The sequence below is a fragment of the Pagrus pagrus genome (genome assembly GCF_965226575.1).
Source record: "Pagrus pagrus genome assembly, chromosome: 6".
In the NCBI taxonomy this organism is placed as follows: Eukaryota; Metazoa; Chordata; class Actinopteri; order Spariformes; family Sparidae; genus Pagrus; species Pagrus pagrus.
In genome coordinates, this window is record NC_140190.1 from 22,763,679 (window position 1) to 22,871,045 (window position 107,367).

General features: G+C 39.8%; 2 protein-coding genes and 1 long non-coding RNA gene across 11 annotated transcripts; 1 reads left to right on the forward strand and 2 right to left on the reverse strand.

Annotated features, from left to right (window-relative positions):
- Positions 1-307: 307 nt before the first annotated feature.
- Positions 308-6,609, reverse strand: LOC311259122. Of its 2 annotated transcripts, XR_014622824.1 has the most exons (4): positions 6,563-6,599; positions 3,267-3,328; positions 1,684-1,788; positions 308-935 (listed from the first exon to the last, which is right to left on the reverse strand). It is a non-coding gene; the product is annotated as an uncharacterized lncRNA (long non-coding RNA). The 2 variants fall into 2 exon arrangements; XR_014622823.1 differs by lacking the exon at positions 3,267-3,328 and having other exon boundaries at positions 6,563-6,609.
- Positions 6,610-6,784: 175 nt separating this feature from the next.
- fcho1 (FCH and mu domain containing endocytic adaptor 1) lies at positions 6,785-71,815 on the forward strand. 3 transcript variants are annotated; one of them, XM_084355085.1, is made up of 27 exons: positions 6,785-6,911; positions 22,594-22,644; positions 39,464-39,555; positions 44,050-44,124; positions 45,552-45,693; positions 46,021-46,173; positions 47,121-47,225; positions 49,477-49,575; positions 50,690-50,786; positions 51,039-51,156; positions 51,290-51,314; positions 53,193-53,253; positions 57,385-57,581; positions 58,220-58,244; positions 58,387-58,443; positions 59,675-59,726; positions 60,200-60,324; positions 60,933-62,024; positions 63,429-63,535; positions 64,019-64,208; positions 65,169-65,283; positions 65,381-65,536; positions 65,621-65,753; positions 66,338-66,534; positions 69,038-69,102; positions 71,041-71,208; positions 71,695-71,815. In XM_084355085.1, the coding sequence occupies exons 2-27, from the start codon at positions 22,618-22,620 to the stop codon at positions 71,721-71,723; spliced, it is 3,702 nt and encodes a 1,233-aa protein (XP_084211211.1). In that variant the 5' UTR covers positions 6,785-6,911; positions 22,594-22,617; the 3' UTR covers positions 71,724-71,815. The 3 variants fall into 3 exon arrangements, with proteins under 3 accessions (XP_084211211.1, XP_084211212.1, XP_084211213.1); XM_084355086.1 differs by having other exon boundaries at positions 6,786-6,911; positions 57,385-57,578; XM_084355087.1 differs by lacking the exons at positions 6,785-6,911; positions 22,594-22,644 and adding an exon at positions 26,236-26,331.
- A 461-nt stretch (positions 71,816-72,276) lies between these two features.
- On the reverse strand, positions 72,277-103,390 carry rfx2 (regulatory factor X, 2 (influences HLA class II expression)). Of its 6 annotated transcripts, none has more exons than XM_084355094.1 (18): positions 103,287-103,390; positions 91,598-91,706; positions 90,851-90,940; positions 89,376-89,458; positions 88,390-88,660; positions 87,079-87,153; positions 85,932-86,113; positions 85,612-85,731; positions 82,949-83,070; positions 82,195-82,313; positions 79,319-79,431; positions 78,935-79,086; positions 77,460-77,557; positions 76,974-77,123; positions 76,623-76,831; positions 76,343-76,496; positions 76,209-76,251; positions 72,277-74,994 (listed from the first exon to the last, which is right to left on the reverse strand). In XM_084355094.1, exons 2-18 carry the CDS (start codon positions 91,703-91,705, stop codon positions 74,873-74,875), a joined length of 2,211 nt encoding a protein of 736 aa, XP_084211220.1. In that variant the 5' UTR covers position 91,706; positions 103,287-103,390; the 3' UTR covers positions 72,277-74,872. The 6 variants fall into 6 exon arrangements, with proteins under 6 accessions (XP_084211220.1, XP_084211221.1, XP_084211218.1 ...); XM_084355095.1 differs by lacking the exon at positions 103,287-103,390 and adding an exon at positions 95,010-95,209; XM_084355092.1 differs by lacking the exon at positions 103,287-103,390 and adding an exon at positions 94,589-94,677.
- Positions 103,391-107,367: the final 3,977 nt, after the last annotated feature.

Below are 107,367 nucleotides of genomic sequence, written 5' to 3' on the forward strand. Positions count from 1 at the left end.
AAGTGAATATGTACACAAGTGAGTATGTAAATTAGGTGTGGTAGTGGGGGGGTTATTGCACTGGTATTTTCTTAATTCATGTTTTTCATTTAGGATTTTGGGTGAGTTCGGACGTCTAACTGCTTCTCGATCTTTCCAGTCACATCTTTAAATCATATGTTCATACAAATCACAACCAGACAAATACAAAATTATCATTAATTACAATGGGTATTACGTTTAATTTTCACAGAATTCCTATTTGATAAAATAAATATAATTTCCAGTTCATTTTTTTGTTTTGCTTTTATTTATGGGCCAAGATATATAGTAGTGTATATATGCTTTATTGAGTGACATTTACAATTAGCTGAAGGAGGGTGTAACACTTAATAATAATGTAAAAATTACATTTTTATATGGCAAAACAGGAAAAAGAAAAAGAGAAAAAAAGAAACAGGCATGCTAAAAAGGGAAGGAAAAGAAAGGTCCTTATGTGGGTGTCAATAGGTTAACAAAGGAAGGTGCTGTGACTTCCCCTCCATCATTTGTCCCTGATGGTTCACAGACATGAGCAGTGGCATCCCAACAGGCCAACAAGCCCACAGAGGGACAGTCAGCAAAAGGCAGTAACAGCACCAACACGAGGCACAAAGCACTTATTATCACAGATGGATGTCGTAAATACTGGATCTCCTGGGGAGGTGAGAGGACCGCTGAGGGGAAAGTCAGCTTCTTCTTCTCGATCCAGCAACGAGTCCGTGCTTTGTGAGCAGTGGAGGCCATCTTCAGCCTTGGCAGCTTTCATCAGCCAGCCTGTTCGAGCAGGAGTTAAGCTGATCTGAAAGAGCTCGATGAGAGACAGAAACATGGAGACTCACAGGGGGAGAGGTGATTCAGAGCATGTGGGTGTACACACTGGGCCTCATTCAGGAGATACGTTCTGCCCTCGACATCTGTGGAAAGAAAATGTCCAAAATACACATTAAGGTGATCATTTTAGTTCAGATTTTTGTTCTGGATATTTCTGAAAACTAATGCATAATTATATATATATTGATATATATTGATATTTATTGAGATATCCTCAATTGTGTATTTTAACATAAAATATCAGGAAACCTGTGATACAAAAAAATAATTGTCTTTGTGGGGCGTTTTTACTCAAAATTAGCTTTTTTTCTGATTACATGAGCCAGAGATCTTCATTTCAGAAGCACTTACATATGCTCATATATGCTCATTTGTTCATATATAATTTGTGTCATGGTCCAATAATTTCTGATTATGTGTTTTCTGGGTTTTTGTGGTGTCTGTCGTGTGGTGTTACTGATTAAATGTAATGAATACAAATACCTCAAAATTGAACTTGAGTATAATATTATAGTACTAAATCTACTTACATTCCACAAACCATATCAAGTTTTGTATTATTATTATCATGTCTGTAGACAGTATTTTATGATTTATGGATTGATAAAAGAGAAACCCAAAATGCCCTCTGTCAATGAAATTAACTAAGAATTTTGAACCTGGCTTGATCTAATGTTTAGATTTCCAGATGTATGCATATTACTGCGCTTTTAAGTAGATAATGCCTTATGTGCATATTTAATCATAGAATTTCAGAAAGCTTGTTATAAAATAACTATGGAACTTTACACGGGAAGTTTCATGGTGATATCTCTTAGTTAAAAATGTCACCCTGTCGATCCTGTAGTTTCTCCCCTTAGGCAGTCAGAGTCAGACTGTTCTGGTCAGGCAGACTTCAACAGGGAAAGCCCTTCGTCTGGCATCTGCAAAGTCTGTCTGAAATACAGAAAAAGCCTGTCACAATATATTAGTCTACAGCATACTGATGTGATGAATGAAACATGATCAGAAAGGACCTTTAGAGGGAGACAAATGAGAGCGAATCGGCTGGTGTCTGAGGCAGGATAATAATAGGAACACCAACAGGTGGCAGGGACTGATGATACATAATTAAATTCGACAGCTCATTTTGTTTTATTGGGAAGATTTTTTACCAGGGATTAAAGGCTCAAAAGATTATCCTCCGTTTCACTTGTGTTTGCAGATGGAAGTGAGGGACCCTGCCAGCCAGACTGTTTACAGAAAGATGGAGTTTGTGTATAACTATACATCATTTAGGTCACCATCCTGTATGTCTTCTTTTGCTCAACATATGGATGAGAAATACTCGACATGATCTTAATCTCATTTTCTTTATGTCTCAAATTTATTCTAACCCTCACTGATATCTTAGATGACATATGTTACCACATGACTTTGTGGTAAATCTTCTCTTCCTGGCTGTGGCTCGATGTAAGTCTGAGGGTGGAGGTGATAATCTTACCATCTCAGTTTCTAGACAGGAAATGCACACTAACTATAACCTTGTGCTGTGCTTTTCCACATGATGCTCTGCTGCACCATGTCTTGATTTTAATATTGCATCACTGAGCATCTCATCGAGCATCAACACCTCCAGCAGAGGCCTCTCACTGCTCAAGTCTTTGATGTTTAAGAGCACCTGAAAGGACATGAGGAGCTGAAGCAGTGAGTCATAACAACAACTGTGCTTGTGGCAGGATGCTCAGAGTCAACCAAGAAACCAGTTGCATCTACTTCTGATAGAAAGCATCCACATTTATAAATCTCACAAATTATAAAGAATTACCGATTATAGAGTGGTGTAAACCTGGAAATCGGTTAGCATTTTTGCACTTCCCCTTTCCCTTGTTTCAAAGTCTATGAGGTTTTTGAATTGGGTTTTTGTTAAATGGCTGACATAAGGTCGGTGGTTACTACAGGCTTAAGATATCCACTCATATTGTTCTATGACATAAAATGCCACATTACATGTACATTACATGTACATTAGCTTTTTACTTCTAGAGATTTAATTTTCGCTTTGAAAATCACAAAAGTGATGTTCATGTGTGAAGATAATTGTGCCAAACAAAACCTGTCAATATAATAAACTGTTTGCCACAGAGCTTATTTTCGGTGATATTCCAAAATCCAATTCGGCTTGAGGGTGATACTGTCAGGTTGGCCTCCAAAACTACGTCATCCCTACACCACTCTATTGGCTGTGGCTATATGACTGTATTGGCTCTATGTAGGCTAAATGTTTCCAGTCTAAGATTGTTATCAAGCGTGTGAAGTTTGGAGGAGATTTGACTATATACAGTCGAGTTACAACAACTTCTTGTTTCATGGCAAGACATCAAATTTGCCGCACCGCCACATGGAGACCATTCGATCAAAAGTCACAATCTTACCAATACAGCATCATGAAGGTCTTAAGGGTTTTCTGACCAAGTTTGAGGTTGATCCGGTAATCCTGCAATGAATGAGGAGTGCATCATTGTGTAAAACATGTAATTTCCTGTTGCAACTAGGGGGCACAATGACTCTAACTGATTGTTGTAAATGTGTTCAGGCCAAAACATTAAGGGAAACTTGACCAGGTACAGCCAAGTTAAAACAACTTAATGAAGTTGATCAGGTCAAATCTCTAGGAGGTACTCATTAAAGTACAACACCTATGAATGCAAATAAATGTGAAAAAAATGAGGTGCTTTTTTGTAGTACAGAATGTTGTACATCTAAGTCAAATTTCTAGTGGAGGCTGCTCTTTAGGGGGTGCTGGTCAGCCATTTTGCCTCACCAATCGCCAAAAACCATCAAGAACGTCGATTTTCATGTCGTGCAAGTTTTGTGAGTTTTCAAGTATGTTTAGCTGCTCAAAAATGTGATTGATCTGGACAAAGAATGATAATCCTAGAAATTCCAATAGGGTCTGTGATAGGTTCCTAATTACATTAAACTTAATTGTTTTTTGGTCATTGAAGCTGCCTCTACTTATTCTTCTTTTGTTTGTCTCTTCTGGGCTACAGTGGAGACATGTGCAGTGCAACATGCATGGCGGACTCCGTGAAAGAAGTCTTGCTCCCTCTATAGACATAAGAGGCTCATTCTCAAGTATTGAGAACACCATGATTCTTATTTTCAGGTGATTACACACCAATGACAACATAATAAGGAACATTATATTGAATTTCTGCCCCTAAATCCTACCTTTTATTCAACATAACATAACATACAAATTACCAGTTTAAGAGGATTGCCTTTATTTGCTAGTATACCTTTATAATCTAGTCTTTATACAGTGTTGATGCTCTATGAAAGTACAGTACTTGTGGTTGCATGGATGGTAAAATAAATTGAACTTTTTTCCAATTTTCTAACCTATTTCCTTGCTCTGACCCAAAATCAATCTTCATTTTTTTTCCTGTTACAAAGTCATTATATGAGGGCTCCGTCTGTGAAGCACAGCACTTAGAGTTGCTAAAAATCCGTCTAATAGATCTGCAGCAGGGCTATAAGGGGAGATGCAGCCTTTTTCAGTGTTCTGAGTCATTTAGGAGAAACTGAGCACAGACTGAACTGTAAATGCCAGGTGATGACGCGCCTATTTGCTGGAGCTTTACATCTCAGAGCAAACATTAACTGCACCATATGCATGTAACGAGACTCAGTGAAGAAGTGATGGAGAGGACTGCTTCACCTCCTTACTGTCAATCAACATGCTCACCTCACCAGTGCTGCTGTCATTGCCTTCCACAGACCTACTACTGTCAGCATTTCAACCAGCTTATCTGATTATGATAAGGTGGCTGAAATGAGGTACATATTTTTCTGCCAGTCACCAACTGTGCTGGAATGATGGACATGCTGTAACATTATTCTTCTCTCTCATGCATAAATCTGATGATTTGCAGGTCAAAAAAGGGTCCATAATTCCAAGTACAGTATATTTTTTATTAGAGCTCTAAATTATACATAACAGTTATATAACAGCATTTAAATGTAGATTTCACTGTGTAAGTTGTATACAAATCAATGCTTATTCACTGCTTTCTGCTTGTGCACAACTGTCCATCTATATATTTCTTAAGCCAGTGAGGATGATGCATATTTCTTTGCCAGACAAAATATAATTCGCTGTCAACCTAAACAAATTATTAGCTTTACTATAGAAAGTGAGATCCATGCTGCAGCTGTGTTTTATAAGTTTTAAGGTTATCACAATGGTAAACAAGAAGCTGTAAAAGTGACTGAAGGACATGTCTAACCCAAAGACACAAAACAATTTAACAAAGCGATCGTGTTGTGGTTTTTACTTTACAACTGTTGTGACTATATGCAAAAGGTCCTATGTATGCATGTCTTTCTGTATTGGTGGTAAACAGGGTCTATTAAGTGTCCCAAGAGGCCTGACTGCATGGTCATGCAAAAGTCAATATGATTGATGAGCACTGATTTAGGAGGAATCATTTCATTGTGTGTGTTTTCTCTATTCTTCACTACCTGGCTTCTCCTGATGCTGCCTTTTAAACCTCTAAAACCTCAATGAACCAGGCTATAATTCAGGGAAATGTAGAATGAAGCACAAGACATGTTTAATATTTCAGTTTGATGGGATGTTGCAGCCATACAAAACCTCGAGTCTGGAATTTAAATAAGTTCAAGATGTACTGTATATTAATTTATTTGTTAAAGATTGTAGCAGATGTCGATTCTAAAGCCCTGCCTAGTTGCAAAAGGTGAACAGGCTTTTGCAATGAGGGCCCCTCGTTTATGAAAGTCTCTAAGTCAGGCTCTCAAACCAGCAACTTCAGTGTTTATCTGTCTATCATGTATGGTATACAGTTCAAGGTATTTTGCAGCCCACGCCTAGTTTTTTAGTGTCTGAATAAAACAACTAAACTAACAATTTGAGAAAAGTTTCAGGGAAAACAAAAAACGGATAAAACTTCAATGAGGAGCTGGAATAAGATGGTAGCCTACATAATATAGGCTACCTATGCATACTGTCAGTGTGAAGTTAAAATGAAAAGGAGAAAGCTGTATAAAGGGAGGCATCCACATCTAACTTTATTTAACATTGTCAAATTGTGAGATTTCGACATTTTTGTTCATCTCTTAGGGACTAATGCATTGATCCTGATGAAAAAGATCTAGTTTATTAAGGTGGCTGGTATCTGTGACTTTATCTAGTGGCTTTAAATATGTTTTATTTGATATTGAATTATTCGTTTTTGAATTACTGTTGGGCCTTGGCAGAAGTATGCCCTCTATTGAGTGCCATTCAAGATTTCATCATCAATTAAGCTACAGATCATTTACAAAATAAATCGATTAATCTTCAACGCTATGAAAGGTGAAACATTTGTGAAAAATGCTCATCAAAATTTCCAAGATCCCTAAATGACATTGCTTCTCATGTCCAGCCAGCAGTCCAGAATAAAAGGATTATTCATTTACTGTCATAAATGGCAAAAATACACACACATTCCTCTATTTAAGAAACCAGAAGCTGCAAATAATTGACAATTTTGCTTGAAAAATGACTGAAATTATCCAAAATTGATTATCAAAAATAGTTGGTGATTAGTTTTTTGTTTGATTCAGTAATTGCAGCTCAGTCCAAAACTCCCAACTCTTCTCGTACTATCATTAATTCTACAGTACAGTGTGTTACAGAGGTTACTAAAGACTGAACTTTACTAACCCTTTGTGTGATCTTGTCAGAGAGAGCCACGTCCTTCAGGTCTCGTTTATGCGTTCTGTATTTGGTGGGTGTTACCCTGGAAACAAATACCCAATGGGCTGCTAGTATACACTCTAAGACCCACCTTTTTGTGGTTGCTATGCCTACTACACGTTTCTCTCTGACTGACGGACAGAGTAGCCAATCAGCGTCGGGCTGGGCGGGAGCTCTCGCGCACACTGGAAAGTGTCTGGTGAATTTCTACTACTATGATCAAACCGCTCAGGGTGCACACAAGTGCGGGACCGTGGCTGCCGAAAGACCGGGGATGGAAAATGTACTATAACCGCTGCTGGAAAAGTCTATACAGGTAATACATTATTCCTACTCCTTTTACCTCCTTCTCTGATATAAATATAATTCAGAAATTGTCTCGAAAGACTGAGCTAATGCTACGCTATTACAAATATCGAGTTGGTCATGCATGGCTGTGACATTGTTGAATTGAAACTGGCAGCACTAGTAGACAGGTTTGTTTGACATATGAACGGAGGGCCATTTAGCTAACATTGAAGGAGAAACTTACGGCAGACATTGAATTGTGTCAGCTTAATGTATAATGTGAATCCAGAATCTAAACTTCACTCCGACAAACCAAAAATATGTTTCAGTAGAAGGAGTATTAGCATCATCTGCCAAGGTGGGGCAGGGTTGTTTTGAACTGAATTTTGATATAAGTCCTACTGACATAAATCCAGCTGACACTGGCTCCCAGCCAGAGGATATTTCTGCCATCTGATGCTAACCTAGAGTCATTTTTAGGCTGTCAGTGGGCTTGTCATTTGAAATGGATATCACTGAATTTCACTGGTTACAGGTTGTCTGTTGTGGTCAGGATTCAGACAAGTTTGTACAATCATGTGAACCTATGACTTTGAGACCTACAGGATTTTTGATGATGATATCTATACTACAACTATACTATATATATCTATACTGATATATATACTTACTAGAATTGTGACCAAAATATGTATTCAGTGGATATTTTACAGCTGACAAAAACTTAGCAGTGTTTTAAATATATCAATTAACGACTGTGACCTCTGTCAAGGAGGTTGTGTTTTCGCCTTTGTCCATTTGTTGGTTGGCTAGTTGGTTTATCAGCAGGATCACCCAAAAACTACTGAATGGATTTCCACAAAACTTTGAGGATGGATGATGGGTCTCAGCTCAGATTAGACCCCATTAACTTTTGGTGCAGGTCTGGATAAAGGGGCGGAGCCAGATCTCACTTTCTTTAACATCCTGATGAAAAAAATGTGGTGTATTAAGGTGGCCGGTATCTGTGACTGCATCTAGCGGATTTAAATATGTTTTATTTGATATTGGATTATTCTTGATTGTTGTGCCTTGGCAGAGGTATGAATTCTACTGAGTGCCATTCAAATGTTCATTATTGATTAGCAGCAAAGTCTTACATTTAAGAAGCAAGAAGCAGCAAAGGATTTCAATTCTGCTTAAAAAATGACGGAAATTATCGAATATTTACTATCAAAAATAGCTGGTGATTCAATTGTTTTTTGATTGACTAATTATTGCAGCTCAGTCCAAACTCCCCAAACTCTTACCTACTATCAGATATAACAAAGAAAAGCAGCAAATCCATATATTTAAGAAGCTGATATCTGCAAATGTTCATAATTTTTGCTTGAATAAAGACTAAAACAACTTAATTATCAAAATTGTTTGCGTTCAATTTTCTTTCAGTTAACTACTCGATGAGTCGTTGCAGCTCTACTGAACTGAAATTTTTTGTTGTGTATTATCCAACATATAGTATGTCATGATATGATGATACATCTGTGGCATGCTGAAATTGGCAGTAATCAGCCATGCAGATGTAACACTCAGGCTAACTCAACAAGTCCACAAACTGATTCAGAACCAGTTCTGGGTTTACTCCCGGACATCACAGATCAGACAGCCATTATGGGGTTTCTAGGTTAGCTGGAGAGAAAGCTGTTCATGCCTGCAAATATGAACAGGTCTGTCCTAGATATCCTATGTGAATTCTTAGAGGTATGGCAAGTATTTTGTTTGCCTCTGTTGGATAATGGAACCCGACTTGGAGACACTCCAGATGCAACAAACCTCTACTTAGGAGGATCGGATTAAGCAGAGCTTTTGGTAAGAAATTACCATAATATGATGTGTAGTATCCAACTGTAGATTTCTGAATTGACAGCACTACAAAAGTGTCTTAATGTAATGCAATAACATTACAGGAAGGATCCTAATTTACCAGACAAGCTCCTTTTGTTTCACAACTTAAAAGATACAGTCTGTTAAAATTGACTTGTAGGTCTTTTAATATGACTAATAACTGAAGTAGTTAATGTTAATGTTTTCAGATATCACTAATGTTTGCAAACATTACAACCTTTATGGTAAAATACGTATTGGGGTTTTCTCAGTGGCTTACTTGTCTACCACAACAACCCTAATTTGAATTTGGTTAGGGACTGTTTGCTTGTCACATTTCCTGTTACTCTCTGCTGTATGCTATCAAATGTAATAACAACGCTAAATGTAGAGTTCCTTTCAAATTAAAATGTGTCCACCAGGAGTATAATTCTACCATCATTAGGTAAAATATCTTCAAAAGTCATAGTAGTACTTAGCCTTATGGTGAGTTGAGGCTTTCGGGTAGGCACTTTGCTTCATTGCATCACTTTTAGGAGGTGCACGTCAACCAAAGCAACCAGACTGGAATTCCCCTGTAACTGCCTGAAAGATGTTTAATTTACAGGCAGCTTTAGCATCAGCCACAGTGTTTGCATCTCCACACTGCAGCACAGCTGTCTTCTTTTGCTACAGTGGACTGTCTACCAGCCAGCTTTGTTTTTCTCTTTCTGCGTCTGAAGGCAAATGTCAAGGGTTGAGAGTTGAATGCAGCTAGGTCTTTTGATATCAAAGAAGTAAACAACACACTCCCTGGTGCCTTGACTTCAACAGGAGAAGGACCGTTCTCGTCAGGGTGAGTGGGATGGAGTGAAAGGAAACACAGTGAAGAGAGGGGGTTTCACTATCATTAAATTTTAAAAAAGCGCAACAGTGTTGGGAACAGTTGTGTTTTCTCACCTCTCCTCAGTTCACAATCTTGGCAAGTCAGTCGGCGCTGGGTTGTTCTTGACGATCACTGACCAAAGGCTGTTTTCTAGTCTCACCAGTTATGTACTGTATATATAGGTAGGATTATATTTACTGTTGAACACAAATTGGATCTCTACAGATAAGGACATGCATACTGGCCTGAATAAAGATAGTATATTCTAATTGTGTGATTTCTAGGGTTTGTTTTATTGATTATACCTTCATGCTGCTGAGATACAGACTTTTTTTACCCACTAGGAGTAGGGAAAAATCAATTTTTAAATGCATTGTGATTCTATTATGTCTTAATGCACACAAGTCAATAATTAATATTTTAAAACCAAATTCTTGACATTATGATCACCTGTAAGACAGGGCTGGGTATTTAAATTTTAATTTATTTAATATATATTTTATTTTAATTTATAAATTGTCTATAGACAGTCATGGTATCCAGAGGATGAAGCCTCATGACTTTGGTGATACCGTGATCTTTCCTCTTACACAGTTATGAGGTTGACATTAGCAGTTCTGATTGAAATTTCTCAACAACTATTTGATGGATGACTATAAAAACTGTTGTAAACATCTGTGAATATTTGTGGTCTTCTTTTTGTCTTTGGACTTACAGAACCACTAGCATAGCTAAAGGGTCCCAGTCTTGTTAAACTATCCATTACTGACTTGTACTTACAAGGCTGCTTGTGATGCTGCTAATACATGAATCTTAGCTTTTGTTAAAGTCGTCAATGTCTTGGTGGACAAGTGCACCAGAAACCTAAAATCTAACACTGAATATTAAATGTGAAGATCTAATATGTCTTTGAGACAGTATGGAAAGCTTTGACATCATGTTGGCACAGTGAGTGAGCTCTAGGCTAGATGGTAGCACTGTCACTATACCAAAGATTATGATGAATATTGCATGGTAACATACTGCATCGTTCTACTAATATCTCAACAGTGATCCCACACTGTGTGACATGTTTACTGGATTCGCAGTAGCACCAAGACATCGGTGGTAAAATTTTCAACAGGGAGAGGGTTTGCTCTGTCTGCACAAGCACTTTAACATCCGGTTTCAAGCTTGGATATATTGAGATGCTAGTGGTAACATACAAAGTTATGCAAAGTTATTTTGACTTTAAATCCCATGATTTCCCTAAACCCACAGTGGCCAGTGTTACAGTTTCAGACTGACTGTTATTTGGATATTTATATTTTGATTCACTGGTACTTTTTGTTTTTGTGCTGGTCAGATGATAAAATGTAGTTGTTTTCTGTGAAAATATTGGTGCTTTTACAGCACAATGAATAGAAGTGCTGTCTGAAACAATGATAAGGCACACTTTGGTATCACTCCAACTTAGATATGTAGTTACAGGTTCTCATTTAGGCGGTCACAAAAAGTGAGGAGGCTGGCCACAGGTGATTCGAAAAAGTGCCCCTTCAAGCATTTTTGACTGGCTGTCTCCTCACAGCCATGCAGCACACGACCAATTACTTAACCCCAAACTCTTATATAAAGCCTGGTGCTTTTTTCCTCTGCAGACATCAGCAATGGAGGTTGACAGAAAATAATGGGTGAGGTGAGCAGAAAAGAAAGAAGCAGTTGAATAAGAGCTGCCTCTTTTGCATTTATATTTGATTGCACGAGATGTCTGTGCAGAGCCAACGCTTTATCTGACAACAACCTGCTGAGCAGCAGTCCTTTAACTTGAATATTCAAACAAGCAACACCGCTCATGTGCACACGCTTATTTCAGCCATGCATAGTTAAGCTAGACTCTTCATCATACCTGATGACTCCTCTTTCGCTCTCCTTGACCCAAAGGATCTGCTTACTTTTACTTATTGTGATCCTGCCTCCCTCCTTCCCTATTGGCTCTCCTACAACACATTGTATGGTGCCAATGACAAATATTAATTATACATGTGAAGCCTCTCATATGTAGGCTAGAGTGCTGCAAGGCCTTACCTCGTCTTTGCCAAGCAGGGCAGAACCCAGAGGCAGGAAACATGAGGCAGGAAATGGTACAGCTGATCTGTTACGTAATGAATACATAAACAAAATTCTTTGCACTTTCAATTCAGACCTCTTTGTTTACAGTGCAATGCATTTCTGTCATCATAAATTTTGTAATGTTATGATTGCACGTCTAAAAGTTGAGGTGACAACCTGTGACACCCTGCTGTGAAATCTTGTACAAGTCCCCTTTGTAAAACCATGACCCGTGCCTGAGGTTGTGATTGAGCCCAGCCAAGGTCTCCTCACGGCAGATGGAAGGGTCCTGGGGCAGGATGGAGGACCCTGGCTCTGGTCCTGGATCTATTTCTGGGTTACTGGTTCATCTTCTGCTATGTTATAAGGCGAGGTGAATGATCAAGTAAAAGATTTTGTTGACTTGCTAAACAGGAGCATGGAGGGTGATTTCAATTTAAGATTACTTTTATTACCTCAGAGTTAAAAAGGAATCAGCCCTGCGGAGGGGAACTTCGAATTTAATGACGTAAGCTGTATTTACTGTTGGACTGCATAATGATGTTCATAATAGCTTGTTTTAAAATGCTGCTTCATCTTTTTCCTTTTCATTATTCACAGAACAGATATGAGATAACCAAAGCTGAAACAATTAGACAGTTAATCAATCGGCTGAAAATTAATAAAACAATTAAATAATAGATTAAGTTATTTAGCAAGTTATTTATCACGCAGAAGTATCAGACATTGGCTGGTTGCAGCTTCTCAAGCTGAGGATTGCTGCCTTTTTTAATTTATCATTGTTAATTGAATATCTTCTGGTTTTGGGTGATTGTTAGACAGAACAAGAATTTGGAATATTTCAGCCTGTGCTCCAGAATATTTTGAAAATACATCAATGAATTAAGAAAACAACTATTAGCTTCTTTTTTGGTTTGTGTTACACGCTGTCGGATCTTTTATCTTTGTATTATCATAGATATCAGGTGAGTAGTGCTGGTTGTCAGCAGTCATCAACAGAAATCTGCAACACTTTTGATAACCAATTAAGTTATTTATTTGAGCAAAAATGCCAAAACTCTGCCTGTAGCAGCTCCTCAAACATGAGGATTTGCTGCTTTTCTCTGTTTCACATCAGTTGAATGTAATATTTTGGGGTTTTAGACTGTTGGTCAGACAAAACAAGCAACTAACTGTTAGTTGCTAGACGAATTGTGTTGTTAGTTGGCTTAATACCAGAGCAGACTTGGCAATGACTTCAGAGTAAAATAATTTTTTCATCACAGAAAAATAGAAAAATATAAGGCAACATCTTTGTTTACAGTTGGATCTGAATCAATGACAAATATTAGGTATACTGTATATAGCTTGCCAAGCAAGTGCCTGCAGAAATTATAAAAACTCATATCTTCTTGATGGGTAGCTAAAAATATTGTAGAATATAATCTGAGCACAATAACCAGCAGTGTTACTCTGTCATATTTCACAGCTGTACTTCTCATCTTGAGCTGTGTGTGGATGTCGACGTGTTTGCTGTCATGTTGTTCACTCTACTCTCACACCGCTGGTCATGCCAGGGCCTGGAAGTGATGCCCGCCTGGCACGTTGTCATAGACTGGCCTGGACTGTGTGGCTGTATGCTGCAGTGACAAAAGCACATTCAGGCCAGGACAATGGGGAGCTGACGGCCTGGGTTGTGTTTATCACTCTGCTTCTCTCGCTCTCTCACTGCCTCCTGTTTATTGTGTTTGCTGCCTCACTGTTTCTCTGGTTTCGGTCTCAGTCACTGAAGGCTCGGGCACATGTTCACCAAGCAGCATGTTTATCACTTGAAGAGAATCGGTCTGTGCAGTGTTTTGAGGCTGCTTTAGTCATTAAATACAGGGTGTAATTCTATCATCAAGTTGGCGCTGATGTGATTGTTGGTTTCAGTGTGTCATGGTTAAGTGTAGGCTCTGGTTTTAGTGTGCTTTCAAGTGCTTTTGTCGATGCATTTGGCTTCGTAGGCTGTGAAGTTGTTGCTGTTAAGTGTAGCAAACAACTTGTCTTCACAATAGTCTCAATGACTCAAGTAAGAACAGGGTCTGATGATCTATATTTTAGCTTCATACGTAAGTTTATTAACTGACTTATGCAGCTTTTTCGATGAATCAATTAGTCTGTTTTGTTTTTAAGATACTGGAAAACAATTAAAATGTTCTTTCTAGAGTCAAATTGCAGACAAACAGTCCAAAACACAAAGATATTCACTTTATAGTGAAACAAAACAGAGAAAAGCAACAAATTCTCACATCTGAGAAGCTGGAACAGAGAATGTTTGGCCTTTGTGCCTGATAAATGACTTGAGTTGAGTGATTGATCAATAGTTGAAGAGCCAAAAAGAGCAATCAACTTATCGATCAGTCAGTCAACAGAAAATTCATCAGCAACTTTTGGTCATATATGATAGTAAACTGAATAATTGCTGATCATAAAATGTTAAGGATGACACTTTTTGCTCCTGGATGTTATAGTGGGCATTTTTTTTATTTACATTATTTCTACAAATTAAAATCTGCAAAGAAAATTATCTGCAAATTAATTACAAATAAACATAATTAGTAAAGCCATAAAAAAATGTTTTGATTTATTTTCAGAGGGCTTTGTGCTCTGCCTTGTATACGACAACTTGCTATCATGTGAACGGAAGTTCAGATTGAGGTCATGTGATGACTCCTGAGCCAGCTCCATTGACTGAAAGAAGACCGTGAGATCCATTGAAAGCTTCGAATCATTGTTATTTGACCTTTGTGGTTCACCATATGTTGTATTTAAAGGTCAAGCGTTTCCCCACTACGGAGCCCCCTGGAGTTTGTGTTGTGATGCAAGGCAGCGGTGATGATGCAGACAGGTGAATTTAGTCGTTGAAAGAGAGAACATTTTGAATGAAAGTCAACATGTGTACAGTTATAAGCAATTTGTTATGCTCCTTTTTCTGACTAATGGAAAGAGAAACTCAATTGAATGCCATCAGTACAGATGTACTGAAAGCTTACAGTGGAGCTTGGCTGATCGTATAAACCCACATTGGTTTTATATTCATGAAAGGAAGTACCAAACATCCACAGTCTTGCTCTAAATAGCCAGCCACAGCAGTGAGTCATCTCATGCTGGTACATGTGGCAGAGAAAGTGCAGAAGACTGTTGGTGGCGGTGAAGGGGAAATTAGGCCTGACACAAAATGATCTCTCCTCCACGCTTCGCCAAATCAGGTTCAAAGCTAATACTGAAGGACAGAATAGTTGATCTGCAGTGCGGTGGAGTTCTCTTTAAGGCTCCAGCTGCTCCATAAATTCAGTCTGTTTGTCCTTGTCCTACCTCTCTTAGTGCCTCACACCTGCATTTTAGAAATTCAGACTGCTGAGAGCTTTCTTTGGTCTCTCAAATAGTAATGATGTGATTAATTGACTTATGTTGCTGATGTTAGCATTTAGCTTTAGGGTCCAGTGTAGGATTTAGTGGTCAACTGAACACCTCTCGCCTGGTTTGCTTTGTCCATTTCCGAAGACGAGCAACATGAAAGAGGACTCTGTGAAAGAGGACCCGCTCCCTCTGTAGATATATCATTTTTAGTGAACAAAACTTAGTGTCAGGTGATAATTCACTAGAAAATAGTTTTTTTTTCCATTTCTGCCAATAGATCCCCCTAAATCCTACACACTGGACCTTTAACGCTGCACCGTGTGCACACTTGTTTGGCTGAAGAATTTTAGTTAAAAAAAATCCAAAATTATCTCAAATTATCAACAGAATGTGAAGAAATAACCGATTAGACATTATGATGTATATGTATTGTGTTGCAGAGATACTGAAGTTAGCATGCTGACTAGCTAGCCCCAGCTCGTCCCTGTCATTCCTGTGCTACTGGTGTACAACACTCCTGTGGTCTGGAACACTAGATGCAGGGCTAACCAAGCTAACCAGCTAATGACTCTCGTGATATGCTGCCCCCTGTTAGAGTATGAATTGGACAGGTGGCCAGTTCTTACATACTGCACATTTATCAATCAGTAATCAAGTAACTGTTTCAACACAAATGGGCCCCCTAAGTTTGTAAGCTGGACTAGCTAACCATTTTTCACAAAAGAAAACAAAAAAATATAGACTGTACTAATCAGATCTTTTGTATGTTTGAATGTAACTCTCTTAGACCGGGCCTCGACTCTTTTGCTCTATGTTTTATGGAACACTTTTTAAAATCTTACTCATCCCGCAGCCACTATATCACTTCAGTTTTTGTCTCATATTTTCATCTTGTGCTTCACCTGTTTTGGAGGCTTGTTTATGTTTACCTGTCAGATTCTGCAATATGACTGTATTAGTTTTATCTTGGAGTCTGGCCACCCACTCACTCCTCACTCCTTTCTTTTTTCACCTCATAGTCCTATATTTTCTATTTTGCTCTATCCCTTTGTGTCACTTTCGTTCTCCCTCTTGCTTTGCTCCCTGAGCTTGTGACAAATGTGCCCATTCAGAGGTTAGTGAAGTGTCTTTATTCCACACTCGGCTGTGTCATTACATTTAACCCAGTTCCATTTTTATTTAGCTCTTTGAGACAGAGGTAGAAGTTGTTCTCCGGCGCTGTTACTGGCAGTGTTGGGTCGGGCGACATGTGGAGTAATTATGAATTCCTGTTCAACCTTTCTCATCTCTCCTCTCACGCAGAGGAGGGAGAGAGGCAGGTGGAGGTATTGAGGAGGTGGGAGACTGTGTTGATATACCCCCCTTCTTTCAGGGGGACATCTGCTTATCGATCCATCTCTGGCAAAAGGAAGAGGAAAGCAAATAAAACCAGAAATGCTTAGTATGGGCGGAGAGGATGCACCATTTATTTCCTCCAGAAATTAAATGGGTTGTGGCTAGTTTTTGTCTGTGTATTTCACTTTCTTTTACTCCTTCCATCTGCTTCTCCTAAGTCCTAATTTTTCATTGCAGCCATCTGTGTGTTGTCAGGCAGTGTGTGGATGGCAGAGAGCTGGAGAAGGGGTTAGTGTGTCTCTATTGATAAGGCTGATTGGCTTCTCTCTCTGAATGACCCACTGTCTGTCTGTTGACGATATTACCCTCACCTCAAACTGTGTGTTTCTTCATTAACTTTACTATCTGTGTGACTGTGCTGCCACTCATCGTCTCTCTCTGCTCGTCTGTCTGCTTGTGTGACTCTTTGACCTGTCTAGCATAAAAAACAAGGGTTGGTCAAGCATGACTGAATGTAAACAGATTGGCAGAGAAACAGGATTACAAGACTTGGATAAATAGTACTTATGCTTGCATTTAAGGGGAAATAGGTGAAATAGGTATAATGGCTGCTTATAACTGCAGAAAGTATGATTTCTAAAAAATTGTATCTCAACAACTATTAGATGGATTTGCCATTAAATCTGGTACAGATTCATGCCCCCCTCAAGATGAATTATAAAAACTTTGGTGATCTTCTGACTTTTAATTCAGGGCCATCATCAGATAAAACATTTAATTTGCAAAATACCATTAGCACTAATGGCATTCCCATCAGCCTCAGCTGTACTTTTTTGTTTTGATATTAATTAGCAAATGCTAGCAAGCTAACATGCTACACTAAATAGGTCAACACTGTAAACATTATACCTGCTAAACATCAGCATGTTAGTTCTGTCATTGTGAACATGTTAGCATGCTGGCAACATTTAGCTCCCTTATCAGCATTTAGGACTGTTATTCCTGCTTATTATTCCATCCTCATATAGGACTGCAACTAGGACTGATATCAGATTTTCACTGGACGATTAACGTGGATAAATCAATTCAGGAAAACGATATTTCGCAATATATACAGAAATTCTGAATAAAAGATGCAAACCGTCCGATTCATCTTTAATTTGGTCTTTTTTGTCAAATGAGTAACACTTGTAATACGAGAGTAGGGAGGTGGAGAGAGAGGCTGTGTAACTGTACAAAAAGTTTGTGTAACTGTACAAAAAGAACAATTGCATTTGCTATTTAGCTAACAGTTACTGCGACTTCTTCTTTTACAATTTATTGGCAGGTGGCAACCAAGGTTTCGGCACATTACCAGCACCTACTATGAAAGGAGTAAAGAAACCAGAAAATATTCATATTTAGAATGAAATTAGAGAATTTTGATTTTTTTTTCTCTCGATACAATGCTAAAATGCATTAATTGATCAATGAAGAAAAAAATGATTAATATTGAGGTATTTAAGCGATATACCTTCTTGCGTCTTGCTCTGTATGAGAACGCCTGAAGACTTTCTTGTTTTTCATCTTCTAAAGCAGCTTAAGGTCCCCTGGATTTACTGCTTGAGAAACTGACTGAATACATCTTGGTCTCTGCTTCTTTTTGAATATATCTTGGAACAACCATCTCCTTTCTTTCACATAACCTGCACCTTCACTGTTTGAAAAGTAAAAGCTAATAAGAAAAGCTAGGAAATTGAGATAGACTATTACAGATGTTGAGCTCTGTGTAGGAGTTTGTTCCCCACTGGTACTTGTTTACTTCTGCAATGACAACCAGACGGATTTTCTAAGAATCCTGATTCACTTGAATCATCTTTGTTGCCTTTTTCTTTGGAGACCATGGCTATATCCCACTAGCAATAATCTATTCATTTTGAAAGAAACAAAATCTGTGATGGCTCAAGCTTGAAGTTTTAGGGTTGATCAGTTTATTTTTCCACTCTTTGTACAACTTTTGTAAACAATTCAAAAAAATTGCAAAAATTGCAACTTTTTATGACTATCTAGTTTGTTTTTCTTTTTGGATATGTCACAGGCAGGCTCAAATTTAATATAATTTCATTTTCTCACTGTCATCATCGGAGAATAATATATTAGCCACTACTATATACACTACATCCTTAATTCCTGTCTTTTATAGCAGACACTGTGGCACGTAGAACATTGCACAAAAGCAACTCAAAATGATCATAAGTCAAGTTTCCCAAGCTCTGAGCTGTCTCCTGTGTGTATTAGTATTTATAGGTTGATATTTGCTGCTGTGGTTTAACCATATGTGCATGTGGGGACACACAGCAAGACCGAAGTCTGTGCAGGCATTTAATTTCTGAATAAAAAATGATCTTGAGAGGAATCAAGGTCACAGCGTGTCCCACTTCTTCTTGGGGCTTTGTTTGCCTCAGAGCTGATATCAGCTGAACGTTTAGTTGGAACCAGATGGAGAATGCTGGATGTCAGCTACTTCTATACATCCCACCGTAGATGCTATCCACATGGGGTCCCACTGCTCACCTCTCTGTCTTTGTGTTTCTGGATTGTACTGTGTCAAAACCATGAGGATTAAAACAAATAGCTAATCAGCTCAGATCTACAGTATGTTTCAATATGGTGCACCAGGTTGTCACAAGAAGAAAACAAGTGGCTTCTGTCTCCCCTCACCATCCCGGTGCGTCTGTTTTTATCTGCCCCCTCTTTCTGCTCCCCTGATAACCATCTGGTGGTTTGATCAGGATCATGTCCCTCTGCATGGGTTTTTTTGCCATGAAAATCTGCCCAGACAGCAATTTCCAGCTGGTGGCCTTCAGAAATCTCACTTCACAGTTTGGCATTCCTCTTCAGTTTGTGCATTTTAAAGTATGTTTCTGTAGAGCTTGTCAATATATTGATTTAATGTCAATATCATGATCAATCAAAGTAGTAATTATACATTTCGTTACACTGATATAAAGACACGTATGTGTTTTGTCTTCTGCTGGTCTGAAATTCTGCATTCATATCTTAGTTTGCCTGCTTATTTTGTTGGCTTTAATTAGTTGTTTATTGTATATTTAAAATTTAGAGTTTGCTCTTCTTGTTTTTTTTACAGTCATTTGAGTTTTTTTATTTCATTTTATTTACGTGAAGCACTCTTTGATTTGAAAAGTTTACTATTATTATTATAAAATATTGTATAAAAATTACAGTTGGGAAATCATATATTGAATTACTGACGTTCTGAATCTGTTACAGATCCAAGCTTACTCACGCTTTTCTCTGAATAAATTGTCTGAATCCCATGTGGTTTAAACTAAAGAATAGCTACAATATCGATGCTATATAACCAATAGGTCAACCAATCAAATGACCAGGTCTAGTCCAGAGGTCAAAAATGCTTTGGTGGTAACACTGTATTAATCAGGACATAAAAATGACAGAAATGAGCCAGCATAAGCAATGAAATATCATTAACCCGCATTTAAAGAAATTATTTTTATAATACTGTTAGTTGCCCATAATTTACCTACATTTTCTGTTTAAAGATCCTCACCAGGCATGATTTAAGATGTACACAAAATGCTGTACTTTGACTAATAATGTGTTGCTGAAAGACGTTCTATCATCTTAAACCTTAAAATTACACCTTCTCCTCCCCCCTCATTAGAAACGTCCTTACTCTATGATTGTGCAAATATGTGTCATTTCAAAAGTTTAACTACTTCACAGGAGATGTTGTGAGTGTTCAGGCAATGAAGGCTCATAGTTTCCACATCACACCGGTGTACGCTAAATATTGGACCAGGATTTGTTTCCAAAACTCTTTTAAATCATGTTCACAGGTCCCTTTAAATTGGATTTTGAATGAGCACAGAGAAAATGTACACTTTGAACCATGAATATGAAAACAACCTTCTAGTGTAAAACTGTGCACATACATCATTCTACACTGTGAAGCTCAAACATTCAACTGCAGGAACAAGAAGAAAAACAAATTTTTGACTGGAGGGCGGCATCATGTTGACGAGGTGGTCCAGGACAAAACCTTATGATATGAAGAAATTTATGTCACAATAAGCTTAATCAAACCCTGTGAACACTTACACACATATTAGACAAAAACTTCATTAACTAATTTTGTAAAGGTTTTAATTACAGTTTGCTTGGAAACATTAATCTGGAAAACTATCACAGGATATGATCACTCTACTACGTATGTCGAATAACCACCTAGCTACTACAGTTTTTGTACCATTCTCCCTCCCGTGCCGGACTAACCTGCTCTGCCAAACAGAATGCTGTCTGCAGGGCCTCCAGTCCCACTGCTGAGCTAATTAACAAGGTGTGAGGTGTGAGGTGTGTGTGTGTGTGAGAGAGTGTGAGGAAGTGTGTGTACAGTAGGTCTTGCTGTGTTTGCTTCTTTGTGTGTCACTGCTGCATGATGCCAGGTCACCAGGCCTGAGCTAAGACTGTGCCAACACAGAGAAAGGGCTGCTGTCAGCACACACACGCACACACACACACACACACACACACACACACACACACACACACACACACACACACACACACACACACACACACACACACACACACACAGTGTGTCAGCAGAATACCAGATAACAGGAACCCTGTATGAGGGCAGCCCTGGGGAAACACGGTCACATTATGGATTCTCTTGGAAAGGGCAAGACCGAATTCCAATGCTTGTGATGTGTGTGTGTCCGTGTGTGTGATGGGGGTCAAAAGGTGTATGCTCAGCTGCTGCTGCAGTGTATTTCCTCCTCCCAGCAGCCAGTTAAAGTATCTAATTCATGAAAATGCTGCACTCACGACAGGTAAAACTTAAACAGTTGAGCAGATATTTTTTTTGTGTGTTTCTGATTTGCCATCTCTGTGAATTTGAAAGTTAGAATCAAATGTTTGATAGCTTAAAAAGTGAGATGAATCTAATTCAGTAGTATTAGAGATTATTTAATCCTTTAACTCTTGGCTGGTGTGAAAAGCCCATTTGATATGGCTTATGATGGCTTAAAAAAATGTCATGGTGTAATGTTATCAAAAAGTAAAGAATAAAATGTTGGCAATGTACGTTTCTGCAAACCACAGATATGTTGACATTTGATATTTCTTTATGTTACAACTTTACGTTTCTTAACATTCGATTTTCAATGTTATCTTGTGACAGCGCTGTGCTTATGGTCTGTATATGTTTAGGCACAAAAACGACTCGGTTAGGGTTAAAATTTGTGGCTTAAAATACTGTTTTTTGGTGCCCAAACACCAAATTGTCCCAAAATTTCCTTTTAAAAATATCCAGTGGTATCACATTTAGAAATGATTAAATGCAGTCTTGAACTGTGGACACTGTCTTGCCACCTTCCTGGCCTGTAACTCTACCACCATCCTCACCACCCACTGATATGAAAGTTGGGTCATAAACATGTAATGTGAATTTGATATGACACATACAGAAATGTCAGTATACAGTAATACACGCACAAATGTGAATGCATCATATTTACTGTTTATACAGATAAACCTCTGATTTGTGGTGTTATTCAGGCAGCAGATATGAAATATGTGGTCACAGATGTGAGCTGATGAGCAGTAGCCTGTGACAGTATGTGATTCAGCCAATCAGAGCCAAGCACTGCAGTTTTCACAAGCTGTGATCATCTCCTTGGTGGCTACCTTTGCCTTCCTCCCCTCCATCGATTTATCTCTTCTCCCCTGTATTCCCTCACCCTCCTCCTCCATCTCTTCTGTCACTCCTCCTCCCTGCTTCCTTCCTCAGCTCCCTCCTTCCTCTGAGTTTATCCTTTGAAGCGATTTGTTAAGCTCTCTTGTGTCCTCCCCCAGGAGCTCACTTCCTACACTGAAGGTGTCTCAGGGGTTTCTATAAAGTCAGGAGTCTATGGGAGCTTGTGTCTGTGCAATTTGTGCAGACTGTAAAACTGCAGTTTATTGTCAGAGGGCAGAGAAAAGTCTGAACGTAAACATTTTACAGATCATTACAAGGAACACAAAAGGCATCTTCCACGTCATTCTTACAAGCACTGTAATTCGGAGAAAATGGAGGTTAGGCAGATCAAAAGTGTTCGGTCGTAATGCCTCCTTCTTTAATGCAGCCCTACTCTTTTTTTCTCCACCTCTTTTACAGATTGCTGTGAATCTCTGAGTGAAGATGGCCGTCTTTCAGAACAACTTCTGGGTAAGTGATCTTGATAATGTCTGGAAATTAGTAAATATAATGATGGAGATTATGCAGAGGGACACATGCCCACGATGACTACATTAAGCTTGAATGCCTTGAGCTTTGACTGCCACATATTACTTATTCACCTGTTATAGCTGAACCATGAGTCACTGAGCTTTTCATTTATATTCTCAGTCAAGCGGCTAAGCTTCAGGCTCCCTGCTGCTTGTCAGGTTCGCACAGGAAGCACTCGCTGTCTTCCTCCTCCGCACACTTGCAATAATGGAGATTGATTTGTGTTCTGCCCTCTGCTTATTTCCTGCCACATGGAAAAGAAATCTCATTCAGTAAATTGACTATTTTCTGAAACAGCTTTAATTTGCTTTTACATTACTAGTTATTACTTATTTCAAGAAAATTCTGGAAGCATTGTCAGATAGAGTTGGAAAAAGCAGACCTTGTATGTTAAATGTTTCTTGATTAAACAAAATAATACCAAATGGCTTCATAAGTCAGAGTTAAATCAAGAACTGTATTCAAATGAAAAATAGTTTGAAGTTAGAAATGTTTTTTGATTATGATCAGGAATTATCTGACCGCAGAAAAACTAAACAACCCAAATAGACAACGTACCAGCTGTGCAGACGTTAGCTGTAAGCTAGCTAAAAAATGACCATATATGTGGGAGTGTGTCTGTATGTGTCTCGCTCAGCCTCTGACTACACTTGGAACTCACCAGAAACTCTCTTTTTATTATTCTCCTCCAGTCTCTCTTAATTTTTCCTCTTGTCTCGTCCATGAAACAGATTTATAAAGCCCTCGCATGAGCTCAAACTGTACACTCAAGTTGAAACAGTTTAAACTCAGACGGACGTGTCTTTACTGGGTATCAGTTTTTCGATTATCTTTATCTGTGTTTTGTATTTTATCTGTTTTGAAGTCCGATTGCTGATTAAAAAAAGCTAATTTAAAAAAGCAATACTGATGCAGCATTATATCTCTCTCTGTAGTCACAACTCTGTTGTGTCATGTCCTGCCCGCAACACAGTCTACTTGGTTAAGTCTAAGTAATAGCCTATCGCCACTGAAAAAGCTCAAGTTTGTAAAGTAACTAGTGACTAAAGTTATCAAATAAATGTATTGGAGTGGAAGTATAAAGAAGCAGAAAATGGAAATACTTAAGTAAAGTACCTCAAAATTGTACTTGTTCAGTACTTAAGTTCAGTATTATACTTAGTTGCATTTCATCACTGGTTACAGACCCTTTTCAAATCTGCAGATAAAAGGAGTTTCAGCTGCCTCACATGCAGCTGAAAGCCTGTCCGGTGCTCTCAGAGCAAGGCACCTAACAGAGACTTCAGGAACACAGTCCAAAGTATACTGGAGCAAACAGATCAGTAGCAACAAACTTTTATTCAGTGACTAATGTTTCAACACCATGTGTGTCTTCATCAGAGTCCGTGCATTACATTTACATTTAGGGCATTTAGCAGACGCTATTGTCCAAAGCGACTTACAGCAATTTATACATTCATACACTGATGGCGGTGGCTGCCATGCAAGGTGCCGATCAGCACATCAGGAGCAGTTTGGGGTTTAGTATCTTGCCCATGCAGACATGCAGACCAGGGGAATGGAGCCAGCGACCTTCCGATAACAAGACGCTGGCTCTACCCCTGAGCCACAGCCACCATGCAAATTTGCGTTTAATTGTGTTTTTCCAATGTTGTGTGCAATCACACTGCCTTTTAAAATAAGCTAGTTGTTCTCTCTGAACACACAGTACTCTGTGACTCTGACCATGCATCTAATCAGTCTGCTTACCATAGATGACCATCTCCAATGCTCAATGATAAGGACATATTTAGATCCGAATGTGTTGAGGTTTGACACCTAGTCACAATTTTGTAAACACAAAACCTTGACAGAAATATGACAGAAACTTGATTCTGGCACCAGGTGTTCCCTTATGACTCCTCAGATTTCATATGTACAACACTGCCACCTCTAACTGTATCATCAAAAATTAGCATAGATTTCAATCAACACCTCTGATGGTGTGTGAAAAAAAAAAAAAAAAGGTGATCTATATGAGCCTCACAAAGTTACGATTAGTATAATGTGTTAGAATGATTTGGCTTTTACAAGTGTACCTAATAAACTGCTAACTCAATATAGCAACACTAATTATGGCGTTATTTAGCTTAATCTGTGCAGTAATTAATGGCCTCATTAGCAACTTTCCACAGATGTGTAAAGTGAAGGAGGGAAATCTCTCTTAAATCCCCTCAACGCCATCCTCATCCCCCACTGACTTTGTCAGCTGTTACAAGGTCTCTTTCTCTACCTCATTGTCTCCTCTATCCTCACTGTCTCCTCTCCGCTTTGTCCCAGCACACCTGGTACATCTATTTCAGGTGTGTCCTACTTCTTCTCCTTGCCTCATCAGACTCAGAAAAATACTCAGTAATATTTTAACAGTTAAACTAAAATAAGGCAAGTTCAGACACAGAAATGGGATTTAGGTAGGACAATGAGCACAAATAGCTTGGAGGATTTTAGGACATTTAACATTCTTTAGGGTTAAATTGTTCTTTCCCCTTATTGATCCCTTTATCCAGGTGTTTGTACCTGAGGGAGGAGTGGTTCCCTATAGATTATTGACTGTTCATCTGTCAATTTCAGACATCAAGTGATCTCTCAGGTCTGCTTTCGTCTAAATCCCCAGCTGGTCCTTGGAGTTACTGTTTGGGGCCGCCGAAGTAATGTTTGATAATATTTCTGAAGGTTTTATTCTTACAAAAAAACTTAAATGTCAATAATAGTACACATCAACATGAATCCGACATATTATTCGAAAAGATAAATTCCTAACCCTGACAGTCTACCCATGATTTCTTGTGCAGTCATGTCAGCAAGCTAACCTAACCTTATACTAAATGACTGTGCAGCATCTATCCATTACGGCAGACTGGTCACCGAATTATGCGTTATTGAAACAATTTGGCCAGTTATATGTAGTATTATCCCAAGTGCACTTAAATATTTATGAGCAACAATGGATTGTTTTGTAATTTATCGAACAAGAGATACTGGCATATCCTCCACCTCAGAAACCACTGGAGAAATTTCAGATGGGGAGGCTAACGCGCCCCAGATTGGATATACTACCACTGCTGCCAGCTTTTTTAAACATGGCTCTGTAGGCCACATTATTAAAGGCCAAGTTTAATATTTAAAAAGATTATTAACAATATTTGTAGTAGGGGCTCCATGCTCTGTCCCTCTATCAGCTAAGGGGTCCTTGGCTTCAAAAACCTTGAAGATGTAGTCTAAATGATGGTCCATCTTTTCTCTGTGTTCCTGTAATCTAAAACTGAAACTGAGTAGACAAGTGGAGGTGTTTTTATGAGCATTAAACAAGACAATGCTACTCCAATCTCTGACGATAAGCATGAATAATATTCTGTGCCTGGTCATTTCAGCTGTTAGTTGATCTATACAGTCGTACACACGTTTGTTTGTTTGTTTGTTTTATCTGTGAGCTGTTGATATTGCCCTTTTTGTGCTGTAGGATGTGTAGCAAACAAGCAAGTCTGTAGGCAGTAAGGCAAGTGGGAAAAAGAAAGAAAATGGGAGCAGACTGGTTGGAGGGAAGCATGCAGACAGTGCAGCAGAATCTGAGTCAAGCAGGAAGACGAGGTCAGACAACTGTTGTGATTCTGCATCACAGATACAATTCCTGGATTTATCACAGTGCTAACCTCTGAAATACAGCTTAGTTTTCTTGATCATTTAATGTTGTGTCTTATTTATGTGCCTGGATGTGTGTTTGCATATTCATGACCGTGTTTCCCTCCAAGCTTGCTTTCAGACACAAATAGCTGTGTAATACAAATCAACCCTTTCAGTTAATTAGGCAGCACAGCCACTTGGGAACAAGTCACACAAGCTTCTTCTTGTTTGGCTCAAGAACATTCACAGCCGCTCACAAAGCCTCCTCATAGCACGCTGTCCTTTCCTATTAACTATATAAGAGCTGTGCTCATGGCCCACAGGGGGAAGCCCATCAGCTATAATTAAGAACATTCTCAATGAATTAAGGCACTGTTAAGTCTTATAAATATAATTGCTTCAAGGATTGCTGATGCTTACTTATTCTTTGGAAATCGAATTTCCTCATGAGAGATGACGGAAAAGTCAGTTGTTTTTGTCGTATATGTGGAAATCTAGCTCTTCAGCATGCTCTGTGACACCTCCTTGAACTGGTTCTTGTCAGGAATGGATAATCCAACCAACAAAAGGGGCAAATGCGCAGGGTAGTTTAATGCGGGGCACTTTGTTTGAGGTAATTTGAGTGCCTTGAAATGTAGGAATATGCACCACCAAAGCGCAGCATTTACTGACATGATGAGGGCTTTAACGTAGCTTCTATGTAGTCTGACATATGAAACATCTCTACTCAGCGATTCAAATAAATCTGGTGCTGTGCTCATTGACAGCTCTTTCCCTAGGTTGGAGATAGATTTGTCCAATCACAGTGTCTTGATTCAGAAAGGAGGCATCTACCTGGATAAGTAGCTACATTTCAAGGAAAAATGCTATCTGATAGTCACCTCAGACTATTCGTATGGCGGCATATAGCAGCATGGCCCTATACTAACCTTGTGTGGAAAAGAACCAAGGCTGTTCTTTCCAAGAGCTGGTAAAAACAAGGGGGAAAAATGGAAAATGTATTTTTCAGACAAAATCATAGTCTCATGAACTGTTAGAACATTTCTAATTCAACAACAGAATTGTTAAAGAAATGAAGACAGTTTGTAGTGGTCCTGAGTAATGAATACCCAAACTGTATCCCGGCAGGTTGGGCCAGGTTCAGACAAAAACTTAAGAAACGATGTTCAGATTCGGGTCGGATTCAGTCACTCATCAGTTATAATATGATATATGTATATACTTTTTAGTATTATATTTAGGTGCAAAGAACATCTTTTTGCGTGACAGGGTAAGCTTACATAAACTGCGTCGGGCTCGAGTCGGGTCCGGATGTAAAGGAGAGAAAGCCTGTCAAGTGCGACTCAGGCTCAGTTATTATTTTCTCTGACTCAGTCGGGTCTGGACAGAAAGATGCGGCCCGAGCTGCACTGGAGTCCTGATGGGTCATTAAATTCAACAGTATATACAGAACACACAATGCAAAAAAACATATAAATAAAGTAAGTCGGGGACCACAGCTCAAATTTGTACCTAGGGTTTTATAGTCAGCACTCTGACTGTTATGACTGTACTTTATCACCTTTCCAGTGTGAACACTAAATACTCAAAACATGCGTAGAATCAGGGCAAGGTTTGCAGTTGGGACACTATGAACTTTGAGACTCTTTGACGCACTTTGCTTTAAATAATAGAATAAATGGTATAACTTTATTCTTTATAGTTGAGACACCACTGTGCATTTGTGCCTGGACTGCTTCACTGCAGACAGAAGCCTCATTCTGGTGGGATTTTAGTTAGTGGAAATTTACTCCACATAACTGGAAAATGTTTGGATTCAGTGACCTGTTGAAGGGTCTTTAATAATATTCCCATCTCTCCTCTCAGTACAGACTGTTTCATTCTCTCTGCAGTGGTGAATCGACCATGAAGAGTTTTTTCTTGTCTGTATGATATCCAAGGGGATTTAAATAAACTATTTCAAAGAATAACAGTAAAGATTAGCAAGCTGTTGTGTTTTGAAGCTGTGCAGTATCGTCCTCTATCCTCGCTTCTTAGAAAAACCTCCTTTTTTTGCCTGCAGATACAAGAGTGTGTGCACACAAACAACGCCCAGTGGGTTTTTATTATTGCCTGCTTCTCAGTTTAATGATGCCAGCGCTGTTTCCCTCCCATCACTTTGAGTCATGGTGTTTTCTCTTGGGGTGAAGAACGGTAAACACAGTGTGGAACTTTTTCTTCATCCCATGTTTCCCTCCCTCTCTCGCCTCTTCTCGCACTTTGTCCCTCCTCCACTCCGCTCCTGTTTCCTTCTTCTGCCCTTTTCGTTGTTTCTCAGTCATTCCTTGTGGATCTGCTCTGTGCCAAGTTCGATTAAGAGCCAAGATAGTCCATATAACAGTTGCTATATTTGTTTCCATGTTCTGGTGTGGGTAAAACTTTGTCAACCATTAGATATTTTGCTCCATGTGATGAATTACCTTGAATTTTTTAGGTTATAAATTCACAGCCCAAAACTAATATTCTCATGTGGTTATTTAATCTTTAACCTGTTCCTCATTTGAATTAAAAATAATATATATATATATATATATATATATATATATATATAGAATAAATATAAATAAACCATGTCATGTTATATGACAATATCATTCAAATGATCACAGTTAAAATTACATTTTGAGTGCATTTTTCCAGGAACTATCTATCTTGCCCATCCCTCCTCCTCTGTAACACAGCAGGCAAAATAAAACATTGAATGCCAGAGGTGAATTTCTCAGACCGACCCAGTCAGCAGTTTGGTCCAGAGCCATCAGTGATGACAGGCTGCTGTTACCTGCTCCTGATGTTATTGACACCTCTCTGCTGTGGGGCTGTTGTTCTGCTCAACCTGCCCAGTCAGCAGAAAAAGTTTCTGTGAGTCAGCTAAACTCACAGCAGCACTGACGGACCGGTCAGTCGGCCGGCTGGATGGCTCGGTGATATACTGTCTGATGCAGCTTTGCTTTCGACAGCTGCCTGATGTAAGACACCTACAGTGCGTCGTGCACAGAGCTGAATTATTTGCAGTCTGTATTTGAATGATCCATTACCAGCTTGAAAATGCTCCAATAAAAAGTACATTTTTTGTCATTCACCTGTTACAATTTTGGCCCCTATGGAAATTTGTTCACCCAGATATAACCTTGAGAATCAAACACAAAATGGGTAACTTATTAGGTATCAGACAAAACCAAAGTTTTCATTTCGGGCTTATCAGACAACATGTACGTCAGCATGACCAAAAGTGACCATCACCACTTGTATATTTAAGAATATTAACCAACCTGTTTAACCATCAGCGAAGCATAACTCCAGCTTTAGCTGTCTTGTGTTTTCTCTTTTGGCATTTCAAATGACTGAAGGGCTGCATTACAGAGCAGGAATGTCCTCAGACACTGGATAGTCTCAGACAGAAAGGCTGATTTGACAAATAGCCAGAACTAAAGGCACCAAGACATTGCCAGAGAATGAGGTACTGTATTATGAAGGCTGTGCCAAGCTGAGCAACACTTCACTCTCCTGGTTACACATATGCTGAAATTGGATGGAAAAACCCACAAAATAAAACACAGAGGTATAGAAGAAGGAACATATTGGTTAAAACTGATTTCACATTGTAGTCTGCATCATCGGTATCATATATTGTCAAAACATTGTCTCATCGTCATGAGGATGAATAATTTCTGTTTAACGATTAATTAAATGAATGAGTTCTTTGTTCCAGTCAGCTAATTCCCTGATGCAGGTACAGGACTGTCCTTCAGGCTCAAATTGATAAACAGGTTGCTTGCAGGTCTTTCATGAATATGTAACCTTTTTTTCCCCTAGGATGTTAGAGAAGAGAGGTGCAACCTGTTTACTAATTTTGATACTTGCGCTCGGTTCACACCGGTCTTCATCTCTTTTTATGTGTTTCCTCAAAGGTAGAAAATGCATCCTGCCGTAGCACAGAGTCCATCAAGGCAACTCTTCTATTTCAGTCTGTGCTTTTAGTGCTCTCTTCACCACTTCTCGACTTTTCTTTTTTAATAGTGGCATTTGTCTTTTTTATTAGTCACGTGGCTTTTTATGCCTCTGAATTATTCATCATCCCATTTCAGTGGATAATTTTAACAGAAATGTCATATCAAGTTTGAAAACCAAAAGCAAAGACCACAGACAACTCAGTGAGCAGTCTGACTGAAAGAGACAGCTGTCAGTCATCTATCGTTCCTGCTATTTGAAAGCAATGCCCTTTTGTGTCTAACCATAGCACAAGGAAAGCAACAATCGTGGGCTGATGTTGGTATCATGAGGTCCTTGGTTGTAGACATATAACAGAGCCAGTTTTTCTAACAGTTGAACTTAGAGATCCCTTGTCGTCCTTGAGTCTCATTCTTTCTGTCATTTTGTTGACAGCACATTTAAGGCAAACAGGCAGATGAAGATCTTTTTATTTGTTGTAGTGACGGAGCTGTGAAGCCAACCCTTCAGCGCAGAGTTTAGTTCAGCCCACGTTTCCTCACCGTCTGTATTTAGTTTCATACAAGCCGGAGGGGAAGTCTGTGGAACCATCTAATTAGAATCAAGTGAGAGTAGTTAGATAGACCAAACTCTGCATAAAACACACAAGTAACGCTGATTATAGTGGAAAACTGTGTCAGTAGGCTCAGGTAATGTAGAAATAAAGAGATTTTTTGATCAGTTATCTAACAGACTGAATGCCAAAGATACCGTAGCAGCATAAAATGTTAGGAGAGATTTGCAGGCCTCGTTCTATTTTACACGTCCCTACAGTGGAGCTTTGAAAACCTTTTGTGTTATTACCAGAATATCCTCATCTCACCCGAGGCACATTATTCTTACATTTTATTTTTTCAGAAACCTCTGAGACTTTCCTTGAGCAGCAATAAAGACAAGCCGACATTGTTGGGGATCGACAAATCGTGCCCTGTTGGCCAGATTTGGCTTTGAATCTGAATTATTAGGCCTGGCAATAAAAACTTTTCTTCTATGAGCTAAACTATCAGTCCTGTGCCAAACAAGCCTATTTGATCATGCTATAGACAGTGCCTGCTGCCAAAGAGGTCTAACAAATGAATAATGGATGAAAAAGAAACCCACTTCATTTAAATTAAAATGTGCACATTGGGTTGTCCAAACAAAGAACGCTAACCATAACAGTAAGTGTATTGTTTAAAAAATCGTTCTTACTCAAGTGGATGGTGGAGTCCACACAACAACAACAGTGAACAATATTGTTGGGATCACTTTTTGGTATTTAATATACAGTAGAAACATTGCCAGCCAATCAAAATCAATTTGTATATCTGCACAATGTGCAGCAGTAACAGGTCATCAATATCCATTTTCCGAGGCTGCCGACACAGCAACTTCTGCAGCACATGCTTGGCGCCACAGTTACTGTTATAGTTGTTGTTCTTGGTGTGGATGGCTCTTAACATAGATTTTTGTTTCTCACTATTTTTTAACAAAAAGAGAACTGCATCTCTGACACAAACTATGGTTGGCTTAAATGATTTACAAATTTTAAAAAAGAGTGACAGTGACTTTGCTTTGGCAAATAATAAGATAAACGTATACTTCTATATCTGTTCTTCTTTCAAACTGTTCCACATTCAGATGTTTGCACAATTTTAAGGAAAAACATGATGTCCTAATAAGGAGGTGCTGTCTTTAGCCAATGACTTAACTGATGACCCATTTAATTAATCGAACATAAAGTGACCAATTTGTCAATATCAAGTGTATTAAGAAATGCAAGTTTAGGATGAACTATTGCACAGAAAGAGTCATCATTGAAGCTACAGCCAAGATCATTCAATCATGTTTTTAAATTAAGATTTTTCAATGTTTTGCAGAAAATACAAAAGCTAGTTTGTTAGGATAGTATAGAATAGAATAGAAAACACTTGCGTCTACACAACACATGCAAGCCTGCAGTGTCTCCGTGCTGAAAGAGCTGACCCTTGGCTGAACTTAATCGTTGACCCTTGTTAATATGTTCTTTCCTAAAGAGCTTTTTAAGGCCATTTTAATTTTTAAGTGTTTTGGAGGGGTAATGCTTAGGCGTCAAATATACAGCAAATGTTATTTTCTTAAATTTGTTTTGCTTTGACATTTGAGAGTGGAGATCATGGTGCACACCTGTTTTTAACAGTCATAATGTTTAATGGCCCTGAACACCATCGTAATGAACAGTTTGAGGAAGGGAGGGAAGCAGAGATCTGAACCCCTCAACAGAGCAATGTTGGCATTTGATTTACTGAGATAAGATGATAATTTCCCTGCTGCTTACCATCCCCCTTAACAAATTTCAGCAGATCCCCCACAGCTCCCAGTGGCCTTCAGAAGTCTTCATGAGAAAGTTTTACAGATTTTACACCTCCCCGTACACCCCCTTCTCCTCTCCCATCATTCCCCTCATTGTCATGGTAATGGACTCCATCGTGCGTGACCAAAACGGTCAACTTAATTGATGAAAAAGAGATCACCAAGAGGGGAGAGAAGAGGGGGTTTGCATATATCAGACATGAAGGATTTTCATTCACAGAAGGCTTAAAGAATACATTATGGCACCTAAAGACACTTGAAGAAGACTGTCTGTGAGTTTGCAGCTCTATAATGTGCTGTTAGATGACTCATCACTGCAGGTTTAATCAGGAATCTACACGTGTAGTTCTGTATCAGTCGAGCTGAAGAAGGACTCGTCAGTGCACATTTGCATGTGTTGACATACAATGAGCTAGAGCTGCAGTGATTAATAGTATAACTATTCCAGTTGATTAATCGGTTTGGGTATTTTTTTAAGATATGAAACTCACATTTCTCAGATTCCAGCTTGTTAAGATTATTATTTCTTGGTTTCTTTCTGCTTTATGGAGGTTAACTGAATTGAGGACAAAACAAGACATTTCAGGATGTCATCATGGGCTTTGGGAAACACAGACATTTTTCACCATTTTCTGAACCCTAACCCTAAGTGATTAAGCAAGTTAAAATTGTCGTTAGTTGCAGACCTATAATCAGCCGTATTATTAAAACTGACTTGAATGTTGTGTCTCCTTCAAGTCTTTAACCTGGAATAACACATACATATTTTATGTGAGTTATTAATAAAACTATAAACAGCACATTAATTGTTTGTAAATGTGGAGACTGATAACATTCAATAGTTTTCTTGTCAAAAAGTAACCGCACTCAAACCTAGAATGGGTTTGTCAATTTCTCAATATTTTCTGACGTCTCTTTCTTGTTTGTGGCGCTCAACCTCAGGCTGATGTATTACCACTGATTTGGAAACATTTTACTCGATCACAAACATGTCATTTCTTTTTTTTTTAAAAAGACATAAAACAGTTGGGGAGTATAGCTTTCAGTCAGCAATTACTACAACTGGAGTCAATTGTGTATACTGTATGTCAGGGCCTAAACTAAACATTCTGTGTTCTTAGTTAATATTTACAGCAACAGGGTGATGAATGGGATTCAAAATACACTACAGTGCTTGTTATCATAGTAATGAAGCAACATGTCAGCCAGAATAACACTGTGGCTCATTGATTTGTTTTTAATTGTTTTGGACAATGGTGGGGCTCTATGGCACAGAGGAATATTTGATACACAGACAATGCTTGTTATTGGCGATCAATTTATGTTGGATTGGTCTGTTCATAAGGTTTGCTGACAGTAAAAAAATAAAGAATATCACCAGGCTTGTTCATTAAGATTTTCCTGTGGCAAACAAATAAACCGAGTGAGCATTAAATATTGTAGTTCTCTTCCCAGTACTTGATTCATCAGTCCTCACCTGTAGAGTTAATCGACAAAGATCAAAATATTTGCTATAAAATGACAGGACTGCTTGTGGTTTTGCACTACCTCAACAATGTGTCCCACCCAATATGAAAGTTAAGAGACCACAGAAAAAGATTGACTGTCATTGATAAGAAAGAAAGAGAGCAGATTCTGAAAATGTGCTGCTTTAAGAGTCACGTTATGCTAGGAAGGAAGTGATTCATACAAATAAAATAAAAAAAGTTTTATAGTTTTTCCAAGCAGAAAACTGCACACCTGAGTGTGCAGTGAAAATCCAGGCATCATACGGAGAAAGGGGAGGCGTGATATAGTTTAAAATGAGGATAATGACACATTTTCAGACATTCTCTCCTGGAAGGCATTTATAGTGTTATATAGAAACACTATACTATACTATAATATACTATATAATATATAGGTATAGTGTCGTTGTTAATGTGAAAAGTGTGTGAAAAGTGACAGAGATAGTCTTGTAACAATGAAAAAAGAAAAGCTTGAGAAAGAAAAGTTCAATCCCTGTCTCTTCACCCCAGCTACGTTATGGTGTGAAGTGTGGATGAATGTCGGATTGTTGATTTTGAAAACGAAAGAAATTGTTGGACGCTGGGAGGGGAGTCTCTGAACAAAGCCATTCACCCATCCGACACTTTTAATGAAGTACTGGAAGCTTTAGGGGTGTCAAAGCTGGACACTTTGACAGTAGAGCTGCAATGATTAGTTGGTAGAAAGAATTGCCAACTATTTTATTTCATTGATTAATTGTTGAGTTAATTGAGTTATTTTTCAAGCAAAACTGTTAAATAACTGCTGATTCCAGCTTCTCAAATGTAAGAATTTACTGCTTTTCTGTGTCATTTATAATAATACATCAAGAGTCTGGGTTTTTTTGGAGTGTGGGTTGGACAAAAGAAGCAATTTGAAGACTTCACTTTGGGCTCTGGGAAATTGTGAGGAGTATTTTTCAATAATGACAGTGGCATGAAATGGCACACTAACAGTGGCATATCGAAAATTAGAAACTACTTTATGACAAGTTAAGATGATTGAATTTTCAGTTTTCCTGAGGAGGTCACGTGTAGATATGAAATCAATTGTAAAATTAAATATAATATGTAAAACATTTAAGCTGCTGCTACAATATGGTTGCGACCTATCGCTCTGAGCACAGAGTATATTTCATCATCGTCAATTGCAAAACCATATAAGCACCGTGATAATCAATGTTCTAATAACAAATGGATGAGGACTATTTGCATACAGCCGACAGACTAGCTTGCTAGCAGTGGTGGACAGGTGCTGTGTCTAGCTGTGGAGAGGCAGGTGTGTGTGTGTGTGTGTGTGTGTGTGTGTGTGTGTGTGTGTGTGTGTGTGTGTGTGTGTGTGTGTGTGTGTGTGTGTGTGTGTGTGTGTGTGTGTGTGTGTGTGTGTGTGTTAAAGACTTAGACTGGCAGCTCACCTTTCTGTTGCGAGGGTAGAGTTTCAACAGAAGGCGTCTGCCAACTGCCCCCGTCAGTGAACAACACTACGCTGCCTGCAGGACACCCATCTATTGTTTATAAAACACGGATGTCAAAGCATTCAACCACGGTGTGATAATACAAAACCCTTTGTCAAGAAAGGTAGAAAATAGGATTGAACATGATTAGGAAAGAACACGACTGATATTGGATGTGTCATGCTGCATTCAGAGTGATTTTTACTGATGAATTATTCTACATGGCATATATTAAAAGTGTCAGACCACAATGACAGAAAGAAGCTTGCCGTTCACTTATGGTATCTTCCCAGATGAAGATTTTTTATTGAAGTTTGTATTATACAATCAGATATACGAGATATGATCTCTGCCACCACCCTGATACAATTGTGTTGAGTAGAATTTACCTTCAAAAAGTTCAACATCAAAAAAGGACTGTTCCAAAATCCACAGCTTAACAGATTTCATTAAAAATGTACCATGTTTTTTTTGTGTATGTGGTTGTGTGCTTTAGTTGAACACACCTTTTGAGCACAACAGATTTGGCATTTGCCTCAGGAGGTGCAAATATTACCCCAACCATGTTATTTTTTACTGTTTTATTATGTATAAAAAGTAGAGCCTGACTGACACTTGATTTTGGGGCTGATGCTGATATTAGGAAGTAAAAAATGTCTATATTGCCTGATATACACACATTTTTTTTGCAATGATCCCTCAAATGTGGTTATCAAAAGCAAATGTGTAACAGAGACAGGATATGTTACAGTTAAACAATAAACTTGTCCATCATGACAGCAGTGTACTAAAACATTAAACTTCACTGGGAATTTAATAATTATAGATGAACCCAAGGACCTTACAGAAAGATAGTCTTCATATTGGTGCGTAAAGGACAACATATACGCATATACAAATATATCTATGATACGCCAATATCGACCAATTATATCAACCAACTGATATTTCAGTCAGGCTCCAGAAAAAAGGGATGCGGGAAGGCAGTTCACGTCCTGTCCTTAGTTTAGACAGGTGAAGGATAAAAGATTGACAGGAAATTGGGGATGCTGTATCTGCTCTAGGCTGACACTAATGATTATTTTCATTATTAATGGTTTGATCTATAAAATGCCTCACAGATTCCTAAAACCCAAGGTGACTTTTCAAAATGCCTTTTTTGTCTGACAAACAACTGAAAATGTTGTTTACTTTCATATAAGCAAAGACGAGAAGCGAATTAGTAGCTGGACTTAGAGAATGTTTGGCCCTATTGCTTGAGAAATGACTTTAAAGGAGAAATGCGTAAGACAGTTGATTTTTAAGTCTTATTCCTATTTTTGACTGAATGTTTGCCCTTCCATTTTTTCAAACATTATGAAGAAAACTTTAGGGAAAGTGAGCGTCTTCAGCTGATGTCAGCAGTGATGCTTCAGTGGCTGAGCTCGCCTGGTGTTTTCTGTCATCTCTTGTGTCATCAACCTGTGTGTGTGTGTGTGTGTGTGTGTGTGTGTGTGTGTGTGTGTGTGTGTGTGTGTGTGTGTGTGTGTGTGTGTGTGTGTGTGTGTGTGTGTGTGTGTGTGTGTGTGTGTGTGTGTGTGTGTGTGTGTGTGTGTGTGTGTGTGGTTTTGGGTGACCCTTCCTTGGCATTCCAACCATTCCCCTGGTACCTGGGAACTGGTCTGTTCTCCTCCGACATGGTATTTTTAGGTCCTAAGAAGCAGCTGTCTGTGTCTCAGTCTGCACACACAGCCGGCCGTCTGTTGACTGAAAAATGTGGCGAGGCTTCAGAAACAGCCTATTTGTAATAATGCTGTCTCAGTCAGGCTCTCTTTGGGATTATGAAGACTTAAGTTAACACAGGTGTAGGTGTAGGTAATTACGAGAGTGATGCGTGTGAGGTGGTGCTGTGGTCTTTGTTAAGTATGCTTAGCTGCAAGGTAGGCAACTCTTCTCTCAACAACAGCTCAGTGTTGAGGTTTTCTCACATTTTACCTCACCTTGTCACCTTGCGGTTTTTATGCCCATCAGAACAGCAAACGGAGAGGTAATTCCCCCACGTCCAGCCAACGAAAACCTTGTTTTGTCCTGTCAGGTTTTTTTGCCCCTCTTAATTTCATCCCAGCCATTGTTCAAACCAAAAACAACAATATTCAAAATGCTCCCAAGACTGTGACAAAAGAACATAATTAGTCCTTTGGGTTTGTGATATTTACCAAACCAACATTTAGACAGACATGTTTTACATTAAGAGTGCCAGTTAATGTTGTACATCAGATGCCTAAGAGCATGTTGACTCTGAATAAATACAACAACTTACCCAAACATTGAAAAGTCTTTTAAATAAAAAAATCACTACAGTGAGTGCGTTCTTTTATGTATTGAGTAGGGATTGACCGTATGTTTTTTCAGGGCTGGCAACAACTAGTAGTCATCAATTAGATCTGATATTGAACTGATATTGTCGATATTTATTTATCGACATTTATTTTCAGTAAAACTGAGGGTCAACATTTTTAAATGGTGAGATATAACTAAATGTTAACTCAAGTAATGTACCTCATTTCAGGAACTTGTACTTAACTTGTATTTCGGTTTTCTGCTACATTATACTTCCACTCTGCTACATTTTGGAGGCAAACGTACTTTATACTCCACCACATTTTATGCTAACTTTGGTTATAGAGAGAGGCGGCAGCATCAGAGCCAAAGTAGGGCATTTTAAAATTAATTTATTTAAATGGGAATTAGACCAAATAAACAAAACAAAAAACACTGCATCCAGTAACAGGAAAAATGCTAAATTTTGGATCCAATAATTGGTCTATCCCTGGTACTGAGTACCGATCAGCACACAACTAGTGTCAATATCTAAACAAAACTGTGAATGTTGTTTATGTACTAATGATTAAAAGGCCATCAGTTTCTAATTATGAGCAAAGTTGCCCTACATAAACACACTGTTTTCTGCAAAACAATGTAATGCCAATGAAGAGAAATTCATTTTATGCAGCGCTGTTTTTGCCAAGTCACATAATTTGTCGCAAATTGTTTGAGTGCTGGTACCAATCACCAACCTTTAGTGATGTGTTTAAAGCAGTAAAACAGGCCTGTATTCAACTGTGATCAGCTGTGAAACAATTTTTGCAAATCTTTAGTAGGGCGCCCCAGTAACTCAGTTAGTACAGTGTGCGGCCCATGTACAGAGGCTGTGTCCTCACCTCAGCAGCCGAGGTTCGATTACAACCTGTTTACTGTGCGGTGGCCCATTGCTGCATGTAGTCCTCTCTCTATCTCCACGTTTTCCTGTCACTCTTCACCTTTCCTTTGAAACTAAGTCATAAAAACACCCCAAATTTTGAAAAAACGTATAAATCTTAAGTTACTTATATAGCTCCCAGAAAGCTTATAATATTTAAATGTAGCCTCTACACACTACTATAAGTTGGATTATTGATGTCAGTGTTGATTAAACTTCCATTTGTGCAGTTCATGAGCTGGTTTCATATAAATGTGTAGGTGCGATGTTTGTTGAATGTTCTGTATGTGATTGATGACAGACAGGTGAAATATCTCTGGGAGCCAATGATAAGTCTGACTGATGGTCTTTGGAGGAATACCAGTGGCAAAATGCAATACTTAAAATCACAACAACTGTGATATTGCTGCGCTCTCTCTCTTATCTGTTATCTCTTTAACTGTCTCATGTTGGTTTGCGGTTCATGCTGCTAACAGACGGTGTATGTGTGTGTGTGTGTGCGTGTTTTATTTGTACCTTGGCAGGGGGAGAAGAATGCCGGCTTTGACGTGCTCTACCACAACATGAAGCATGGCCAGCTGGCAACCAAAGAGCTAGCCGAGTTTGTCCGTGAGAGGTAAGATTTGTGTGTATTTGTGAATATCTGTGTGGGAGGTGATGCAAGTGATGGGACTCGAGTGGAGAAATTCTACATTCTTGACTCTTTTCACTCTTTTCAGATTGTGCAAAGGTTGGGTGAAATGGGCATATTATAAATGAACTGTTTTGGATTTCATCTCTCACTGTGTCAAACAAAATATTCATGATTAATGCCGTAATTTGATCATTTGAAAGTCCTGTTAGCAGAATGCACTTTACAGAAGGAACACTCAAACAAGTCTTTCTTTGTTAAAACTGCTTCAGTCGTCTCTCTCTACTCTGATCTCTCACCTCTGTCCTTACCACAGTGCTACCTTTGAAGTGCACTATCTCTCAGAAACTCTCACACACAAGTCTGAAAAGGTGAATTACCACTGGGCTTCTTTTATCCAAGTTTGCAACTTCTGGATTTGAATAATCTTATTTTAGAGTTGAGTCATAAGAGGAGCTGTCAGAAACCTCTGGTTCCCAAAGTGAAAACCTCATTAATTTTTTTGTCCGACAATGTCAAGAGACTCACAGCTGGAGCACTTTTACAGCTTGGATGTCCATGAAGCTCTCATGGTTAAATGATCAGTACAAAATATTAACAAACTGTACAATGAAATATCTATTTCTTTGGTAAAAACCCAAATGTTCTTACCTTTGTACATACAAACTTTGAAGTTGAAGGTAACTGCAACTCCCATGGTACCCCATGGACAAGAAATGTCCATTAATGGCTGTAGTTTAGGAGGTTGAGCAGGTTGTCCAGTAATCTGAAGGTTGGCGGTTCCCCTTGCTACAACCATGTCACCCCAAATTGCGAATTGCAGGGTATGAATGTTCGTGGGAATGTGAATGTGCTTTGAGAGGTGAGTAGACTGGAAAAGCGCCGTAGAAATGCAAGTCCATTTACCACTAACCACACAACAATAACACTACATTAACAACAATAACACTACAACAACTCAAAACATTAAAACACAACAACAATGGCGACAACAACAACCATTAACCCATTGGACAACAACCATTAAAATGCAACAACAACCATTAAAACGCAACAACAACAACAACCATTACAACAACAACAATCATTAAAACACAACAACAACCATTAAAACACTACAACAGCAACAACAGCCATTAAAAACACTACAACTACGACAGCAACTCCAACCAATACAACAATAACAACTCCAAACACTACAACAACACCTACAACAACAACAACAACATCAATAACACATCAATAACAACATTACAACACTACAACAACAGTGTAACTCGATAAAGCATTGCATTTGTTGAAGTCTAAGTTAGTCCTCATCTAAATCCTTTTCTCTTGAAACCGCACAATTGAAATATAGTGCTTGAAAATGTCACATTTTGAAGTGAGTATGTACACTAAGGAACTAAACAACAATCTAATCTTATTTTTTTCCTTATCCCTTTTTGAATTTAGCTCTAGCTCTACCCTGCAATACGAGAATAATGCTTCTTTATTTCCATGCTTTTCTCATGCATCAGAAAACTGGCGACAGTGTTTTTGTCAGGGATTTGTTAGCTTGAGTCTCCATCTTTTAGCAGGACATCTTGTTTGTAGTCATTGAATGCATATTTAAGACCCTTTTATAAGAGTTTTTGTTTCAAAACAAGTGAGCTGTAAATATTAAAGGCAGCATTAACTCACTCATCAAGCTAGCATTAGACATTAGTGAGCTAGAAATCTGCTGAAATCAACAACATTTTTTCGAAAATTACTAAGAAGTTCAAGTGATTAATCTGCCACTGTTATTACTGTAAAAACTCGGAAGGCTTGACAGGCTCACCAGTTGTACTTAAGCAAGGTGGTCTGTTACCCAATTAAAATGTTCTTCTCTAAGTGGGTAGTTTGTTAAATTAACTACTCTGTCTTCTGATCAGTGATTAGCAGTGAGTAAATTGAGGGTACAATGCAGTTCCCACAGGAGTTTGTGCTCTCACAGCTGGAAGTTAAGGAACACAGTGTGCACTGTCAGACCAGTGATATAATCCTGACATTGATTCAGAGCGCCTGTGCACATTCCTCGCAGGGGGAAATTCACTTATTTGCCTGGACTGCAGCAAAGAACAAATCAGCAGTCAGGAAATGAAATAGAAGCGCTGTGGGCAAAATTGAGTGTAATCCCGCAGGATGGAGGAAAGGCAATTGTGTTGATAAGTGTCCTCCTTCTTTCTCTTTCCACTTGCCTTAAAGGTCATTTCGATGTAAGAGACAATATGAAACACTCATGGTAATTTCAACAACAACTCCAACTACAGTCTCAAGGCCTCTGAGTTACTGCATGTTACATTCACTGCCGTCACCTTGGTACTCAGTTAAATGGACATATACTGTAGGTACTTTAGTGGCGGACCGTTAATATTGGCGAGACAATAAATGTCAGGCTAAAAAAATTGGTTTAGGGTTCAAACAATAAGTTAAATAGCAGTGTACCAACATAAAATAATTCTGCAACTATTATGATAATCAATGAATTGCTACACCCTTTTGTTGAGGAAAAATGACAATGCCAAATATTCCTTTGTTAAATAAAGTACCTCGTGTGTTCCTGACTGTCAAAATTAGCTTTCTATGTCCTATATTATAGTAAACTTAATATCTTTGGGTGTTGGGCCGCTATTTACTATTAGTAAATTGTGATGCAGACATTTTTCACTATTTAGAGACACATTATAGATCAAATGATTAATCAGTTCAAAGTGAAAATAATTAGTAGTCTACTGGATAATGACTCTAATTGTTTGTAGCAGCCTGTAGCAGTTTAAATAATGTAAACAATGTAATGTAAAAATAAACTAGTAGGCAGCAAACCTGAGAGCATGATTATACACACATCACAAAAATGGAATCAATAAAAAGAGCAGTGGCTGCACACTGAATCTAAAACACAAAACAGCCAGCCAATGGTCAGAATCAACTGATCTCACTGGGATTGAAATTTTGTCATTTGGGCCTGACAAGAAGCGAATATGGCCGAAACATTGTATATCTACAATAAATTACTGGTAAGACTGTGAATTTGTGGTTTGGAGTGCAAAGGCATTACTGTTTGTCAGGGCAACACAGATCTGATTTGGAATGAATCTTTATTGAAACCTGCTTTTTTCTGATCACTTTGAGCATACAAGTTGTGAACGCCACACTAACATGTCATCACCTTTTAAGTTGATATAGTGAAGTTTTTTGCAAATGGTACACATCCAACCATTAACAAGCAACATTGCCATTCATTTGCAGTCATGTTTCTAGCCACATGGCAAATGTAAGTTCAATATGTACTTTCTTACAGCTCTATTTTTGGCCTCCACCATCTCCTGAGAGAATTATCTGACTCTCTAACTGCTCAATGCTCCACTCTACTCACCTTTTAGTTAGTTACTGTGTCTGTCTGCTGTTTGGTGTTGAGCAGGTAACGGAGAGTTTTTGGAGCTTGTTCACTAAAAACAGCTGCCTGCTGATATAGCACCATGAGAGCAGTGAGAGTGAAACAAAACGGTAAACGTGATGTACTATAAAGCTCGAGACTTTTAAAGCATTATAAAGCCAAGAGGAGCAGCAGTTTCTTTGTCGGTTCGCCACATAAATTCAAATATGCATTATGCCCTCTTTGGATAAATTTGGAGTCGGTGTGTAGGTGTTCAAACGATACCTTAGTACTGTATATAGACAAGCAAAGGAATTTGATAACATCACTTTGGGCTTATTGATTAAATTGAAATATAACTGATGTCATAGAATAAATATTCAGTATAATTGAAACTGAAAATGTTTATTAGGATTCTTTTGATTCTTTGAGTACCAACACAATTGCAAGCATCACTTCTCGAGACCAATAATGTTTGTGTGTTTATTTGCGACTTTCAGTACTTCTGAGCAAGTTGTTCTGTTCACCCTCAGGATATTTGGATCAATGTGCCTCCTTTGTTTCTCTGCAGGGTCTACAGATGGTTATTAAAGTTTTATGCCCAGCCTTGCAAAACAAGTCCATTTATCATTTAAATGTGCCTTATTGCAACATTTACCCAGCTCTGATGAAAATTAATCTTTATCTGACTGACTGGGGTGGTGGATGCCCAGAGTTCGGGCCAAAGTAAGCACTAGATAGAGAACATAACATATGAGGCCATTAACAGAGGCAATAGAGTTGTGAGAAGGCACTACTTGAGTACATTATATTCACCAGTCTAAGGTTTATTCAGAACAGTTTTAAAGAATGCGCACATTGTTTTGCCTGCCATGTTACTGGCAACTTTAATAAAGAAAGAAAAAAAACACATTAATCTTCTGACCTACACACACACACACCTACATACATACATACATACATACATACATACATACATACATACATACATACAATACATGCAGTAAACAGGTTTAAAGTTTTTTTCTTTTGACTATAGTTTTCAGGTTAATGGTAATTTGCCTTTTTTGTTTTTGCAGTGCTGCTATTGAGGAGACCTACTCCAAATCAATGAGCAAACTGTCCAAGATGGCCAGCAACGGAAGTCCACAGGGGTGAGTGCCGCTGTGTAAACACAGATTAGTAGACAAACTTCACCCAACAACACTTCCTCATCCCCTTCACTGCTTTACAGTTGCATTTATACTGTTTGAAGGTGTTTGTTACTGTAATTATAAGTGTAATGATCATATGGCTACGTATGAGATATAAATGAGGACCATCTGCATCGCCAAATGTCCACATTTATGATTTAAATAACGCCCTGTCTGGTATTTAGCCTATATGGTTTAATACATATGTTGTCTATTATATGACAGATTTTCATCAAAGGTCCCATTTTGTAGAAAGTGAGATGTCCTTTTTTATGCGTTATTAAAAAGCAGGTCTAGGTGTAAATACTGTTATGTATCCAAGCACTCGATCCACAGAGAAATGCACACACCCTGCTTTCACAAACTGCTCTGCCTGCTCAAACCTGTGAAAGCTGACCAACCACAGCAGACCTTTCTGGAGGGGGGCCTTAAAGAGACAGGCACTACAATGGAGCGCTTGGAGAGAGTCGCTGCAACAGTGAACAATTTGAGAAAAAAAATGTGTTTTTTAAACTTTAAAAGCATGTAAACATTTTTAGTAGAGACTCAAAATAAAAACAATAGTACAAAAACTAATACATTTGCATAATATGGGACCTTTTATATGCTTGATAAAATACTTAGTAATGAAAAGAAACAAAAATGGTGCTGCTAATTGATTCATGTAAGTGATGGCACCGGCAAACAACACATTTAGGTAACTAATGAGGTCTTGCATGAATACACGTTTCTGCCAGAGTTAGAAAGTTTTGGTTGTTTTTGGTTATTACGCTTGAAAAGTTTCTGTATTTATGTAATCTATCATCCCGTCTCTGTAGGACACAGCAGCGTTTGCATCAAAAATGTCATGACATTTAGTTGGTTGTTTGGACCACTGTCAGTCACATCTAATCATACCACACACACAGTCTGGATGAAGCTGAGCAGAGTTTTTGAATGTTAAACTCTTAATAAATCATAGCTAAAAAAATGTGTTTCCACTTTAAATGTGGTTGTTGCTTATTTAGTCTTGACTGTTCAATTTTAAAGAAATATGCTTTGGATTTGAAAAATGTTTTTAGGCCCTTTTAGCTGTAACAAATGCAGAAAATCTGATTTTTGCCGACCCCCAGTGGTTTTACTTCTCACCTTGCTGCAGTGAGGTTGAAGTGTACTTTAGGGTGCTACTGGGTGTGGTTACAGGTCCAATTGAGCCCACTTCACTGCCGGGTGTGGTCAGTTTTTAGGCTATATTCAAGTCTTTGCAAATTACATCTCAGTACTGTTTTTTTCATTATCACATCTTGTAAAAGGATGACACTTTATATCAGAAGAAACCTTAAATGAAGACAGAGGTTGAATGTTGGAGTCTCATGTGTTCGCTTGATGCTTTTGTATGTATTTCCCAGGACTTTTGCTCCCATGTGGGATGTGTTCAGAGTATCTTCAGACAAACTGGCCCTCTGCCACCTCGAGCTGATGAGAAAGATGAATGATCTCATCCGGGAAATCAACAAGTACGGGGACGAGCAGGTCAAAATTCACCGCAAGGTATGCACCTGGGCTGAGGGAAGTCTGATGATTTACCACTATCCTGAGAGAAAACAGGCTGATTAATTTTGTCCCTGAGCATGTGTCTGTGAACCAAGACTTGTATATTTTCTCATTACTTGTCCTGCATCGAGCCTCTGTCATCCTGATCTAATTTATCTGACACAAAATCCAATTACTGTCTTCTCCCTTTATGGTAATTGCTGCAGTTTCCCTGAAAGTATCAAGTACATTAATGATCTCTACAGTATGTCCATGTGTTATCTTTGTATGTGTGGTTGTGTGTGTGTGTTTGTGTGTGTTTGTGTGTGTGTGTGTGTGTCACAGACAAAGGAGGAGATGGTGGGGACAGTGGAGGCAGTGCAGGCACTGCAGGTTCAGAGCAGTCACCTTCAGAAGTCAAAGGAGGGTTACCACGCCAAATGTTTGGAGCTGGACCGGCTCAGGAAGGAGGGTGCTCCGCAGAAAGAACTAGAGAAAGTTAGTCACCACTTTCTTTGTTTTCAGGATTGTTTTGCAGGAAGTACAGAGCAGAAGTAAATCAGGTGAGATGCTCAATAAAATGTAATGTTGGTTTAGGAAAAAACATATTTGCTCACTTATCTCTTGTTGTGTCTAGCCATGCAGATAGTTTCTATTTGTCTCTGAGATTTCTGCTTCCTCCCCAGTACACTGAAAATCAGTAGAATTGGGGCTGTAGTGCTGACGGCACTGAAACATTTTACGAAATTCAGCAGCACCATCTCTTTCCAATAAAACATACTGCAGTTACACAGGATAATCCAACTATTAACTATCATATAATGGGGTCTATTCTGGTTAGGGACCCATCCAAGTTTCATTAAAATCTGTTTTTGTGTAATCCTGCTGACAAACCAGTCAACAAACGGACACACATGGCCTCTCTCGGCAGAGGTATTCATAGAGCTGAGAGTGCATAATTTGTATTAAAAGTACATCAAAGTCTAGAGCTCCTCTGTGTGTTTCTCAGTGTGTCTTGTAGACAGCTGGATGTGAAAAGGAACATGACAGATTGGATTAAGTGTCCTGCATCAGTATTCTTGAGTATGCTCTTGGATGTTATTATTGTCTGTCTTGTGACCCCAAAATCCATCATATGCTTGTTTCTTGTGGTCCACTCATGAGACAAGAGTGTCTATTATATCGAGGTTAATTAGATTTATCCTGTCTTGACAATTATGGAAAAGAACATTTCCCAACTGCTCTGCTCTCTGACCTCCACTCTGTGAATACATGGCTGTACTTGAATTGTGGATACAGGAAGAATACTGAATGGAGTAGTTGTAATTGTGGCGCACAGAATTATTCCCATTCACTCATTGAGCTATTTGTTTTTTTGTTAGGTTTGTGAATGAGAGGCTTTAGCTGAAGGCCTTCATTTTCCTTTTCCTTTTCTTTTTCACTAGGCGGAGCTGAAGTCTAAGAAAGCGGCTGAGTCATTTGCGTTGTGCATCGAGAAGTACAACCGCGTGGGAGGAGAGTTTGAGCAGAAGATGAGCGAGTCCTCCCAGGTCAGTTCTGACTACATCTGGGCCAAGGGCCACTTTTTTTTGCTTCTCCCACCCTCTGATGTGATGTTTTCATGTTTTTCTTCTCCTCTCGGGCTTTATCTATCTCTCTATCTCTGTGACTCACCCTCGCTGTAACCTCCCACCGCACAAGAACTCCATCTTATCCTTTCATTTATTATCCTACATCGTGCCTTCCCCAAAAATGGAAACCTCAACCCCACGACTCCTAAACACCCACCCACTCGCGCAACACATGCACATCCTGCACATCCTGGACCCCGCTTATTGCTTTTAATCACTGCCTCCACACTTCCATGGTTACTGTTGTTGTTGCCATGGAAATCTTGAACAAATCCCGATGTGTTTTACATTTGAAATGATGACTGAAATTCTGGTGACCAATTTTCTCTTGTGATAGCATTAAGGGGGAAGATCTGGTCGTTATAATGAAGGGGTATGTGGTACCTGGGAGAAAAAAATGTGTCAAAAAATTGAAGAAGAAATGCAGGAGACTAAAAATAAAAAACAGTTCAGTAAATAAGAGACCATGGTGCTTTTTTATCGTACATGAAATTAGAGGAGATCACAGGATACATTCTTGCTGCACATTACTGCATGTTATGAATATATTATCTGGTGCTGAGCTTACAAAAAAGAGAAAGAAAATGTACTCATTTTTTATTCGGTAACCAGGTGCAATATCCAAATCGCACGAGTTGCAGGTTTTGATAAAGGTAAAATGCGTCACATCATATTATTATAAATAAAATGTGGTGCTACAGAGATGACATACAAATCAGATGTAAGGGAACATGCTTGTTTATATCACATCAATCATTTTATATTTTTTTCAGTGAAAATTAAATGCAAAAATTACCAGGCATTCGTAACTCATATCACAATTGCAACATCTCTCCAAATGTTTTTTTTTTGCAATCATTTCAGCCTGAAGCTTCAATTATGCCTGACGTGCACCTCCCCAGAAATTTAACTGCACATTGCAGTGTCGTGGACCGCAACAACTGTGATTGGTTTGCTTGGAAGCATCACATTTTCTGGCTTCTCCTCCTGTGCTTAGTGCTGGTGCAAATAGGGATCGTGACCATGGGATACGAACCATGATCTCCTGAGTGAGAGTCCTGTACACAACCCACTCAGCCAAGACAACTTTAAACTCAAAGTATGGTTATGATGCTTTTTTCGTTAAATGAAATCATAGTCCTGGAGTTACACTGATTATGATGCTCTAGGAACAACTCCAACATGGCGATATCAGATAATGAGACATCCTAAAACACTTTTCACAGTTTCAGGAAGAAAGAGAGAGTTTATAGTAAAACCTGGAGTTGTGGCTCATACCAGATGGGAATGAAGTGCCCTGCGGTAAGCTTACAGCAGTTGCAGAGCGTCAGTTGAAAATGTTCTATGTTTGCTCTGTCTGCCCAGATTTTGCCCAGTTAATTGGAGGAAAGAAACTGGCAAAACTCTCACACACGCACTTCTCAAACAAAAGCCAGTGGCAGTATATCAAGACAATCCCCCTGAACCAGACAGCGACAAATGAGCTGGCTGAACAGAGAGAAAGATCAAACTTAAATACTAAATCCTCTCGAATTATCACTGGTTTAAAGATCACGTGAGCTGGAGCCTCTTCTGCTGGCTGACTGCCTCTCTGTGGCTGAATCTTCAGATCTCATTTTAAAGGCTGTTTTCACTTTAGTTGCTTTTTTATTGGATTCTGGTTGTCTCTGAATGATCCTGAGTCTCATACCATTCTGCAGATACAGTGAATTAAGATAGAACATCAGAAACAAACAGCATTAAATATAAACGAAACACATGCCAAAGACAAACAAACAGAAATAAGACAAAACCAGAAAATAAACACAAAATCAAAGGCAGCCTGTACAGACAGCATCATATCAGTGATATTTATGATTAGAGATAAGCAAGACATAAAATGGAACACAAAATCTACACATTCATGGCATCATTTTGTTGAAAAAATAAAAAAATTAATTACTGGAACTGCAACTTTAAGGAACAGCTGTGTTTCATAGCAGATGTCAGTGTAGCTTTGATGTTAGTTGCTTGGTTTTGAAAGGATTGAATTATCACAAAAGGTCAGCGAAAGATTTCAGCCCACAGAGAAAGATAAATTAAACAACAGTGGAGTTTTGAGGATTCATATGATAACGGTTTCTTTTTTCTTTGCTGTGATGTGGGTGCATGTGCATGTTTATGTGAGCAGAAGTTTCAGGAGATCGAGGAGGCCCACCTGCGGCAGATGAAACAGCTGATTAAAGGTTACTCCCACTCCATCGAAGACACCCACGTTCAAGTGGGACAGGTATGTTGTAGTCAGCACCGCTCTGATGACAAAGAACGATATGTCTGTACTCTCCAAATACAGAACACTTTGTATAATTGGTCTTAATACCCACGCACATCTCAACGCATGGTGCCCGGACATGGTGCGAGTGTACAGAACAGTATCCGGAAAACCGTCCTCACAAGTGAGTTTTTCTGCTCTGCGGGCACAAATGTGGTCCCACAAGCACAGGGCTTCGATGAGGGAGGGGGACAACAGCAGCTGATGCCTCCCCTCTTGTCCTCGTCTAGACTTATATTATTAGATAAGTACACAAGCAAATACTCAAGTTTGACGAAAGTATGAAGCTGAAAATATTTGTGGGTAATTCTCATTGTTTGTTGTTTTTGTTTTTACCATTTCTGATTATTAACAGCTAGGGTTGTCATGATTTTGATACTAAATCGAAAATTTATCATATTGAGCTAATGAGCTTGTAATTTTGATCCAAAAATTCAATGGGTGGTTTGGGAAAATACATTTAAACACAGAAAGGTAATACTTACAACATTAATGAGGTAATAATGCAAACTCGGAAATATTTATTTGATTAGTATATTTCCATAACTTAATAAACAAACAGTCCTCAGAGGGAAAAACTGTCCCCAGAAGCTAGAAAGGTGGCTATTTAGAAGGGTCCTGCAAATGTAAACAAAGTAAAACAGTATGAGATCGTGCTGTCCTCTGAAACGACCAAAATGACAGTGCACCTTCAAAAAGAAAATGTCATATATATTTGTCATGACACCCCAGTTAACAACATTATTATCATTTCCAACTGGGGCTCTAGTGTCTGCTTAGGGCATTCAAACGTTTTGTGCAAGTAAACACTTCCTATGCAACATGACATTTTAATGCTGGTGTTCACCAACAGTACACTTGAGATCAACAGACTCATTTTAAGAATTGTACATAAAGTCAGATGCATCTTTACATCCTGTTGGGCTCTATTACAACACTAGTAGTTCATATTTTACTATAAAAAACATTAGCTTTTAGTACATAAGCAATATTTTTCATGACACTTTTTTCTCATATAAATTGCTTCTGGGACTAAAGGACTGAACAATCATTCTGCTTTGCTCTGCTGCAGGTTCACGAGGAATTCAAGCAGAATGTGGAAAACATCGGCATCGATAACCTCGTCCAGAAATTTGCAGAGCAGAAGGGAACGGGCAAAGACAGGCCAGGTACATAAAGGAAGCTCACCAGAATGAGTTTTTGGCTTGTTTCCAGTAGGAGTGCAATAAATGCATAAACACACAACTTGAGCATCTTGCAATATGAAAACACCCACACTAAATACTGTATTGTGGAGGCAGAAAGATTCATAGTGACAAAATACAACAGCGAGTGAGTGGAAGTGTGTTTTTGTGTGCGTGTGTTTTATTCATATAAATATATACTTTATAAGTGTTGGCATATCTGCCTGTTGTCTGCAGCTCTGGTTGGTTTTGAGGAGTACATGACAGCTCTGGCACCTGAAGGCGGGAAGAAGAGTCGGGCAAAAGCCTTCAGGATCCCCGGCCTGGGCAAGAGGGACAAGGAGCCAGACTCTACGTGGGTGCACGCACACACATAAAAGACAAATTTACTCCTGAAATTGAATCTGGGTCTTCATCTTTTGCCACTGGCTTCTGTCTGAGTCCTACTGAATAATAAAAATACATCTATGTGTTTTTTGTATTTGCAGAGACTCTGCAGTGACGGAGGCACTGGTGAGTATCAGATGTAATTCACACCCAAACATTACAGCTCTGAAACCATCGACTCAGTTAACAGTCTGTCTGACTCCTAAAGCTGCAGTCATCCCTGCAGACAACTGCAGTGAGAAGAGTGTGTGATTTTGGGGGATGAAAGCAGAATCATGTGTGTGTTTTGTGGAAAAAGGGTGCGCGGGAAATCAGTGTGTGATAATGACTGATGGTGTGGGGTTTCCCAGGTTTATTCCTGTACTTCTGAGAAGAGGTTTCAGAGATACTTTGGCAGCCGGAGGCAACTGCGTAACTCCATGAGTGTGTGTGTGTTTGAGTATGTCTGTGTGCAAGTGGTGTATGAGAGAGAGTGTGTGTGTGAGAGCTGCCAAAAAACCTTCTGACATAGTGATGTGGAAGTAGAGAGTAAACAGCAGATCAAAGAGACACCGGTGCTGCTATTTTACACTTTCAAGGGCATTACGTTTCTGACTTTAGTGTGACAGGTATTAGTAATGTTAGCAGAGGACACTTACATAAGAGTAGATATGCACTGACAATATCCATTCACCCACTAGATTAAATGTTATCATAGTTTTTAATAAAGAAAAGGAAGTCTGAAAAAGCTGAATTGAGACTGGTGCTGATACTAAAGGAGCAATTTGAATGATATGACCAAACTTTTAGTTAGTTTGTAGAAACGACAGCGTTGACGTTATGTCAAAGGCGTCTATTTATGGTGTTGCAGAAATGTCTACTGAAATTAGCATGCTAACCAGCTAACCACTGCCAATCCTGTCCTGTAATACCACTTCGTACCACAAGAGGTGAGTTTCAGCTAGGAAATATGCCAGGGGCAGTCACGATATTTCACAAGCCTTCTATAGCTTTTAGCGAAATAAATGAACAGAATAAACTCACAAAATGTCAAGAAATGAAATACTCAGCCAATGCTAGCTAGCAAAGCGCAGCAGTTGTCGGTTACTCTGATGATAAGCTTAGCCCTTTATGTGTCTGCCTGCTGTTTGGTTTCAAGCACTGAACTGTGAGCTGTCTGCTATGACTGAATACACCGCTAAGAGAGTGAACCGAAATGCTGAAGCCTCAGCCAGACTGCTAAACAATGAGTTAAAAGTTGCTGTAAAGCTCTGTAAAGCAGGGAATAAATCTCTGTAGGTTGATCTCCTTCACATTGTCACATTGTTTGCACGTTGTCATTTGAAACGTTATAGAAATATCAATAATAGCTGCCTTAAATCAATGTGAGCTATAATTGTCTAATTAATGTGACTTTAATAGTCCAACCACACCATCGTGCATTAAGTAATCAGTTATGTGTATGACTGAAAATAAATATCAGCGCCTCCAGTTACACTTGTCATCATCTGTTTACTGAAATCAGATCTAATCAAATACCATCTGTGTATGTCCACACTTGGTCTAAAAATAACTTGCCCCCACGTTGGCTGGATCGTAAGTCTGGCCTTCCTTATGTCTCTTATTTTGAAGATCATACAATTACAGGAAATAACAGCTGAAATGTGTCCACACATGATGTCTCGATAGCTTTGTTTGACCTGTTTGTAATAATGTGTTTAACGGTTGTAGCAGTTAGTCACTGACTCACACTCACGCCTTTTTGAAGGGTCTTTTTATTCACTCACACACTCGAATAGAAAGCTCTCAGTGGAACATGTAGGCTGCATTGCTGAGTATCACAGTATGACAAAGCACTTCTGTGTGTCAGATATGTGGCTGAAGTACCATTTGGCTCGGTGTTGCTGACCCAGCTGGTGTCTGACTCCCTCTCTTTCTCGTGTGTGTGTGTGTGTGTGTGTGTGTGTGTGTGCGCTGTGTGTGTGCACTGTGCGTGTGTGCGCACATGTGTTCTCATTCATATAGAATTCACCCCTGGAAGTCGACGATGAGGGATTTGTCATCCGAGCTGACAGCACACAGAATGATATCCTTTTTCTGCTCACATATGTTCCACCAGGATAACTCACACCATAAAATAATCACTACAGCGTTCAACTTCTCTTTCTTTAATTGATTATTGTTTATGATCATATCATCCAACTGTTTGAATTACTGTCAACAGGCATTTTTCTGTTACAGTTACAAAACGGTGGCAAATGAAAGGGAATCTCGAAGCCTCTTCATCTGTTTTTGTTTGATGTTTTGAAGATGAGGGAGTTGTGTTCAACATATCAGTCCCTAAAAACAAATCCAAAAACATATGTGACTGCATATGATTTACATGTTTTTAATTCTCATGTCCTGTATAGAATCACTTATAATCATAATGTTTTGTCACTCATTTGTTCATGTTTTTTCCTTTAGTTTGTCTGTTTGTTGCAATTTGGGCTCCATTAGTAATTAGTAAATTGATGATCTGCTCATTTTTGTTATACACAGTACCTTATAAAATGTTAGTTGTTATGTTTTATTTGTGTTTTTGATGTGTAGGTAATTTAGCTAAATTTGAAGCGAACCGTTTTATTCCTCTTTCTGGTAATTAGTGTGAAAAAGGCCACATTAAATCCACTTTGATTTATTGTTGTAAAACAATAACTCAATTTAATTTATATAGTGCCTTTCACACAATCAGTGTTGTTTTTGGCAGCCATTTTAGATTTAGTCTTAGTCTTAGTCTTTTGGACTAAAATGCTTATTAGTTTTAGTCAAATTTTCCTCATTTCTATATGTGAGTTTTAGTCTAGTTCTAGTCAACGAAAACTCAAGCAGGTTTTAGTCTAGTTTTAGTTAAAAAACAAAAGAAGAAGTATAGTCTTTTAACAAATTAATTTAGGTCAATAAGTATTGGAGAGGTTTTTTTTGTTTTTTTCATGAATTAATGCCCTACTTCATCATAAAAGAGTGTCACACATAAGTTGTGAAAATAGCAGATCTACAAGTTCAACACATTGCAACACATTGTGAGCTTGTAGGTCGGCTATTTTCACCAATAATTACAATAATAAAGGAATGGTTTTAGACATACAAGGTTTATATCCTCTCGTCGTTTCCGACCACCAAGCCCCTTTGTTGACGCTGCCGCCATGGTCCAAAGTCTGTGACGAGTGACCGCAGGTGTGTTGAGCAGAATGTGCGCTGCATGCCGGGTGGTGGGCGTGACCAAACAAGGATAGGATGCAGCAGCATTGCAGATACTTTTTAGGTTTTGATTGACAGATTACACGCACATTAAGCAGAAATGTCATGCATTTTGAACGTCTGACAGACCACCCACTAACATTCACGTCCGTTCTCGTCTCATCAATGAAAACTCACACACGTCTCGTCATGTTTTAGTCATCAAAGAGCCATGTTTATCTCGTCACCGTCTTGTTATCGTCATGAAAAAAAGGGGCGTCAACGAAATAATTTCGTCATCGACGGAAACAACACTGCATACAAACATGCAACACTGTGTGTGCCTCACATAGTAAAATTATAATAGCACACCACAGACAATAAAAACAAAAATAAACAATTACCGTAATACAATTGTGTTTTTTTTATTTCATTGTATTACAACAACAAAGAAAATGTTAAAGATAGATACAAGTCAATAAAAGAAATAAAATTGAAAGAAAACACCAGGGATCAAAATGATGTTAAATGCAGTGATTAAAACTTAAAAACTAAGTCTGTAACACAGCTCATTAAATTAAATTAAAAGCCAGATTTAAAAGATACGTCTTTTAATATCTTTTGAAAAATAAAACCGTGAAACCAACCAACAGTGGTGAATACTTTTTTATAGGCACTGTATTTTCTATGTGTTACTTAGTCTTTAAAATATTAACAAATATTAACAAATGCCCATCATAGGTGATGACTTACACCAGCCTATTTAGAGGTGGCTTGGTAGCCAAGAGGTTTAAGACATTGATCGTGACCCACAACCTGGAACTTTGTTGTCATTTCCCATCTTTCCCCCCCGACTAGCTGCCATCTTTCTACCTTTGACTCACTAATAAGTGCATAAAAACTAAAGCTCTCCAAAAATAGAGAGCAACTCATCCCTTTTCTGAAGCTGTATAATAATAATATTTGGTATTTTTACTCAAAGATAACATTAATGAGATCTGTGCTGAGCGAACACAAACATGAAATGAAGCAGAGTGAGAAGCACAACTGTAAAATGAACCACTGGAGCCTTCATTAAATTCATCACATCACTTCAGCTGCAACACCCACATCTTACAGCTTCATCACAAACTTAACTCCCTCAGATGAAAAACGCAGTTTGTAACAAATTATACCTCTTGTGAAAAGTCTCTATGAAGGCCCCTAACTGAGACGGAGAGGATTTTAAATGAGGCATAATCACAAGGTCAGAGGTGAGAGGTGGAGTTTAACCAATTTGTTCACACAGGCGGCTTCATTCATGGCCTCATTAACTGCAGAGCTAGACAACTTTAAAGACATTTGTCCTATTATTCGGCACGAATGACTTAAAGCACTCCTCTCATTAAATACAGACGAGCTAAAGCCTGCCGTCCGTCAGCATGGGACATGAATGAATTGTCCTCGTAACCTACCACTTAATGTCTGTCCTGAGTCTGCCTCACTTTGTCTGCCTCCATCGAGGCTTATTTCTCCTAATTTTATAAACACAAGACATACACACTCCTTACATGACATAACACAACGCCTCCCCATGCAGCATAGTCCAAATGAGGAGGAAGGGGGAGGTTGGTTGGGGCTGATGGTGCAGCAGGAAGTGGCAGTTCAGCTGTTTGAAGCTCTGCAAACCTCACCACCCGCACAGACTGCAGTGCCTGTGTTGCACTGCACTCTGCCTGCAATTTTCTCTCTGCTGTCCTGATTTAATATTACACTGAACTCACTCTTAGTCTTCGTGGCTGTCAAGGCATTTGTCCAAATAGTAATATTCGCAGATGTGCAGAGGTAATAAAGCAGAGCACGTGCTGGTTTGTGATGTAATCCCATGAATACTCTGGTCTCATACTCATTTTATTTTTTAATAGTGCTCTTATTGAAGATATGATGAAAGATAAAGATAAAATATGTATGAATTCTGCATTTAAATGTCTATAAATGACAAGACCTTTGTTATATGAGTTGTGTACCTACTTAATCCTTACACATCCTTAATGTCTCCAGCAATATTTAAACTGCGTTTCTTTTGTCTTTATTACCTCCAAGAGAGAGTCAGATAATGGTTATGACACTAGGCAAATGAGAAACGTAATGTGAATATCAAAAACTTGAACATTTGTGTCTGAGTCACATCAGACACATCAGCAATGGTGGTTGTTTAATTTTGTGTTCACAACGAGCAAATCGAATTTGACTGCAGTACCATTTGTGTTTATTACCGTTATTCGCCCCAAACAGCCAGATAGCTGTGCACTAGCTTTAAGATAGCAAACATCAGTTCTCTCTCTTTTTTTTCCACCTTTGCTCTCTGTAATGTTATGTTCACAAAGGAAAGTACATTTCCCCTCCAGCTGAAGTCGGCAGTGAAAATATGATGATTGGGGCCACCTCTGTGGACTCTGCTGCAGTCAGGTTAATAAACAGGAGTGAAGGTAAATCCACTTTTAACCCCAACATGTTAAAAAGCAATCTCAGAGGTCTGGCTCTGCACCTGACACTCGTCTTTTGTTTTGTTTTGATAGAAAAATCACATATTGTGCGTTGAACAAAGCTGAATCCTAATTGACGATTGCTCGATTAGAACTATGTTGAGTACATGGTGTTACATGCAATGAATGTTACACATCTAGCTTCTTGAGTCATTACAAACAGTAAAACCTGTGAATGGATAAAGATTTTCATAAAAATTGATATTAAATAAATGCTTGCAGAACTATACTGCACAGAGTCAGTGATCTGTATAAGTGATCTCAGTATTTAGCAATACATTTTTGTACAGAGGTAAGAATTCAAGTCACTTTGGCTCTTTTGAATTAAGAGTTTTGCACACTAAACTGAGCAAAAACAATCATAACACACTAACGTGGGCCAGAAAGGGCCGTCGTTTCCTCTGCAACAGCATCACATTTCATCCTGTTTACAGCATGAGCTTGTACTCCTTGACCATCTTCTCTGTCTGTACGCTGCTCTGAGGAGAAGGAGAACAACTTTTACTCCAGTGACTCTGACTTTGATGACGAGGAGCCGAAGAAGTTCCACATCCAGATCAGACCGGTCGCCAGCAGCAATCGCAGCAACACCGCTGCCACCGAGAAAGAGCTGAAAGCCACCGTCGGGTCGCTCACTCTGCCGCCAAACAGAGGGGCACGGCAACAGGTAGTACGTGTTTTTTGTTTTTTCTTTCACATTCTGTCAAATAAAAGGTCAGATTTTTTTTATAATGCCATGTATTTATGATTAGATATTAGCACACGTTAGATGTTCAAGGTTCATCCTGCCAATATTATGTTACGTCTTTTCTTACTGTCAACGATTCCCGTGAAACAAACGCCACCAAAAAGGAACTTATCCTGCTAACAAGTTTTGTGTGTGTAGCCAGAGCCTGTTATATTTTATTTATCACCTTTCTCCAAAATCTATTGAAAACATCTCACTGCTCCACTGGGTGACATGTTCCTGAACGATGAACATGTGAACTGTAGAATATTTTGACTTAATTCAAAATACACTGTCTGCAGCTGAAAATAACCACTACAGCACCAAATGAATGATGATCTGAAGCCAAAAACAGTCCTGATCACTCTTGTTTTATGAAATTACTTCTTCGCCCTCATCAGTAGGAACCAGCTGTCTTGAAGCCACAGACAGACAGGGTCAGAAAGTCTGATTCATTCTTTGCTGTTTGTGGTCTTTTTATGGGATTTTTTTGACAGTAAGAAAAAGTGACCAACACTGGCATTTTCCTTTACGTGAGTCCTTTGTATTGACCAAATTTGTCCCCGTCTCTTGACTTTCAGGTGTCAATCAAGCGACATCTCTCCAGTAAGTTCATTCAAATGTGTTTGAACATTTTTTTAGTGCTTGCTAATGTGCAACAAATGTCTTTAACCACAAGAGATGTTGAAGTCTTTGTGTTGCATCTTATAGCACAGATTTCTGAAAGCTGTTGTTTGTGCCACTGCAGGACACTCGAGTACTGCCGGAGGTCGCTCAGAAGAGGGCGAGGGTGCCTCCCACAGGGGTGAGTCTGACTTTGATCTACAAATCTATTTTTAATTGACGTGACGTGAAAATTGAGACCTTCTCCGTCTCTCAGTCGCCTGTACAAGTCTGTGGATGAAGTTGTATAATGCTGCTGGCCTGTGGATTTCTTTGTCCAGGACTTGAGTTTGATTTTCTGTGACAGTCCAAAGGATGTGACTTTTTGCAGGTTTTCGAGTGCCTTGTCTCAGTACCTCTCTCTGCGAACAGACAGCAACAGTAACCCCCTTAACATCTATCTTAATGTCTATATGTATTTATCTAGAAACTTCTGTTTGTATGCGGCTGAATGATTAATGAATTGACAGATTAACAAATCAATAGAAAACTACTCTGCAGCTATGTTGATCATCGATTAGTAATTTGATCATCTTTACTACATTTTATAATATATATTATATCAAAATATGAAGTGGTTATCGAGGGAACTGTCAGTAGATTCATCTGAAATTATTTGTTAGTTGCAGCCTTAATTTTCAAAGACAAGATTATCATCGGTTATCCAGCAGTGGGGTCTGTGATGTTGTGTATTTATACCTGTAAATTAAATGAATGTCCTTTCATCCATCTGTGGTTGTAAGTGGAAAGGAATTGCCGTATTTGTAGGATGAGAGTGGTTATTCCTTTCTACAGCATCTCTCTACCTCTAGCATGTTTAGCCCCGTGTGTCCCTCTAGACGACAAATCTCTTCATTGGCTGACCTTGCATGAACAGCCATCCTCCATTAGTCACACAGAGCACTGTGCTCGTGCTCCGAAGCATGTTTCATCACCGACAGGTTCGTTAGCTGTTAGTTTGGCTGGAGAGGGAGGCTACAACCTGCTGCTTCACAGCGGCGAGGAGTCTCTCTCCCTTAAATCCAGAGGTGGCAGGATTAACGATGAGCATCTGATTAAAGCGGTCATTCTGCAGTGACAGCAGCTGAGGCCGAGTGAGACCAGGCTAATTGCTGGTATTTATCACAGAGAAGGTAATGGCTGATGGGTTTTCCCCCATGCCGTCCTCTCTCACTCGATCTTTTCCACCTCTGTGCTGCTGATTAGTTCTGATTGGAGAACATCCTCTGCAGGGATTCACTCTGTGTGTGTGTGTGTGTGTGTGTGTGTGTGTGTGTGTGTGTGTGTGTGTGTGTGTGTGTGTGTGTGTGTGTGTGTGTGTGTGTGTGTGTGTGTGTGTGTGTGTGTGTGTGTGTGTGTGTGTTTCCGTACAGATGGAGAGCAGGAGGGCCTACGCAGGTCCACCTCCAGTCCTGATCACAGCAGGTGAGATACCCTTCATATCTCATATCTGTCCCTAAGCTGTGCAGAGAGACAGATATTTGCAGGTCATCACTGGCCTTTTCAGCAGTTTGAAGATCTTCAGGTTTCCGCCATCCTTGTTTATTGTTTTTTCTCCTTGTCTCTCTCATCATCTAATCTCTCTCACTGTTCTTCCCTCTTCCTTCAGCTCCTCTGCAGCTCAGAGCACCAACATTTTGTTAATGTAATCTTACACTTCAATACTACCTACACCTAAAATCGTATCTTTTCACAAACAGGAAAACTAGTTTAAACATTCATCCTTATTTTGCACTGTTAATTTTTCCTCCACAATCCCCCAATTTTCTCTTCTCTCACTTACACCCACTCTCCTGTTCTCACTCTTCTTCCCGTTATTACCTCTCCTTGCCGTCACTCTCTCGATCACTCCTCCGCTCTCGCTGACTTTCTCTCTCTCCCTCCTCATTTTACACCAGGTTGAGTTCGACGGCGTCGGGTTCAGACAGTCTGTTCGGTCCACCGTTGGAATCGGCCTTCAAGTCCAAAAGCTTTGATGGTCGAGAGCAACTCAGAGAGCAGAGCGCTTTTGGTGCCTCTGAATGTAAGACCTGTCATTGTATTAAGCATTCTCTTAAGTGAACATTTCTTGGTGAGCGCTATTCTTCAGAGCATTTATTTTAATAAAAATGATGCTTTTAAAAAGTAATGGGGACACAATCATGGCAGTTACATGTCCTTAGCGTCACCAGCGTGAATGACACCTTATGCTCCCACATCTTTTTAACTTTGGGCAAGAAAAGATGAGTCTGAGTTCAAACTGCACTACCTGAAGTCTTATATTAATGGAACATTTTAAATCTTCCACATCCCCTCATCCCAAAATTCATCAGATAACTAAGAACCAATTCCTTCCTCCAAGCCTCCCTAAGGCGACTGGAGGAGCTGGGCGATTTAACAAAGATCTAAAGATTGGAATATCTGATGTTTGTAGGTAGGGACCTGATATGTGTGGCCACAGACAGTGTTTTGGAGGGAGAAAGAGACTGCAGGTAACAAATAAAAGACTATGAGGGAGACTGAGGCTGACTGGCTCATTTTCCTTTTTTTAGTAGCAGAACAGTAAAGTGTTTTTACATTTGTGTTTCCCACTGTTGATGATAACCTTTGGCCTGTATTAATATCCTGTTTCCTGTGTTTAATGTGTGTCAGATGCTGCCTTCTCGTCTGACTCCTCCTCTCCAGAGAACGTCGAAGACTCTGGCTTGGACTCGCCTTCCCATCAGCCCCTCGGGCCATCCCCTGATCCCGTGGGTTGGGCAGCTTGGCCCCCCGTTTCACAGAGTAAAGAACAGACGCAAATGCTTGGACGGCCTGTGGACCCTTTCCTCTCTGCTTTCCGGGACCCCTCCCCTGGACGGAGTCCTCACCCGCAAGATGACCCTGCCAGCGCCTGGTCCGTCGCCCTGTCACGTCCCTCTCGTGTCCCTCCAGATATGGATCCCTCATCCATGCGGTTCCCTGCCTTCTCTCAGTCCCTCCCTCCAAGTGAGATGGAGTCATCAGTGTGGAACTGCAAACACATCCCTCCCGAGGACCCCTTCCTCGCTGCGTTTGAGAGGACTGTCACCCAGGAGACTTTAAACCTGTCTGACGCCTGGACACGCCCACCGCCTCGCCAGAGCCAGGAGGGCAGAGGGATGGAGGTACGAGGGGACCCATTCGCCATGACTCTCGCCGACACCAAGACACTCCCAACATCATCCTCCTCCTCCTCTTCATCCTCCTCTAATCGTAAAGACAGAGACAGGAAACGAGACAGGAGTCTCCCACCTCCTGTTACATCTGATGACCCGTTTGCGATCACGATGATCGGCAGCCCGACGCACCAGTCATCGCTGGCTGCAGCAGCTGGGTTAATCCCTCCACACGGCAGCAGCAGCAGCAGCAGTGGCATCGGCTCTACCAGTAGCAATAGGCTGGGGCTCGATGTTAACTCGGGCTCTTTGCCCACAGCCCAGCCCAAGAAGGAGCTGATGCACTGGAACTCTGTCCACAACCCGTTTAGCGAAGGCACCTCTGGAGCGCTGAGCAGCTCCAAAACACAGGAAGGAGGAGGAAAAGGAGATGGAGGAGGGGGAGAGAGGAGGAAACACAGATCATCAGAGAGTGAGCCACGTAGGAATGCCCCTCCACTCACGAGGCATTCAGGACCACAGGAGGATCTGTGTTTTTCCACAGACAAAGATCAAGACTGCCTGGATCTGAACACGCAGATATCATGCAGTGTCGGCTCACACAAGGGTACGTTTTTATTGAGGACGGTACATGGCAGCAAGCCGATCTTTGTATCATTTCAGGATGAAGGGGGGTACGAAGACTACTACATGTCACATTCACAGACGGGAAATCCCATCATTGGATGCCATCTTATTGATTTATTGTATTAATTAGTTTATTAAGGGGCAATGTGTTATATACGACCAGAATTTTAGTTGAAAACATTCAAAAAATGATCTAACATCATCAACTATAAAGAGAAGAAACAACAGTGTTGACGTTTTGTCAACGACGTCTATGTACGGTGTTGCAGAGATGTCTACTGTAGTTAGCATGCTAACCAGCTAGCACTGGCCCGTCCTGCCTCGTAATACCACTTTGTACTGCAAGAGGCGACAGTCTGTTAGCCCCTGTAGTTTCAGCTGGAAAATGAGCGCAGCAACTTGTTTGCTACTTAGTCTATTAAGTAATAGAAAATAAACTTATAATATCAAGAAAGGAAACATTTTTACAGCTATTTTCATTGCTAAACATAAAAATACATCTATACACAGTCAATTTAAGTTTCTCTCGACTAAGACAACCTTAATTGCCACGCTGACTCATCGTAAAACACAAACTAAATAAATCTCACCAAAACCTCCACAGTCACCTCTGCTTTGATCGAAAAAAATCCTCCAATCGTCATCGTAAGATGTGAAGATATTCCTGCCGTACACATTGTTTTCACCCGCTGCTGATGTCATAAGCTCATCTGCTGCTTCATGCCTCTCACGTCGCTGCCTGCTGCAGTGGAGTCATAGTCCTGGTCAGAGCCACAGTGCAAATAGCAAACTGAATATCTTTGCATTTTGGACTGATTGTAAGAGAAACAAGGGATTTGAAGACGTCAGCTGGGGCTTAAGGAACTTGTGACTGGGAATTTATTTCGATTTTTTAAAGATTTTTTCTGATGTTTTATAAACAAAACGCCTCGTCTGTAATCCAAAAGTATTACTTGCAGATTAATCTATAATGAAAATAATCATTAGCTGCAGCACAGCCACACACTGTTAATAATTTGTGCTCACTCTATTAACAAACTTCTTCTGGTAAAGTTTATGTCATATTATCATTAAATCAAACAAATGAATGAAACGTGGCTCTTTATGTGAGTACAAGTGATGCAAGAATTTTGGTTCTTTCTCATTGAAGAGGAAAATCTCTGTGATGAATATTTAGCTGCTAAATCCCATAATTAAACCAACACAAATAAAGTGTCATTAGGTTTTTCTGCCAGCTTGCTTTGGCAGTGAGTCTTGTTCATCTCCGTCTGTTCTGAACACGACTTCTGACTGATTGTAGAGGATGTCTGTCTCATTATAATCTTGTTTCAGTTTGTGATTCAGATCCGCTTTAAGTCACTTTGTGTGTCTGTGTCTTTGTAAGGGTCCAAGCACAACTTCAGACAGGACACGACTGAAGTGGTCACAGCTGCTCCTCCGAGAGCGGCCCGAGCCAAGAGAACATCAGGCCGACTCAGCGGCTGTGAGAGAGTGAGTATCCTTCGTGATGACAGCTCAGTTATTAAATTTATTTTCTTTTAAAACTCTGAGATTTGTATGATTATAACTCTATTAGATATGTTTTAGATTTACTGTTTTTGAATAACTAAAGTTTTATTTCTTGAAATTTGCAGAGTTGCCCTATTACTGTTGTATTATTTAGTTATGAAGGGCATCAAGGTGAGAGAAATCAGCTGTCACAGTGATGGCAGATGATTGTTTTCTGTAGGCACATTTGAAGTATGACGTTTTGAATGTAACAGTCTTGTAATACTGTAACCTTTCTGATTTTGTTTTCTGTTTTAACAAATTTCCCCGTATAACAATAAAGGAATACTGATTCTGATTCTGACTGAAAATGTCCACATTGTAAATATGATATAACCAAACCTACTAAATGTAAACTTTGATGACTTTGGGGCATCATCTGTAATAGTGCCAATATTGACCCAGTTTTGTCGCTGTCTGTTTCAGTCTCGTTCTCTGTGCTCCTCCCCGCTGCCGGAGCCCAGCCCCTCCCTCACCTCTTCCTCCTCCTCCAGCCCCAGTGAGTGGGGGCCTCAGGCCAGCGACTGGGGCGGTCAGAACCGGGCGCCCAGTCCTGCCAGGGCAGGACAAGCATCACCACTGCCTTACCAGCACCAGGAGCACCCACAAAGACAGTGTACGCCTCAGAACTTAAATAAATTACACTTCAGGGCGGAGGTTTTAAAGTTTTGAGCTACAGCCAGGAGACGGCTAGCTTAGCTACCATACAAAAAAATGAAATGCTTCTAGTCAAAAGAAAGTCCAGCACATAATTAATAATAATGATAATTATTTTTTACACTTTGGTTTTTGTACAAATTATTCCGCTTTCTCGTCAATTCAGACAGACGGTATATGGCTAACAGGATGTCATTTTAGTGGACGGGGACAGGACGGTAAAATTAGCTGAGGGTGACAGAGAACTCTGGCAACAGTAACGGTTTACAGCAGGAGTAAAAGTTCAAATACTTTAACTTTTTCCATCCTCTGCTACAAAAGTTTCAATCAGATCTCACATATCTCCCTCACACAGGTGAAAACATGGACGATCTAAAGAACAAGAAGCTAATAGTTTGGGGTTTTTCAGCTCTTCTTTCACTATCAGTGTTGGAAATGATTGAATAAACTTACATTTTAACATTTATTTTAAGTTTGCAGTAGGATATTAAGAGTAAGCTGGATTCTCAATGCATCACTAGAATGATTGCATAGAAAAATAGACATGAAGTAATTGTATTTAATATATTTTATCCCATTATTTGTAAACTATACGAACATATCGTCATGCATATTTTGTTTTTGCCCTTCCTGCCATTACCTTGGATTGTTTGTTTTTCCTATTCCATCCAGATGGTCTTGTCCATCTGTCATCTGCCTGAAGCCATGTGTTAAACGCAGCATTAAACAAAAAGATGTGTTAGTTGATGAGCTTTAAGGTGCTGGAGGGTGAATTTTGTTACCCTCAGACAGCCACGCTAGCTGTTTCCCCCTTTTCCCCCCCAGTATTAGTGCTAAGCTTATTGGCTACTGGTGGTAGTTTCATATTGTAAAAGATCACTGTATGAAGAGCATGACTTAATACATTTGTTCTCCGCAGTGCACCTGTCACGAGGACCAAGTCCCATCTCTCTCAGCACACAGGAGGCCTGGCCGGTGGCAGCAGCCATAACAGAATATATCAACGCCTACTTCAAAGGCGGACAGCACAACCGGTCAGCATGAAGCTTCTTCTGAGAAAAAATCACAGAAAACAGAAACGAGTTACAGGACTTATTTCAACTCAATTTTTGTGTTTCTCTCTTTCTCCAGATGTCTGGTGAAGATCACAGGCGACCTGACGATGTCCTTCCCTGCAGGAATCACTCGGATTTTCACAGCCAACCCCAACGTCCCCGTTCTCAGCTTCAGGCTGGTCAACATCTCGAGGATCGATCACTTCCTGCCAAATCAAAAGCTGCTCTACAGGTCGGCCGCCCTCTGTGTTCTGAATTCAATCTGTGTTATTGACTGTGTGCGATCCTAAAACATCCCGCCTCTGTGTCTGTGCAGTGATCCATCTCAGAGTGACCCTGACACCAGAGACTTCTGGTTTAACATGCAGGCACTGCAGCTCTACCTGCAGAGAGAAGCTGAACTCAACCCTCAGGCCTCGTACTACAACGTTGGCCTGCTCAAATATCAGGTCAGCATTAAAAAATCATCCTCCATTGCTGATATTTTCTGCTTATCTCGGACATTTTAATACATTTTCTGGCCTTGTTTATCAGACCTACAGTTAAATTCAGGTATTTCGGAGATGTTGATTAAAACCTCTGAAGTTAATAAACATTCAACACTGGTGCTTTATTTTACAGGTCCATAATAACATCCTAATGATTTGTAGAAGTTTACTGTAAAGAAAATAGGAATTTCCCTAGAAAAAGCTGAATTTAAGCCAGTTCATTTTTGGAAACTTCTACTGAATTTTATGTTTCCTTACAGACAAATTCCCCGTTTCTTCACGTTATGGAAGCCTCTCTGTGTAACCCTTTTAACTGGAAGTGTATCAGCTGAACACCGTCTCTATTTTCCCTAAGCTTGGTACCAAACTACACAGTATTTTCTTGAAAACTTTTTTGGCAATTAACTATAATTGAACAGATAATTCAGAAATTAGAGACCCATAAAGTAAAGCGTTACCAGATTTTGTAAAACTCATTCTTTCAGTTGAATGAACTCGAGATGACTCCAAATCTTTGCTGTAAAAGGTCTTTGTTGTTCTCTCAGGTGTCTTCTCAGGACCCGGGTCGGGCTCCTCTCCTGCTCTCTGCGGAGTGTCAGCGCAGCGGCACAGTGACCCGGGTGTCCCTGGATTACCACTGTTGCCCCGCCACTGCTCCCTCCACCCAGCTCACTGCAGTCCAGGTGCTGCTGCCATTAGACCACACTGCCACAGACCTGCAGTGCCAGCCGCCCGCCTCCTGGTGAGCAGTGATGGTGTGACGATGGAGGGATAATAAGCAGTTTCAGCGGATTGTTAACTGTCAGTCGGTTCAGCAAGAGTCTGCCCTGTTATTTACCTGATAAATGTAATCAACAAGATTATTGTCAGGCACGAATAGAATCACAAATGAACCATATAATCATAATATGTGAGCAGAAGTGCTGTTACTGACTTCAGAGTTGCTGGGAAGGATAGAAAGAAGGTCAGAGGGTGGAGACTAATGACTGGAAAACTACTCAAGTTGTAGGACAGATCTCGGTGACTATTTATTTGCCCATATATAGAGAAAAATGTGTAATCTAATTTCAATTTAAAAGGGATTTTAACAACATAATGATACACTTTGGTATAAATGGGTCTCTAAAAACGTGTATGTATTTGATCGCTGCAGCTCGTGTTAGTTTCCACTACCATCACAACTGTTGATTATTTTGTTGATGGACTAGTTCTGAAAAAAATGCCTGCAATTATCTGAAAAATGCCCATCACAATTTCTCAGAGCCCAAAGTGACCTATTCAGATGTCTTGTTTTGTCCGACCAAAAGTCCAAAACAAAAAAAAAAGATATTCAGTTTACTATCATTGAAGAGAGAAGAGAGAAACACTGAACCAGTGAGACTTTCGCTTAAAAACTGACTTTTAAAAGATTGTTAAATGTTAATTTTCTATTAATAGTCTAATCAATTAATTGACTAATTGTTTTAGTGCCAGTACCTTCAAATAATAACAACAAATTAAAACAACAAGTGCTGAAATATCAGTTAATTAATCAATTAGTCAAGCCAGAGAAAGTGAACTGTCTGGATAATTTATTGAGTACTTTGAGCTAAATGATGACATTAACAGAATTAGCATGCTGATGTTTAGCATGTAGTGTTTACCATCTTAGTTTAGCGTGCTAGCTTGCTATAATGAGCAGTCAACACAAAGTGCAGCTGAGGCTGATGGGATTGTCATTCATTTTGCAGATATTTGGTCATGAACCAAAGTGTTAGATTACCATGACCTGATGATGGCGCTAGAGGAAAAGTCAGAGGATCATCAAAGTGAAAACAGTTCAACCTGAGGGGGACGGGAACATTTGTAGCAAATTTCACAACAATCCAACAAATTAACTGCTGAGAGATTTCACAAAAAGAAACACAAATGTCAACCTCATGGTGGTGCTAAAAGAAAAGTCAGAGGATCACTAAAGTCAGGAGGATTTATCCTCTGTGGACCTCAAATAACTGAACCAAATTCCACTTCAATCATCTAATAGTTGTGATATTTCAGTCTGGACCAAAGTGTTGGGCTGGCTGACATCCAAAAGGCGTTTTTTTCTGTTATTTCTGTGGGTCAGTTATTATGTAAATTGAAAATAGATTTTGGAGAATTGATCAGAGGAAATTCTTGTGATGGGCATTTTCTTTTTTTAATTTTCTGACATTTCACAGTACATACTAAATAATCGAACTTACTACAAAAAGTTTTTAACTGCTTATGAGACAGTCTACTGATTTCTCTGTACGACCTTGATGAGTAAGCGAGACCACCAGTGACAAGATTGGCTTTTTCTGTCGAGTAGGGGTGTCACTGATAACCGGTATGGACAATAACCGTGATATTTTAAAAATGAAATATTGATATTGATATTGTAATGCACCTTAACACTGGCTGCTGGAAAAAGAAGAAGAAAAAGTTAGCTGGTTTGTGGCATGGATCTGGTGTGTTGCTGCTAAAATCATGTCAAATAACAAACATTCATGGTTAAATAGACTCTCTCTCTATCTCCCAGCATTAGTATAACAAATTTGATAAAAAAACACACAATAAACAAAGTTAATATGGTGATAATATCGTTATCGTGACAGCCCTACTGTCTATTTATTCTCCATGCCTGCTTCATGTGTTGAGTTCCCCAAAATATCATAACATGATGAGGACATGTTGATAACTGCTTTCTCAACAAAATGTATTTTACTGAGCAGCCGAATCTGGAAGCTGTAGGATTACATGTAAGCTATGTGTATGAACGACACAAAAAAGAAAGTTCACTTTGTTTCACCATCGTCGTATTATAGTTGTTAATCTCATGTAGCCACAAATAAGCCAATATGTCATCACAATGCATCCTGCAAACAGCTGTGTTTGAAAAAGAAAAATAGCATGACAAATGTGTGCTTTCAAGACAAATGCACTTGCTAGCCAGATCAAGATCTTTAGACACGAGATGGTGGCGCTCATACTGCTTTTGTCCACAGGGGCCGCCAGAATCAACACAATTAAAGATCCTTGTAGCTGCTTTAATCGCAAAAACAATAACCAAATGAATCAATACTGAAAATGACTGTTGGTTCTGCACTAAAAATAACAGGAATGTTGATAATCACTGGTAACAAGGCATTTAAGAATTTCAGCATGACTGTTCTGGATGAGAGGAAGAAAGTTTGGAGAGTAAGAAGCAGACTGGGCCTCAGCGACTGTTTATTTCTCCTCTGCAGGAACGCTGAAGAGAGACGGCTGCTGTGGAAACTCCCCAACCTCTCCCCGACCAATCACAGCAAAGGTCAGAGCTCTGCTGCTGACGCCGTTCTTGCTCTTTTTGTTATTTTATTAGCCCTCATTGAAAAAGGAAAGTTTAATAAGAAAATGTTGTTCACTGGAGCAGAAAGAGACGAACTTAACATCTAACTCACAGCCTCAGCTTGTTTTGTATCCATCATCTTTAATTTGCCTTTTCATTAAAATTCATCTCCTTCTAGCTGACTTCACATCTCCACATCGTGTCACACAGATGTAGAGATGAGTAATTAAGAGTTACGTAAAGGGATCTCTGCACTCCACATCCTTCTCTTTAAAAAGCTGAAGTCTGAAGGCGTATCATTTCTTTTTAACTGCAGAATTAGCATTTGAAGGTGGCAGCTGCTCTCGTCAGCCTTGAGGTGGAGGTGAGCAAAATGAGCAAGTGGAGGTGCTCCTGAATACCGAACTGACACCGAGACAAACATAAAATCTTCCTCTTTTATTTGGTGTCAAGCTGGTTGTTGCTCTTATGTCATGACCTTCATGGTGCACGGATAAGAGACGGCTCGTAATAGAGGTGTTCGTGACTTTAATTCAAGAATTAAATCAATTTGAGCTCAAGGTTTCCTTCACCTGTGAGCTTCTTTGTACCAGACACCCACATTTCCTCTTTTTTTATTTTATTCTTTTATTCATCTAATGATATATTATTACCTCGATGTGAAGCTACAGGCCTGGAGAACAGAGAAAAAGAGACTATTCATAGCTGTCAGTGATGAATGGGAAGTTAAAGGCTGAAAACGTTTATAGTTAGAGGACTTCTCTGGTTTATGAGCCTGTGACAAAGCATCAAAAGGTCACCATAACTCCTCCCTGTGCTCTCTGAAAATACTGTTTTCCTGCACATTTCTTTACCGCTAAACTATTTAAAAAAGCTGCTTCAACATGAATAATGTCTGGCCGTGTTGAGTCAGTAATTTATTTATTTTACTGGATGTCTTTTACACCAGAGTGGTCACATTTGTCAGCCTGATGGCGGCTTAAAAAGAAGCAGCACAGTGGTTCATCCTGAGTTTCACAGCATTTCTCCTCATATTTCTTTAGGCTGCATGTCTTTATCTCACATAATACATTTATGAGCATGTTTGTGATATTTACATAGAGACTCTGAATGCATGGATGGGGACTTGCAGGTCAGAAGATAAGACTTATAGGTTGAACCAACACTACATTTGGGTTGAAAGGTGAAGGTTTTTTTCAGATGTTTTCATTACAGTATGTATCCATTGTTTCAACAGTATTGAGGTGGCTATATTTCAGTGTGAAGCAGGGTAGCCCTTACCGGATTTAAATCTGATATTTAAAAAGCTGTTGAGACTAATGGAAGCCCATTCTCAGTCAGTCATTCTTTATAAAGTTTCTCATTATAGTAGTAAGTATCTTAAAATAATGAGACATTTTCCACAAATAATGAGAAACTCTTTCAAAATAATGACCTTGTGTATCTCAAAAAATAATTAGAAATTTCTCAGAGTAATCACTACTGATACTAACTCATCCGTTGAGATACTAAGTTATTATTTTATGATAGCTATGTGACTATTATGACAAACTTAGTGTTTTTGAGACACTAAGTCATTATTTTGAAAGTTTCTCATTATAATTACTTATAGGATCTTATTTTTCATTACAATGGCAGAAACGGGCTTCTATAGAAACTGTTGAACCGTTAAATGAAATCTAAAACAACTTTTCAATGAAGTTTTGTCCTCGCATTCGTACTGTCACCACTTGGAGAAGCAGCAGCTGTATATTTACCCATTTATCCATGACATTTAGCCGTCCATTTCAACTTGCCTAAGAGCTCTTGCTAACCAGTTTTCTGTCTGCCAAGATGCCAAGCAGATGTGGGTTTTTTTTAACATGGTCAACTGTGAGTGCTTTGATTTGTAAGGATCTCTCTCATGTGTGTGTGTCCCAGGTTCAGGGACTCTGTGTGCCAGCTGGCAGTGCCTGGAGGTTCCCCGCGGCCCTCCACCCAGCCTGGCTGTTCAGTTCGTGGGCTCCGGGGCCTCGCTGTCGGGCATGGACGTGGAGCTGGTGGGCAGCCGCTACCGCATGTCACTGGTCAAGAAAAGATTTGCCACAGGTAAGACACTGAACACTCGCGTTTTTATGTAGTTCTTACACTACATGTGTATTTATCCTCGTATGTGTAGAAATGTACCTCCTAATGTCAATTTAAACACGGGTCTCATAGTAAGAATTATGGTAAATGATGTTTATGGTGACGGACAGGCAGTAATTGTTTTTATGAAATGTCTCAGTGCTCAATTTTGATTATACTTGATTCATATACCATCTTTCAACAGCAAAACATCAGTGTTAACAAAAGAAATCAGGCAACTGACTTAAGAAGAATAAAATGCCATAAAAAAAAGGATAAAATTCGGATCAATTTGTGTCGACAGTGCAGTGAAGAAAGTCAGTGTTTGAGCAAACTCAATATTCTAAGTTGGATTTTCAGTTTCACTAAATAATGAAGCTGGAAGCTTTTGCACATCATGTCGACGTCAGTTTACTTTGGCGGTGCGTTTCCTTTTTGTACATTCATCTTTTGTCATGTGTTTGACAGGGAAGTACATGGCCGGCTGCTCCTTGTGAATCGTGTAAAGGATCATTGCACTTTTTCCCTGACCCGACAGCTGGACGGAGGAGGAGAGATGATCCGTGGTAAGACATAAAACTGAAGACGAGGCACCTTGAAGGACGATGTGCACTTACTTCTGAAGGTGTCCTGCTCTCTTAGGACCAAGCCTTTTCTTCTTTTCCTCTAATTTAAGTTGTGTGTTGTACACTCAGTCGTCCTGCCTTCACCAGGAGGGAAACTTTTTCTATTCAGTCTCCTCATTGTGTTCTAAGACTGCAAACTAAGCTACATGTCAGAAGAACTTTTCATGAATCACAGAGAAAAGAAAACATCTGAATAAAGTTAAACATATTTCTGTCTGGAACTGAGTTGTAATGGAATCTAGGATTTTTAAATTATGTACATACTGTATGGAAGAAATCTCTAGAGCATCTTAAAGGATCGAACGAGTCATTTGTGAGCAAAGATCTTCTACCAAACCTTAGAAAACTGTTTGTAAATCTGCTGTTTGTTCCAAATAGAGCTTTTGTGATGTTGATATTTGATAAAAATAAATGTGCTCAAACCTTTTTGGTTTACACCAATTTATTACACATTGTGACCAAGTACAAAATACAGCTGAACTATGCAGTTTATTACAGACCATAATCTGTCCTTAGGCTAGTTAAAGTGTAGTCAAGAACAGGCTTAAAAATGCACAAAAATAAGGGTTCAGTATACTTGTAAGAAGAACCAAATCTAGTTCAATAATAAAAAATAATCCTCCGCCAAAAATCTAAACAGCCTTACAAAACATTACAAATTACACACAGAAATTACTTTTCCCAAAGAACTTGAAGGCAAATTACTGTGACAGGCACAAGTTACAAAAAGCCTTAAATAACTCGAGCTCGAGGATTCTCATCGCTACAACAAAATCATCCGAGGGGGGGACGAAGAGGAAGAGGAGGAGGAGGAGGGAGAAATAAATCAATGTCAACACAAAACTGATGTCAATCAAATCAGAACAGTTCATATAAATAGAAATTTCTCTCGTGACATTTTAAACGCTTACTCAGGTGCAGTAGCACCACAGTAATAAGCATGTTTCATACATTAAACAATTGAGATTGGAAACAAATTCATCACACACGCCAGGCTAATCAATTACACATCAAAGCACTTTCTGCTGTTACGTTATCAACTGAGTACAGTGTGAGGAGAGATTAGGCAAAGACCGAAGGCCACAGAGCACACACGTTCTACATCATACAAAGATATATATCATATATATAATTTATTATGGACAAATTCCCCAAATTCTTTTTCTATCTAATTCAAACAGAACATAAGTCTTTAATCTGAGTAACAGCATGAGGTCAAAGTATCTGACGTCAGGGAGCGCGTGCTGGCTCAGACGCCAACGATGTCCTCTGTTTGTGTTCAGGGTTTTGGTTTTTAACTGCTCTTACGTGTTGATTTATCCTGTTTAGATGAAATGTACAACCACTTTGTATCAGGAAATGAGGCAGACCAGATTCCAGTTTAAGTTTTTACATCCCAGTCGCACGGGGGCCATTTTCCTCTGACATCACACTCAGAGTTGGAGCTCAAATGTCGTACTGCCGTGTTCCAGGTTGCAACTCCAGGGCTCCTTAAAATATGTCAAGTACAACTAAAAATGTTCATTGGTCGCACCGATGTGCCTGATATTTAGCAGGTGAGATTTTAAAAAATGTATAAACAAAACAACAAAAAACAAAGCAAATCCCCAAATACTTCCACAAGCACTACGTATATAGCCAGTAAGACGGGGAAAAACTAGTTTAAACACAGAGCCTTTTTAGAAAGTGACTTGAGTTGTCAGCAGTTTTTAACTTATTTTCACAACTGAGGTTACTGGGATTTCTTGTTGCGTATACTGTGATTTAAATGAATAAAACATTAATTTCTTCTGTTTACAGTCATTTACATCATGTGTTGAGTAATTAAAGTAAAATGTAGGCTATTCTTAGGTACACCTCAGTGAAACGGTTTGGTGAACCAGTGCAAAAAGTCAGATTTTCACTATCCATTGTCTTGTCAGATGCTGATCAATCAGGACGCTGTGAAATGAACAAGTTTTGTCAGATTTACTTGGTTTATACAACTTGCAAACTGGAACACAGCAGCGTAATATTATCGCAGCATTTGTGCTCTTGAGCGAGACGTCAAAGGAAAATGGCCGCCGTGGTCTACTAAGTCGATTGCTCTGAAGTTATTTCACTGAATGAGGACTAAGTGAATGAATCCTTAAGAGCACAGGACTGAGATCATTTGTGTGTTCTATTTACATGAGAGGAAACAGGAGTGGGAGAAACAAACTCCAACAGTGGCTACATCTTGTAATACTTGCCTCATGTCATCTGAGCTGAACGGAGCATAGAAATCTATTGAGGTAAACAAACCAACATGTTACACAGGTAACGTAGTGAGTTCCCTGCCTTCTGGACTACAAGGCCCTACAGAGCCATGACTATGGCTGAGCTGGTGGGAACGACAGGGGGAAAGGTCCTTTGGGTCAATAGGTTGCATGTTTTTATCTTTTTTATGTGTGTGTTCGAGTTGCTGCGAGCTGCAGCAGAGGCAACGAGGAGTGTACACACCTACACCTAATCAATGTTAAAGGTGCTTCGAATGTCTGAGGTTTGGAGACGATACATTCATACTGCGGTAGAGGCACAGCTGAGGGACAGATAGACATCTGTAGTGGTGGTTTTTAAAGTTAGATCTAAGGCACTCAAATGACACTATGGCACAACTAGTTCAAATGTAAAAAGAAAAAAAAAAAAAAAAAGGGAGAGAAGAAGAATCACAAATACCACACACCAACACTCAAAGTTACACATCCAATAAAAAGGTACTGCACGAAGTCATTCACAGTTGCAACAAAAAGGGAAAGAAAATCAGATCTGTGTTACACCCCTGTGAGTAAAGAAAAACAAAAAACAGACATGTGAGTTTCCTGGGAGAAAGATTACCGTCCTAGTGAGGGGAGGACTGACACTGCTACGTTCTTCTTTATGTACATTGCACACGCTGACTGCAGAGGACGCAGCGTGCTCAGGGTTGAAAGCCGCTGCATCGTTTTTAGGGAGAGATCCTGGTCCTTGTGGCGTTCAGTCTGGTCCTGTTCAAACTCGACTTACATCTCCTGCAGAGGGTGGCTCATTTCAATCCTCTCTCTCTTTACGGCCGGTTCGGTCGGCCCTCTGGACGTATCGGCATCACTGCCCAGGTCGCTCATCTCATCAGAGAAGGACGCATCTAGTGGCACAGGAGGAGAGGGATTGTTAATCAGGTTTAATCTATCCCAACAATATTTAAGCCTAGGTCATATTAAGGATTATACATCACTTTGGATCCTCTTCATGGGATTTTCTACAAACCATCGCTGACTTTTGTGTGTGTGTGTGTTTTTCCTTTATACTGCAGTCTAGACACAGTCTTTGGGCAGAAGTTACGCTGCCACTACTGATCAAAGTGAGTTTATTTTTCCCATGTTCACAACTGTCTTTGTGCTAAAGTTTGGCTGCTACTAGTTTCATCATCTTTTGGGCCTGACATTTTGCACAACCCTGATTCCAAACAGTTGGGATGCTGTGTAGAGTGTAAAGAAAAACAGAATGCACTGATTTTAAAACTCGTCCTCTGTAGTGTTTTAGATCTATCAGCCAGACTTTGTACCTGATGTAAAATGGAAATTATCGTTATCCTGGTGTGCCCTAGAACACTGATCTTTATGAGCTAATTCCAACTGAATACAGTACAAAACAAGTTATTCAATATTCAAACTGATAAACTTTGTTATTTGTAAATGCAACATGCAAAGTTTCTTTGACTCTGAGCCGTAACTCTTGATAGAGCATTCAGACTTCACTACAGACAAGACAAACCCTACAGGCCACAGTGGCACAACAGTGTGCCACAAGTGGTTCATCAATTTTTCACAAGATATTAGAGTTTAAATTATGCTCTACCACAAGACCATTAAAGGGTTAAAAGCAGCTCCCAAATAAATGTTTTACTTTTTAAAATGGGCTCGGTAATTTCATTAAATACAAATGCTACTCAAACAGGAGACGGTCGTTTTATTTGCCGAGAACTATTTTCAGCCCTAATTTGTGCTAGTGAGTATTTCCAGCAGCAGGATGTTGAATGTTGGATCGACTCAAAATAAACTGCAGTGCATTACAAAGCTCAGTGTTGTGTTTTTGTTTTATACTTTTTGGAAAATAATGAAGCTCTACAGAACAGAGGAATAGGAACTATAGAGCGTTGGCCACATAGACATCTGTTAGACAGATTTACTAAGAATTCAGGTGCTTTGGGCCCCAGACTGGGTTCAGAAGGTTGAGAGATGAACTAACACAGTGTTGGCTTTTGTCTTTTACATGTTTTAGTTTTCTGAAAAAATCTGAGCCAGTTCGCTTGAATGTAGCCAGACATATATCAAAATTAGCACTAAATAATATTCATACCTTTTTCCATAAGTGATGGCATCATAGAGCTCAGGTCACTGAACTGTGATTCAAGATGAGAGAACATTAGTCAATAAAACATTATTTGAACATGATTTGAGCAACTGGAGCAGTTTGACTATCTTTGTTCGTACCTCTCCCATGACGGCGATGGGAGTTTCTCCGGTAGCCTGAGCCACACGGTGTTCGACCAGGTAGAACATGTACTCATCATACAGCAGGCGAATCAGGTGGAAAGAGCCAAAACTGGCTGCACTACGCAGGGTCAGGTCTCTGATCACCATGGAGCTACAGGAAGAAAAAAGAAAACAGATGTCAGACAGCTAAACCAACACAAGCGCTCAATTAAGAAAATAAACCAGACTGATGCGAGTGATTTTATCAGTACACAGCCTCACTGTTCTCCCCTCATACCTATAAAAGGACCATTTGAGCAGGAACTGGCGTGCAGCTTTGGGGAAGCTGGGGCTGCCCTGGTGAGGCTTCAGGACCTGAGAGACCACGTTGTCCAGCCAGGTAGCCCACTGGTCCAGAGAGCTCTGCTGCTGCAGGGTGACCTTAAAGTCCTGCTCCAGGCGCTGAACCACACTCTCGTCACACTGACACACCCAGGACGCCTGCTCCTGTTAGACACAATGAACACATCCAAACACATTCAGCAAGAAACCACAATGCACTGCAAGAGGTGGAACACACAGAGAGAGTCGACATAAACAAGTCTTGTGCAGTTTGTCTTCCTAACATGAAGCTTTCAGACAGGTTTACCTGGACATTAGCAAAGTCCACCCGGTTTAGGTCAGAAAGCATCTGGTTGATCTGGGAGGTGTTCTGGAGGACAGCGCGGGCTGCCTGGGCCAGGTGGTTCAGACTGGTGTAACGTCTCAGTGTCTGGGCAAAGGCACTGACAACCGCCACCTACAACACAGAGACAGAATATTCATGGTAGATCCTAAAAATCGCTCTTTCTTTTGAATGTTTTATTATAATGACTTAATTATTTCAGACTTGGATAGCGCAACAATATGCACAAGATTTACTCACATCCCAGTCAGAAATTTACCAAAATGAACATAAAAACTATGCATTTTCAATTGAGTCAATGCATCTACATAAATATAAATAATCTTTCATCCAATCATTAAGAAAATGTGATCGATTTAATGATTTGCACACTAGAGACATATTTTAATATCATTATTTCCATGTTTTCTAACAGCTGTTGAAAAGGGCGATCAAAAGTTTTGTTGTTACCTTGGTGCGGATGATCTCTTGAGGAAAGTTGGTCATGGCGTTAGTCAGCCAGCCCTCCAGACTCTTGGCAAAGTTACGGATGGCCTGAGTGAGAGTGCCTGAGGAAACAGAGCAGCCTGGATTACAAACTGACCTCACTACATTTAACTGTGCAGAAAGCATCGTGACCACTTGAGTCTTCTGTGTTTCAGTCGGCTGTGTTTGCTTTGCAGACAGTCGACTGAAACACAGAAGACTGAAGTGGGCCTGAAACAGAATAAAAAGGCACAATCCTTGAATGTAATGTTGAATGTGGTGTCAGTGTATTACTAAGGCCGTATTTGCATGGGGACTAATATAACCTGGGGACCTCCAGTAGTCTGTATATCTGTAGGATAGTCTGATCTGAATCCTGTGTGAATCTGCCGTGTCTTTAATTCGTAAAGTAAAAATTCCACCGCATATACCCTACCATATTTCTCTAAACACACAGGTCATGTCATAATATTTTGGGTTGTATTTTTTCTCAAACATCAACAAGAAAGAAAAATGCCATTGCGGCTAATAATATGTTTAACAGCAGTCATCGTCTGTGCTTTGAGATCGGCTGTACTGACGTTTAATAAAGTGATAAAAGAGACAGTTGGGAGCAATGAAATGTGCTGCCAATGTGTATTTCTGCTTGTAACACATACAGAGTGTGCAAATCAAACAGAATCTAAACTATATTAATCATGTGGCTGCTGAAGAACAGATGCTCTGCTTCTGACATGTTGATGTTACAGGGAGCCCTGACATCATATCCATGAGATTATGTCAGCTTTTCAAGCTTTATGTTGCTTTCCCCGCGCTAATGCGTCACATAAAACATAACCGTGGGGCGGTAGTTTCTAAAACACATGAGGTTCCCTGGTCAAACTAGTCCAGTGTGAATAGGGCTTAATGCTGTATTGCTGTCACCATCGCTGTGCATCAATAGTGTCATACTGTATACTTCTTCGTACAACCCTGATTCCAAAACAGTTGTGACACTGTAAAACATAATGTGTTAATCTTCTGATTCTTTCTGACATATATTTAATTGAAAACTGTGCAAAGACAATATATTTAATGTTTTACCTTGGCAAATAAATGCTTATTCTGAACTTGATGCCAGCAACACGTTTCAAACAAGTTAGGACGGGGGCAACAAAAGACTGGGAAAGTTGTGCAATGGTGAGTTGTGATAGTATCGTGATGAAGTCATTCACAAGCAAAGATGGGGCGAGGTTTACCACTTTGTGAAACACATGCTTGTATAAATGATATTACTACATGGGCTCGGGAACACTTTGTAAAACCGTTGTCAGTAAACGCAGCTTGTTTGCTAATGATTGCATTCAGTTTCTATTTGTTTCACACAGCGTAAAAACTTTTTTTTTTTTTTTTTTTTTTAGAATCAGAGTTGTAGTATCTCATTAAAATCATGATGAATAAAAAATATCAGTAGTACTGACTGGGAACAGGACGCAGCACATCAGGGATGAGGATCTCCACCAGAGCCTGGTAGAGGATGTGGTCACAGCTCCTCATCCATAGTCTGACCGGTTCATATTTACACAGCGCCACCAGCTTCTCTCTGGGGATCATACCCTCCAGGTCATCATCACTAAACACAGACAGGAGGGGGGAAAAAATACGTAGACCCAAACTGTAAATACTGCTGTCTTCCAAATAAAACTATCCTCAACTGAGAAGTCAGATAAAAGGTTCTGGTTTTTGACAAACTGTTAAAATAGAATATTTAATTCATCTCAGAGACTTAATGTTAATGTAACGGTAAGTAGTAGCTTTTCTTTTCAACACTGGAGCCTCGGCTCTTCCTGTTAAGGTGATCTGACCTGTTGGGGATGGTGGTACTTCCGTCACTAGATGGCGGTGTTGAATACCAAAAGGTCTGCCAGAGTTTCTCAATGTAGTGGAACTGGAGGTTCATCACCACATCCAAAGTAGCCTGCAGGAGAGCAGCGAGGGAGGGAGGGGGATAGAATGAGAGGGAGGGAAGAGAGGAGGGAAAAGAGAGGGAGGAAGGGGGGACAAAACATACAGAGCTGAACCATGGCAACCAGACACACAACAAAGTTTCTACAGGCAGGCAGGCAGCCTCTCGCTCAGTCCGGGCCCTCCTGGTTAGACAATGAGCCAGCTTAAACACAGCTCCCTGCACATTAATCATCAGGAGGATTCTAAAGGCCAAGTTTAGGCTTCTTCTGAATTATTTTTTTACTTGATTTCACTCGTTTTTTTTGTTTTTTATCTCGGTTGCCTCTATAAAGCACATAGTCTCATACATTTATGCGTACATTTTAGTGACGAGACGCTGACCTGAACTAACTCATGTGACTTCCTTTTTCCTGTTCCTATGAATGAGGCTCTTAGAAAGCAGAGATGAGTGAACACAGTGAGAGAGCAAAAGGAAGCAGAAGCAAACCGGTGATTTTAAATGATAAACTGCAGAAAAACCTGCTTCCTAAAAAAGAGCATGAACAGATCAACCTTAAACCACTGAATGTAAAACATAAAACCCAGCGCTGACGAAGTTGTTTAGGAAACGTGAGCCTGACTCCTCATGAGGCAGAGGTCCAACTCTTTTGTTTTTCAGTATATGTGCACACTCGTCACAGCTTCTACACGGAGTACAAGCGCTACGACCCACACGCCGTGCCCGCAGATTCTCCTCTTTCTCTATCTGGCAGGACATGCACTTGCCGCTGGATCTTGTTACACAGCGGCATACACTTCAATCACATGATATGTTTTTGCTTCCTCTCCAGCCGTTGCCATGACAACCTTGTTTACGGTTGCCCCGGGCAACAGGTCAAACACAGAACTCCAAAACAAAAAGGAGAATTCCCCATCCCCGCTAAACAAGAGCGTTTTGCCTCTGCACAGGAAAAACAGCATGCCTTTGAGAAAAAAAAAAAAGAAAAGTGTGGAGGAGAAATAACACATGTTCACGTGCACGGTCACAGGCAGACGAACGGCCTGAGGCAGATTTTAACCCCTCACATCTGTGTGCGCACATAGACGACAAACACTGTGGTTAACAGTGAGATTTATTACCCTCAAAGTTTTATTAAACACCTAATCATTTGTGTTAAACATTAATTTAATGGCACGGCTGATACCTAATTATTTGGCTGCTGTCACCATGACATTTATAAATATATTCCTGACAGTGCATACAAATCTAGAGTAATTTAACAGCATGAAAGTAAAGTAGGAAATAAAAAAATAAAAAGTAAAAGTTTTATGCTTTGGCCAACTTTTTACCTTCATTTGTGCTGTAACTTAAAATGATGACAATAAAACTCTTGGCTAATGCGTTAACAGGTCACTGTTGGCTCACAAAAGAGGAGGAAAAAAGTAAAATGCATAAACATTAAACACACAGAGGCAATGAGAGCTGTGAGAGTGACAGAAATGCGCTGGCAGACAAAGACAGGAGCCCATGTGCCTGTCCACAGACAAGGCAACACAAAGGCCCAAGGGGAGGCCACCACAAAGACACCAAGATGTCCACCCAGCGCGCTGAAAGGTTAATTGGCATGTCTTGAAAGCTGCACTGAGATGAAAAGACGGCTGGAACAAAGGGAGCGTGGTGAGACTGGACAAGGGGAGGGCAGGGATAATATGATAAAGCCAGTGCTTCGCTGCTTTAATCACAGCCTCTCCTGTCTGTAAAGCCCCCAAATTTTAATGTTCAAGATTATTTCTGTTCCTCATCGCCAAAACGTTTCATCCTGGTGGGGGTTATTCTTCTTCCTGCTTAAATTCATGGTCCCGCCATGAGCCTATGAATTTAGCTCTGCACTCCTTTGAAATGTCATAATACAACATTTCTCCATAGCTCTCTCACAGTTCTTCGTAGCCAAAGCTAGACACTTGTTGACTGCAGTAATTTGACTTCATTGGGTCATCTGTTTCATGTTGTGTATCTGCCCTTATTAAAACAATAAACCCTGATAAGGGGTTATTATTCTGTTATTCAGTATCAATTTACTGTAAGTAAAGTCCTTGTAGGATTGGCTCAAAACAAATAGCAATAATGAAGGAACATGTCACCTTGTGCAACAGTGTGGCTCATTTGTGTTTTTAATAGATTTTGGACAACATGGAGCTCTATGGCACAGAGGAAAAAGTGGATACACACACAATACGTGTTGGAAGGATCAATCCATTGTTGGTTTTGGTCTTTTAATGAGATTTGTTGATAATAGGAAAAATATCAGCATGACCCGCTGATATTTTTCCTATTATCAACAAATCTCATAAAACATAGTTAAGTGCATCAATAAAACAGCTCAATAAAACATAGTTAAGTGTATCCAATGACAGAATACGTACATCCCATTGTAATCTACAATGTTTTATTGTTACAGTATCCTTATTTTCATTATGTCTGGGACTGATGTTACAACTTAATCTCTAACTCTTTAGTCTGATATTAGGGTGTGTTATGCTAGTGGCAGCTAATGTAGCCTTTAGTTGCTAGTCTCGTAGTCTTCAGTCCCATCTGACTCAATGGACGCCACTTGGGGTGATGTATTAGCCCTGACACAGCTCCCTCTGGAGCATTCCCCTTTAAAGTTGTTCTGTTTACAGTAAATTCATATTCAAACCGATGCATAAAATGTAAGTATTTGTTAAACCTTTCCTCAGGTAGTGGAGGGTCTTATAAAAAAAACAGAGTGGTGCCGTGATGCGACATACACACCTCACAGTGGTCTCTGTAGAGCGTCTGCAGCTTCTTGATATCATTCATGTTGATGCGCTCAGGCAGAGGCTGGCTGCCCAAGTCAGGAGAGGGAAATGGAGGCAAGGTGTGAGCCGTATCTGCGAGAATGTAGACTGGTGTCAATCATTTCACTCACAAACACACAAACACACACACACGCTGGAGACAGAAACTATGAATACTGTGACAACTGTATGGGTAGTGAATGTTAATACAGAAACACATATGCTATCCTCCTTTATTCCCCATGATACCTTGGGTGAATTATGCGTGCGACTTTATGTCACTTAACCAGAACCAGAGTTTCCCATGAAAATCTAGGTAACATCTTCATCAGGTGAATACTATTAATACTACAATTATTGCTTATCCCAATTAGGCGACGCTTCTAAAGCCCTGAAAGATATTGATTTTGTTCCACCGAGCAACAGAAATATTATCCAGAATTGTTTCCCCAATAACCTCCCAGGAAACTTGTGAATAATTGTCTCAAGAAACAAGATGGCTGACATCAAATACAACACAGATATGACAGTTTTTACATGTGTTTATAATGTGTGTTTGAGTAAAGCCAACATGTGGTGGTCAAATATGATTCCACTGTGATTTAATCAGGGGGGAAAAGTCCTCAACCGTAACAGCAGAAAGAAATAGAAGTGATAAGGGTTTAAACCACTCGGCTGATTTAAGTGTGAAACAGTTGTTGTTGCAGCCAACCAGCTCTTGCCCTCACCGATGTACTGCTGGTGGTGTTGGCTCTGGGCAGCCACGGACTGCTCCGGGGTGCTGTTACAGTGCTGAGAGCTCCCACACAGGCTGTCAGACATACCGTCCACCTTCTGAAGAGGCTTGAACCTGTACAGACAGTAGAGGACAGGACATGTATGTCAGCTGGGTTTGAAAGGACTGGGCATTCAAGAGCTGGGATTATGTTGTAAACCACATAGATAACTCCCAGGTGAAAACACCATCAACCAGAGTGTGGTTCATTCGTGAAATACCAGGGGTGTTTAAAAGGAAAACAACATTTGTTTTTTGTTTGTACAGTTTGCAACATTATTCCTATTGGTGCATAATGTTTTCTTTTGAGCTATGTTTGCCTCAGTTTGTTGGGTGTGTCTGGGGTGAATACACAATGGAGCTGTGACCTACAGTGGACCTAAATAGACTGCTAAAAAAAATTAAGGGAACACTATCGTCACAGTATATCACCAAGGCAGTTAAACTTCAGGGATATGAATCTGTCAATTCAGGAAGCACAAGTGATTGTGAATCAATTTCACCTGCTTTGGTGCAAATGAAAGTGACAACAGGTGCAATGGAGAGGCAAAACCAAGACAACCACCAAAAAGGGAATCGTTTTGCAAGTGGAGGCCGCATACAGTTGCTCTCTCCTTATCTTTCCTGGCTGATTCTTCTCTAGTTTTGTGTTCTGCTAGTGTCCTTGTCACTACTGGTAGCATGAGGCGGTACCTGCAGCCCAATCAGGTTGCACAGGTAGTCCAGCTCCTCCAGGATGGCACATCCATACGTGCAGCCGCGTGAAGGTTTGCTGTGTCTCCCAGCACAGTCTCAAGATCATGTAGGAGATACCAGGAGACCGACCGTTACACGAGTAGAGCTGGACAGGGCTGTAGAAGGGAATCAATCCAGCAACAGGACTGGTATCTGCTCCTTTGTGTGAGGATGAACCTGAGGGGTACTGCCAGAGCCCTACAAAATGACATCTGGTAGGCTACTGGTGTGCATGTTTCTGACCAAACAGTACCATGCAACTTGATTGTTATTCACAAGAGAACACCAGGATTGGCAGGTCCGCCATTGGCACCCCGTTCTCTTCGCAGATGACAGCAGGTTCACACTGAGCACATGTGACAGGCGTGAAAGAGTCTGGAGACGCTGTGGTGGACATTGTGCTGACTGTAGCATCATCCAGCATGACCGGTTTGGCGTAGGATCAGTGATGGTCCAGGGAGGCATATCCTTGGAGGGTCGCACAGACCTCCATGTCATAGCCAATGGTACCCTGACTGCTGTTAAGTACCGGGATGAAATCTTAGAGTGATTGTCAGATCTTACGCTGGTGCAGTGGGCCCTGGGTTTCTCCTGGTGCAGGACAATGTCCAGCCTCATGTGGCCTGAGTATGTAGGCAGTTCCTGGATGACGAAGGCATTGATGACATTGACTGGCCCTCTTGTTCCCCTGACTGACCTAAATCCAATTGAGCAACTATGGGCATCCGACGACGGCAAGTACGGTCACAGACTGTCCAGGAGCTCACTAATGCCCTGATCCAGGTCTGGGAGGAGATCCCCCAGGACACCATCCGCAGAGTCATCAGGAGCATGCCCAGACATTGTGGGGAGTGCATACAGGCAGGTGGGGGCCATGTACACTACTGTGTCACATTATGAGTTGCCATGATAACATTCAAGTCAATTTTTTACTTTGATTTTCAGTGTGATTTTGAATCCAGCCCTCAGTGGGTTGATGATTTTGGTTTCCATTGACCGTTGTTAGGTCATTTTGTTCTCATAAAATTATACAATGTACATCAGTAAAAATGTTCAACTTGAATAATTCGTTCATCAAGATCTGATGTGTGTTGTGTTCCCTTAATTTCTTTTGAGCAGTGTAGTATCAGTGTTGTGCATTTTGCATTACCATTACAAAGTGACTTAAAACCAGGCTGGACAGAAGTGTCATGATAACCTCCCCGAAAGTCTGCTTTTCACCTGTGACAGGTGTGGTCAGACGTGTGTTTTGTTGTAACTGTAGCCACGCCAGACAATGATGTCTCACTGTACTGAAACACCCTGGAGAACACTTTGACATCAGTGCAGCAAGGTGAGACATTCAACCACGAAAGTCAGCGATCCACAAGACTCACAGGGGTGTTAAGTTACACTTTACAACTTAAATTCAATTGTTTGCTTGCAATTTTCTGTGAGAATTAATCAGAACAGAACATACAGAAAAGCACTTATTTACCACAAATGCAGCTTGCACCAACACTATGCAACAAGTGTTTTTATAAAAATAAATAAACAAAAACATGAAAACAGCCCTGTTCTAGTGTTTGGTTAAATGTCTTGCATTATTAAGGGCAAGGAAAACCATAGGCAACCAAAGGGGCAGAGAAAGGAGATAAAGAACTTTTAGTGGAGAGGGGGAGATGGAGGACGAAAGATAAAGCACAGCAAGCAACAAAGTATGGGCGATGACAGTCAGGGATCAATCACCGGGTAAATATCATCAGTAGTAATAAGAATGATCTTCGTTCAAAAACACGCAACACTAACTGTTGCCAGATTAAAAAAATTACCAACAAGATGGCATTTGATAAATAGAAACCTGTGACAGGTAAAACTGGCAGACAGGGAGAGAGTGCTGACCTCTGTTTCTGGTGGACAGGCTGCTGCCTCATGGCCATGTACTGGGTGTCTTCCTGCAGCCGGTTGAGCGGTGAGTCTGGCTTCACCCGGATGCCATAGTAATGATACTTAGAGTTGCCTCTGGTAGATTCAGTGAGAGAAAAGCCAGAAACCAGTGAGGAGGGTAAGACTTGCCATCAGTGTAATCACTATCATTATCCTCTTCCATCAGCAAGTCTCTAATGCCTATAAGCATCATCATACTCGTCACATCTATAATGGTTACATGATTACTGTTATCAGCATCATCTGCATCGGCAACAATCTCTTCCTGTTTGTACCTGGTGCCGAGGCGGCGGGTCCTCAGGCCCATGAACACGGAGCGGATGAGCTTGCCGAAGGAGGCTGCATTGACCGGATCCAATTTCTGTTCCTGACAGTGCCGCAAGTAATGGTTATACAGGGAGCAGCGGGGCAGGCTCACTCCCTCCGCTGTCTCATAGTTGTCCAGCAGCCACTGCAGCTGAAAACACACAGAGAAGATGACAGTCACACAATAAGCGAGCCCCAATGGATAAACTCTGCTCTGTGATAGTCACCTGGCCAGAAATGAAGTGCAGCATCTCATTATCACATCAAAAGGTGGATGACACACACCACACACATCACATCACATGACTACCTATTTTTGGAGGTTAAACACCAAAGAGACCATTGCACTCCCGCCGCGTCTACATTTAGGCTTATATATTTTGGACTGAAGCAGTAAGAGACTACAGCATGAAGAATGGCTGATTGAGTGAACACTCAAACATCTGAAGTGCTATTTATTCTTTTGACACATCTCCAAGACAGTCAATATTGAGGAGGAGACGTCATAGCTTTGTCTGTAACAGCGCAATCATAAAGAATTTGCATAAAAAGCTCAAATAACCAATTTGCAAATCAGATTTAAAGCAGACACTTGAATACTATTCATACAAATGATGTGGAGATTGTGAGAAGACAGCTGAGGTTAAGAGTTGGAAAGTTTCAACCGAAAATTTAGAAAAATCTGGATAGAAATACTACATGAATCTCATTTAAATATCATTATAACTGAGTGACAGCCTCACAACAAGAGGAAAAGTTAATTGCGATACAGTTTTGTGGGACTGAGTGCATGTCTTGGTGTATTTAGAGGTGAAATGAACAGAAATCTTGAAAAATCAATCAATTTAAGTTCATGCAGAGTATTAAGAAATATATACAAAATGCATTTAAAAGCAAAAAGTGACAGCAAACGCAAGTTCAGATCAAGGAGGGAAACTGATTGAGACAACTATGCATGTCAGTGGGACAGTGCAGAAGGTAAGTAAAGCTAGCAGTAGGCAGTGTGCTCAACCTTGAAGAACACACTGCCTAAAGGTTCAGCTTTTATTTTATTTTTTGTTTGCTTTTTTTCATTTTCTCTCATGTACTTTTCAAAAAAGTTCCTGGTTGACTTACATGGCTGTTGAGCAGGCTGCTTTTGTGACTTGCAATTCCTTCAGACTTTTGGAGGTTTTCAATCGCCATTTCAAGCTAAAGAAGGACGAAGCATGCAAAAAAAAAGTGGACACAGAAGAGGGAGGAGGCAGAAGAGTGAGAGAGATAGAAAACAAAAAGGGGACAGAAATAAGCAGGGGTATATGAAAAAAACACACAGAAAAAAAAACAGATAAAGGAAATAAGACTGTTAGCGAGCAGCCAGATCTCTGCATTACCATTAAAATCAGTCAGTGTTGCAGCCAAATCCATTATTGGCTGACAAAAGCATGCAAATCAAGGGACTCATAGGGTTAAGCTGCTCAGTGAAGGTTTGCGGTCAGACACTCTAATGTATGCAAATAGGAACCACAAACAGGGGCACAGGTCACGTCAAGTTTGGGGACACTAGGTCAACAATGCAAACCCCCACCCTGCTCCACCCTCATGATCTATGAATTTGACTAGAAGTCAGATGAGTGAGTTGTAACTGTGACATAAGCAGGAGTGCCATGGTATAAAACACACTGGCATATTATTCTGTCTTTGGACAACAGAAACATAATGGAGTCCAACTGGCGTGCAAAGTGAATGACAAAACCAGGGACATTCTGTTGTGATGTAGAAGAAAATCAAGTCAAAAAGAAAAGATATGTGGTACTGCAGCCAAACTGGAGACACAGAAGAAAAGGAAAAAGAGGCAGGCAGCGTTCCAAGCCTTAAGAAGGCTCCCGAGGGCTCATGGCCAAATGGTAATGAGCCCCAGGGGTTGCTTTGTTTCACAGGCCGCTCAAGTGCCTGTGAAAACCTCTGAAACAAGGCAGCGCTGAATTATTTAAGCCAGTGTCCCGATTCTACAGGCTCTCTGCCCTGTACTGCTCTGCTCCCTGTGTGTTACGGCAGAGCTGGGAGGCCCCAACTCAGGTTGCTGTAAACCCTGTGTGTCCCTGCCTGCCTTTCAGGCTTGTCCAGGAGCTTGGCCAGTCTGGACACAGGCTCAGGTGGCAGTGATGACAGTTAGCGGCAGCATGCTCCTCACAGCACCATATGTTAATGGAGATCTCTGCTCAGTAAGCCATGTTGTACTAAGAGTTATTTACATTCTTAAGAGAATAAAAACTATAATTTGGAATAGCAGGTGAGAAAAGACAAAACATCCCCCAGGTGTATTAGCTCAGTAATCAGTCGTAAGTGGGTGTAAACCTCTGAATTACAGTTTGTTTGTTTTACTGACTCCTTTATCCCTTTCTGTTGGAAAAGCACCACAGAAACATCGGTATGGGTGTTGCTCACCATAGCTGAGGAGGAGCGAGATGAGTGTGATATGTGGTTGCGGCTTCCCTCCATACATCCTCCATGGATCAGGTAGGTGCTGCCGCTGGAGATGATGTGGCTGCTGCCTACGTCCATAGCGATGCCCACCATGCCATGAGGGGGCACCCCGCCACTGGCAGAGGAGACCACCGTGGTGACGTGAGCTCCACCGGCCTGTGAGTCAAAGTAGGTTCCCCCACCGCTCTGCCCATACAGCTGAGCCTCGGGGTTGTAGGAGTAGGCTGTTCGGCTGGGGACAAATCATTGAAATTAGCATGCAGTCATGTCATTCAATGATGATAAAGAACATTTATAATCTTGTGATTTTCACTTCTTTGTGCAAAGCAACAAGACATAATCTTGTTTACACAAACAACAATATATCTGATGTAATCAAAATATTTGGTAATGCTGTAGGGAAACCAAACTTCAAATTGTGGGAAAGAACATCCGTTTGGCTTCAATTACTTGTGTTGAAAAGAGACATTTTAAAAGCAGTTGGATATTAAATTGATGAGAAAAGTGGTCTGGAAAGTCTTATTTGTCATTGGGCTTTTCATCCAGCACCTATTCATACTTAATTCAAGATGACTCTGCATTTGGAGTGGAGCCAAATATCATGCACGGTGCTGTATCTATTTCATTTGAAAAGCAAAAATGTTTAACAGCATTTTAGTTTGTGGCAATTTTTAACTTTAATACAAATTCTTAAATCCCACAAATATGGGCAATACTAATGTATGTTTTACCGCATTTACATATGTAAACCAAATCACACATGTATTAAATGGGGCAGTTCACGCCAAAAATTCAAAAACAATTATTTTCCGTCTTACTTCAGAGCTATCTATCAATCTAGATCGTTTTGGTGTGAGCTGCCACGTTTCGGAGATTTCAGCAATAGAGAGAAAAAACATGTACCATATTCCTTTGTTATAATTGTGGGGCAAGGTAACATTGCTTACATAGTTCCATTGGGGTAAACAGTCTCTCCGCTCTCTCCTACATATTGGACCTGGGATGGGTAGACATGTTGCACCTGCTGCACCTACAGAGAGGCCACAGGAAACAGGAAATCAAAGCAGGAAAAGGAAAATATCTAATCATGCTTCTGTATTTGTATAAATTTAAGTCAAACTGCAATTGTAATGGAAACTGACTCTTTTTATTATATAAGTACTGCACAAAATAAAAATATTTCCTTGTGGGTGCAGGAATGTGCACACTTATTACAGTGTGTGCATGAAGTGCAGTGGAAAAAGTCTGTACACCCCTTTGTTTTTTAATAATTACTTGTTACATTGCATTAAAAGGCCTATTGTTTCCAGATTTACCAAGGTTCTATTATATATAAAGTGTTAAAAAAAAAGGAGTTTATTTCAAATGGGGATCAGGAGTAAAAGTGATTAGGAACAATGCTGGATGATTAAAATGGATATTTTCCCTGTAATTTGAAAACAAAGTTGGTTAAATCATAATTGAAGTTATTTAAGCTTGAGCGGATAAAAAATATACATGTCGTTTAATAAAGACAAACATCACGACTGGTAATGAATTCTATGCTGAAGCATAAAACTGGTGAAAAGCAGGTTCTAAAACTGTCCATCTGCTATTGGCTGAACTCGCGGCATGTGACATCACCTGGAAATATAAAAAACTGGTACCTAAGACAAGCTACTAACAGGTTCAGTTCAGCTCCTGATTTTCATCATTAGACACTTGACATCACACAGATTTTGTGTTGGGATTTGGTTCAAGCCCCCAGAATCACAATTTCCCCTGGGGACCCAGAGAAGACTTTTTGCCACAGATATCATCACAAAAGAAGGAGCTGTAAACCTAAGAAAAATCCTGGTCATCAGATTTAATAATATGCATTAACAGTTTTATTCAAATGTCATTTTCATGTTTTCCATGAAACATGGCTACCTATGTTGCAGTGGGCCAGGCTCAGCCAGAGAAAGACACTTTCGCACACCTATTAGGAGCACAGGAAGCAGGAGGAACATTTTGAAGCATACCCTGGAAAAGCAGCTTTCAGTGGAATGAATGGGCTGCCATGTTTGAGATCTTCACTAAGTGTTTTAACACAAACACAGTTTGGTTACTGCTTAACTTGTTTACTGTCTCATGTGTCAGTTCAAGGCCAAAACTACGACGCCCCAGTCCCAGTTATTATTTAACTTGAAAGTGAATTTTGACATTAAAAGTAGATCAAATATTTGTAAGTAATGCAAATAAGCCCTGGTGTGATTATTTAGCCAAAACTAGATTGAATTTATTTCTATAAACTCAAATAAATATAATCATCTTGTTACTTTATGGAAAAATCGGTCTCTGACTCAGTCACAAAAGTCAAAATAATTTAATTTTAATAAAAATTGTTTAACGTCAAGGGGTGTACAAGTATTTTCACAGCACTATGTACAGTACTGTGTACCTGCTGAGGGACCTGTTGAACCCTGGGTACTGAAAGCTGTTGTACTTGTCCTCCCTTCTGAGCTGAGCCTGTGGCTTGAACCAGCACCCTCTGTGTGGATACAAGACATAACTCAATTACATAGGTATGCACGTACAACCACATCCATACATGCATCATTGTTAACATATGACAGCCGACACAACATGAGCACATATATCAACAAATGCCCCCCTGAAAACTGAAGATAGATTCATGAGTATAGCATGGCACTTCATTTACTCCTCTGATTACAGAGTGTATTACTGTAACACAAGTTCAGACTGTGTTCTATAGATTTACAAGACTGTTATTTTTCTAAAGCTTGAATGGTTGTGTTGAATGGATGTGCTGGTCCAATAAAGCAGGGAGAAGTTATTGCAGAAGCTAGTCAATACAAGAGGCATCTGTTGGCAGAGTGGATAGGTGGCAGCTTCAGTTGCTGACAATTCACAAACTGGAACCACCATTAAAAACATTTTTATTTATTACAGCTGCTGCATGGAACAGTGAACTGTGAATGCTTCCAGGAGAGGTTCATTTTTCAAAATGTTCTACTTTTTCTGGCACCATGCATAAGCACTAATATAGCGAGTAGCTGGTCTGATTTTGAAAATAACTAGTATTTTACACATTTGGAATGAAATAGGATGGAACAGTTATGTCATCACAGACTTTCCCCATTTGTCCGGTCATTACAGTGGCAGCAGGATAGAGGTGGTACACTACCTGCTGGGAGGCTGGGACAGGCTGTACCACAGGAGCCTGAGCTGATGAGGATGTCCGCAGTGCTGCCACGCTGGGCGTAGTGTCCGACCCTCCCTCTGAGCTCTGCATGCTGGGTTGCAGGGGAGACATTAAGAATTAGAGAAAAGACATGAGTCGGGTAACAGGTAACACTGAAGCTTAAGAGAAAATAATAAAAGCATTTAAAGTCCATGCACATGGACAGCTACACAAAATAAATGCTCTTCCATCCAACCCCTTCTCTCTTGGAGCCACTGGGGCATTCTTTGAGCCCCTGGGGGTTTCTGGCTTTGCCAAGTCAAGCTGAGTCAGTGCAGCTCTCAGAGCCCCAGAGACTGCCCACCTTTGGCCTTAATCAATGGCAAAATAAGTAGCCCAAGAGCCCAAAACACTCTTGATCCTGCTGACAGACCAGGCCCAGGTAGAAAAGTTGCAGTACAGGAGTTCAAGTTACCAGCAGGACTGAACTGCTTCCTGAGGACCAAACCCACTGCTGCGACTCTGCTCTCCACTGGGTGACAATGTGCACAGCATAGCAAAGGGGAGCTAAAAATGGAGTGACACAAAGGCTCTCTTTTTCAAAAAAGGACAGAAAGGGAAAGAGCGGGAGTAAGGCAAGGACAAGAGAAGAATGGAACTGCAAGGGGGAGTAAGCTCATAAAAAACAACTTCCCCACTCTGTCAAAAAAAGAAAAAAATGAAGGGGAAAAAGATGAAGATGGCAGTGGGGCACCAGCCCCTGCCAGGGTCCTGATGATATCCAGCATTTGTTTCGAACGAGAGCCGCTCTCTGAGGGCTCCAATAATCCAGCTGATATGAGGAAATTCCTCAATGCTTTGTAAACGTTTGTCGGTTGCCATGGTGAGGAATCCATGACGACCACCCCCAACTCAACCCCCTTCCTCCCCTCCCTGCCCCCCACCACACCCCCTTTACAAAGCTCTTGCACAGGAACTTTCGAGTGCAAAAGCAAAGAGAAGAGGGGGAGGAGGATTAGAATAAGGGAGAGGGAGATACGGCATAGTGGGGGGGTGGGTTGAATTGATGAGCAGGCTTTGGTTTAAAGCAGACATCCAGGAGCAGCATGAAAAGTCAGCAGGTAGTCGAGAGAACAGTGTTTGCCAGTCAGTAGTATTACAGCGAAGGGCCGCAAGACACAGCCTGGACTTGACATGCTGTGATTAGTTATAACACATGACCAGCACTACAATGTAATTTTAATTTACTGGAAGAGATCTGACAAACACCACTTAGGCTGCAGTAGTCTGGAAGCTGAGCTATTAAATGCAAGCAACAGGTGCAGCTACTCTTGTCTTTTGGCTCTCACAAGACCCAGCCTAAACTTTCTGATGGGGCTGCAGCATGAAAGCTACTTGTGACTTTAATTAAAGCCTCGGCTTCATTAACAATCAACCAGACCTTCCCTCCTGGACCGGTTGCATCAAACACAGTGATCTAAAAATAACACTTATTTCCCTTATTGATGAATCTGCTGATTATTTATTAATGGTTTAGTCTATAAAATGTAAAAAAGTGTGGAAAAAAGTCTTCATAGTTTCTTCTGCTTCTTTTGTCCAACCAACAGTCCAAAACCAAAAGACTCTTCATTTACTGTCATAACTGACAAAAAAAGCAGCAAATCCTTACATTTAAGAAGCTGGGAAAAGGAGATATTTGAGACTTTTGCTTAGAAATGATTGAAACTATTTACTGATCATCAAAATAGTTGGTGATTAATTTTCTGTCAGTCTCTAAAAATCATCATACTGCCTCATACCATAACAAATTGAAACCAGATAGAAGTGGCAATAACAAAAACAAATCTAACATGTGACTTAGTGAGAAGAAAAAAAATGGGCAGAATGAGTCAGAGTCAAGGAAACCCCGCTGGTGATGGAGAGGAAGAGGAAATAAATTTAACCAGACCATAGTTCCAACAAAAATGTTGTGCAAACACCAAAATAGGAGTCACATCCTCATTTGTGGAATTTTTTTCAGAGTTAAAGACTTGATAATACAGGATAACACTAATTTATCCAACCACCTAAAATGCTGCCACTAATCAGAACATGATGGAGCCTTCACAGACACCACCACAAAATCCCTACCACCCATTATCGTGAAGTTTGCAGTAAAGCAGACTACAAAAGAAAGATGTCTTATTAGAAAATGGTTTCCCTATAGGTCCTGACACTAAATTGTAGAAAATAGTCATTATTATTTCACCCTTATTCGTATGGGACTTGCTACAGATACACCTCTTTAATTTTTTTAAGTGACCAACAGCATGCAAATTTACAACACACAGAAAACAGTTTTAAAACTTTTTGAAACTCAACTGTAAGTTTTAGACATCAACAGTGACTTGGGAGGATATCAAGTGTTTTGGGGGCACTATTTGACACCTTAACAAAAGTAGAGAGTGTACCTTTAAGATATAACAACAACAGATTTGGGTGTGCCACCACTGGCATTATCCACGTGTCAAGATTTTGCCACAGGCAAAGACACTGCTCTGCCTACATGACTAACAGACTGTGTGGAGGAGGGCTATGTTGAAATTCCTGATGTGTGTCAATCTTCAGACACACAATATCCAGTCTACCCTGAGCAGCCCTCTGAGTCCCTCCTCAACTTATGTATTAGCACACAGCAGAATAAGCACTTACATGTGAACAATATGTCTTCACACCTCTTTATTTTTCTCATGAAAGTACTAAAAGACTATTATCAGAATGATGCTAACAAGGAGTGAATATTTTAAAAGTCACTGTAATGCTCAATCGTCTTTCTAAAGCAAGGAATTTGTCTATGGAGTGTCAGTTATTATAAATAAACTTGCAACAATCCCATCATTTATCATCACACTTGTCATTTTCACAAGAGGAAGTGACACAAGCCTGTGGGCTTCTTTATGTCATTAAGGAGTGGGTGGCATGACAAGATGGTGGGGATGAGGAAACTGCACTGACCTATATGTTTTCATCCATTAAAACTCAATTAAAGCTGTGGCTTTAATAGGAATCGGGAAGTGTGTCAAATCGTTGGGTTGGAGGAGAGACTGCAGGCAGAGAGGAGTCTTTCTGCTTAGTGTTCAGAGAAGGTTAAAAGCCACACAAAATCCCCACTAGCAGCTCTGAAAGGCACAAAGGTAGAACACAGCAGGAGAGGTAGCACACTGCTTCAAAACTGCTACTCTGGATGGGCTGCTGTGAAGCCCAAACCTTTCTGCCAACCCAGAGACAACTTCTCACACACACACACACACACACACACACACACACACACACACGTCTGTGTTCATGTCAGGTCTGTGAGCCTGGTTTAATTCGGGCAAATCCCAGATGAGCAGTTAACAACATTACAACCACAGCCCCTCCTTCCAAGACTTACCTGAGTTTTAAGCTACACGGAAACAAGAAGAGACATATTTTAAGAACCCTGAAGCCTCAAAAACTGTCATTAACACCTTAGTTAACAGTGCAGACAAGATTTAAACCTCTGTCACTGACAGATCTCACTTAAACAGACCTCAATCAGAGAAAAACACATACAGATGTTCAATTAAAAGCAGGAGCCCACAGTCTTGGCTCATGTTTGCACTGGCCCACATTGTTTGCAGAGCAACAACCGTTGCTACTGGCAACACCGTCCACTCCCGTTTCCAGGAGCCTGTTGCTATGCAACCAACAGAATACTTCCCAAACCAAACAATGCCATCCCCCCACCTGATCCCTCTATCGCACGCTAAGTAGAAACTTACAACAATAAATACTATGTAAGCTATTAATTTCAGACACCAGGGGACATTGAGGCAGAGTTAGTCCTGCGTTGCAGTTATTCTAAAAATGTACAGACTTTATGCTGGTTTAGACTTGATTGAAGAGGACAGGATGAAGTGATCTGTTTTTTTAACTACTTTGTGCTCAGAAAGAAGGAGGAATGTTTAAGTCATCAAGGAGACAACAGTCTATTCTTCAAGGTTACTTTACAGTCATGCCACCCAAAAACAACACTTTCAAAACCAAGTCGAGTCTTTCCAAAGTTCTTTAGGCAAAAGAGATAGTAAAGCGGCTTTCAGCAGAGCAGTACTTTTTCATACAGAAGCAACCACTTGTTGCTTTTAAATGGAGCACATTTGAGGGGCACTATGCAGATTTATCCCTGTCACATTTTTAATGAATTAGGAGAAAAGGGTTTCTGGTGAGACTTAAACGTTCCGTGATTTGAGATTTATAATTTTACTTAAAAACAATTTCAACAAAAAACATTGGGGGTGTCAAACAAACACAAGACTTGCTTTTCTTTGATTACATTTAAAAAAAACATAAGATCACAGAGGCACACGCGCTCACACAAAGAGCGAATTAAGATATGATAAGAGATTTCCACAACAGAGGCTGTTCTTCAAGCCTGTCTCATTAATTCATGGCTAATCCAATCAAAGCAGCTCTTGGGGTCTGCAGATGGCAGAGGGGGAGAGAGAGAGAGAGAGAGAGCAGAAATAAGAGGCACCGACCACTGTCTCTGATCCAAGCATCCCCCCTCCCCTCTCCAGCTCACCTCCCCACCTCTGGTCATCAGCACACCCTGTCCACTCCGTCACCATGTGCGCTGCAGGCCTGACAGCCACAGAGAGAAAGATCAAACCGTTGCCATGGAGATTGTGTGTTCGCCCATGCTCTACACTAGCAACTTCCTCCCCCAACGCCCCACCTCTTCTAACCCATTCCAGATTTCCATCCCCCCCCCACCACTTCCCCAACCTCCGGCCTTCATCCTCAACATCTAACATCTCGAGATGAAGAATAAGATTTGAAGTGAACATTTTGAGAAGTTTAACTGGAAAACACATCAAAGACAAGCAGGGAGATGGTCACAACAGAGAATGTAATCAGACTATACTCATTCGTGTGGGCGTTTCTCTGCTCTATGAATATCAATCTAATGTGTTCCAAGGGTGCCATACTGTTGACACAGAGGAGGGAACTTCACTCAAGTCAGCTGGCTGAAGATGGTGGAGCCTAAAGATGTTAAAATGCTAACAGGTACAGTTAGGATTCTTGTTTACCTGTTTAATTCACCATCTCCCAAATCATTATAAATGTTTGGCACACACTGAAAAACACTTTTACAATAAAGCAATAATTTTTTTGATCCTTCAACTCACACCAAGGCCTATACATTCATCACACAGCATGTGAAGATTAGCTAAACTTCAATTTAAAACATAGTCACAGCTAGATCCAGAGCACAAGAATGGGCCCCCTCTTAAAGCCATTACATCACTGTGAATGCATTTACAAAACCAGAGGACCAACAGAGCACACAGCACACACTGACAAACACATTGGGTTTTTTTTTATTAATAAAAAATACGACTGCACAGTTGATCAAAATATTATCAAAATCGCAATATGGTCAAGTCGCAGAAGCAGCAATTTTTTGATGACGGTAAAATGTGTGGAAAAAACAGTATTATACTGCAGAGATGCCCTGGCCAACAAATCTTGCTCTCCAGATGTAAGAACTGTTCTTTGTGTGGCACAGACCCCAACAAATGTCCCATCATCATGAGTTTAATAGTCTTTTTAGGTGTAAATGATTTTTTTTTAGTTCCCACTAATTGTGGATTATATGACAATCTAAATATCTGTCCAAATTATCGCAACAGGATTAAAATGTTAAATGGTCTTGGATTTCTATAGCGCTTTTTCCAGTCTACCGACCGCTCGAAACGCTTTACAACACTTGTCACATTCACCCATTCACACACATTTATGCACTGATGGCAGAGGCTGCCATGCAAGGTGCCAACTGCTCATCAGGAGCAATTTGGGGTTCAGTATCTTGCTCAAGGATACTTCGAACCAGCCACCTTCCAATTACTGGATGACTAACTCTACATCCTGAGCTACAGCCGCCCCCCAATTTTATTTATTTTCACCATATTGTACAGCCTGAATATTAAATATTAGTAGATTTTAAAAACTGTTTCTTTTAAGTAAAAGCTGTACTTCCATGTATCGGGGGAAAAAAATGTACTTGGTTAGCTGACATGCCTTTTTTTTGTCTTGTATAAAAAAACCTAATCAGACTTGGTCCTTAGGCCACGGCCTACATTTCCAACTAATTTTATGAAACCTGTTAGCAAGTTAATGAGATTTTCTACTAACTATCAGACAAACAAAAGAATACAGCCTCCTTGCCTCAGGTAATGCTGCTGTCTCTTTGAAAACCTTCACAAAGTGAATTAATTCAAAACCAATCAACAAGACTGACAACTTGGAGTGATTTACAATCGCTTTAGTCAAGCCCAGACTTGTATCCCATTCTGTGGGAATATAGCCACAGTCACCCCAGATGCAAAATGCTCACACACTAACATTCTTTAAATCTGCTTGAACAGGTGTGTTTCCAACCTGTGGACTCAGAGGTTTTATTTCCCAGGGAACCACATTCTGCAGAGATGACCTCAGATGCTGGCAGCGTGATGTCTCGATCTTGACCGATGAACTTGAGCTAAGCGTTTTGTTGCATCGGAGGAGTCTGCCTTCTTGGCGAGCTTTAACTCTATACAGATATGACACTGAGAATAACCATACTGTATGAGCAGCCTGCTTTCACAGGCACAACTTAACACAAACAATGAGTCACCAGTTAATGCTTGAAATTTGAGACAGATCCAAGTGTCTGTTGTTCTTGCAGTGAATACTTGCCATCATCTCAGATTTAAGTATTTAATACCTCTTTGACAGAAAAAGCCCTGTACAACACATAGTACAGGGACAGGATAGTAAACATGGTCTCAATCAACATCTGACAGCTCATACCTGAACGCTGGTCACAGGGAGAGCTGCCAGTCACACAAGAATCAAGTCTGTAATTGCCCTTTTTGTTATGATACTGCTGCATTAAAAAGGTGTTTTTAAATTATAGCCAGAATAAAAAACTAGCTCTGAACACATAGGGTGCAGCATATCACCAGATTAACCTACAACTGCTGCTCTTTGCTAGCCATCCTTGGTTGTAGCTAGCTACCATTAGCTAATTAGCTAATTGGCTCAGTTAGCTGTCTAGACAGCAGCCTTACAGTTTGCCTCAACACAGTACACAGACGTCTTTAACTACAGTTACCACATTTACATGTCATTAAACGTGTTTAATACAATGTATTTATAAATCCTAGTGATTTAAAATGGCGCATTGTCAGTACAGAAATATAAAGGCATAACTCATACTTAAGCATCATTTAAGTCAAACTATCCATCCATCCTCTTCCATTAGGACACTGAGCAGGATCTGGATTTTAAATCATCTTCACTGAAGCCAGATCCAGTGATAAGCTTTAGATATTAAAAATTACGAGTTACATAATATCAGCAGCATTCACACACACTAATCCTATTCAGTGTCATCTTCAGATCATTAAACATCAAATTACTTAAGGATCTGAAATGTGTTCCTGCATGGCAATTTGCATCAAGATGGCAATCAAACAACATGCAGTAGAAGGTGGTGACAGGATACGGTTCACATCCTGTCTACTGGTCTACAAATTGGTGCACTTTATGTTCCAGTTTTTCGAAACCTCAACTAATCGTAATTTATTTTCCTTCCATTTAGTTTTCAGTCAGGCAACACAAATACATTAATTCTTACATGGAAAGTTAATTAGCATACAATGCTGCTATTAAAACTACCCCATGCATTGAACATTGCAACATTAAAATTAGCTTTTCTCTGAAGCTAATGAGCAGGAAGAGACAGTTCTTAAAGATCAGGAACGAGATATGAAGCCTGCATTAAATAAGGATCCACCATTGAGCTGAAACAGGATTGTTTCCACCTGTTACAATGGCATCCTCTGCTATTGTTCTCCACCAAATCTCCTAATTAAAGAGCTTCTGAAAAACTATGCTGAAGACCCAACAAATTTAATTCAAAATACTGTCTGGGTCTACTCTATTGCAAATCTGGTCAAATCTCACTCCACTACAGACCTAGATTTGGTCCTGGTAATTACTCTGTAGCAGGTTTACACTGACAGGAACACTTTTTAAGCCAAATAAACATCTCCTAACAAACTAGCCTAAAGCTCTGCAAAAGAAAGGAAAAGTGAAGAGAGGATGGGGGGGGGGCTGCTACTATCCCATCCTGAAAGGGGGAGTGTGGGGGGGTTGGTCATTGTAATGCAAATGTCAGTGCCTTGTCCGCTGTTTGTGGCAGGAAATTTAATTAGCAGTTGTGCAGCTACGATACAAACAGGTGGAATGTTAAGAATGCTCCTGATGACACACACAGACAGAAGAGACAGACTGAAAAACATTTCGTTTCGTAACGAGTTTCAACTTGTTGCCACAGCGCGAGGGCTAATCAGTGGCAACATTTTTTTGGTATATGACAAGATTTGTTTCTTTGTATCCTAGCAGCATAAGCCTACAATGATTTCCAAAATCTCTGTTGCTGGAAGATGTGATGTGAAAATCACGAGGACACTTAGACTGTTTTCCTTTCAACAGATTCTTATAAAACACTAACAGCACATCACTTTAAATGAAAAGCCCTTCACAAGTGAATTAATTATGAATATTATGAAACTGAAACATTTCATGTGTACAAATGGCACTATTATTTTCTACTTAACAAGCCCCACAAGGCATTCTCCTCTCAGTGCTTCTGCTTTGCTCTGTGATTTTCTGACATGCCTTTGACTGGAGTTATGGGATAACCCATTAAAACTGTGTTAATAACAAACAATGAAATGTGCAGTTTGGTTGGCTCAGCGGGAGGTAAATGCAACTCTATGAATATGATCAACTGTAAACAGCCGTGCCAAAACGAATGGCAGTATCTGGGTCCATGTCTATATCTGTAACAAGCTATTGGATTGAGAACTTCTCCCCGAGGCAACAGTAGGCCTCATCAAGATAAGCTAAATACAGCGTGAGCAAACACACAAACAAGCACACTCATGTATGTGCACACACACTCGTACAGAACATGTGACCAAAAGCTGTGTCAGGTCACCCGCTGCCCAAGAGACCACTGCAGCTGTCCTATTGATAGCTGAACTGTACTACACACATGGGTCCATTAAACACTCAAAATGGCACACAGGCAACGGTGCACGGCGCGACGCACATTCATACTGGAAACTCGAGAGATGGCTTAAAAGAAGGCTAGAAGAGGGGAGGTTTTACCTAAGAAGGAGCATAATTTTCTGTAAATCACAGGCCAGAGTGGCACTCGTTGCTGAAGTGCGCCAAAGCTCGACCGTGATCACAGGTTGGGCCAAAATAGCCAAACCTGATTAGGGAAATTCAGAAGGATATAGGATATAGATCAACAAAATAAAAATAAAATAAAAAATTATTTACTTCCCCTTTCAAACTGACATCCTCATTAATAATTATCTGTTCTTTGCAAGCCAGTGAAAAGACTCTCCAACCACCTCCACTTTGTTTAATTCTCCTCTCTGAGCACCAGTTCTTTGACTTGCCTTTGCAAGCCAAAGCTTTGCACTCTCACCACAAAGGAGGAGATGAAAATAACCTGATTAAAAACACTGACTTTTAAAAAGAATAACATTTCACCCCTTGGCCCACGCCATCCCCTTTCTTTCCATGACTTGGGTGTTTTTGTATACCAAGTTGCCATGTAAACATAACAGTGTCACGCTCAAATTGGGGGGGTGGGGTTGGTGGGGGTTACACACTGAGTTTCAGCGCAGTCATCTCCTTATTTTCTTTGTAGCTGCGGCGAGTTGTCTTGCCAATCAAAGTTTAAGTTTCTTTGCCTGACACTTACTCCAAAACAAGCTTAGTCTTCTGTTAATCCACATTAAACTCCTCCCTTAAACTTCATGAAGATTTCATTTTAATACACTATGCAGCCAAGATATTAATAATGATCAATATAACCACACTCAAACCTGCTTTTTGTCCCCTTTTCACCTAAAAAGTAAATCAGGCCGAATCATTAATACATCTCCTTAAATTAATTATCCACCTCTCCTCTCTCTTAAAGATAAATACTTTATGTGAATACACACAAGTTTATAACTAGAAGCACAGAGAGGGCATTAATTGGAGACATTTTCATGCTGCAGAGATTCTCCCTGATGCTTCAATAGCAAACATTACAAATGACCGAGCACCTGACAGCTGTCTCTGAAAAGATAGTTCATTAGAATTAATGTATCTCCAGGGACAGACAGAGAGACTCCCACAAGGAGAAAAAAGGTATGGATATCTGCCACAACCACACTGTAAAACTATGATTTAAAATCATCGGGGTCTACTTTTCCCTGGTTTCTCATTATTGCTACAGCACAGATTGATATGAGCCTTCGACTCTAAAGAGAGGTCAAACAGAAACCCTGATGAGACCTGCCACTTGGACAATGAAGCACTGCCACTGAGAATAACTTGGTTATTAGCATACAATTTGCTTTAGGTTCTATAGCATCAGTTAAACTAGAAAGATTAGGAGAGGGAGTTGCTTGCCATGAAATAAGTGAGAGGATATGGATTAATTCATCCTAATATATAATGTACGAGTGTATCTTACTTAATACCTAGTTTTGAAAGCACATAAAAACAGTACAGTACTTAAAATACTTAAATCTGTCACACAAGGCTGTAAAAACAAGGCAGAGCAGTATATAAGAACCATCATAGCACCACCTAGCTGCACATATCCAGTTATTCAAGCTATTTCTGAAATATTAAAAACATCAAAACTTTGTGAAGTTGTTTCATTTAGATAGCAAACGTTTTAAAGTGTGATTAACAGAGATTATCTGATCTTGACAGTTTGCTATGCTCCTGATAGAGACCAGTGGAAGCATCAGGTTCAGAGACGTTTGAACGTTGAGTGTCGTAACATCGCCGGCAGAAGTTCATATATCCCTGCGCGACTCTGTCATATTATTTAACACGGTTTACGATTCAATGTGTAAGTGTACATCGAGCCAAGAGTGGTGACAAACTGCGTGTTGAAATGAAAGTTATCCTCCTGCTGAGTTCACGCTCGCTTGCGGCGGACATTAGTTCCAGTTTGAGCACCAGGACCAACGTTGCTAACACTGCTAGCTACATTTCCACCTGCTTGAACACGGTTGTTCTGAGAAACATACTCCGAGAATGAAGTTAGTCCGTGTTGTGTGACTAAAGACACTGAGGAGCCGTCAATAACACGACAAACGGCAGAACTCACAACTGAACTCGCGCTCATCGCTGCTGCTTGTCCAAGTTAGCATTAGCCGTAGCTTGACTGGTTGTCTGAACCATCCATCCTGCTGGGACTGAGCTGGAAGTGCGTTCACATCTCAACTACACAACGTAGCAACAAGTGTAAAGGTCTGCTGAATCGATTTTTGAGTTGGAGTAACGTTGAAGCTGTGTGTAACGTTTTTAAAAAAAAAAGTAGCAGAGGTGAAAGAGATCAGTTCCCACTTTGGGAGGAAGAAGCAGCTGCTAGCATAAGGTGAATGTCGGTTAAATGGAGAGTGGAAAGCCGTTCTCAACTTGGGGCGGATGCCGTAAAGAAGGGAAAGTTATGTTGTGGAAAATACCCAAGACTGTTGCAGCAACACATTCGATCCCAGAGCATTTTTCACCAAATTAAGATGAACAGAGAATCTACATTCTATAAAAATATAGTCACCTTTGCCTTGAGAAAAGTTTCTCTTTCCCCTCTCTCCCACTCGCTCGGTCACTTCCAGATGCTGCTGCTGCTGTTGCTGAGTGTTGCGCCCGTTGGTAAGTAACTGTCTCCACGGCTACAGTCACTATGGCGCGAGGGGGTCTCGAGGCAACTGTTGCTACCCTCAAGTGCCTACGTCAGGGCCCTCACTATGAAGGGGAGGGGCCAAAGGGGCAAGAGCCCCGCCCTATTAAATAAAGCTGTAAATTTGATTGGAACCACTAGGTGGTGGTCTAAGCCAGGGGTCTGATGGAAGGGCCACACATTAGTTATGTTACTAATATATTACTGTATGTATCACGTGCCTGTTAATATCAGACTGACGAGTTATATTAAGATTTTTCTGTTGTGAAAAATACATGTTATCTTCTTCATTAAAGGGGCACTATGTAGTTTTAAAGAATAAATTCAAACTCAGAATTTTAATATTTACAATATAAATGAGGTAATAATACAAACTAATTTTTTATAACTGAATAAACAAGCTGTTCTCAGAGGAAAAAAAGGTCCACAGAATGATGTTTGAAGCTACAAAAGGTGGCAGGGTCCGCCAATTGTGAACAAAGTAAAACAATATGAAATTGTGTTGTACTTTAACGTCAGTTTGTTTATTCAGGTTATTCAGTGATGAAAACGAAGAAAGTTTGTTTGTTTAGGCTTAAAAAAGAAAATCAGTCAATGAAGATCTTTCACTTCTGATTAAAATTTCTTCCCCAAAACTACATAGTGCACCTTTAAACTTATTGTCATTCACTTACTTTCTTGTTGACAGCTATATATTACAACACTTTAGTTAGGCTCCAAGAAAAGGAAAAAGAAACCCTGAAATATTTGTAAAACTTTTATTAACTGGGTTTCCGAGTAATTTTACAATTACATCTTCTTGTTGTTATACGTGAATATATTATGGTTCTAACGATATGTTTTTTTCAGGGCTGATGAAGATTATTAGTAATTAAAGAGACCAAAAAAAATATGCTTAAAACATATACATATACATTTGCAGTAAAAATGTAATTTTTTTTACTGCAAATGAATATCGATTCTAAATATCACTTATTGGTCTCTTTGATATCTAATTATTTGAATGTCTGTTTTATAACGTGTGTTATTGTGAGTTTTTGTGATTTTATGTGAATTGCTACTGCGACAGTGACATTTCCCTTGTGGATTAATAAAGTAATCTATCTAAAAAGTATCTGTATCGGCCCTGAAAAAGCCATATCCGCCACCCCTAGTCAAAATAAAGAATACCCGCTGGCAGGTAACTAAGTACAATTTACTCTAGTACTGTACTTAAGTAAAATTTTGAGGTTTGCATTTTCCGCTTCTTTATACTTCCACTCCACTCCACAAACATTAGTTACTAGTTACTTTGCAGATTCATGTAATTCGGTGTTGATAGGCTATTACTTCTGACATGTATCCAGTGTTGTAAAAAGTACCCAACTGTCATACTTGAGTAAAAGTAAAGATATCTTGTTAAATTATACTTTGATAAAAGTGAAAGTCAGCCATACCAATAGTAGTTAAGTAAAAGTCGTAGATTATCTGAACTTAAATATACTTAAGTATTAATAGTAATTTTCTGACAATAAAAGTAAATAAGTACTTAAAGTAAAAGTAAATAATACATTTATTTACATGTATGGAGATCCTGTATACTCTGGGTCTGCCGATTACCCACGTGGATGATTATCAGATCTTTTTAGCACTTTTTAATTGTAACTAGTAACTAAAGTTATCAAATAAATGTAGTGAGAGGAAGCACAATATATACCTCTAAATTTTAGAGTTTGGAAATCTAAAGTAGTAGAAAATGGAAATACTCAAGTCAAGTAAGTACCTCAAAATTCTAAAGTACAGTACTTGAGTACATTTTCTTAGTTGCATTTCACTTGTGTTACCAATCAGATAGTGTTCTGAGCGAGACATTGAATGAGACCACAGAGTGGTGACTACAGACAGAAAAAAGGATGCTGCATCAGAGATTAAGTGTCCCATTTAAATGAATGTATTTATTCATAACTGGACACGAAAAGCACAAATAACATTTTTCAGAAAAACACTGAATTTCAGCCCTGACATTCGGCCAGGCCAATACTTGGTCTTGGTACATATGCTACTGTATTATTATCAATGATTTCAATTTTAAAAGGTATTTAAAACATGTCTTTAATACATAAATAATTATTTTCCATTTCCTTTCCTCTTGTGAAAGTTGTTAAGTTGCATTTCAGATCTTCAGCACATGGTGGCAGCATATGTCTGTATGGTGATGCAAGGTGGTCCGATGGTGTGTCCGATGAACAGGTGACTTTCAGGTCGTCCTGATTAAATTCAGACAAACGCTTCATTGAGATACTACACCAGGCAGACCCAGACTGAGTGTGCTCCCCTTTGATCTAGTTATTGATTTGTCAATGCAAACATTGTCTCAAGGGCTCAACATCAGACAGTCTACATAAAATGTCATCACTTTATCAAGAGACAATTGTTGGAGCTGCAAATGATAAAGTACACTGGGGTAAAAGTGGTATGAGGATTTTTTTAATTTTGTCATTTTTGTCATTTAAAGCACTGCAGATAAAGAAAATAAAGATGACAGTGGGCATTGATGTTTTCCCCTTTTTATTATCTAGTATTTTTCATGGATATTGGGGCTGGAGAGTGAGGTTGACAAAAGATTCTTATAATGTCAAGAACAGCCAAATGAGGACACTGAAATCATGTCTGTGTTTTTTCTTTGGTGTTTTAGAAAACATGGGGAGGGTGACATCATATAATAACAAAAAAAACCTGACCGCATGAAGATATTTTAAAAGCTGATTCATATATGTTAAACGAGATATACTTAAATTTGACTTAAATTTAAACAAATAAATAAAAGATTCAGTATTTGTCATGAGAAACTGAATTTAGATTATCAGCTCCGCTCAGCTCCTCATCACGAAGAGGACTCTGGACTTTGGAGGGAGCTTACCAAAGTTTGACATATTAAGCAATACCTCAGCTTGGACTTTAGAATTAAACTTTTTAACATAATGCTCACATGTCTGATGAAAGACACTATTGAGTTGAATCATGAAAATTGTCAGATCCAGCTTTTTTGGAGTTTGTCCCATAGGCTAAAAGTCAGGATGTCTCTGCCTCCAACTGCTTTGACTTTGACCTCATGGTGCCCATACTTATGTAACACAGAATCACTGGACTACCCATTGAAATTTTTTTTAGGAATATATAAAGGTACAATTACATTTTTGAAAAAAACATCAATATAAATGTTTTTAATATATTTATTATATTAAATATTAAATAACATTTTTAAAAAAGTGGGAAATAAGATGCTTAAAGATTTAGCTTCATTGCTTGTATGAGAGACACACGCAATGATTCTGACAAAGATTCAGGTTATTCCCGATATTTACTCCAGGTGACATTGAACTCAAGTGTCTGCATATATTTTACAAAAAGATGACAATGTTTTCAAGTTTATATTCAGATAAAAACATTTTCACTGAGTAACATAGATGATTTATTGAATGAAAAAAAAACCTGGTTTACCTTGTCTGTTACTTGGTTTGGAGATTATAATGCAGAAAAAGATGCTCGCAGTAAGTTATAATTAGGACATTCCCAGTGAAGTTTACTGTTTCAGTGCACTGATGTAATTTTAGACAGTAAAGTTTGTTGTTAAATTCATCAGCCCCCAAAAAATCAAGCATTAGTCTGGCTCAGGCAGTCAGAAAACTGGTTGCTTGTGCACTTATAAATTGACAGCCTTCATCATTGTTTAGGCTTTGTTACCATCTGAGGGTGGTGTGATGTTGTTTTTGTCTTTGGGAAAACAGAATAGGAAAAGTGTAGACACTAATTTCCATCGGGTTAAGGGAGGGTTGCACTGGGTAGACATGGAACTATGACAACCTGGATATTATCAACTTGTATTATTTTCCTTGATAATACATCTTCAGAAATGAGATTTACTTGTGCACATAGCCTGCCATACGTGTGTTTTCTTCATTTTTTTTTTGCCTGTGCA

What these genes read in the sequence shown, in the direction of transcription:
- fcho1 (XM_084355085.1), top strand. Translation starts at nt 22,618, where the DNA reads ATGGCCGTCTTTCAGAACAACTTCTGG. An exon ending in TCTTTCAGAACAACTTCTGG is followed by an intron (nt 22,645 to 39,463) that starts GTAAGTGATCTT and finishes GTACCTTGGCAG; the next exon opens with GGGGAGAAGAATGCCGGCTT. An exon ending in AATCAAAAGCTGCTCTACAG is followed by an intron (nt 65,537 to 65,620) that starts GTCGGCCGCCCT and finishes GTGTCTGTGCAG; the next exon opens with TGATCCATCTCAGAGTGACC.
- rfx2 (XM_084355091.1), bottom strand. Translation starts at nt 92,149, where the DNA reads ATGCTGTGCACATTGTCACCCAGTGGAGAGCAGAGTCGCAGCAGTGGG. An exon ending in CCTGTCCACCAGAAACAGAG is followed by an intron (nt 83,071 to 85,611) that starts GTCAGCACTCTC and finishes CTGTCTGTACAG; the next exon opens with GTTCAAGCCTCTTCAGAAGG. An exon ending in TCTACAGAGACCACTGTGAG is followed by an intron (nt 79,432 to 82,194) that starts GTGTGTATGTCG and finishes GCTCTCCTGCAG; the next exon opens with GCTACTTTGGATGTGGTGAT.